The 126,888-nt window shown below is 35.7% G+C and overlaps 1 protein-coding gene across 1 annotated transcript; it reads right to left on the bottom strand.

The window, feature by feature from the left end:
* Positions 1-30,932: 30,932 nt before the first annotated feature.
* CSNK1G3 (casein kinase 1 gamma 3) lies at positions 30,933-102,943 on the bottom strand. Its single transcript, XM_084305782.1, has 16 exons — positions 102,916-102,943; positions 102,381-102,567; positions 94,198-94,267; positions 89,017-89,447; positions 84,521-84,561; positions 78,338-78,407; positions 61,600-61,748; positions 60,556-60,790; positions 50,414-50,499; positions 50,196-50,280; positions 47,024-47,172; positions 45,817-45,912; positions 45,047-45,142; positions 37,701-37,807; positions 37,303-37,326; positions 30,933-31,373 (listed from the first exon to the last, which is right to left on the bottom strand). The coding sequence occupies exons 4-16, from the start codon at positions 89,189-89,191 to the stop codon at positions 31,319-31,321; spliced, it is 1,368 nt and encodes a 455-aa protein (XP_084161908.1). The 5' UTR covers positions 89,192-89,447; positions 94,198-94,267; positions 102,381-102,567; positions 102,916-102,943; the 3' UTR covers positions 30,933-31,318.
* Between the last annotated feature and the right edge of the window lie 23,945 nt (positions 102,944-126,888).

Genomic DNA, 126,888 nt, shown 5'->3' on the forward strand with positions numbered 1-126,888 from the left:
TCCCTTTGCACAATACAACGTGGTTGCCTTTTATTCAAGATACAGAGACTTCATTAAACAATAAAAAAAAAAAAAAAAAAAAAAAAAGCAGTATTAGTCTGCTTTATACAAACTAAGATGATCTATTTACAAAGCACATAAGAAAACTCTCTGAACAAATATTCTATGGCCAATGAAGTTTTTATAGAGAGGATTCACTTCTTTGAGGATTTAGCTAGTGCTTTTGAAAGGAACGACTTGTGTTAAGATATGGTTGTTTGCAGATGGTTTGCATAGGAGAAGAAAAATAAAATGATAAGGTGCAAGATAACTGTTGCTTCCAGGTAGAGTATATAGACTGATAGAAGACACATTAAAATGAGAAGGAAAAACACACTGTTTCTAATGAGATTAATCACTATGCACCCATCTAGACGTGTGAACATTTTTGTAATGTCCAAGTTTACTACCTACTTGTATAAATAATCTTTAGTTCCTTACTGGAAATAAATGTTTTTTCTGCACTATACCTGAATAGAGAAAAGTTTATCATTGAAGAGGACTAAGAAAGTACCAAAGGAAAGAATAGACTCAAGAAAATGCAAATATGGTTGCTGTGTTTTTGCATTAATGATACTGCACTGGGTATACTTTATACATTTTGGTCAATATATGGTGAAAAGAACAACGATCAAAATTATTAAAGAATTTTTGTATACAAGTTCACATTTAAAACTAAGGGGAATAGACAAGCGACAAGCCATGGAAACTTGAAATAAGACAAACTTATAAAATAGGTCTGATTAGTAGCCAATAATCTTCTTGGACTTAAATGTAAGAGGCCAACAAAGCCCTGTAACACCAACACTAGCTGCCTATGGAACAGAGTGACACAGCAAAGAGTTGGTGAAGATCAGTTTAAAGGGGATTTGACAAGTTTGATGAGAAGGAATTGGTTAACATACCACTGAGCATTCTATTTGGGAGCAAGAGCTGAGACATGACTCATTCCCAAATGGCTTTATAGACAGGGCCTTAAATGAACTTTTCTGTATTATTACTACTACTTTATTATGCACAAACTACAACAGCATATTTCAGAGGGTGTGACAAAGAGAGCACTTACAAAGTGTGAGGACATGGAAGAGGCTAAAGGTCCATTTGTGGTAATTTATACAGTAGAGCTCACATGGACAACTAAATTCATTGCACTGAAGGGACAACCAGTACTTTGACAGTGCAAGCAACACACTGACTGACTGAAATGATCGTGATTTCTGAATGGCTTCAAAATGATATGATTAAAGTTATTTTTTACTGTTCTCTCTTTTTTTTTTTTTAAATCCATATTGGTTTTGTTGTTTTTTGATAGACTTAATCCTAGCTTTTATTATTCAGCTTACCTTTGGAAGCTGAGTGGAAAAGCTCTCTTTCACCCTCTCAAACATTAAGACATTCATTTAAGAATCTTTTTGTTTAAGCATTCATCAAGAATGAAGGTGCTTTGATTGGCTGTTGTTATAACACAAACTTCAAATATGCATCGGGAAAGCAAACAACTGTGACAAATGAATCAATAATACAATTCTGGCCTAAAGGTCCTTTTCAATGGCAGCCATTTCTTGGTTTGATTTGGGATTCTTTTCTCTTTTTGCCCCTTGCCCCTAGACTCCTAAAAGATCAGAAACTATGATTTTTATGAAATGAAAAATAAATGTTTGTACTGAAAATGTCATAGTGAGAAGGCTACAGGTGAAATGAGGTATCCAGATTCACCACACTTGGGATTTTAGAGCATATGATGTTACTGTTTTACATCAGCAATTACGTATTGCTCGCAGACAACTTAGAACCAAAAGGTCTACTACACAACAACAACAGAGAACACATATCTGCATGATGGACACACTATTATTCAAACAACATAACTGTATCATCTGTAGAGACCATTTCAATGCAAATCTAAACACTTACACCCAACAGACATTCTAACTACTAGGCCATTTTCATGTCAAAAAGGACAAGTGCCTAAAATGAAACTACGAGATTTTAAATACTAGCAGCATTTACAAATAATAACCATTAATTTGGACTAGATCTTAATGCCAATCACCCATCCATCAAATAGCTTAGCACTTAAACAAAACTGTAAGCAGTGAACTTTAAGTTCGTATGGCAAAGAAAAAAAAAAACATTTTCAAATGACTTTCCACTCTTGACATTCATGCACAAGAGTTAGATAGTCTATAAATCAAGTCAACAATTTTAACCATCTGATTTAACTGACCTCTCCCACTTAAAGATATCCAGCTGAAAAAACAGATGTCCTGCAAAACTAACATTCTGTAATGCCTCTTAAAACCACCTGAGAAATATGCTGTGAGGATGTGCCGACTTGTCAGTGATAAAAGAGAAGGCATAAGAGCAATATGTACCAGCTGGAGGGAAGGAAGATCCTGTAAACAGCAGCAAGCTGACAAATAACTATTTTAGCTGGCATAACTACTACTTGTAGGCAAATGTAAGGGGCCAGCTACTAGCAGTATCTCCTGGAGGAATGTGGGAGGGGTGAAGGTGGCAGTAAAATGGGATGGAAGTTATATTTCTATAGAATTTAGTGCTGACCAAGAAAAATGTGTCAAAAATAAAATATTGTTTATGTTGTGGGGAACATACATAAAAGTAATTTGCAAATTCTACAGTTACAGTTCTTTTGAATAGCGTGTTTTTGTTGAGGATAGTTATAAAAGTTTGTATATATATATTAAATAACGCTATGGTTTAAAAGCTCACTTTGTTCTTACAGTATAAGAACAAGCAGAAAAAAGACCTCAGTAATAGCCTGAGATATGTTTATTCTTATCATACTTTTAATGGACCAGGATTTTACTGTTATGTTACAAACCACAAAGATAGAATTAGAACTGTAATGTTCTATTTATGGTCCTCATTCTCTGTGTTTTTTCATCCTGATTTTTCTAGATCTCAAGCTTTAATGTGGACACACAGATGTGCGTGTGTGCATGCACATGCACTTATTTGTGAGTTTAGTATTACTTTTGCTATTTTTGCTTTTACGGGAAATAACTCATTGAAAGACACAAAAAACGAGCACAGGTTCCGGACATGTCAATACAACACAAGCAATGCTTGTCAAGTATAGAAAGGAAAGTACAATCAAAATATGAATACAAACGATACTTCCTCTCTCTCTCCTTTGCAACTTCCTGATCTTGGACATTCTGCTCAAGACTCGAGCATTTATAGCAGTTCCAAAATGCTGACTTTGTTAATGCACGGACCTCAGTAGGACAAGGAGTGCTGAGGACTTTTGATTGAAATTGAGAACACCTTAAAAAAACAGATTTGTTTGACATACCCAGTAGGGAACTCTTGTTTGTTGAGCTTGTTATTCATTCATGTATTCATGAAAAAAGAAAAAAAACACACACACACACACAATAAAAGCATAATCCATCCATAGTGCCTGAATGATCACATTGAAATGAACCCAGAGCTTTGCAGTGCTAAGCAAGGTCTTTACTTTGCAACAGAACAGTTTTATATTGCAATATCATTACCTGAGCCTAGAGTTTATATTATACTTATAAATCAGAAAGGGAAATTTAACCTGCATTGTAATCTGAAGTTATGCTGAGAATCAGATATTATAAATACACATGCATAATAACAATTGCTTGTGTGACTTTTTGATCTTCTTCCTCCTAAATGATTTCGCAATTACTGTGTTGAAATGTAAGCCTGTGAATCTGTTTGCATTTTGACAACTAAAATACAGCTGAAAGGAAATAGGGAAATAGCAAATATGCTTTGATGGTTTAAAAAAAAATTTCCTAGAATAGATCACTATTACAGGGGAAAAAAATGAAAAAGATAACTGGCAAGATTTAAATACTACTTTCCTGTGTTCAAATTAGTGAGAAAATAAAGAACAACATTTACAGGGAAAAAACATTATCATAAGCTCCAGCACTGAGAAGCACTAACATTCGTAAATGTGAATGGGCTATATGTATTTTTTTCTGTACAGTATGATACCAAACAAAATAATGCCTGATTTTCCCTTACTTACTAAACTTTCCTAGTTTTTCTCTTTTTACACTAAACTTTTGGATGCTTTTATTTTGGTTGTACTGGTTTTATATTGTATATTCAGATCAATTCCTATCCCCAAAAGAACTAAAAAACTATATTCACACATGGGGGGATGGGGACATTTGGTATCGCATTACTAATTTCAATCATTTATAATTTATTTTCAACCACAGCAGACAAAATTACTTGATAACTCACTGTTACTGTGTGACCTTGCTATTGTCAAAATTTTGTGCCAGATTAAAAGTACTTCTGGAAATCTTCTTGATTAGTTGTTTCTATTTGCTGTAAAAAGAATCTCTCCTCCCCTCTCAATAGATGCTTTTAACTTGTGATAGAACGACAGAGTCTTCCCTGACTCTGAAAGGGATGCATCAGTTTTGATCAAGAAATCCAGACGTCAAAAAGCCTCAAGTTAATGAAGTGGATCTGAATGCATAAAAAAAAATAATTTGTTTTTGGAAGGGATTGACAGAGGAATTAGGCCCAAAATCAGCTTCTGAAGCTGAGACAAACCAAAATAATAGTCAACTATCTCTGTTCTCAAAATGAAAGTTGCATGACTTCTGTTAGGGGACACCTATATTAATTACCTTCCCAAAACTCTCTTCATCTTGCATTAATCTGTGGTCCAGTTCCTTCAATTCGACAAAATACTTCAATCAGTAAAGGTAGTGTGGTTGCCTTGTTCACCTTTCAAAAACAATGTTGATAGGTCCCAAGCCACACATAAGGTTTTTGCTTCCTCTTCCATTCCTCTGATCTGGGCATAGAAGATTTGCATGATGTTATCACAGCAGTAGGAAAAGCATGAAGTTTCATCTCTCAGGTGACACACTCACAATAGAAAAACAGCTAAGTTTGCAACCAAAAAAGACTTCAGCCTTCTGAATGAACACCTTAAAACTTTAACACAAAGTCACTTAAGGCTGTCTTCTTTAATAACGAGTTTCTAGCACTGTGCACAATTGCACTCTATGATGTAAAAAAAAAAAAAAAAAAAAAAAAAGTGCTTTTGTTTTGTTTTGTAGTTTTTTGTTGTTGTTATTTTTAACCTGTGAAGTTTTAAATATTTTCTTTTATTTACAGTCAACACTTTGATACACCCTTACTCCTGGTAGGCAGCTTTCTGTGTTCATAAACAGAAAGACTAATACTGATATCTAGAAGACAATAGAGGCATTTTCTAGACAAAGATGAAAAAAGAGTCTTTTTCAAACAAACAAACAAAACAAAAAACAAACTTTCTTCATTTGGGAAACAGTGCAAATTTGTTAACAGCTTGTCATCACCTCATCAACTACTTCTGAAACAACATACAGTTCTTGAATTCTTTTCTTCTTCATGCTATTAATGGTATGAGCTATAGATCAACAGGAACCCTAAAACCATTACATACTATTACATGCAACCATATACCAGCTAACAAGACTTTCTGCTAACAAGTCAATTAACAGTAAAGCTTCCAATGCATTGGGGATATCTAAACATGTCATTTCATAGGAAATGTCAACATTACTTTAAATGGTGGCTCTGATTTGAGTCAAAATGAAAACTTTCAGAAAAAGTCAAACTAGTTAGCAACCTCATAAATTGCACAACTTAAATTAATAGAAGATGATTTCAGTCAAATAAAAACTTGGAAGGTGCTTGCTTTAGAATTAAATGATTAAAAGCAATAAATAAATAAATAAATAAATAAATAAATAAATAAAACACAAAAAACAACAATTCAGTTTCCAAAAACACATGCATAACCTCATCTGTTGGTGGAAGAAAAGCTTTTTGCATTATGTCATATGAGGGTTTTTTTTTTTTTTTTTTTTTTTTTTTTACTTTATTTACTGCTGAACTGAAGAAATTAATAGTCTCTCCTTCCTAACCCCTTCAGAGATGGGGTCCTTCAGAAGGGGTGCTTAAAAGTGTCTCCATCTACTCATTCTACTCTCCGTATCTTGAGTCTTACAGTAGTTTCAACTAGAAATATTCAATTTAAGTTCTCATCCTTCAGTCTCACCATCACATTTTTCCTCCTTATCAAGGACATACAAAATTTTCAGGCCACTATAGTGTATTTGCACATCAGCCTGACTGCATTATCCACATGATAATGCAGCTAGGCAAGGATGATAGTTCAGTTTGCAGAAGTACAGTTGTATTCACCCTGAGAAGCATGATGAATCAGTTCTACAGTAGTAACTAAAGTATCTTCACTGAGATGGACCAGGCATCCTGTGAGACCAGCTCAAGATCACAGTAAGTGAGTCTTCTGCTATAGTGAAGGCCTGATGAAATATCAGCTGAAGTCAGTGGGAGTCAATGTATTTCAATAGTCTTGCTCATATGTATCAGGAAAAAATGCTTATCCTCTTAGTCAAATCACAAAATCATTCCTTATTACCTACACCTGCAACAAACACCAGTCCATTACCCACACTGTATTCAACAATTCCTGTATTTCTAGACGTGTTAAAAAAAATTCTTCCTAAAAAGTCGTCTTCTGCCCTTATTGCAGAAAGGTTAACTTCAAAGTGTTTGGCAGCAGCAGCCTTTCCTGCTCATGACTAACTGTTTCACCAGGTAATTTCAACAGGCTCTGAAAATGCCAGTGATTTAGACAAGTGTAAGCCCCTGTTCCCATGTGAAATTCATTTTAAGATCATATCAATTTTACTGTAATATATACAAAACTGTTACCATGGAAACCAGTGACAAAGATTTGGACAATCAATTCCAATTATTATAGTTAAATAGTCATGCCTTAAAACCTACAAACAGTAAATGTTATATGGATAATCAAAAGAAAAAATATATTTGCTGTGGACAGGAGAAGATATGCTCAGCATTGTAATACCGGCACAAGTCATTCAGGATATAATTTGTTTTGATAATCACACAAGTTTTGTTTTTTTTTTTCTTATTTTTTTTTGTTGTTGTTTGTTTTGTTTGTTTTTTTCTTTTTGTTTTTTTTTTTCTTTTTGTTTGTTTTTTCTTTTTGTTTGTTTTTTTTGTTTGTTTGTTTGTTTGTTGAAGGGCGGGAGGGAAGTGTGGAGAGCCGGGCATATTGAGGGTTGGTTGGTTGATTTGTTTGTTTTTTAACCTACAGTCAAGCGGCACACAAAAAGGTCAGCTCCTGCTGTCTTTGAGATCAAAGAAAATCAAGAAAATTACTTCCCATCTGATCCTGAGCAATCAGATGTTCAGCTGCTCAATATTTCAACAAGCAAACACATCAGCACCAATTAGAAGTGTAGAACTGTAGCCAAATAATAGTACCACTGTATTTCTGTGTGCGTTGATTTTAGAATAAAACAGAAGAAAGATGAAGAATAGAAGTGGATGATTCAGAGAAATTTTAAAATTTGTATATTATTCTAGAAAGAACAAGAATAAACTGTAATTTTAATTTCTTTGTGACTGGAGAGAGAAGCTAGAAGAAAGAGAATAGAGTGATGTAGCAGACTAAGCAAAATGCCTTCTTGTAACAGATGACAATGAATGCTTTATCAGCATATACCCAAATACACTATCTAGTGATCAAACAGAATCAAATATCACAGCTATGACACAGTTGTTTCTTGGATTCTGACAGGAAAACAACCAAACAGAATACACCCCTCAGCAGAACAAATGCAGCCTTTTTTACTCACAGCCCAATATACTTCGTTGCCTAAATGTAAGTTACACCTATTGCTCATTTGGACAAAGGATCCAGAAATCAAAACAGCGAGTTGTTTATTTTTTGCCATCTGCTACCAACATGACAAAATTTGGACAGCATAATCCATTATAAGTTGTAAAACAAGAGCATAAATGTATTTCCTGGAAGCAAGAGTTTTATTTGAGAAAGTGTTTATTTTGCAATTGTTCACTAAGATTTCAACTCGCACACATAATTTCTTGGAGGAATGCTCTATCCGTTCAGTGCTTGAAGTCTTATTCACACACAAAAACTAATTTACAACAAGAAAAACAACCAAACAAACTACATACAACATCATTACCATTATACCTCTGCAAAACAAAAAAATACTTGCAGTAAAAAACACCACACTGATTTAAGCACTGCTGTCAACATTTGCTTCCTTTAGGCCCCAAGGACCAATAGACTCTTATAGGAAAGCAAATCTGGGTCTTACAGACAGGCAAAGCTCCTAGTACTGATTATTCACAGTCAGGTCCCCAGGAACTCATACCACATTTCATATTTTTCAATTTGAAAGAATGCACTACTTATCCTGAAAACTCCTTTTTCCCAGAAACATAATCCATCAATAAAAACGTAACATCAGCACACACACAAAAATAAATTAATAAATAAAATAATTAATAAAACCTGCAGAACTGATGTTTGCCGCTGATTTTGCATTGTGTTCAATAAATTAATATATAATTATCAACCTCAAAAATCAATATGCAACAGTATTGTTCATAACCGTAGAATAACATTATTATTCTATGTATTCTCATGTTTTATTATTATTCTATGTATTCTCAGTATTATAATACTGTTGTGAAACAACGTTAGAAGTCTCTCTAGTAATCATCACTGTCACAGCCTACTTTTCATAATTGCAACTGTATTTTTGCTCCTGGGTTAAGAAAGGAAGTGGGTTAAGATAGGAACTGAGTTTGACACTTAAGTAACCGTTATAATAATTAACCATTCATTTCTTCTAGCTGCTGTTTCATCTCCATGAATTGTAAAATTTAAAAAAAAAAAAAATAAAAATGCTATCTTAATTTTATACTGAGTTGAGAAAATAATAAATAAATAAAATGAGAGGAGTAGAAAAGAAATAGCAGTGGCTCAGGAGAGACCCCAAAACTCAAAGACCTAGTTCAGAGACCTAAAAATGCTGACACAATCCAAATCTACACTATTACGGTGCATTACATTTCTTCCCCTTCTTTTATGATTGATATTGATGTTTATGATACCAAAGAGCAACAAACCTTGAAAAGCTACTCAAAAAGTAAGGAGCACAGCATACATTTACAAGAACAATTGTTTATCAGGTCTAAAAAATTTAAACAAAACTTGAAAGAACATCATCAGCATTTCGGATTTATACAGAAGAAAAACCAACTTATTAAAGATTTACTATGTTTTTCTTCATATTATAGCATGTCAAATTTTACTCCTTAACTAATCTCCTCTGTTACCTAAGTATAAAATATTCAAGAACTTCCCTTTATCTAAACATTCAAAAATAGTTTAAATTTGTAACTGTGCACCAAACAAGTAAAGTATGTAAATAGTTTTGTTTCTGCTTTTGACAGGAGCTATATTTGCCTATGAACTGCTGTATACTGACCCTATTGTTTTTTCTGTCCAACCAGGACACAGACTATGTGCAAGCTTCTGCCTATAAATAGGAAAATTATCCTCAGAGGCTTTTTGTAGGTATACCTTTCGGCATATCAGGTAAAGAGCATATATAGGAGCATATCAAAGCATAATAGAGCATGGAGACTTCAGATTAGACCATGTCCCTTTTTCAACCAGCCTGAAATTCAAACAGAGGAAGAGATGTCTCTGTATTAAAGATGCAAATACTATAAAGATACTATAAAGATACAAATACTATATATACGAATGCAAATGTCTTCCTTTTTAACAACAAACTGCAGTTTTTTTATTTTTTTTCTTGATGACTCTACAACTTTGAAACTCCAAATCTTGCATGAAATGGATGGGAAGGTGGCATAAGAAGAGGGAAGAGGCATATACTACTCTTACATGTAGTACTTAATTTTTTGTGCTAAAACAGTATTTTTAAATGGCCATTGGTTAGCCTTAAGCTGAAAAACAACAAATAGCCCTGTAACCATCAGAACGCTTGAGATCTTGTTTCTTACATTTTTCTCCAATCTTCTTTACCAATAGATTTGATGTTCCTTCCAGCCCCTACCTCCTGTTTAAAGCAGCAGGTAGTAATGCGTGCTAATTGAGGCTGGTGCCAAAAGAATGGCTAATGGCTGACTTCTGCCTGCTGTTCCTGCCACTCTCTTTCTATTGATTTTCATGAATCTTGAAAGAATGTAGTTATGTTTAAGAAATCTAACTTCCTTTCAAAACTAATTTGAAACTGACCTATTTTGGGAGAGAATGAAGACAACTGACAAACAGATGACTCCCTTCAGAGCCTTGGTCTTCTTACAGAAGGAAATAATGGAGAAGTGTGGATAATAATTTTTACTCATCTGTTTTTCATTTACCAGTTTGTTATGGTGCTCAAATTAACTAAGTTGGCACCTACTAGATGACACAACTTTTGCTACCATTACTTGAAAGAGTGAAGTTAATTAATTTTTCCAGACCCTAAACTTTTAATTCAAAATTTATGAGAAGAAGCAGCACCATAATTGCATGCAGATACGCAAGAAACATGGCACAAACGCATTATCATAGAATCATAGAATCATAGAATATCCTGAGTTGGAAGGGACCTTTAAGGATCATCAAGTCCAACTCTTGACACCGCACAGGTCTACCCAAAAGTTCAGACCATGTGACCAAGTGCACAGTCCAATCTCTTCTTAAATTCAGACAGGCTCGGTGCAGTGACCACTTCCCTGGGGAGCCTGTTCCAGTGTGCAACCACCCTCTCCGTGAAGAACCCCCTCCTGATGTCAAGCCTAAATTTCCCCTGCCTCAGCTTAACCCTGTTCCCGCGGGTCCTGTCACTGGTGTTAATGGAGAAAAGGTCTCCTGCCTCTCAACACCTCCTTACGAGGAAGTTGTAGACTGTGATGAGGTCTCCCCTCAGCCTCCTCTTCTCCAGGCTGAACAGGCCCAGTGACCTCAGCCGTTCTTCGTACGTCTTCCCCTCCAGGCCTTTCACCATCTTCGTAGCCCTCCTCTGGACACTCTCCAACAGTTTCATGTCCTTTTTATACTGTGGTGCCCAGAACTGCACACAGTACTCGAGGTGAGGCCGCACCAGCGCAGAGTAGAGCGGGACAATCACCTCCCTTGACCTACTAGCGATGCCGTGCTTGATGCATTAGGTGCACTAAAAACACAAGTTTATCCAAAATTCTGTGCAAATTGAAAACAAACAAACAAACAATAAACAATCAAAACAACCAGTATTTTGCATAAGAATATTCAGTTCATGTTTTTAAGTTTCAGAAAATATGTGCTACCAGTAAGTGTTCAGGTCCTCTTACATATTTGATATAATCAAATAACACATTTTGGAGAAGATCTCAACAATATAATTATCTTAGTTACTAGGTGGAGGTCATTGATTTAAGTGGGAAAGGAAGCAGGATAACACGCTCACACACAAAGATAAATGCATCTCAGTTTAGTCTCTCTAAACTGGATAAAAAAGAAGACTGATAAAAATGAGTCCAATCAAAAAAAAAAAAAAAGCTAAAGTAAAACAAACTATTCTTTTACTATGAAAGTTCAGATGCTGTATTTGGGTCCAATCAAGTTGAATGGTCAGAGATAATCTCTTACATTGAAGGACATTAAAATACCCAGTACTCAATATATACTGTGTGTTCTTTAGCTTTTTGCACACTCATCTTCTGTCAGTCCTCAAAACTGCTCATAATTTATTTACATGAAAACACTAGAGATATAAGATGTTTCCTACCTTGAGCAGAAGAGCCTTGAAGAACAGATGAACCTATCATGACCTTAAAGATTACTAGCCTTTTTTTTTTTTTGTATTGCCAAGGCCTAACAGTGAAAAAAAAATTAAAAAAAAAAAAAAATAAGATAGCAACTGAACTCACATAATATAGACCACAGTTTTAAGCTGAATCAAAGCCATGTTCACATTTGGCTTTGATAATACTGAAATCACAAGACCACAGGTGAAAATGCAGCACTATTTTCAAATTTCAAGAAATTCCTTTTGATTTTTTTCATCTTGAGGTGGAATCACATAAGAGTATTTGTGTTTTTCTAATATTTTGGCAACTGAATCAGCAGTTAGGAAATAAACACCTTATATAACTACCAACAACAAATACAGGGATTCAGGGACTTAAATTAGGCCTTCAAGTTCAATATTTACCCATAAAGAATTTCAGTTTTCCCAAAATGAAGTGTTTCTGCTATTTCAGCAGCAAGGAATATCATTTCAGTTCACAAATGCAACTATTTCATAATAAGGTCACTTAATGAAAAAAATGCCTGGTCTGAGTCAAGTTTTCATTGGAATTATTTGTACCTCAGAATAACAAATATGTTAGCAAAATATTTCAGACAGACCTTCCAAATCTCACCAGTCAAAATTGTTCCAACTTAACCACATTCTAAATGCAATAAAATTCAGCAACTATAATCTAAATCATACACTTACTAGTCTTTTTCCCACAAGCCTTGAAGCCTAAAAGTTACCATGGAAACAAATTCTACATTTTCACAAATTGGAAGAGTCAGTTGAAAACAAAACAAAAATAAATTAAAAATTAAAAAAAAAAAAAAAAAAAAAAAAAGATTAACTCATTATTAACTATACTTCATTAAAATTATGAATGTAGCACTAGCTAACTAGCTTGTAGTGAGGAACATTTAAGAGTGACAGTAAAATTATTCAGGGATCGAAACAGCATGGATTTCATAAGAAATTCTAAAAATAAAGATAAAATAAAAATAACAAAGCAGTTTCTTATAACAAAGCATTTTTACATTATATTTAAAACAAGATGTTGTATCCATCAATGTGTGATGAGAATGAAACTAAATCACAAATTATCCTATACCCTGAGTATGCGCAGAACTACTGGTTGAAGCTTTAGATTTAAGCAGCATATTGTCTAGCAAGGAGATTTAATCTCTCTCACAGCTTTTGCTTCCTATCTCTAAAATGGGGACAGCAATGCTTTTAATAGCAGATAATAGTTTGGGAAAGATATGGCTTATATTTGTCTGCATGGCTACATCATGCAACATCATATACGATGTGCAACATCAAACAAATGCCAGATTGTGCTATACAGGGTTACATGTATACATGCTGTTACGGTTATCTATAACCCTGAACCAAAGAAGTTGCAAGGTTGTCTCTTACATCTCTAGAGGTAGACATGGATCTCCTGATAACTACTTTACACCAAAGTCTGATATGTATCAGATTATACATGGCCTCAGAGTATATGAAAATTCAAAAGAAAGGGCTAAAAGCCAAAAACATGCATATCCAGGGATCATCTACCCTCATTTGGCTTAAGTGCATGGAATTTCTACTCTTGGATTAATTAGGACTAGAATTCTTGTTACTCCAGAAATCCTTTTTTATCAATACAAGAGAAAAGCAATCAGAAGTGGTTCTGACATGGGATTATGCTTGCTCTGGAGTCTGGGTGACAATCCTGAAAATACCTGCAATTGGAAAGCAGCACTCTCCAGTTCAATTTCATATATCTAATTTATCATTTAAATCATCATTTTTTAACCTTGTTTAATCACTCTACTGATTTATATATATTGAGTCTTCTGAGAATGCCAACGAATGTAAGTCCTGGTGATGGCTCATGTCATGTGAATTCTGTCAAATATAAACCAGTTCCAAAGCATTAATGTCACTGAAGTATGTCAGGTAGTGACTGTTCTTAACCTAAATGAGATATGAAAACACAATATAGAACAACTCTGTTTGGGTTTCTCACATCTGTTTCAGTATGTACTTCTAAGAGATTTTTGAAAAGTAATAAGCAGGAGTTTTGAATTTGTAGAGAGGCACATAAACTAAAGAAGTTTTAAATCAGGTGTTGACCAATAGACAACAGATCTTTGGAATGCATTACCAGCCTATCCTGGCAGGATCCTTAAAAATACATGAAAATTTCCTCTTTTAAAATTATGACATAGTTCATGTCATGTTTTAGGACTTCAGTCCTTGGCTGTACCTCATACAAAAGATGAACAAGGTTCCAAAAAGGTCAAACATATTCTAGATGTATATCCCAAAACTTAAGTAATTTCTGCCTTTTATATACATATACATATATTCTTTAATTCTTATGGTTTAGAATGATTCTTATAAAACAAAAGTGCTTTTGCAGCCTCAACTACAAAAAACAATAAAGATTAAAAAAAAAAAAAAAAAAAAAGATGGCAAATATCTAAAGAATCTCTACATTTCTTTACTTAAAGTAAGTGTACTGGGGATTGTATTTCTTTTCTTTAAATTATGTATTTGAGGCAGATTATCTTTTTGTACTTCTCAAAAATAAATATGGCTACAATGGAAAGTCTTAAGCCCTCAGCCCTTTTCCATGTTGTTTCATTGCAAACAGTGAGATTATCTCTAGGAATTCCAACCACTCTTGTGAGTGGCAGGTTGTAGAAGCAAGCCTATTGTTAAAGGCAGGTTTATTCTTCTTTTGTCCAAAAAAACTTCCTCCCAAGGAACAGAAGTCTGTGTGCTATTTTTGGATTTGTAAAGACAAAAATTGGTCAAAAATTTCATCAAATTACCTACTGTCTGCACAGGATAAACATTCACTGCTTTCACTCACAGGAATATTTCAACACGTCCAGATGAGAGAAATTAGGTACTCATGTGACTCCTAGACATTTTCCCAGTTTTGGACCAGCTACTGTTCTCAGGTCATTGGAGAAAATGTCTGTGATTGATAGAGCTCATAAGTGTTTTTTTAGCATAATAAAATAGATAAAATGGAAAGAAAAAAAAAAAAAGTAGTAGACATTAAAGGAGAGTGAGAGAGAACAAGAGGAGAAAAAGAGCAAGGCAGAGGGAATAAGGAAGACTGCATGTTTTTCAAGACATACAGCACAGAAGAGACTGAGCAACCAAAAACATCTAAACCAAAATATTCTAAGGGTGTTACATCCCAGTCAAGACTTTAATGGAAGAAGTTACTTTATGTCTTTCTCTGTTTAAAAATAAAATAAAATAAAATAAAATAATACATTGAACACTATCGGAAAAAAAAAAAAAAAAAAAAAAAAAAAAAAAACAGTCTCTAAGTGTTTTTGTCTTTAAAGCTCTTTTGTACTGCTTTTCTCAGTCCATTCTCCTGATGTGGTTTGATCAAATGCAAATCTCTTGTGCTGGAGACTCAACATTTATTTTGGCTCCAAAATTTTTATATTTTCCCCATATTTTCTCTGAAACAGGAAAGAAACAGGAAAATAATCAACAGTCTTTACTTCTAAAACATGACTACTGTATGACCTGGAACATTACTGTTTTTTGAAACTTTTTTTTTTCTTCAAATAATGATAGAGTGCACATACTCTGGAAGTTAATAAAGTTTCCACTCACAAAAGTATAATCATTAGTTCACCACTGACCCTTCAACATTTTCTACAAATAATTATTCCACTGACCCTTCAACATTTTCTACAAATAATTCTTCCTTACTACATAGGAACTACAAAAAACCTTAGCCACAAAATACATGTAAGGTACATTTTTTTCTTTAACCAAAAGTTTCAAAATAATGTGGTTTCTTATTAATTATTTCTTAGTAACTGTCTGAAATAATTATTTCTTTCTCCTCACATAACAAGTATTCACCCTGCAGATCAATGCACACTGACCCTATTTGCATACTGAATATTCTTCTTTACTCAGATCACTAACACTTCTGCATATTCCTTAGAAATCTGTAACACAGTAACTCAGATGATAGTAGTGTTGCCTTGTTTTCCAAATTCAAGGCTTGTTTGATTATGTTCTGTAACATGGAAAATTCCAATGTCCAAACATCTTGTGTATGTAACACATTGCACATCAATCATACCATTCCCAGTTGTTAAGAATGGGAGAAATCTTTGATGCGTTTGTGTTTTACATGCTTTGTGACACTTCCTCTCTCAAAGTTTTGAGCACAGGATAATTTTTTTAGTCTTATGTACACATCTAAAAATATGTTCACTCAAATGGACTACCAGATATTTTCATCCTCTGAAAATCACCTCTTGAGTAAGACTGATCTTAAGCCAACTAACTCATAATCATATCCCTGTTTTAACTAGACACAATTAAGTTTTACTGACATGTAGGAAGCACCTTAAACTACGGTATCTTTCAGTCTTTCCAGAAACCAGGAAATAATTAAAGAGGACATTAGCATCAAACAACAGTTTCTCAGGTGAAGAGACACTGAGCTATTACATCTCTTAAAACCGCTGACAGCTTACCCTCATTTAAATAGGTATTAGCAATGCCTTCCAACACTAGACCCAATGCTGTTCCACTTCTTTTTTATGGCTAGGTAAAGGGCACAGATTCCACATTCGGCTAGCTGTGCAGATCTTTTTAGCAATTCTGAAATTGCCAGTCAGGACACAAGACAAAATGCAACTAGGGTAGGTTCTGCATTGATACGCTCCCACCTTCATATCTTTAAATTGCTGTGGAAACCATTCAAATTGTGTTTACAGAGAAAATCAAAATAGTGTTTCTTCTTCGAAACTATTCTCTACTATAAGAATACCTGTTTTAAAACTGTTCGCACAGAAAGGCCTTCCACAATTTATTATTTCCTTTGAGAAAATCATTGTCTAGATTTACAACACACAATTTTAATGGCCAAAAATATAAGACAATCTGATTAAAAATCAAATGCCAAAACAACAACAAAAAATCTGTATTGAAAAACAGATAAATAAACATAACAAATATAAACATAAAAAATATAAATATAACCCTACAGTTACAAAAGAACTGATTTTTTTGTTGCTATATTGTGAAATGTGTAACCAGGGCCAGATTATTACCTTTGCATTTTTATTAGTCTTATCTGCACTGTTGTGTTCGCAGGCTACTACAAACATTGCATAAAGCCTTCTTTATATGGTAAATAAGACCTATCCATGACAGAAACCTTACTCTATGAACCAAATAAAAAATTCATCTTCTAAAACTACAAACTTCAGGGAAAATGACAAGTAGATGTTCTGCCAGAACGTGTGATTTATATTTAACATACATAATATCCTGACAAATTTTCAAACAATGGAAGGGAACAATATTTAATGTTATTTAATTTTAAATTCTATGCTAATTGTCAGTGACCTCTGAACTCTGCAAGTAGTGCTACTGTCCACATGGCAAATGTAATTATGGAATTTGATTTCCTATATATTGTAAGCAATGCAACTACTTTAATTGACACTGATGTATATTTGTAATAACTTCTGTGTAAATTAAAAATCAATACCGATTTTAGTTCCCTGGATACTATTTTTTTTCATCAAATTGGTTATTTCTTTGGAATAGGAAGTATACCGAAGCAGACATTTTGCAGAATGTATGATTTATGTTTTAAATCATACAGTAGTTTGCATGCATGCCACTTTTGCTTAAAGCTTGTGTGTCTCACACTTGTGCACACACACAAAGACAAATCCCATCAGATCTAGGCTGCCTTCAGGAGATTTTGCTTCTAGCTGATTTTTGATTGATTGCCAAGCATGCTTCACAATGACTAAGTGGGATATCATTGTATTAGCTGATATCAATGCTGCAATGCACCATAGGTATCCAATACAGAATTACTAAAGGTAGGGTAATTCACTTCTTTGTTGGTTGTTGTTTTTTTGTTTTTTTTTTCTTTTTTCATTTTTTAATAGAACAATCCAGATTTAGGAAATATTTCAATGTTGTTGGCGCTTTCAAAGAAATGCATGACAAGAAAGAAACAAATTAGTAATGTTTATTATATCATTGCTTTATGCCCATACACAGTGATTAAATGTTAGAATGCAAAATATAAATACAGGTATCTAAAGTAAAGCTACAGCTCCATACAAAGGAGGGCATCAATCAAAACATTTTGCCATCTGTGAACCAGTGTTCTTTATGAATTCAAGTGAATTTCAGGCTAGGCTTTGAAATGGTCACAATAGTTGTTGTGGGAATGGAAGGTGATTTTTGTGGTTTCAGACCCCCAAACCGGTATGCTGTATTGTGTGTAATATTTTTCTATTGTCATAAAAATCATGTCATATTCTTCACTAAAATTAAAAAGGACAAATATATTTTGAAACAACCTTTTACGTTTAAATGGTATTAACCATATAAGCTACACAGTGAATAAAGATTGATTGAGGAACAATGAAGAGAATAAGAACACTCACAGCTCAAAGGTCTTGCTCTCACACACAGTACAGGGCCACATCTGATCTCCTAGTGTTTTATCCCACTGTGACCACATAGACTTCATTAAGCTTCATCCTTTATACAAACACAAATGAATACATAAATAGAAAGCAAAGAGCTGCACAGATTTTACACAAGGCTGGAAAAAACCCTTAATCAGGAATCACCCAGCAACAGTGCCAACTCTGTTTTCAAAAGCTCATGTTTGTTCACACTATACTCCTTAGCAAGAGAGCTAATTTACATCACAGGTGCAAAGCAGAAAAAACAATGTGCTATAAGGTCTTTGGGAAATTTTGCCTTTCAAAGAAATAGCGTTTCTCACCTGTAACAAGAACTCAAAGTGACCTAAAGACAAACTGTGTTTGTCTTTAAACTAGAAATATTACAGGCACTTTACAATCCTTTTTTTTTTTTTTTTTTTCCTATTTTTTTTCCTATTTTTTTAAACTCTATGTCAAGTGGAAAACTCTCTTCTTTCCTGAATCCTCTCCCAGCAGTACTAGTCGGTCATCATCAGTATATATCTAGGATGTGCACTCCATAGTGAAAACTGTTACTACTCGTTTACACCCCATGCTTTCTTTAGCGAACTGGGTTTATGAATAAGGGAAAATAACTAAAATCAAACCATAAATAAATAAAAATTTGAATCATAATTGATTTCTGCTACCTTGCAATAAGATTATTTTTTAATGAATGATTTTATTATATGCAATTTCTTATGAATTAATCTCTTCTACAAATAAACTAATGGGAAGAAAAAAATTTATACACTCATTTCCATAAATGCCACAGAGGCCTAACATAATCCATCTTACCAGTAGTTGCATTTTACTCAGCAAACAAATCGTCAACTTGTAATTTGCTTTTGATGTAGGCTAAAAGCACTTTAATATAATAAAGCTTATTGATGCCTGTAAGGCCCTTTTACCTACAAATATTTCAAATGCAGTGAAATAATGCAACACTAATCTCTAAGACTTTTATTCTATAATAGATGTTTTTTCTCACTAAATCAATTCAAAGGCTAATTGGGGTGGAAGGTGACTATCTCTAGTGGTTATAAATACATTTGCATTGCTATCAATCTTTTACACGACTGATGTTTAACGAGGCTGAACAAGAGCTCAGACCAGCCCTACAGCTACAAATTGCAAACATGTAGTCAATGCTTCCATCAAGTGGCAAAACCAGGAGTTGCAGTACTCATAATTTCCCAGCTCACACTTCTTGCAGGCACTCAAGAGGTTTGACAGCTCTTCGAGCATGTGGATGCTCTTGTCCAAGTTCCCTCAGCTCTGTTGGCCACCTGAAACTCAATCCATTACCATCTACCAGGGTCAGAACAATAACAAAAAGCAGCAAACACAGCATGACTATTCAATGCAGACAAGCCTAGCCTCAAAAGAGACCACAAAAGGTCAATGATTCCTTCAGTATACTTTAGTTTATGTGCTTTCTAAACCGTTCACAACATATATAAGGACATTTCATCCTCCTGTAAACTGAAAGGTCTCATCACATCCTGAAATAAACTTGTCCACACCAACATCCCAGAAAAAAGTCAGACACTTTGCTGTTGTATTGGAAATGCAATCTAAGGTGTTAAGTGTACTCCACAAGAGTTCCAGGTGTCAGAGAGAGAAAAAAACCCTTTGTATCCTAAGAGCTCACACTCACAATGCTTTGACCACCTCCAAAAAAAAAAAAAAAAAAAAGTATTGCTGTGAGCTGTGTAGAACAGGATATCCAAAATAGAGAAGCCCAGTTTACCTTCCAAAAAATGTAGTATTTGTCAGAAAGAGATGGTCTCTCCTTAGACAATAACCTCAATAAATATTTTGGGCTGAATTGTGCTTAAAAACACGTTAGTATTTTTTGCCTGAATACAACAATGAACCAAAATACAACTATATATAGGATAAAATATAAACTAGCTGGTTTTTCTAGTGGGAAAGTTATTCTGAAAAAGAGGTGCTTATTTTTCCCATTTGATTTGTCTATGAAACAGATTATCTAAGCAAGCTTAGTGGCTCTTTCCTCCATGGATCATTTCTGCATGAACAGCTTGCAATGAAGTGTATCTTCCTCTGGAGGAAAGAGTGATCTAAAGCAATTCTTTTGTGTACACCTGGAACTTTTAACCATCCCCAGTCAGTCAGTTACAGACATTATACCTGGAAGTGTCATACTTACTGAATAGCAAATATATAATAAGCAAGGAACCATAACAACCTTTATGATGCTACAGCATTACTAGGTGCTCTCCAGAGTTTTACAACCAGAAATTTAAAGTAGCCAATTGCTGATATGACTGAATAATGGGTTTACCAAAGACAGCTATTATGATTCCAGAATTTTGCTTTTAAGTGCCTAATGTCACAGTAAACAGTTCATAAACCATAAGCAATGGTGTTAAGGTAGCAGGAAGAAACATGCATTTTGTCCTTTATTACTGAGTGTTTTCATGTATAGAGCAACAAAACAGTATATTCCCAGTGTAAACATTAACACCATAGATAAGCTTTTGCATCAGTGAATATGTAGGCTAAAATGAGAACTGAAATAGAAGTGAAAGCCAAGGGGAAAATGACATCATGAAGACAGGAAGACAGACAAAATCCACAGAACAAGTTAAATCAGTTACAGGCAGAAACACATTATGTTAGTTAATAGCAGTTTAACTACAGTGTAAATTTACATTGTTGTTTCAAAGGAACTAGAGGCTACACTTGTCAGAATACTGGGGGGGGGGGGAGATGGGGGGGGAGGGGGTGGGAGACAGGACTTTAATCATGAGCCAAGAATTGACACTTTAAAAGGGGAGGTGGGGGGTGGGGAGAGAGAAGGAGGAGAGGGAGAGAGAGAGATTCCAAGATCACAGCTGGGACCATCTGGTATCACACTAACATTTTTAGTTTCTGTCTTAAGTACCTTTAAAGAGAGATGTATATAATGAGGAGAAAGACAACTAAATAACTGAATACCAGTTATTAGTTGGTCAGAAATTGAGACTTTCACTGTTTTTTTGAAAATAAAATAAAAATAAAAGTTCTAAATATGATTAGTTGAGGACAAATCTAACCTGTCTGCACAGTGTAAGCAAATGTGGGAAAAAAAAAAAAAAAAAGAGAGATACCAAGTACAGATAAACATGCAAGATGGCAAAACACACATTCCAGATATATATACTCTCAGGTGTGGGAGATGGAGGGATTTGGCCAACCTCTTTTCAGTGGTTTGTGGGGACAGGACAAGGGGTAAAGGCCACAAGATGGATCACAGGAAGTTCTGTACCAACATGCAAAAGAACTTCTTCACAGTGAGGGTGACAAAGCACTGGGACAGGCTGCCCAGGGAGGTTGTGGAGTCTCCTTCTCTGCAGATATTCAAGGCCCGTCTGGATGCCTACCTGAGCAGCCTGCTCTAGGGAACTGCTTCGGCAGGGGGGTTGGACCCAATGATCTTTCAAGGTCCCTTCCAACCCCTACAATTCTGTGATTCTGTGATATATTTAAAAAGTCTATTTCAGATTATTTTCTTTGACATCATGAAATATTGCAGTGCATTAACAACACACACACACAGAGGAGGAAAAAAAAGGAAGGAAGAGAGGGAGGGAGGGAGGGAGGGAGGGAGGGAGGGAGGGAGGGAGGGAGGGAGGGAGGGAGGGAGGGAAAGAGGGAAGGAGGGAGGGAGGGAGGGAGGGAGGGAGGGAGGGAGGGAGGGAGGGAAGAAGATTGCAGAACTGTAAACTACAGGCACTTATAATGTGCCAGTGCAACCAACGCTACAGAGTGCCAATTCAAGTAATGTTGCAGCTGTTACTGAATTTCTTCACTACTACCATGCCACAACAATATAGAGGACACTTATGAAATCAGGCTCTAATATTGTGATCAGGCATTGCTATAGCTGTTCAGTTCCAGTCAGATACAAGTTTCTAAAATCCTCAGAGGTTTAGCACACTGCTGCATCTTAAAGCCCTTTGCAGTTAGTATAAAGAACTAAACCTGTGATAAGTGGAGCTGGTTATTTAATGGGGAACAAAATTTTCCCAGTCAAGTGGCAGCATGTTATCATCATAGATTCTAAGAAGCAGCCTCTGAAGTTCTGCAACTGTTGCACGAAACTACCAGTTTTTAAATAGAAGGGCTAATGCATATTTTCAGGAAAAAAAAAAAAAAAAAAAAAAAAAAAAGGCCAGGTCTCGGATAAGCACAGCTGAACTCATCTAGGAAGGTTACCAGCAAGACTTTCCAAGTGTCTAGTGTCTAAAGAGGTACATGACAGTTTGCTCTCTGCAGAACATGACAGTGTCAAAGATGCTGAGGATACCCATAGATGTTTGAGTTCAGCAAGCAACCAGGCAAATTAATGGTAGGAAAAAAAAAAAAACACAACACCATTAAACAAGAAAATACTGCTTATGATGGAGGAAGTTCCTGAACCGTGGAATGCTGAAAGAGGCAACTACTAGGATATGGATTACTACAGGCTTTTCACATATTCTTCCTGCAGTATCTGATAGCGATCATTGCTTGCAACAGAATTCTCACCAAGTATACATTCAGTCACTACAGCTGTATTGCAGCAGAGACTTTCCAAAATTGTATCTGTTTTCACTCTTAATTTGAACCAAGCATATTTGGATAAACTACATGTGGAAATGCTTACAGAAATTCATTAGACATGTCTTTGTCATCATCCTATGCTGGGACTGCTTGTGGTTTCTGATAGACCATATGACTTTAAATGTACTTCATTAAAAGCTTCAAGTCTGTTGGGTCAGACTACCTTCTATCATCACATGAAATACCGACTAGAAGTGATCTCCTGAATTTCCATGCAGACTGATTTTTGCACCTTCTTTCATGGGTTATGATGGTTCACTGCTGCATTGCTCTAACTTAGTGTACTTGCTGAAGGCAAGTTGCAAACAAGCACAAGGTTAAGAATCATCATTAACTAACTTTTCACTTATCCTAACATTGGACACTTGAATTTAAATCACTCAAACTCTTCACCAACCATAAAGCCGAATTAATAGTTTAAAGTGGAAAAAAATATAACAGCTAGCTATTTATCCATGCTTTCATGTTATTTTGTTTGGATCTAGAAGCAACATTCAAATTTAAAAAGACAGTTTTTCTTGCATAGAAAAATTACCCACATGGAAGCAGGTGCAGCTTTATTTCTGCTGAATCAGGCCCTAATTTATGTCATGTATTTTACCCGGCAGAAATGCCCTAGTTTTGTTGTACTACGTTACCTCTATTAAAACAAAATTGGAATCTTTTCAGTCCAACAGCTTGCCTGAAACTCTTATAGGCAGGTTTGACCTTTACATTATGAATTTCATTTCATTATAAGCTCTTACATTTATATTACTGCTTAACATGAACTCTCACTGAAACGTGACCTGACAATTTCTATCTATATTTATTCATGCTAAGCTTTGTGCTTAACAACTATCAGGCTAAAATAGAGTATAGTTACTTGAGAAATAAAATTTCCTGCTATTTCAGACAATGAAGGTCATACTGGCTTCACATAAAAAGAAAGGAAATGTTTCATGTTTTACAATTGAGGCATGCAGTTTAAATTGATTGTTTTAATCACCTATAATACAGTGTTGGCCAAAATTGCTTTTTTTTCCTTGTGTCCCTCTTTGCACTGTTGTCAAGTCAGACATACAGTTTATCATCATTAGCACTGCCTCACCGATAGGATAAAAATAACAAATACAGATTCAAAAATTACTGAGCTATACAGCTGAAAAAATAATAATAAATATATAAATAAAATAAAATAAAATAAAATAAAATAAAATAAAATAAAATAAAATAAAATAAAATAAAATAAAATAAAATAAAATAAAATAAAATAAAATAAAATAAAATAAAATAAAATAAAATAAAATAAAATAAAATAAAATAAAATAAAATAAAATAAAATAAAATAAAATAAAATAAAATTTGTCACAGTCCATATTGTGTCCGAGTTTTATTCCTGTATACTATCCCCTTGGACAAATACTTTTACCTTTCTGCAGCATGATCCTTTTTAAAGAAAGGATCCCGAAGAGATCCATAAGCTGTCAGCTTGATGTTTTTATAAAGCAGATCAGTAACAATAACTGCACGAGTGTAGGTCCATGATTAAAGATATGATCAATTTCTCATTCAGTTTTGTCTGAATATCAGTGTCTCATTTTCCAGCTGGTCATCAGCATGCGGTAATTATAGCTACTGTACTAATTTAAGTATTACACATATGTACACTAGATTTCCACAAGTATTTGGAAGGCTCAAAACAACACTTATTGCTATCATGAAAAGATGTCTACTAAAATCGATCTCTTTTTTCTAGTTAGGAACATTAGTTGTTTTGTTGTTGTTGTTTGTTTGTTTTTTCTGTAAGCAGATTAATGTACTTAGAAATATGCATACATATATATTTTTGCTATGTATGATTCCATGAGAAATGCTCACAAAAAATACTTTTTTGTACAATTTACAACAATTTCAACAATTTGTACAGTATACAAATATTTACAGCCTAAAAAAAAAAAACACACAACAAGGTTACAATCTTTTTTGTCAACTGGCTACATGAAACACCTATTGAATATTGAATATGGTGTCATTTTCAGTTTCACATACTGAACACAAGATCAGTTTGGTTCTGTTTGTTTTGTTTTCAAAACAACGCCTTTTACCTACAAAATGGAAAGTTTCCTGAAATACTTATTTCATTCCTAGCTACAATTCCCAATAATATGAATTTTATTTGGAAATAACTTTAATAAGTTCAGTTGCAAAGCACACATTATGAGAACTTTCAAATGCTCATTCTGTGTGGTAGCTAGCATTGCAGCACAGCTGAAAAGAAGTATTTTAGCACCCAGAACAAGAAATACAACCCCACAGGAAAAAAAAAAAATATATATATATATATATATATATATATATATATATATATATATATATATATATATATATATATAAATATAAATATATATACAATTAAGCAGCAATGTCAGTTTTTAATCTGCACAGGTAGTACACAATGTTTTAGTCCAGGCCTCCTCTCTCTTTCTCAATAGCTCCATGCTGGTGATCCTAGCCACTCAAGCTTCTGGCTCACAAAAATCCTTGCCTCGTTCCCCCACAAGGGATTAAATTTGTCATGAGACTTGAAATTTAGCAGTTATGCAGTTAGATCGGGAAAGAGAGGTAAAGAAGTGTGTGCTAAGCAAGGGTGGAGGTTATACAAATGCTTACTGTCAAGGTGTTGCAGTTGTACAAAAACAGATCAGCTGAGGCAGGGACTGTGTCTGTGAAAATATGGAACTTGATAGAAATAACCTCAACACTAACAGCAACACAATCAAAGCATACCAGATGTATCCAATGAAATGCAGCAATGTTGATTTAATACGCCGTAGTATTCAGAAAAAAAGGATGATGCTATATGGGCATGGGAATGAGGTATTTCAATAGGAGATACACAAATGGCAACTAGCTGCAGAATACTGTTGCCTATTAATGCACTCATACGTGATCTGCAATTACAATAGATCAAGATGCAGGGCAAATAGCTCTCAAACTACTGAATGCATAGCACTAATAATCAGGTTTTGAGCCATGAGCTCTATTACTAAGTCCCTAAAAAGTTGCATTTAAAAACATGCTAGCATATTAACCATGGAATTCAGTGGTGATACTGAATGCCATACAACCAGTACAAGAATATTCTCTGTTTTATACGTTATTTGTAGACTTGACTATTAAGACACAGTAGTAAGAATGATTACAGTGTGCTACTAGAAAGGACCAGATAATCAGTCACTAGAACAGATTACCCAAAGCCCCATCCAACCTGGCCTTGATCAGTTTCAGGGATGGGGCATTCACAACCCCCCTGGGCAACCTGTTCCACTGTCTCATCACCTCCCAAGTCAAGGATTTCTTCCTTGTATCTAATCTAAACCTAACCTATTTAGTTTAAAATTGTTACACTTTGTCCTATCACTACATGCCCTTCCTTGTAAAAAGCTACTCTATCTTTTTTACAAGCCCCCTTTAAGTATTGAAAGGCTGCAACAAGGTCTCCTCAGAGCCTTTTACCCCCTAGGCTGAAAAACCACAACTCCCTCAGGCTGGAGGAGAGGTCCTCAAGCCCTCTGATCATCCTTATGGCTCTCCTCTTGACTATTCTGTCTTTCTTGTATTGGGGGCCTAAGAGCTGAAAGCAGTGCTCCAGCTGGGGTCTCAGAAAAGTGGAGCAGTGGAAGAGAATCCCCTCCCTCAGCCTGCTTTCTGGCCTGCAAGCATTAATGGCTCATGTGGAGCTTCTCATCAACCAGTGCCCCCAGGTCCTCCTCAGGGCTGCTCCCCATTCTTTCACCCCCGGGCCTATATGTTTGGGGTTGCCTGAACCCAGGTGCAGCACCTTGCTCTAGGCCTTGCTGAACTTCACTAGGTTCAAGTGGGCCCATTTTTCAAGCATGTCCAGATCCCTCTGGATGGCATTTCTTCTCCCATATGTCAACTGCACCACACAGATTTGAGTCATCTGCAAATTTGCTGAAAGTGCACTTGATTCTATTTATGTCATTAATGAAGGTATTATTATCCTTCAAAAAAGCTCCTAAAATCTCCTAAAATACTACAGAAAAAAATGCATGAGAGTGTACTTTTTAAGCTCTCAGGCATTAAAAAATCCAAGTCTCAAAAAAGTTCAGAGCAAAACTTCAGTTGAAACTAAAAGAAAATGGGAAGGGAAGGGAAAGGGAAAGGGGGAAAGGGAAAGGGGGAAAGGGAAAGGGGGAAAGGGAAAGGGGGAAAGGGAAAGGGGGAAAGGGAAAGGGGGAAAGGGAAAGGGGGAAAGGGAAAGGGGGAAAGGGAAAGGGGGAAAGGGAAAGGGGGAAAGGGAAAGGGGGAAAGGGAAAGGGGGAAAGGGAAAGGGGGAAAGGGAAAGGGGGAAAGGGAAAGGGGGAAAGGGAAAGGGGGAAAGGGAAAGGGGGAAAGGGAAAGGGGGAAAGGGAAAGGGGGAAAGGGAAAGGGGGAAAGGGAAAGGGGGAAAGGGAAAGGGGGAAAGGGAAAGGGGGAAAGGGAAAGGGGGAAAGGGAAAGGGGGAAAGGGAAAGGGGGAAAGGGAAGGGAAGGGAAGGGAAGGGAAGGGAAGGGAAGGGAAGGGAAGGGAAGGGAAGGGAAGGGAAGGGAAGGGAAGGGAAGGGAAGGGAAGGGAAGGGAAGGGAAGGGAAGGGAAGGGAAGGGAAGGGAAGGGAAGGGAAGGGAAGGGAAGGGAAGGGAAGGGAAGGGAAGGGAAGGGAAGGGAAGGGAAGGGAAGGGAAGGGAAGGGAAGGGAAGGGAAGGGAAGGGAAGGGAAGGGAAGGGAAGGGAAGGGAAGGGAAGGGAAGGGAAGGGAAGGGAAGGGAAGGGAAGGGAAGGGAAGGGAAGGGAAGGGAAGGGAAGGGAAGGGAAGGGAAGGGAAGGGAAGGGAAGGGAAGGGAAGGGAAGGGAAGGGAAGGGAAGGGAAGGGAAGGGAAGGGAAGGGAAGGGAAGGGAAGGGAAGGGAAGGGAAGGGAAGGGAAGGGAACACTGCCTACAAAGCATAGAGCTAGAAATATGAATTAGAGGTCTAGCGAACTATTTTGCCTATTAACATTTTTCAAGTTTATATGCCCCGTTTTTATTCTTAGAGCTATCAAATGTTCTACAGCTAGGAGTCATCACCTCTATTGAACAAAAGTTTGTGATGGAAGAATTAACTGTATTTATCTTCCTTTTCTAGATACCTGTCTTTCAAAACTAAGAGGTATCTATTCCACATCATAGTGTATGTCTGATGGCTTTTATTCCTTGTGGCACAGACCCAACCCAAAGAGATCCTGAGTAGATTTCTTCATTAGAAACATTTACTGAAATCTCTTCTCTCCATTGTAATCATTAGGGGTATTAAAACTTAAATATAACACAGAATCACAGAATCATTTAGTTGGAAGAGACCTCCAAGATCACCTAGTCCAACCTCTGACCTAACACTAACAGTCCCCACTAAACCATATCCCTAAGCTCTACATCTAAACGTCTTTTAAAAACCTCCAGGGATGGTGACTCCACCACCTCCCTGGGCAGCCTGTTCCAATGCCTCACAACCCTTTCAGTGAAGAAGTTCTTCCTAACATCCAACCTAAAACTCCCCTGGCGCAACTTAAGCCCATTCCCCCTCGTCCTGTCACCAGGCATGTGGGAGAACAGGCCAACCCCCACCTCACTACAGCCTCCTTTAAGGTACCTGTAGAGAGCGATAAGGTCGCCCCTGAGCCTCCTCTTCCCCAGGCTGAACAAGCCCAGCTCCCTCAGCTGCTCCTCGTAGGACTTTCTTCTCCAGGCCCCTCAGCAGCTTCATCGCCCTTCTCTGGACCCGCTCAAGCACCTCAATGTCCTTCTTGTAGCGAGGGGCCCAAAACTGAACACAGTACTCGAGGTGCGGCCTTACCAGAGCCAAGTACAGGGGGACGATCACCTCCCTAGCCCTGCTGGCCACACTGCTTCTTATAAACCTGTTAACTAAGCAGACATACCTATAACTGCAATGTTGAAGTAGTATTTTGAGTAACTTACTTTCAAATTTCTTGATATTGAAAAACATTAAAATAGTTGAGCAATTTTTCAAATAACATTTTCCATCATTTCATCCAAGACTGTAGGAAAGCAGAAAAAGCCTACCTTTAGTTCTCTTCTCTTACACTTAAACAGGAGTGTATTTTATTATTTAGATATCCAGGCAATGTTGACTTCATTAGCTTGGACAGGAAACAAAGTATAGAAATGCTAATCATATTTTCATATATACATAACCATATATTCATAACACAAATATATCTGCATTACTTACAAATGAACAGTTTGCTTTGCTAGAAGAAAACCTTCAGCATTACAATTAAGCACTTGAAAATACTGCTGAAAAGCTAGTGCCTGGATAGTGGTCATTTCAGCAAATACACAGCTTTCATACTTCTGAATATTTCAAGTCCATAATATATGTATTTTCTTGGTATGTGAGCTGTGTTCAGAATCTAAAAACACTATACAGATCAAAAGCTTCAGACAACAAAACCAATTAGGTATGTGAGAAATACACGTATCACAAATATTTACAAATATTATGAAGTAACAAATTTGGTCAAATACTAAAAAGAGGGATGCATTTTCGTATGAGAATGGTCAAGAAACCTTTCCAACTCAATTAAAAAAAAAAAAAAAAAAAGGCAATTCTATGAGTTTAAAACAATCAACAGTGAAAAAAGGTAAAGAGGAAACTTATGACCAAAGTCATACAGTATGTTTTTGTAGGCCAGGTTCAGTTTTGTTGTTGTTGATTTTTTTTATAAAACAGAACCTTAAAATCATGAACAGCAATAATGGCAAATATCAAAGTATACCGTGTATTCACTGAGCAAATAACCCAAACAATATGCTACACTATTGGCCATCAAGGAAGAATAAATTACAAAATACAATTAAAATCCCCATAAATGTAATAATGAATTTAAAGGTGTGCATTTATTTTTAATATATATTTTAAATGTTACCACAAAACAGTTTAAAATAAATATGTATGCCAAAAGGCATCTGTGGACACATACACACACACACACACACACAGAAATCACTAGTTAGCTTTAGAAGAACTTTAAAATCATGGAGATAATTAATCTGATTTTTGGTCAACAAATCTGTCTAGTCACTTCAATCTTTTATACCCTTTCTTAAAGTAACTAGCAGCTAAACATGACAAAAGCACACCTCTGTCATTATGGCTTTAAATAAAGCATGTATTTTCTTTAAAAGACAATATAAAATGGGCTGTCTTGTCTACAAAAGTGCTGGTTTGTTCATATTGCAGGCACTTCATTGGACTGTGGGAAAAGTACCTGACCCATCCTTGTCATCCTATTGTACTAGCAATGCTACACACTGAAGTATTAAAAAATTCCAGGAAAAAAAAAAAAAAAAAAAAAAAAAAAATTTGGCTGTTGGGGCTAGTATGCAGAGAAGAGAAAAGCCTAACACAATTCTATTGTCTTTCTCTTCTAAATCAAACAGAAAAGTAATTTACAAGCATATCTCTAACATTACATGGCACATCCATATTTTCAAGTTGAAGATGTTGTCAATCAGCAGTTACCTTAGCGAACACATGGGCTTTAATATCAACTTTGCTTTAACCATATTCACATTTATTTCTCCTTTTATAATTCCTATGTAGATCCTCTCTTGTGAAGGTAACTTCTATCTTACTAACATTACTTGAAGCAATGTTACATAATACAAATTTCTGTATTCTTTGTACAAATGCTCTTGTCATTTCTGCTATACTGCAATAGCAAGCATATAAGCATAACAAAAGCAGGTTTCCAAACCCAGAAGCTACAGGAAATACTTTCCGTTCATTAGCATCATCAGCATTTAGACAACTGTCATTAGCTAATTGTCAACCTCCTCAGCATCTCTGGACAGTGACTGTACCACATTAACAGAGAGAGGAATTAATGCTGACATAATTTGGCTACAGTACCAGGGTTAGGCAGTGGGAGTCAATGCAGGATTTTTTTTTTTTTCTAAATGGCTGTGCATTTATATTTTTCTTCTGCATTTTTTTTTCAAAACTGCTTTTGATATGCTGTTACAGACTCAAATACCAGATTTGTGACATGTGTCTTCAGCTACTACTTCTTCACCACTAGTACATTCTAGGATGGGAGAAATACTTCTGAAGTTTAGTTTTGCTGTAGAAAGTGGTCATTTCTACCATTTCATTGGTCCATTTGTTGATAGTCAACAAAGTCACAAAACCTTAAAGCTTTCAGAAGAGATGAATTCAAGAAACAAAACACAGATGTAGGAGAACCTACAAAACACAGAAGTCTTTCATTGTTTTGAAGGGAGTCCTTGGAAAACGTGTAGTCATTACAGAGGTGTTTTTGTTTATTGTGGTTTTTGTTTGTTTGTTTGTTTTTTCTTTTTGTGTCTTCTTGTTTTTTTTCAGGATCGCAAGACAGCAACTGAACAAATAAGCAATTTCCCATGTTCTGCGTGGCTCTAGTCATTTCTGGTGCTGAATGGTTTTCCTTCTTCTTCGCTTGAAAAAACAGCAGCACCTGCAGGTGTAACATGAGTTACATATAATTTAAAAAGAAGCCCCAAAACTGTTGGCATTTTGTTTCACTTGAAGTATGTAGCTCAGTTATAATGACCTCCACAAGGAATAAATTAAGTTCTAAGTATGTGGTTGATTTATTTGTGAAAAACAAAGAGAGTTACTGTTGACAAAACAAGGTCTGTCAAAGGAAAAAAGCTATAATAAAAATAGGTAGTGAATCCAGAGTATTGTGTGAAGGTATCAAAGACATGGGCATTACAGACTGACTTAAAAATGCATTTGTAAAAATAAGTAATGTTCTGTTACCTGAACACTTTTTCACATTAACTGTTAATATGACAAGCACAAGCTTAAGCTTATCTTCAGTTTGCATTACCTGAACTGGGCACTTAAGACTCTACCATGCCTAATACAGGAACCCACCTTGAGCTTCTTTTGTCAACCTGAACTTAGAAAAGCCTCCCCAGAGCTACTCCCCAAAATATTTTAGAAAACTATTTTCATCAGTGACAAAATTAATACTCCAGTTAATTACTGTGATGATAGCACTGCAGTGAGAATCACAGCTTTAAGTGTATTAAAGTATACTGACATTCTTTGCTCTGCTTCATTGCACACATGAAGGAAACTAAAATTGAAACTGATAAATACTGCCAATTCCACTTAGCAGAAAGTGACTAAGTCTGAAAGTAACTACGAAAACACTACAAGAGGAAAAAGGATTGAAGGAAGTTTGTGAGGAAGACTGAAGGAGTCCAGGAAACATTTTTGAAAAACTAGATGAAAGCAACGAATACACAAATAAAACCTTTCATCTACATTTCATGGTAGTCTAGCTTATTTTAAGCAACTCCTAGCTCATGACTATCATTCTGAAATTAAAGCCTTGACTTAGGAAAGTATTCATAATAGTTTAATTATAATCAAAACTGAACATGCAGGCATTTTAAATGGCAGATTTTGCCACTGTTAGTTGTGCTGTTTGGTTACTCAATTATCAATTGCAGTGCTATATACTATACTAAATATTGATATTTTTCTCAAGCTATTGAATACAACAAAGTGAAAACTACAGATTTACCGTATCAGCAGCTTATCTGCAAGTCCTTAAGTTCACCAAGCATTAGATGTCATTAAACTTCAAAAGGAATCTTGACAGCTTAATTTGGAATGTGGGAAAAGGGAAAAGCATTTGAAAATCAAGGAGAATAGGGTTCTAAAAATGAAGTTCTAAAATGGGTGAGAACATCCAAAGTAAGTGGAGACATAAGTTACCTTCTCAAAATATCCAATGGCACCCTGTTGCTCAGTCACTGAAAAGGTAGCAGTGGGCAGAGGCAGACCAGGGCTGCTCTGAAAGTTATGTAACTTTCAGTAGAAAAAAACATTTGTTATTGAGGGAGAGGAAAACCCACATTAAAATTCAATAGGGGAAACTGCAGAGATAATATTTTTATAGCTACCAGAAATAACACTGTATTATTTACCTTAAAGAACATACGAGAGAGACATAATTGCTCTTGAAGGCTACCAACTGTAGCTGAAATTCCCAGTAACTGCTAGCCTTTTTCCTTACCAGCTGTTTACAACCACTAGCATCCATTATTACATAAGCTATTACTGAATTTATAAGCAGATGTGTGGAGTCCAAACTAGCTTTATCCTTCTTTCACCTCCATCTTTTCCCAAGTATTTTATATATATGTATATACACAACAAACACCATATCAAAACAAAGCATTTTACACTGGTTCCTCCCTTTTTTAGTGCGGATTACTCTATGATCCTGTAAGTCAGGAAATGCTGACCTGGACTGTGATAGTAAATCACGTTTGCACCTGTTCCACATTAGGAAGCCTCAAGGAAAGCTTACCAAAAAAATTTGTAGATTCATAGTTACTACAAAGAGCACATATTGTATAAGTAACTATAGGAAGATGAAATTGTGCTGGACAGTTAACTCAAATTCTAGAAAAACAAACCTTGAAATTTAATTCATCACCTTTTAAGTACATTTAGTTTAAATGGAAAATGTCCCAAGTAACAGCAGCTTACACTTCCTAAGTGTTTAACACTGCTTAGACCCTCTGTGTAATTCAAGGACTTTTTTTTTCCCTTTTTTCCCAAGCAAGTTGTTTTAACCTATCCTTTGCTGAAAATCTTGTACTGCCTTTTATTCCTGCTCCATAGCTTGTTTTGTTTGCTTCTTTTCTGTCAATCAGAGAACAGAATCATGTAATGGGGAATTCAAGAGTGATACCTTTAGCCAACATAAAGCATTGCTTTCGTAAACTCTGTCTGCTGGATTTTGCATAATATTGTTATAAAGAGTATTCTATTAGCAGCTATCAGTTTAAAATGACTGAAGTTATTAAACTGTATTCCAGTACACGGAATTTAACTAATCATGCTAAATGCAGTTATTCGGTAGGGGAAAATTAATGTCTTGCTGATGTGTGTAGAAAGTATTAAAGAAATATAAATTCCACAGAGCACTATAATCACAGTATTTTTTGAACATTTACTGAAATAAGTATTCTTTCTACTTACTGTATGCTTAACAGTCTAGTAATGCTAAATCTGTCAAACCTTCTAAGAACAAATAAATATCATTTTTGAATATATGCACATTTACATGGAACTACGGGAATTCAGAATAAGCTGTCAATTTACTTCATGAAAAAAATGTAGCCTTGATGTTAAAGATCCATAGTGTATCATTTCTTGAAGAGCATCGTGCAAAAATAGAAATACTGACTTGTTCTTAAAAATATTGTCACTAGAGGGCATCATTATCATGTATAGATTTTACACTGCTTGAAGACAAATTTAAATGTACAAAGGATGAAGGGGCATTATTTAGTACTAAAACACAAACTTCACCAAATATTCAATATGCATTAAAAATGCATGAAAATTCATGCATGAGACTTCAAAAAATCTCCTTGTAGGAAAACTTCTCTTTTCTTTGTGAAAGCATTTAATGACTCCTAACTTTTTTCTCTGTGGATAAAATACAGCGTGACTTATATACTAGTAGGCAGTATAAGTTCTATGTATGAAAGTACTGAAACGACTTGCTTTTCTGTACAGTCTAATGGGACCTTTGTGATAGTAGCTAAGATAGCAGTCTCAGTATTATGCATACTACCATTTGTTTTTCAAACCTTACACCTTTTTTTTGTTAACTATCCTCCGCTCTGTCACTTCAACTGCTCCCTAGCAGAACATGCTAAAGCAACTTCAGCTTTCAATTGTGTTTCTGTAGCTGTGTTTTTGCATTTATCACCTGGCACGTGACAGCACTTTACTGTAAAATTGTTAGTATGTGCTTCAAGTGACTAAAAGTATGTGAGATGCAAAAAGCAGAGATTATCTCAGTTTTTTCTGTTTGTCCTTCTCTGTCCCCCTGTGGCAAAGCCTTTTGGTTACGTATGCTTTAGAGAAGCAACTGTTGTGACAAAGATGTCTAGCACAGTGTTATGGAAATAAATGCTAATTGCTCAATGATAAATGAAAGACCAGCTGAAGAAGCTCAGATCGGCAAGTGTCAGGGCAGTATAGTGATCAGGTTGATTTTCTTCCTGCTTTACAACTCTAATAAGTAACACTTGAGAGAGGGCTGAACGCTACTTTTTAAAAAAAAAAACAAGTGAGTTAATTTAAGATAGGCACACTTCTAAGGGGGTTGCTGTTGCACAGCAACATTTGAGAAGCACAATGATGACAAGCTATAGACTTCAAATATTACACTCCTTGTGTGTACATACATAAATAATACACCAAATAATGGAGTGTTCTATGAATAAAATAATAAAGTGCTCAGTGAAAAAATCTTAGCCTTTCTAATTTGCGGCATCCCACTGAAATGGAAACAGATCTAAAATTCAGCTAGGCAGTATTTGTATTCATAGTTAAAACAGCACATCAAAGCAAGTTCCCTTTCTTCAGTATTTTAAAACACTATATAGTCATACTAAGCTTCTAAAAGTACGAAAAGATCTAGAACAAAAAATGAAGCATTCCTGGAAAACATTCAAGTTTGTGTCCTCAGAGGATGAGGAAATTATACATACAGAAGATAAAAACAAGGGACTAACTTTGTTCACATCTTCAGATGGGAAAAAAAAATACAAAAAAGGCAGAGTGATACGCTTTTGCTGAAACAATGTCTCCTTAAAAAAAAAGTTTCTATATACATGAAGAACCTATACTTGCATTTCCTTACACGATTCAGCAGTGTTACATCTCTAAATAGATGCTTAAATACCTCAACTGCTTTTTGTATTAAGTTTGTAATAAACATGTTAAAATGTAAAGTTACTGAAACCTTCTGAATTATTCTTACTGAGAAAAGAATGTATACATTGGTGTATGGTGGCAATTTTGGACATGTGTGCCTTAATTACTGACAAAGTATAAGAAAAGTTCTAACAGAATAGCGAACAAAGAAATTGCAGTTTAAACTGATATTACTGGAAAACTAATATTCTGTTTCCTACTGAACAAGAAGATTAATCTGTAAAGTAGGATATTAAGAACTGACATTTCATATATAAAAAAAACAGTAAGTCTAGGTCAAAAACAGTCAAGGACAGCTTGTTTGTCCCTCCATTATTCATATTACAGCAAATGAACAATTAATTTCTACATTTTTAATTGAGCTGGCAGCACCTAGTTTCTGAGAATTTTCTTTTTTTCCTGTACATAATTAAACATACGTTTAATTGTGATGAACATTACCCAAAGCTTTGGAAATTTAATCCTTTCCTGTGTGTACATACACTGGGTACAATAAAGGTTATCACTGCACTTACTCAAAGGGAAGGAATTGGGAATTTCTCTATGTGCAGCCTACCAACATTCTTGTTATTCAAGACTTTGGGCCTTTTTTTGTTTGTTTTCAAATAAGAAAAATAAATTCTTGTGAGAAAAAATAAAAATAGTCCAGCACTCTGTAAAGACTGCAAATAAAGAACTGGTCTTCTCAGTGCTCAATAGAAAGATAGAGCAAAAAGTGTGACAATAAGCCAAAAACTGCTATTCACTATTTTTAACTACTTATGCACATAAATCATATATATTAAAACTAAACCATACAGAACAATCACTTCAATAAAAATTTGTACTTTATGAATTTTATGGTTGCTTAAAAATTTGCAAAGTGGGCTCTAGAAAACAAATTCTACTAATGAATGCTCACTAGATTTTTCTGCTACATGCTTCTGCAGCTCTGTAATCAGCTGGATCCATACCCTTCTGAAATTCTATTCCAAGAACAATTATACAATCAAGTACCTTGAAAGTTATCCTGCCTTTATCTATCAGAAACTTTTTTTTCTGCACTGCCTTACAGGTTTGACTTTACTACTAAAATATGTATATATATATATTAGCCATCTTGTGTTAACAGACATTAGTGTTTTCCCCTTTAATTCCATTGTAATTCTAAGGTACCCTGAAATAATGCTTTGGTAGTTAGCTAGCAAGTTGTCAAAGACTATTATTTTGGTAAATACTGTTTATACAGAGGTAATGGGCAAAGCTCAAACATCATATAGCATTTATTGCTTGTTCATGTGAGTTATTTTCTAGATGCTAAAACACTAGCTGAATGTTATAACACCTGAAAACAACTTCTATCCCTCCAAAACAGCGTAGCAAAAATATTGTACTACCCACTAAAAATAATTGAACAAGGCACACCACAGACTACAAAACTTGAACAAGCAAGATCTGAAGCAGGCAAAATAGCTTATCAAGGTGGCTATCTGTTTGTAAAAACAGTTAGTTGTTGAATGATACTCAAAATGTTTTATGAGTTCCAATTGGACTTATTATTTTAAAGTCCTCTGAAATGAGTTTTAAGCAAAATAAGAAGAATAGTCCTTGGAGCTATTTCTGCCTGCCTGTGCTGTAGAACTCACCACATGTTCAACACTTTCTCGCAGCTATACAGAAAGAGAGTAAGGGAAAAAAGAGAATCAGATACAATACACAGAAAGAATTATAAATCTTTCATAGATATGTTTTTGTAGTCAGACACTATGTTAAAATAAATATTTCAAAATTAGATAAAATATAAAAAATGCATGCACTTATCTAGTACAGGGAAATGTGTTATTAAAATCTGAGCCTAAAAAGCAAAAGCTACGGAAGGTCTATTACTCAAATGTTTAAAGCCAAAATTAAGTAATGCACCGTAATACTTTGCCACTCACCGGTGTCTTTTCAGCTTAGACAATGTTCTGTGAGTAACTAAGCAAGAAAAATTTTGAAGTAGTTGAGAAGACCAGATCTAAAGAATACGGAAAGAAGAACATACTTTGTTTCATCCGTTACTTCTACTTCTGCAGGAGTTGCGATGGGTACATTTGAACGGCCCGCAGTTGGGTCATCCGTGTTCAATTCTCCATTTGTTGAACTTACTACCTGAAATCACCAGAAATATCTGAAATTATGCTAGTGCCAGAAACACATTTATGAATTTCTGAAGTTACATCTTCAAAACTCAATTTTGTTAATTCCATAAGTCTTTTAATTACAATAATGTATCCATTCCTACTGTTATTCCTGCATCCCCGACTTTCTGCCTTTTTCATATCTAAAAGACATGAAACATAGTGTAACATACATCTACATGACATTCAAATAGAGTGGACTAAGCAAAGCAATGCTGCTCATCAGGCTTGCTGGTCTTCCTCATGTCTCTTAAGAGCCTTAATGGAAGGCACCAGGCCGTTTTCTGATAGCAATTTAGTCAGTCTTCCCCTATGTCTCCTTCTTTAGTGCATTCTGGTTCCTCTGTGTCCTTCAACTGTACCTCAAAGAGCACTCATCAGAAAAGGAAAAAACAGTCTAGACATTCTCTGGACCAAATAGCAGGGTATTTGCTATAACTAAGATTTTTTCTCTTTTCCTACAAAAAGCAAATGAAAACATTCAAATCGTTCAAAAACAAAAACAAAAACAAAAAACAAACAAAAAAAAAGATTTGCTGCTCTAGTTTGAGATTTGTGGTTGTTCTGTATCAGCCTTTGTCAACAACTCTACCAGTCTCTTCGGAACCTCTTCTGTCAATGCTTAAAAGAACATTTGCAAGATTTGAGCAGCTCATAAAAAAAAAAATTCTCCCTGTTTCTGACAGGGTTGATTCTGTTTTTGTTGTTTGTCTTGTTTAACTTTTTAAACCACAGCTGAAGTCATTATGATCAAAGGTGACTGCAACTTTAAAAAAGTAATAATAATCTGCTTGGGTCAATGAAATGCCATATGGTAATGATGAACAAAGTTATTTTCAGGGTTTCCCAATAAGCTTATGTGCTTAAAAAAGAGGATGCAGAGGCACTTTTGAAGCTATAACAACCTGTTTGGTGATTCTTTTCTTTGAAGTCTTCATACTAACTCCAAAACTGAACACTATTTCCTGACAGTTATTTCCTTTAATGGGAGAAGTCTTTCTTCTTTTTGAAGATAGCATTTGTCTTCCTTTTTTGTTGTTGGGCTTTGCTGTTGTTTTGTTTTTAATCAATTTAAGAATACAGTTTTCTCTAAGAAACTTTATAGAAACCTTTGCACCAGGACTACCAAGAGACTGTCCTACCTCCCTCCGGGTGATTTCTCTGGAGGCTCAAAGACAACAAGAGCTCATTTCTTTCTATATACGTAATACATATACATCCAGCAAACATGCATCCAAATATAATAAAATATAATGGCATACTGTAAATCTTGGTTTAGATGGGAGGAAAACAATCTTCGTATTTCTGGAAAGAGATGCAGCCTCTGAAGACATAAGTGAACCAAAGGATATTCATAGCCTAAAAAATCGCAAATCATGTTTCTCAAGACTCACAAACACCCTGAGTTTCGTTCTAGTCTACTACTGTAGATGATAGATCTAGGAAAGGTCTAAGATGAAAATCTTAGAATTAACACAACTGCAGCAGTAAAATGTGCAAACTTAATCAAACTTAATTACTTAAGCATTAATAAACTCATTTAATTGGTAGGGCTCGAGAAAAATGTAGGAATGTTCTCATTCCAGCATCAGTAAGGCTAAAAGAGTGTGATTTTACAGTCCTAAGTTCTGTAGCTTGCTAAAATAAGCTACAATGCTATAAATTCCTTGTGATGTTAGTAAATAAGTCAGTATTTAAATTAACAGTAAAATATCTTAGTATCTGACCAAAAAATGCATTTGTCAAAAGATTAATAATACAGGGTAAATGAAGCAATTTCACTACCAATCCTGGCACATGGGCTCTTAAGTTAGACCAATCATAGACTTTTCTCTCATAGGCTACCTACTAAGAGTCAAAAAAATCAGCTCAACACAGGAAGAAAAATATAGGAATCCAACAAAATTAAGCAAGACTAAGTCTGGAAGACATCTGGAAGACAACTCATGCAGTAAAGGTATGGTACACCAAATTTTTTTTTGGTGTACCGTCAATAAGGCACGAAGAAGAATCTTTCTGGTTTCACAAAAAAAGGCTGAAACTTTAGGAAATGAGGGGAAAGAGTACACAAAACTAATAGTGTTTAAAGAGAAAGTTTTATTTTCATTTCTTTACTTATGAGTAGAATTGGACCAGATTTCCTCCATAGTCTGATGATCCATTAAGGCACAATTCATCTCATAATAAATTTGTATACTACTGTAGATATTAAAGTTATCTTTTTTATGTAAACATTTTGTTAACAAGAACTAGATGTTTTGTGTTTGGTTTTTTTTTTCCCATGAACAGTAACAGACAGAGGTTTCTGAAAACTATTATTTAAAACTAAGGTTCAAATTTTGTTTCAATGTTAAGGATGAAGTTAAACTACTCATTTGTATGCAAATTGGAAATTAACTACTGAACTAGAAATCTAAACCAACTAAGCATTGTGATAACAGATCTTATCTTGATTTAAATTTAGTTCATACAAATTAAATTGGTCTTTGAAAGTTCAATTGAAGAGCACTTATATAAAAAAGTGTATGAATCACAGTTTCTTACCGTCCTCTACACCACAAGACAAAAAAGAAAATTAGACCCACTATCTAATGATAAGCCATAATAATTGTGGAAGATTAGTTTCTTGCATGTACATGTATGCTTCTTTAGAAACTTAATAAGGGCCAGTTAAATTAAGACAAAATTAAGCCTAAATATCAATTCCCCAAATAGTAAAAGTAAATCAGGCTAGCCCTATGCTTTGTTTTGAATAGGCATACACATAAACTAAACTTTTACTTGCTTATGTTCAAAAATCAGTCAAATTCTCTCATAAAACAAATCAGCCTACTGTCAAGAAGACACAGAAAATAATCCTTCATTTTATTACAACTCTCAGTAACTGAATTCTTCACTCTTCAAAAAACAAAGTTGTCTTTCATGCCTAAGCATGAAATTATTATTAACGATACTATAGAATGATATATTTTACTTTCAGAATCTATCCAGATAAAAGAATGAAAATAATTGGCACTGCCTTTATCATTCAAAAAAGCTTAGGCAAACTGATTTGTTTCATCTAACATATTGCTATATTAACCAGGATAATGAGGTACATGAAATATTCTATAAGCAACTAAAAGCTTCACAATGCCTAAGGCTAAGGCTGAGGTACTTAATGCGTTCTTTGCCTCAGTCTTTATTAGTAAGGCCGATCATTCTCAGGGTACACAGGCCCCTGAGTTGGAAGATAGTGACAGAGTAAGATGAAGCTCCTATAATTCAATGGGAAATTGTAAATGACCTCCTCCATGTTTTGAATGTTCACAAGTCTATGGGACAGATGAGATTTATCCAAGGGTACTGAAAGAGGTGGGGGGAAGTGCTCAACAAGCCTCTTTCAATAGTTTACCAGCAGTCAGTATGGTGTTCTCCAGGGCTCAGTCTTGGGTCCAGTTTTGTTTAACATTTATATTAATGACATGGATGAGAGCATTGAGTGCTCCCTCAGTAAATTCACAGATGATACTTAGGCAGGACTGTTGATCTGCTTGACAGCAGAAAGGTTTTGCAGAGGAATGTGGATAGACCACATCAATGGGATGTGTCCAGTTGCATGAACATTCAACAAGGGTAAGTGGCAGGTACTGCATTTGTGTTGTAATAACCCCATTCAGTGGTATAGGCTTGGGGAAAAGTGGTTGCAATGTTGCACAGCAGAAAAGGACATGGGTCAGCTGTTCAACAGCCATCTGAACATGAACCACCAGTGAGCCTAGCTGGCCATGAAGACCAAGGGCAACCTGGCCTGGATCAGAAATTGTGTGGCCATTACGACTAAGGAAGTGGTTGTAACCTTCTATGCAGCATTGGTGAGACTGCAGCTAGACTACTGTGTTCAGTTTGGGATCCATCGCTGCAAGAAAAATATTGAGTTGCAGGAATGTGTTCACAAAAGAGCAACAAAGCCGGTGAAGGGACAAGAAAACAAGGATAGACCAAGGCAACTGGGGTTGTATAGTCTGGATAATTAGTCTGAGGGGAGACCTCATCCTTCTCTACAACTACCTGAAAGGAGGTTACAATGAGGAGAGTGTTGGCCTCTTTTCTCAGGTGCCAAGTGATAGGGCACGAGGAAATGATCTCAAATTGCACCAGGGGAGATTTAGATTGGAATATAGGAAGAATTTCTTAATGGAGAAGGTGGCTAAGGATTGGAATAGGCTGCCCACAGAAGTGGTGGAGTCACAACTCTTGGAGGTATTTAAAAGACATATGAATATGGCACTAGGGAACATGGTTTAGCGATGGGAGTCAGTATGTCAGGCTGATGGTTGGTCTTGATCTTGATGGTCTCTTTCAGCCTAGATGATTCTGTTCTGATGACTACAGTCTTTGAGTGTATAAGAAGTTTGGAGTTCATGTAGAGAAGGAAATAATCCAGTATTATACAACTACTGTTTTTGGTAAGTGAGGAAAATCCACAAAATAAAGATAATACGTTGCTGAGTGAATTGCTGGGAGGTATAAGAAGTTGCTTTCATTACTAAGGCTACAGAAACTACAAAGATAGACTGTGATGCTACTGCATTTACATCTAATTCCAAACACAGATAAGCAGAAGAAAGGGCCATTTCTGGACATCTTCCTTTTACAATTCAGTTTGCTAGTAATATTTCAACTTTTCACATGAACTGATCCTACAAAGCTAAATTAGATGCATTAGGCACATTAACAGTGACACAGGCCTAGATAGTCTAAGATTACTTAAATTTATACCCCCACAAAAAAACAAAAACAAACAAACAAACAAAAAAAATACTGTTAATTATCAAACCATTTAGAACCTGAATGCTTCCAACTGAACATCATTACTGAGAATATTAGCACATGTACTAAGATACATATGCACACTCCAACAGACGGTACACTTCGATTTATTATGTAATACTGAGGAATCATTAACACGCTTAAATAACCTACTACAAAAGGATCCCATAGATGACAATAACTGAAACTTGTAGTGGCAGTGTACCAACATTTTTGATGTCTTTCTTTAAAAGGAAGTTCTCTGCCACGAGATTTTAATATCTTGAAGAAAATCTGGTAATTCTGCATACAACTGATCTCAAAGATATGTAATGACTCACTGATGACACAGAAAAGAAAAAATAACAAAACCCACAATTCAGTTTCACCTCCAAGAGTCACAACCTTACTTTGAACAATTGTGCCTGGCACTTTTAAAATTTGGCTTATTGAGGGCAATTAGGAATCTAGATAAACTAGCTAGCTAATGGTCCAACTCACTAGCATGACTTGGTTAGTATTAGATATTAGATATACTTGGTTAGTATATCTTACAATAAAGATATTTGACAACATATATACCCAGTATCTGTGTTATATTTGACAACACTCAAGGGCTCAAACTTCAAAACTAAATTGACTATACTACATGGTTTTATATCTGCTTTTAATAAGGAAGCATGACCATTTGTACATTAAAAATCAATTCAGCTGGCTTGAAAACACCCTTCTGAACAACATGATCTTCATAGATGGAACAAATGGTTGCAGTTTTGCACATTGCTGTTTTTAATCGGTAACTGTTTATTCTCAAGTGATCTACATTATCTGAACTCAGAATACCCATATTGTTTGGCAAAAAAAAAAAAAAAAAAAAAAAAAGTATTTTTACAGAAACGCAGACAACCGGCATTTCAGGGAAGTAACATACAATTTAAAAAAAAAAAAAAAAACTATTAACTGAAGGTTAGTAAGTTTAAAGTTTTCTAGCATAAAAGATTAAAAACTTAAGAAATGTAATAATTTTGGAAGACACAACTCCAGATTTAATTTTGATTCCACATGCTATACTGTTCTCAAAGGATGTATGACTATCTTTAAAATTGATGTTATTGAAAGAACCATAATCTTCAAGTTAATAATACTAGTAACATTTCAAAATATTTGTGACTAGGAACTTAAGAACAATTTTTATACTTTTCTTGATACACAGTGGTAATTATAACCTATTAGTCTTTCTTACACAACGTGTAACAGTAGTTCATAAGGCAGCAAAATTTGAAGGATGTTATGTTCAAATTAAATTTCCAAGCAGTTGAAGAAGACACTTCATTATTACAGCATTAAGACTGCAGCATTGTTTTCATTACCCTGGACTGGCACTCTTTCTTCAAACATTGACATTGATTTTCCAAAACATAAAACTTCAAAAGAATCATATGTAACTTTTATTCTTAGAATCAAAAATGCATTAGGTGAAGAAAATATATTTTTTTCCCAATAACACATTACATAATAATTTATTTTCATTTCAGACCAAAAGCTCAAAAGTATATGCAGATTGGCAGTTGGCATTCTGAATCCTTCTGTATTCAATTTAGAATTTTTTATATAGCATCTAACCATTCCACCCCAGAGTATGTTCATAGAGCAAGACACCAAAAAATAAAGTTTAGAGCACATGAGGAAAATAAAGCTCTTTGAAGATGATGGAAACAAAGGAATAATAAATATTACTTTTATATCCATTTTTATTTATATATATATATATATATATACACATTTTATCCATTATTATTCATATATATGCATATTTATTTCTATATTTTATCTGTATATATATATGTATATATATACGTATACATTTTTATGTATAATTAATAAAGAAAATATGTTGGTTTCTACTCATTTTTCTATGGATAACTGTGTAAACATTCTTCTAGTCACCTAGTGTTTGAAGAAAAGTAGCTGTTAAAGTTTAAGTAAAATCTGTAATTAGTGCTTTCATTTGCAGTTTGCTTAAGGAACATAAAGTGTGACTTGAACAATTATGAACTAAGTTAATAGTGTATTAGCTGCTAGTTAAACCAAGTAACATATCAAATGTTAAAACTTCAGTTGGTTACACTGATGTAGGAACATATTCCTTCAGAAGGACAGATAATTCTGTTGTGTTAGACTATTTTTTTCCGTTTTAGTAAGAAGCATGCAGCAGATATTCCACATACAAAAAGACCTACCGTTCTCTGTACCTGTTTAAATTTCAGTTTGGCAATTGTTAAGTAGTGAAAAATAGGTATATTCTGCACATAATTGGAAAGCAAGCTTAAGAGGTAAGCAGGAATCATTGCCATGCATTAAAGGAGACTAATGTTATCTAATGTGAAAGCAATCAGTCAAGCAAAGAAGCAGAAAATACCTGTACCGAGCCACCGTGTCTGTCAGCAGCTAGATGAGCCTTCAAATGATGTGTATTGGCCTGCTGTGAGTTCCAAGCTGCTCTATGATCTGTTGCCTATGTTTTTTTGAATGTATCAGGAAAATAGGCAAAATGAAAATAAAAATTCCAAAAATTAACAATTCACTTATAAAATATTATAAATTATTTTTTTAAGCACAGAAGCACTACATAATCAATTCCTATATAAATTGTATATCAACATTACCTACAGAGTAAAATAAAAATGTCATAAAGAAGTTACAAAGTATCTAAACTAAAAATTCCTTATAAAAAAATGAATAAAGCCCACTAACACAACCCTGTAACTAAGCTTAGATAAATAGTCAAAGATTTAGCTTCTTAATGTGTTTACAACCTTGGTCATTATCCTGTTTTTAAAAAAAAAAAAAAAAAAAAAGTAAATATGTTAGAAATGCATGTTAAAACCTCAACAGATGATATAGGATAATGAAAAATGTGATTAAAAACAGAAATAAAAAAAAAAATTAAGCAGAGAGAAAATTCAATATTGATGCATGGTAAATTATATTATAGCATCAAAACAAGTAACTTATTACAATGTTGAAATGTCTACAGATATGAAATATATTAACAAGGACCTACTTGAAGAAAAAAAATAAACCTGGAGTCAATTTCACTTTGAAGTTATAATAAAAGTAACAAGAACATAGCAAAGATTTTTAGATAAAAGTCAGCATAATGCTGGCAGTCTTACATAAGCATTTTACCTGATTTTTGGATTGTTGCATCTTATCTCTGTGCTGATAAGCTTCTCTGTTTGATGACAATGCAGTGTCTAAATGCATTGAACCCAATGGGGTAGGCTATAAATATAAATAATATGTAGCAACTGGTAAAAAAAATAAATTTCTAAGTCTTACCAAAAGTTATTAAATTGTAATCCAAATAAATCCTTAAATCTGTCAGTCTCCCATAATCTAAAACTGTAAAATTAAAGCAAAACTGTCACAAGGTATTTGCCAATAGCAGAAAGAAAAAAGCAAGCCAAGTCTTACACAATTTCATGCATGAGCAATTCTGAGTATTATCAGATGATATTTTTTTCTGAGAGGATTTAAGCTACTATTTTCTGCAGTTAGCATTTGTTTACGGGGTATTTTGCTGACAATCTGAAAAGAAGCTTAATGTAATTTTTAACGTTAAACACTGAAAAAATATTTAGCAATAAAATCCCACAATTCTTTCAAGGTGTCACACTTGTCACACGTCAGGGTAAAATGTATAAACTGAAATTGTGCAACTTGCATACACAACCCTTCTCCTATTTATTAGAAGAAGCAAGAAAAGCTCTAACATCTTGAAAAATTCACTTTTTACCATTTCTTTAAAGAATATAAACACAGTATTTTCTGCAACTTCCACAGAAAATGCAAAAGTTATGTGTCTTCCCTTTGATGGAAGCTGATATCCCACATCTCATTTCAATAGAGTAACTCACAAAGAAAAGAAAAAAAAAAAAAAAGAGTTTCTTCAAAATGAAAAGCTAAATATCTGGAATATGTGTCAGAGAAGTGACTGCTTTATGTTCTAAAAATATTTGGAGTAAGAAAGCTCATAAATGAAGAAAATACAAACAATGACAATAATCACTTGCAGAGTTTTAAGCTTTCTTCAACTCAGAAAGCAGTCTAAATTCCTATTCCTATCTCATTTTAGACTGAAGAGAGGTTTTATTGGATATTAGAAGTATGCTTGGAAAGAGACTCGATACGAAGCGTGTCAAACTAAAACACTTTCAAAAATGCATTGAATATTACATTTCAAAATGCAATAGAAAATGTGTTTGTCATACGTGTTCACAACTCTAATTAGCTGCCCTAAGATGTACTCATATTCTAATACTCAAGACTAACAGTGGCTCAAAACTGATCAAACAATTAAACAGTATCTTATTAATAGCTTAATCATACTCACCAACTGTTTGCCAGTCCAGTCATATTCATAATCAAACACATAGCCTTTTCGATCAAGTAAGTCAGTGAAGAGCTTTCTTAAATAGTCATAGTCTGGCTTTTCAAAAAAATCCAGCCTTCTTACATAACGTAGATATGTAGCCATTTCCTCTATGTAAAAAGAAACACACCTAACTGTAACACTTTTTAGTGGCACTCAAAAATAGTATTTATTAATGCATTTTAAAATAACTTCTGTCTTAACACAAAACATGAATAGTGGTCCACCATACATGTGTGCATTATCAGAAAGAAGCGTTGCCTCATAGTAGTTATATTCTTGAAGTTATACTGCCACATTCCAAATACATCCTACAAAGTGATCCCCCCTACAATTTTACCTTTGCATGTAAGACAAGTAATGTAAGACACTGCATCTTTCATTTAACCTTTTGAATCCTCATGTGTAATAATGTAACAAAAAAGTGGGGAAGGAAATGCCTCCACTTTTCAACTTTTTTCAATGTTTTGCTTATAGACAAGCCTAAGGAAAGGTAAAGAAGGGGTATATATAGGACAGGGTGGACTGTGTCTCCAGGAACATGTTTTACTGAATGCAAACTTCCTTTCTGAGAGGATCTACAACTACTTCCTGAAGTGGGAAGCTTCAACTGTCCTGACACATAGTATAGGCTGTGATACTGATCAGATGAAACACCTGATCTGAGTCCTGAGGCATAAATTCAGGAGGACAGGCAGAAATCTTGAAATCTGAATTGCTTTGAATACTTTGAAGTCCACGAAAGAGTGGGAAATCACACACCATTAACTCATTCTGAGAAAAGCAATGACTCCTCACACTCTAGCCAAAAAGACTATTCGGATGACTCCAAGGCAGAAGAGAAAGCTCACACAACTGTATGATCAGAGAGTCTGAGGATGAATAGGGTTCAATGTAGTTTTGACCAGCACCCACTGATCCTTATGTATATGAGAAACAGAACAACAGTATCACCACATGCCTTTCCTCACCTTCCATTAAGTGTGAAGGACCAGACATTTTGTAGTACAAAGAGGGTACCTGCCCTCTAACAGAGGATTGCGGAGAAGTGCACAGGAGACTGAGCTACACCAAGTTAAACTCTTCCATAGGTAGAAGGGTAGAAAGAGTGTTTGAGACCAGCTTGGAAAAAATAATTTGGAATGCAGCTTAGTGATGTTGCTGTTCGATATGAAGCTACTCTTATTCATTATTATTTGCAAGAATTGCAACATATACCCTCTACATTAGATTTAACATTATTTGTTTATGCTTAGTGAACTAATTTATGTTCCGACATTTTCTCCAGTTCTGTAACTGAAATCCGTTTTTTTTATAGGATACACAGAGAAATTAAAAAGAAAATCATCAGAAAAAAATGGTTATGGATTAATTTTTACAAGAGGGTTGGAAAGAAATTCAAGATGCAACCTAGTACACCATGCTTAGCTCAGAGTAAATCAGTTCCAGCCACATCTGTGTAATTGGTTTTCACACAACTCCTGTGAAAGAAACTCCACAATCTCCTCAACAATCCCCTCCTGTTCTTCATTGCATACGAAACAGATGAGTTCACCGCTAAACGGTTTTATAGTGGATTACATCCATTACTGTGTCTTTTTTGCTGTGAACGTAGTAAGCTAATTCCTTTCATGACTGTACCAAGGCAAAAGGTACAAAAGGTACAGGGGAACTTAATTCCCTCACAGTCTTATTTTGGCCAAAACAGTTTCTATAACTTCAGTCTTTGGAAAGAGGTATAGCAAAAAAAATATCCCTGCTTTTGCACCCTTAAAATAGAGTAAATTTCTTGAAGTACAGTTCCCAGAAACAAACATACTGTTTCAGCTGCAGTTTTACAGAATCAAATACTGGAGAAATAGCAATTCATGTATCTTTTAGTTTGCAACTGGTTTATATAATGCAGTTTAGTACAGGGTTTTTTTGTTTGTTTGTTTTTGTGTGTTTTGTGTTTGTTTGTTTGTTTTTTTAATATAAGACCATGACACTATTCACTCATTTACCTTGTGACTCATCTTTAAGTCATTACCTAAAGCACCCTGCCATTTTCCATATCCAGTAATTTTTAATCTGGACTTGATCCTTTGTTTATAACTTTGTTTATAACTTCCTATTGTAACTTACTGAACTATACCTTGTATTTTAGACCGTATTTATAATTTGTCAAAATCTTTTATTTCCAACTCCACTATCAAGCCCATGAATTTCATATTTATCGTTTGGAAGCTAAATAAGAATTCTCAATTATACACGGCATTAACAAAAATACCGAGCAGAACCTTCATAGATCTCTGTGGAATTCTTTTTCATTTTTCCAATTGGATAGCAATGACAAGTTCTTGAGTACTTCAAACAGTTTTATACTCTTTGTCCCAAAGTAGATTCCTCTCAATTATGTTTTAATATTATTTATAAAGTTATTTAAAAATAGTGTCAAAAGCAAAAGTACAAAGGTTTCATGGCATTTAACATCAGCCTCTTGTCTACAAGACCCACTGTCTTGTCATAAAAGACAATCAAATCTGTTTGTCATGACCTAGTCTCAGCAAATCCATTTTGCCTATTGATATGCTGATTATCTTTGAAGGTGTTTATTTCTATTTTAGCAACCACACCATACCTATCCTGTTTATTAATCCAACTTTTAAAAAAGTATTTGCTTCTGTGTGGTCTTCCAAATACCTTATTAGAAGGTATCTTCTCTTCACACACTTAAGAACAACTGTAAGTGTCACAGGAAAACCTGCAAGTTATTATTTTTTTTTAAATATTATTTCAAGCTGCTTCTAATAATCATGTACCAGCTGAAAAGCAGATTCGTTTTTAAATGGTTATGAAGCAAATACCAAAATTTTGTGTTTGAAGGCAAAAGTGTAGACTAGCTGAAGGCTTTAATAATAATTATAATTTTTTTAATGTTTCTCTTAGAATTATTTATCTTTGAACAACACCAGCACTGGTTTACTGCTTGTTTCAAAAGATACATAAATATATATACACACACTATGGTGATAGATATTTAGAAGTATTGTTTAATTTATTTTTAAAAACATATTAAAAAACAAGGTATACTAGGTTCATTTTCTAAATCAACACATCAGTACACAACATTTTCAGTAGCAGCAGACATTACCTGGGAAGTTTTCACACAATACTTCTATAGATGTTGTTTGTTTTGTTTCTCCTATTTTCTGGTAACGTTCTTTTAATGTTTCAGCCTATGATAAAAGAGCAAAAGAAACTTATGACGATATACAGCTTTCAGACAAGCTTTCAGAAATTAAAAGATCATACTGAGAAAAGCTGATGATCTAAAACCAGGAAGGAAGTGAAGATGTAAAAAACTACTACCTTTAAACCTTGCCATGGAAGGCTTCCTCTGAGAAAATACATAAACATATGACCTAAAGCTTCCAAATCATCTCTTCTACTTTGCTCTGAAACAAAATTCAAATATTATTAGAAGTCAATCTTCTTAATTTACCATTATATTTTAAAGTCTAAGTTCAAAATTGTGTAAAAGTAATTGAGAAGTGTAAAGTACTTGAAATCAAAACAAACATATAAGACTTCTTAAGTACTATAGCCTACATTAAGAACAGAGGTAAATCAGAACATGCAGATGCAGATGGCAACTAAATAAAACTCAGCAGTACATTAAACAAATTATCATGTTATAATAACTTGATCTTATTTTAAAACAGATTTTGATCCTTTACATATATAATTGCACTTTTGTCCCACATTTTTTCATAATTTTTTTCCAGTTACGAACTTGAAACAAGTTAAAAAAAGCTTTAACTTAACTTATTTTCCATCTATAAAATCATGGAAGATGGTTGATTTCTCAGTCTGACTTTACTGGATATATAAGTAAGCCAAAGGTCTTCTGAAGAAGGCTCAGAAGTCTTACTATTTGATCAGAAAGCGGCATAAAGAGACATGTACGCACAGGCTACTCTCATAAGTACTGGAAAGAAGTGTCTGGCACGAACCATAACATTGGATCTGCAGTAGTACAATGGCATTCCTTCAAAAAATTTATAGAACATTTGAAAAACAGAAGAGTAACAAACAAAATACAGTTTATACAAAATTCGAAGTTTTCAAAATACATTCTGTATTAGTTTAAAGTAAAATCAAATCTACTTAGGAAAATTCAATGTAATAGAATTAGTAAAAATCTTTAAAGAACTAGTAGAAAAGGAATTTTACATTTTCACCTGACTTCATTCTGTTCTGTTGTTGAAAGAGCTGTTACACAGTGTATTATGTTTTGTAGTAACAAGCACTATTTCCCCTCTAACTTTGACTTCCTCCCTTACAGAAGGCAGAAAACCAAAATATTAGCATTGCTTCTACTCAGCACTGTCACAAAACCACTTTGCCTTGACAGCAAGAGAAACTGAACAGAAAAGTACATACCATGTTACCATTTGAAGACAAGAATGTGAAAAAAGCAGACCCGGCTTTGACCAGATCAATACAAAGTATCGCTGCAAATACACTGCATCTGAACAATAGTTCTTAATATAAAAAAAACTTTTACTTATTACTGTTTTCTATGCCCAACTTCTCACTTGAACGCTGAATAAAACATACTAGCAAGTAAATAAAAAAACACCAAAAAATTATTATAATCCCAAGCTTGGACCACACCTAGTCCCTCGCTTCATCACACATCTGCCAGCCACATGGAGGTGCTTCTACAGTCACTTCTCCATCCTTCCAAATCCCATGCCAACATTCATCCTGTTTGCATCCGCTCTGCCACTCTTCTTGTCTGCTATCTCTTTCCTCGGTGAATATCCTCTAGACAACGTTGTTTTCTCTAAATTCCTCTGCTGAGCCTGCAGTATCCCATTCGCTGAGCATATGCAATGCTGATACCACTGCTGAAGTTACTGGAGTTTTATGTTTGACAGGTTTCAGAATGTGCAGTAAATGTTGACTTTTACATTGAAGTTTTTACTTTAACGGGTACTTGTTGAGCACTGCTCACAACAAATGTTTGTTGCAAAGCAGTGCATGAATTATGTAAATCAGTTCTGTGGCTGCAAGAAAATGCTGGCAAAGCATACAAAAATGTTGCAAGTGTGCAACCTAAGGCCCACCTATGAACAACACCAAAGTATGGCTCACAAAAATAAATCTGGAAAGTTCTACTTGGTCTTCACTGATAGATAATAAAGTTATTCCTTTTTGCAATAACTTCTACAGGTTACACTGATGAAAAATTAAGCTCTTTGTGAAAAACATCAACAACAATAAACACGTATACATTAGGAGCAATTGTTACTTCACTGAGGGCTATCTCTAAAAAAGGAGCAACTTTCAATTCTTGTCCTGAAATGATTTCTCATCAAGATGTTTTTTGAATCAGCTTTGGGCAATTTGAGATACTTCTGTAGAACAGTTCCACAGTAACTATTTCAAGGATGTGCCATTTGTGTTCATAATGCCCTCTAGATTCTGCTATGGGAAAGGTTTTGGTGGTGACTTTTTTTTTTTTTTTGTCATTGTTTGTTTTATACTTTATACTGAAGAGGGATTATTATTTAGAACTAATTTGAGTTCTTTGGTCATAACTTTAACTCAAAATAGTAGTCAAATATCCTTTTTCAGGAATTAAAATTTTCAAGATAATCCTGCCAAACTAGAAAGCCAAGGTTTTTATTGCTATGGTTAGAGAAAGGGCTTTTGCAAGCCAGAAAAACTGAGCAGTGGACAAGCTGGAAAACAAAAGGATTTCAAGCATCAGCTGGAGGAAGAGTTGCTGATATTTGCTGATCCCAGTGTATAACAAATTAATGAGATTGAGAGGATTTGTTGTAATACGATCATAAGATAACAAAACCACAAGATGTTAGGGCACAGTCTCTCTCCCTCAAGGAGGAGAGGTCACCTGAAGCCAGCTAAATTAGTCAGAAACTAATACCCATTATTTAGTTTACAAGCTACACATAAGTCTTGACTCAAATAGGTTGATTTTAATAAAAACTAGAACCTCATTCCTCAGGCTATCTCCAGAAATTACCTCTTCTTAGCCTACATGGTAAAGTAACCATAACAGGACAAATAAGACATTTCAGTCTTAGTATGTGCCTATTATAAACACCACACTCCTTCCTCCAAAGAAAGTTTTACTGCTTCCCATAGGAATGCTGAAACAGCAGAAACTTTCTGATCTGTTTGGATCAAAAAACATGTTTTTAGCTGCCAGGAATGACTGCAGGAGTCTATGCAATGCTCAGGTTCCTTAATATAATCACTAAGCAGATGGCAAGTGACACACCTACATGTCCCGTAGGTAGAGTCAAATCCTGTAGATTCGAAACTTATCACCCAAAGTTTCTAATCTTGTTCAAAATGATATAATTCCACACAATAGCATACTTTGAGGGAAAGAATGGCATCCCCTCATGAACAAAATCGTTATGTTTAAAAATGAAATTCTGCCAATTTTATAATAAATGCATTGTATGCCATATTGTTGCATTAAGAATAATGTGGGCTTTAAGCAAACTGTTTTCAGTTATACCTTTACTTGAGCAAAGGAAATTATCTAGCATTTGGTAAGTCTGAATCTTGGACAATTAGAATCTCAAATCATTTTGTATTAGAAGCACTGTTTCATATAACTGTAGGTTTCCAGGTTTTCTTTACAAAGAAGAAGTTATTCATCTCATATTACTTATTACCCTTATCCAAAAATAAACTGAGATCAAAGAACCACAAATTTTAGTATTTTTTGTATTTCAGAGATACTTATTTTGAGCAATATCATTTAATAACTATTATAATTCACTTGAAACATAGTGATTTACTGTGACAACACAGCTCTGATACCTGCTCAGAACACAGTTTTGAAGCTATTCTACTAAATTGCCTATAAAAGCAAATTAAGGTCTCAAAAACCAAAGAACTGCATTTCCATTATGAAAAATTAGGAGTAATAATCCCGGCATAAAAGCAAGCAACCAACAAAACCTTCAATCCTACTTGCTGTTCAAAAGCCACATTGTTCATTCCCTTTCTTCTCTGTCATAGCTGAACACTTCACTAACCCTAGTTCTGTTTGCCAGACACACTGCTTTGTATTAACCCCATAAAGGTTACGGAAATTTCACTTGCTGCATCTATGCAAGATCAGTTCTTGAGTCTCACTAGCTCTTAGGCCTGCCTCTCTACAGCCCTGCCCCTGTGTTTCAGCAATGGTGCAATGATGAGGACTAGTCAATCTTCCACACAGGGCTACTAGATCTGGAAAAAGATTTCATTCTGCCCAACTGAATCAGCAACAAGTGAGAGTTGCTAGGCTCTGAAAGGCTATGGCCCATTAACTGCAGAAAATATTTTTTTCTTCAAGTTTATGAAAAAGCTCTAGAATGCAGGCTAGTACAGACATTTATTGTGAACAAAACTACATTAAGAAATGCACTATCATTGATCCAATCTACAAATATTTATGCTGATTTAGATTACAGAAAAGACTGGTCCTAAGAAAATGTATTTTAAATCTAGAACATACGACAGCTCTGACAACAGGGTGGGCCTACCAGTGAAGGGCAGGGGGGCTTGAAGGAAGGGTGTTCTTTGTTTTGTTGCTGTTGCTGCTGTCTTTGTTGCGTTCTTTTTTCCCCTAAGATAATTACTGTTAAATTACCGTTAATTTCTTCATTTGGCCTTTCAATTAGCATTACAGAGCAAAGCTGTTTCATTCCCAGGAGTCTCAGGCATTCGTGGTAAAATAACTAACCTCTGCCTTTTCAATAATCAAGCACTACCAGGAAAAGACCGATATAACCAAGGATATTCGTCATTCCCCAGACACCATTAGATGTACCAATTTTATAGCAATTACCACTTCATTTGACCACACTTCTTTTAACCAATAAATTAAAACGGCAATCCAGTACACTATTTTTCTGAATTTAGGCAAATCCCCCAATTACCATTGTAGATTTCCAGCAGATACAAAACTCATAGGACTCTTACAGATAGAGATTTTTAGCTCCCATACAGAATCCATATTCTCTGGCATCCCATTCTCCCTTCCTGAAAATGAAGGGAACTGAAGAAGCATGGAATAATTTTATCCCCAGGAGAAGTTAATTTACAGAAGCAAGTGCACCAACCAAATGCTGAAAAGGGCTGCAGAATATCTGTATTTCCCTCAAACAATTATCTAAATAAATCCACATTATTTTTCACATAGACAAAGTATCTTCTATTCCAGACAGAAACTTCCAGTGTAGTACAAAGCCACTACAAAAATTTGCCCAAATGCATGTTTGGGGAAAAAACATAATTGAAATAATTGGCTACACAGTGCTCGGTAACTATAAATCACCTTCTATACACACTTCAAAATATTGGGTCTTGGCAATTTTGTGCTAGTTTCAACTAAACATATGCAAACACTTAAAACTCCTTGTTGCTACGCACTTGTTTTGACACTTGTAAACAATCCGGATCCTAAACTATATTTTTGGTGATGAGAATACACGCTTTCTTGTTTATAAGTAATAATGCAGAGTAAGTTGTAGTTCAATTAAATGTATAACTGAGATTAACCTGTAAGAGAATAAGAAAATGACAGTCTCCCTCTTTACTCAAACGGCTTTTATTTTTCACAAGGATCACCTGAAACCTTGGATAGTTAAGCAGCAGTAATGTATTCATTAGCTTTGCTACAAGACCATTGATATTGTGAGGGGGATTGAGCTCTTAAGAGGTCATACTTCTCTGACACCCAAGAAATGCCTACAAAATCCTCCAGGGTCAAGGAGAATCACTGCTCTGAGTTTGAACTGAAGAAGTTTTTACACGGGGTTGTGGTCTTTTGCATGGTTTAATCACTTACAGTCCCCAGTAACACCATTGTAAAGATTTCAGATATGCATGCTAAATTTTTTGCACTTACATTTAAGAATTGCATAAATATTTGTGTAACTCCTGTGAGAAGGAGCCATACCACAGTAAAGTAAGACTAGCTCCTAAAAAGACTATTAGCTTTGCCACAGCTACCATGGCCAGAGGAGTCAGTATATACCTAACTACTCTTCCCCACAGCTTTGCTGAGAGGTATAGACTACTAACGATATGCAAGTAAGATTTGGAAGAATTTTCAAACAGACATGTCATTTAAACAAGAATAAGTTTACCCAACTAGAGTTTAAGATTCTACCTAAAGAATGCAAAAGACTTTCCACTTGAAGGAGAAAGTGTCCTTTATTATGTTAATGTGTTAACATCAGACATGTAATTCCCTAAAGAATCAGGTATATTCTCCCCATAATTAGCAACTTTAAGTTATGTGGTTTTCTTTCTTAAATGATTTGAGGGTAAGAGGGTTGTCTTATTTAAGAAGGATTAAATAGGTTGTTTGGTTCTAAAATTGGTTGTATCTTCTTAAACTGACACCAATTTGATATACCATGCACGGGAAACAAAGTAAATGCTTCCTTGAGAAATTTACAGTTTAAAAATTATGTTTAAGAAATTCAATCACCATTAATAAATTTTAAAATGTGTTCTCAGTAAAAAATATTCATGATACTACAAGAAAATGTTAATATTTACACTGTTATTCCTTAAATGAAAAAATATTGCAACTAATCTTTGCTTTAAGCTCTTTGGCTCTAATATGGTTTAAAAACATTGACATTTTTGAAGTCTTTACTTGGAAAAGAATAGTAAATCTAGCACATGATAAGCTTGCAATAGTTCAGTTACTTCTTACACATCCAGTTACTATGTGAACGCATGCAGACTTGAGGGCGGTTTCATGTACCATGCTTTTTTCAATGCCTGAGTGGGTAGGCTTTCATTATATGTATATGATAGGAATATGCTATTCTACCTGTTTTAATTAAGAGACTGCTTCTGATCAGGCAGTTCAAAACCCACTGACATTGACACTGACAAGACCTGGAGTAGCAACGAATTTATCATTATTGTGAAAACAGAAAATATCATAGCACTGTAGTAAATACTTCTGTATCATTAGAATAGGCTTCTTTCCATTTTCAAACACTAACGTATTTGCTGAAATAAAGCTGGCATATTGTACTCCATTTCAAAAGTGGGAAAACAGCCAAAAAGTGTTCTAGTAGGCCAGTTTTCAGTAATTATTTTGATAGCTTTGTGGAATTTGTGGAAATAATTTAAGTAGAAAAAAGGAAAAAAAAAACTGGCATGCCATAACAAAATAAAATATGAGTATAAACTAATGACCATTATCTCTAATAAATATCAAATAAAACATGACCAGGTTGCCCTGAGAGGCTGTAGAGTCTTCACCACTGGAGATACCAAAAAGCTGTTTGGACGTGGTCCTCAGCTCTATATGGCCCAGCCTGAGCAAGCAATTGGACCGAATGACCTCCAGAGCTCCCTTCCAACACCAACCATTCCATGATTGGAATCTCTACTGGAAGTCTTCTACTGGAGTCCCTACTGGATTCTTCCTTTACTTGCCAAGGGTTGGCAGACACTTCCATAACAACTAAAGGAACCACAGTGGCCATGACGCAATGGAAAATGTGAACAAGATCTCCAAAGCCATAAACTTCAGAAACGGTAATCTGTATTTTTAAATCTGTGGATTGATTTTTCAGACACTTAATATGCAAAAGTGCACATTACTAACTTTTGTTCACGTCAGTCTTGTGAAGAAGTTGATGCAGTTTATATTGACAGAAAAGGAAATCTGGGAGACTGATGACAAAAAAAAAACTTTTGCTTGCCAGCAAAAGTTCTCACCTGTGTCATTTCATCTGTTCAACTACAAAGTGACTGTTGAAACCGTCACGTTAACTTAACATATGAAAACTTCAGTCTTAGAACAGAAAGACAGACTAGTTATTTCACTGTTTCTTTAAACATAAAACCAATTGCTAAACTCAGCCAAGCAAGATACTCAGAGCCAAAAGTCTCAATTGCTTCTCACAAGACTTGACTATGTGCTATAAATTAAATATATTTGACAAACAATATTCTTTAAGCTCAAGCATTCCTGATGTATAAATACAAAGAATTACACCAGTGTCTCACATGCCCAGCAGAAATTATCTCAAATGTGTTTTACTTTAATTAATCCCATTCTGACCACAGAAGCAACGCCACAGAAAATGAAAACATGGTCAAAAGTGCACAATCTCCCACCTTTAAAAAGGGAAGCAGTTATTATTTAGCTTATTCTTAAAAATTCCCCCTAGAAAACGCATTTAAAGAAGTAAGCCACCCTGTGAAGATGTTCCCAGAACATGGGACTGCCAGTGAGATTTCAAAATCTACAAAAAGTCCACCTCCAAAATCAGGATTAAAATACAAGACAGCTAAACATTAAACAGTGCTTCTTCTGTTTCTCTAAAACGTGCATTGTGTAGCTGTGTAATAAGTTATTTCATTATAGAGGAAAAGTACCCAAACATAACTCTCACCAGATATGAGTGGGGTGGCCATTCAGACATTGTCTAATGCTACTAGAAGCCTTCCACTACTTAAAAGGGCTTATAAGAAAGATGGGGAAGGACTCTTTATCAGCGAGTGCAGTGACAGGTGAAAATCGTTTTAAACTAAAAGTGCATAAATCTAGGTTAGGTATTAGGAAGACACTCTTCACCAGGAGGGTGGTGAGGCACTGGCACAGGCTGCCTAGAGAGGCTGTGGATGCCCCGTACCTCGAAGTGCTCAAGGCCAGGCTGGGTAGGGCTTTGAGTAACCTGGTCTGGTGGGAGATGTCCCTCCTGCACATGGTAGGGGGTTGGAACTGGATGGGCTTTAAGGTCCCTTCCGATCCAAACCTTTCCATGTGTAATAATAACAAACCCTTCCAATAATCTGGGGACCTTACATGCACTGTCAGTCTTACACAAGAACATACAGCAAAGCCATACATATACCTGCTTCTTTCTCCCTATGCAATGGAGAAAATCAAAGGATGTTTTAGGAATTGGGAGGGAAAACCCAAGATCTGCAGTTTGCTTGCACATCATAAATATTTCAGCTTTGTTTGTGAAGAATGCATTGATATAAGTCAGGTTAAACATCCGAAATGTTTTGAATTATAAAGTAATATTTAGCATTTTAAAATCAATACCTTTTTGAATTGTCACCATAGAAAAATATATTTTCATCATCACCTACTTAAGTCCTCCTCTCTCCTGTTCTGGAACATTTGTACTTTTTGTTTAATTGAAAAAGCTCCACTTTCTTTAACTTGCCCAGAGATAGAGCAAAATTACCAAGTTTACCGTCCTAAAGTAATGTCAAGTGACATTTTGTAAATATTGGTCTATATTTGCCATGGGATTTACTGAAAAAGGAACACATATATTCTTTCTCTAAATTTTCACGGAAGCCAGATAAATAGCTGAGAAATTTAGAAAGATCTTTCTAATTTATGTTTTGACTGAGGCAGGAACCAAGAAAAAAGCATTAACAGGTGGAACAGTTCCATACTGATTAAATTAACAAATTGCCGATAGACAAGATAACTCATTTTTTCCTATTTTGAAGAAAGATATAAAAGCTGAATATATGTGCCTATAACTGTTATTCTTTTAAGGGAATCTAATGTGACAGTATTATAAAAAATGCATTAAATCAAACTACTACAAAACATCTACCATCATTTCCTCAGCTATGGCTGCTCACCACTAACTGAACTTGTTTGATTTTACTGATTAAACCCCCTATCACTCTAAGAAAAACATGAACAGTATCACATTTGTCATATTAGCATGAACTATAAAAACTGTGTAACAGTCTGTCTGACCGATTCAAACAGCAACCTATTTACCATGAAATTATATGCTACTGGTTTACATAAATTCAAAGATGTCAGACCTATTGTCATTAGAAATCCTCTACACAACTGGGATAAACAAAGACTGCCTTGTATGCTCATGCACCTTTTTCCAGGTAAATTTATTCCTTCAATTAAAATTATTTATCTCCATATATATCTTGTCATTTCCTTAGTCCATCACATTTGCAACAGAAGCTTAATATTTAGCTACTCTGACAAAGCCTCATTAATAACCATTAAAATTAAAAAATCTGCATGAAAATGGGAACTCCTATTATTCCACTAGGCAGTACATTTCAAAGGGATCAAAAAAACTTGCAAGGCAGCATAGAAAACCCTTATCACTGCCATCTATTAACTTGTGTATCTTTCTCAACAATATCTACCTTTATTTTCTCCAAAGCATACTTCTAATGTGAGGATGTTACAATATAAATATACACCTCTTCTTCTGGATAACTAACAAAAATAACATAAATGTTTGCTGAGACAGAATCGTGATCAATAGAGACCCAGAGAACCTTATTTCCATAAATAGCATTTTAGCAAGTCCAAACTAATTTTGAACAGTACTTTAAACTTCAAACTATTGAGAAAAATTACAACTTGAAAAGAAGATGATTTCACACAAATGACAGCTGCTAATTCTCGTTTCTGCACTTAAAAGCACACGTACCTTTTCCTAAATGTGTATTTATACTCATGTATCTAGCTGTTCCTGTAAGGCTCTTGTGTTCTTGATATGGTATGTGCTGCTTCGTTTCTGGATCTATATACTCCTTTGCCAAACCAAAATCTATAATATGAATAATTTGCTGGGTTTTGTTTCCAGGTTGTCCTATTAAGAAGTTTTCAGGCTTAACATCTCTGTATATCAAGTTCTTTGAATGGACATATTCCATACGAGAAATCTTTAATAAAACGAAAAAATGACAGTTTAGTTTAAGCTTCAGGTTGCCACATGAACTTGTGGTAGAAGCTAAATATCTTACATTTGCATTAACCAGAAATTATGTCACTAAAACAGTGAAAAAACAAGTTCCACATAGATCAGCTATATATTAAAGGAATAAAAGCTTTATACCAGTAGAAGAGAAGTGCTGGAATTCCACCAACATATATATAACCCCAATATCAATATCTATTTATAGAGTTGGAGGCTCAATACCTTTAAGTTTTCAGAAAGATTTACTTAAAGCACATTATATCAAGGCAAACATGCAAAGCCTTGTTTCTTCCTTTCATTACACACACTTGTCTTACTGGAAACCAAATCACAAAATACTTCAAAAAATCTGACAAGTTTTTCACTGAATAACTTTGTTATATTTTAGTATTTCCAGAGTTTTATTTTTTCTCTTTGTTCCTGAGAAAGCACAGGTTAAATATTTATGCTACTTAGGAATCCTAGCTTCCAACTCCTTTCATAATTACAATTATTTATATTTCAAGAAGGTGTTTTTAATTGTGAATGTCAAACTAAAATCCATGATTTCAGGTTGTCATTAGGCAAGAGACTCAGAAGACAATGATTCATGCAGTGATTTTTGAAAAATTAGAACAAAGCAAGTGAAAATGACATAAAGTCAATCTCCTACTAAAATTGTACCACAGCCACAAATATCAATTTAAAACATGCTAAGCAAGTGAAATGAGTATTTAATCCATTGAAGACTAAATTACTTTAATGAACATTCAAATTCACATCTGTTCTACTTACCAACTGTATGGCTATCATAAGAACAGTTTTAAGAGAAAACTTCCTATCACACAAGTCAAATAAGTCTTCAAGACTAGGTCCAAGTAGTTCTAGCACCATAGCATTATATTTGCCACATGGGCCAAAATAGTAGACCTGAGGTAGTCCATCTGTAAAAGAGAGATACAGTGTAACTATAAGGGGTTAAATAATGTTAATGAATATAACACTAGAATTCCTACCTGACTTCAAGATGATCTTAAGTAAAAAAATACATATTTCACAAAAACAAACAACAAAACCTTGTAAAAGATACAAGTAAAAGGTAAAATAGGAGTAGTGAAAATAGTATCAGTAGTAATAAACGTCTTAAGAATGTTACATATTTGACATGAAAAAAATTTACAATCTTTTATAGAAAATGAGGAAAATCTGTTGAATTTTGTAAAAGTAAATTAAAATGGGGTTTAAAAAATGTATTGAGAGCTTTTAAATAAACTTATTTACCAAAAATATTTTTTTACATTAATTTTTTTACATTAAGGTTATAGTCGGGAGTAAACTGCTTTATGTTAGTCATTTAAAAATCCAAAAGAGATTAATGAATCAATAAGCTTCATGAGACATTAAGTCAAGTTGCAGGTGCATTATCAAAATAGAAATGCCATAGATAACAAACTGTTGTAGTCAACACTTGTTAATATAGATAGTTTTCCAAATATGAGCTAGCAGTATGAACTTGCAAACCAGAAGACAAACTGCATCCTGGGCTGCATCAACACAAGAGCAGCCAGCAAGCCGAGGGAGGGGATTGTTCCCCTCTGCACTGAGGGGTCCCACCTGGAGTGCTGCATCCAGGTCTGGGTCCCCAGCACAAGAAGGATGTGGACCTGTTAGAATGAGTCCAAAAGAGAGCTACAAGAGAGTTGGAACACCTATGAAAAAAAAAAAATCTAAGAGAACTGGAGGTGATATGGCTCCAGAGAGATCTCATTGCAGCCTTTCAATACCTAAAGGGGGCTTATAACAAGATGGAAAGTGACTTTTTGCACAGGAAGATAGTGATAGGACAAGGGGAATGGCTTTAAACTAAAAGATAGTAGGTTTAGATTAGATGTAATGAAGAAATTCTTGGTGGTGAGGCACTGGACCACGTTGCCCTGAGAAGCTGTGGATGCCCTGTACCTCAAAGTGTTCAAGGCCAGGCTGGATGGGGCTTTGAGCAACCTGGTCTGGTGGGAGGTGTCCCTGCCCATGGCAAGGGATTGGAATTGGATAGTTTTTAAGGTCCCTTCCAACCCAAGACATTCTATTTTTCTATGATGAAATATATGCATTTTTTACTTAAATTTGCACTGTCTCCTATTCCTTGATTACTTTTTGTTTCTGTACAGATGGTACATAATAGCAAAATTTTTTCTTAAATCTGAGTTGGTTCATTACAAGTCTAAACACCACCAAGCTGAAGTCTTAAAAACATTAAAAAATCTAGACTGTGGGGTACACTGAGATCTATTATTTAAACTGTATGAAGGACAGGGTTGTTTTTTTTTTTTTTAATGTACTCATAAGAAACAATGATAAAGGGAGTTTTCATAAGTCTCAAGGGGAACCTATGATAAAACAATTCACAGTGATTCCACTTCTACAGAATTCAAATACTTTCCTTAATTTCTTAAATTCTTTTGAAAATTGAATTCATGGTGTCCAGAAATGAACCACTAACTCCTACACTGTTACATCATTAAAGTAATTTAGAAGAAAAATATCTTTGAATAAAAACAAAATTTCACATTTTAAAAGTTTATTGTAAGAAAGTTTGCATCTGTAGTTGTATATTTTTTACTTTGAATTTTGTTAAAATAAAGAGCAAGTTCAGAACAAAATATCTTACAACATTTCCAGAAAAAAACATATGTAAACATAAATCTCTCACTGCATGTTCCACTAATAATTTCTTAAATACTGTGTGAATAAGTACAAAATAAACCTATCAAGAGGGGCAAAAGGCTAATTTGGTGTTAAAGCTGCATTTGTTTTCAAATCTTGCACACAAATAAGTAACTATATTTAAGCTACTATTGAATTTAAAAGTAAGAACAGTGACACAAATTTTTTCAAGAATACATTTTGCTAATTTGCTTGTTATAAAAAGCACATTAAAGGACAGTATATTTTTCCTTTCGCATGAGCTTTTCTATAGTCTCTAATGTTACAATCCTGTACTACATACAACAGCCATATCCATTTTCAGAATGCCCCAAACATTGGGTATTGCCTTTCTTCTCTGAAGATAAAATGGAATTTTATACACGAAAACACTCCTAACATTGGGTGTACTCTGAAGTACGTTTGCTATGACAAAGTGACGCACTTGGTGGATGAGGGAAAGGCTGCGGATGTGGTCTACCTTGACTTCAGCAAGGCTTTTGACACCGTTTCCCACAGCATTCTCCTCAAGAAACTGTCTGCTCTTGGCTTGGACTGGCGCACGCTTCGTTGGGTTAGAAACTGGCTGGATAGCCGGGCCCAAAGAGTCGTGGTGAATGGAGTCAAGTCCAGTTGGAGGCCGGTCACTAGTGGCGTTCCCTAGGGCTCAGTACTAGGGCCAGTCCTCCTTAGTATCTTTATCGAGGATCTGGATGAGGGGATCAAGTGCACCCTCAGTAAGTTCGCAGATGACACCAAGTTAGGTGCGTGTGTCGATCTGCTCACGGGTAGGAAGGCTCTGCAGGAGGATCTGGATAGGCTGCACCGATGGGCTGAGGTCAACTGTATGAAGTTCAACAAGGCCAAGTGCCGGGTCCTGCACCTGGGGCGCAATAACCCCAAGCAGAGCTACAGGCTGGGAGATGAGTGGTTGGAAAGTTGCTTGGCAGAGAAGGACCTGGGAATATTGGTTGATAGTCAGCTGATATGAGCCAGCAGTGTGCTCAGGTGGCCAAGGAGGCCAATGGCATCCTGGCTTGTATCAGGAACAGTGTGACCAGCAGGGCTAGGGAGGTGATCGTCCCCCTGTACTCAGCTCTGGTGAGGCCGCACCTCGAGTACTGTGTCCAGTTTTGGGCCCCTCGCTACAAGAAGGACATGGAGATGCTTGAGCGGGTCCAGAGAAGGGCGATGAAGCTGGTGAGGGGCCTGGAGAACAAGTCCTACGAGGAGCGGCTGAGGGAGCTGGGCTTGTTCAGCCTGGAGAAGAGGAGGCTCAGGGGCGACCTTATCGCTCTCTATAGGTACCACAAGGGAGGCTGTAGCGAGGTGGGGGTTGGCCTGTTCTCCCACATGCCTGGTGACAGGACGAGGGGGAATGGGCTTAAGTTGAGCCAGGGGAGTTTTAGGTTAGATGTTAGGAAGAACTTCTTCACTGAAAGGGTTGTTAGACATTGGAACAGGCTGCCCAGGGAAGTGGTGGAGTCACCATCCCTGGAAGTCTTTAAAAGACGTTTAGATGTAGAGCTTAAGGATATGGTTTAGTGGAGGACTTGTAAGTGTTAGGTCAGAGGTTGGACTAGGTGATCTTGGAGGTCTCTTCCAACTAAATGATTCTGTGATCTCACATTTTCCATACCTTAGTACAGCGCTAATTTACACACAAGCTACAGCTGTGTAACTGTGTCCAAAACCAACACACTTATATTTAAGCAAAACTAAAAGCAAACAAAATAAGTATTTTCTAAGAGCATTTTCCTTGATATCTTTTCCTACATTTGATAACAATGAAAATATAACCCCTAACAACTAACCTTCCATTTATTATTTTTTTAGTCATAACTATACCCTATAACAAGCATTATCATACCTATTCCAGAAAGAGTTTGCAATAGCAGCTCATTCCTACTAAGGAAGTAACATAAACCACATTACACACTATGTGTGTACATGGTACAACAAAGCTTGATTTTTAAAAGATCATCCCTAATCATAAAATAATGGCTCAAAAAAGCTGTCTGTACAGAAAAGGATATCATAATTCTAGATATCCCTAGTTTCAAGTTTTCTGCCTCCACTTTGTGGTACTGTGGAATTGTACATGGAGATGTGGATGAGTATGCAGTAGTGAATTATGTTATCCAATAGATGTACAGAAGTAAGCCCAAAGAACAAACAACTGAGCACAGACAGGAAGAAAAAGAACAGTAATGAAGAAGAAAAGAGAATATTTGTGATGGTCTGAGACACATTCCAAGAATCTCTGCTCATGTCTAAAGATTTGAACTACAAAACTCTCCTCTATTAGCACTGCATTTGCTCTTTGTCTGTTTATAGCATTTTAAAACACTAAAAGAACTTAAATATTTTGTTTACTGTTTACTTTTTTTGTTTACTTTGTTTACAAAAATATTTCTGCTTACTGCATCGCTGTTTTCATTAATAAGCTTTAACTGTTAGCTGCAATACCATAAAACCTCACTTACTCTGTATTTTCATATGATTTAAAGTACTATGATTTTCCAAGCAATTTTGCCACACAAAGTATTTTGTATCTTTTTAATACAACAGCTATCCAGAAATTTCTACGTAAATAAATAAGTTATAGAACATGCTATACTTAATGTATTATATGCTATACAGCACCATGTAAGTTATGGAGTATGCCATATTGCCAACATAATTCATATTTTATAAAACCCTGCTGTCCTGGATTTCGAGAGAGCAGACTTCGGCCTCTTCAGGGATCTCCTTGGTAGAATACCGTTGGACAACGCCTTGGATGGATGAGGGTCCCAAGAGAAGTTAATATTCAAGGATCACCTCCCCAAGCTCAGGAGCAATATATCCCAGCAAAGAGGAAGTCAGGCAAAAACATCAGGAGGCCTGCATCGAGGAACAAGCTGCTCCTGGCCAAACTCAAACAGAAGAAGGCCTACAGAGGGTTGAAGCAAGGACAGGTAGCCTAAGAGGTATACAGAACAAATCATCTGAAAAGCTAGGGGTAGATTATGAAAGCTAAAGTCCCATTAGAATTAAATTTGGCTATGGACATCATGGGCAACAAGGTACATCAGTGCTAAAAGGAAGGTACATCAGTGATAAAAGGAAAAGTAGGGAAGTTGTGAATCCTATCTAGAAGGAAACCGGTTTACTTGGAATATGGAGAAGGCTGAGATACTCAGTGACATTTTTGCATCAGTCTTCATTGGCAAGTGCTATAGTCACATAGCACAGGTCCCAAAAGGCAAAGGCAGGTACTGGCAGAAAAAAAGAATTGCGTGCTCTAGGAGATGATCAGGTTCGAGACCAGCTAAGTAACCTAAAGGACCACAAGTCTATGGTGTTTGATGAGATATAGCTACAGGTCCTGAAGGAACTGGCCAGTGAAGGTGCTAAGCTACCTTCCATCACATTTGAGAAGTCATGGCGGTCTGGTGAAGTTTACATGGACTAGAAGAGGAGAAACATAACCCCATTTTTAAAAAGGGAAAAAAGGAAGACCTGGGGATGTACAGGGTCATCAGTCTCACCTCTGTGCCTGGCAAGATCACGGAGCAGATCCTCATGGAAACTGTGCTAAGTCACATGGAAAATAAAGAGGTGACTGGTGACAGCCAACATGGATACACTAAGGGCAGATCATGCTGGACAAACCTGGCGGCCATTTATGATGTAGTTACAGAATTGGTGGATGGGGAAGAGCAACTGACATCGTGAGAAGCATTTAACACTGTCCTCCATTATATCCTTGTCTCTAAACTGGAGATGTGGATGCGAGAGATGAACAGCTTGATGGGTAAGTAATTGGCTAGATAGCCACACTAAGTAGCTGCAGTCAACAGCTCAATGTCCAGGTGGAGATCAGGGACAAGTGGTGGTCCTTAGGAGTCAGCACTGGGATTGGTGGTGTTTAACATCTTTGTCAGCAATGTGGACAGTAGGATTCAGTGCACCCTCAGCAAGTTTGCTGATGGCCACACCACACAGCTTGGTGTCAACACGTTGGAGGGAAGGGATGCCATCAGGAGGGACCTTGACAGGCTTGAGAGGTGGGCCTGTGAAAACCTCATGAGACTCAAAGGCAAAGGGCAGTGTCCTGCATCTGAGTCAGGGCAATCCAAAGCACAAATACATTCTGGGTGGAGATTGAGACCAGCTCTGAGAAGGACTGGGGGATGGTGGTTGATGAGAAGCTCAATGTGACCTGTCAATGTGCACTTGCAGCCCAGAAACCAACCGTATCCTGACCTGCATCAAAAGCAGCATGGCCAGCAAGGCAAGGGAGGCAATCCTCCATCTCTACTCTGCTCTGGAGCACTGTGTTCAGCTCTGGGGCCCCCAACACAAGAAGGACATTGTCCCATTAGAGTGAGTCCAGAGGAGGGTCACATGGATGATCAAAGAAACACGGAGACATGGAGATGACAAACATATCATCCTTGTTCCTTCACCCATTTACAGCATATTGCAGTTTACGTATGCCCTGTTAAGTGGATTTATAGACCATATTGTCTAGCTTTAACTGGGCTACCGCTCACAAAACGGAGGAGCAGTATAAAAAGACTCCGCCAAAGAAACCACAGACTGAAAATATGGCTTATAATGCTAACATGAGCAAACAAGAACAAGGCAGAGCAGGCACTTCTACTGTGGTATAAGCTCTTCATCTGCTGCATTATAAAGTAAACAGAGATAATCTTTTCAAAGAAAAATAGGCCAGAAAATTGAAAATATCAAGAAAACTATTTGAAATATGGATTAACATCCACTCTTATTAACAAAGAACCTCACCCTGAGTGTTTATTATGCTTTGATATATTACCTAGCGATAGTATGAAGGAATTGCAGTTAGCAAAACATTTTTTTAAAATTAGAAACTAAGCATCCAGAACATGAAAACAAGCCTCTACAATTATTTTCAGTAGCATTTCAAGTCACGTGTTATTGAATCCACAACCTTTACGTCATTTCACTAAATCCTATGACAAATCTTTGGCAGTATCTTTTGAAATATCTTACTTAGTAGCAAGACACAAAAAGCCACAAACCATTGAGGAAACACTCGATCTTCCTGCAGTGGTAAAAATGGTTGAAAATAATGCATGAAGAAAAAGATGGTGTCAAACTGAAGTGCACTCCTTTGTCAGCAAGTACCATCAGAAGACAAGCACATACTGCTGGAGATTTGAGTAAATAACTGTTAGGACAAATTAGTCAGTGTGGTAGGTTTGGCATACAGGTGGATGAGACCACACATTTCAAATACATCTCAGCCTATGGTGTATGTTAGGTTATACTTTGATAATAGCATACACAGAACTTTTTCTGAATCACTACCAGAAAGACGTACTGGAGTTGATATACTCTCAACAATAAAGAACATGTTTTATGGAAAAAATGTCAGTGTAACTGTTGCTCAAACAGGTGCTTGACCATGAAAAATCTACTGCTTAGTGATTATCTTGTGACAAAGGTCTTCAAGAAGCTGAACTTAAAGAGGAGTTGCAGATTTTTCTTTTACAAAAAGACAAGACTTCCAAATATGTTGACCCACCTCTGTGAAGAAAAGTGGCTGCCAGTAGTAGGCTACTTCACAGACTGTTCAAAAAACAGGATACATCATAAGGGTGAAAGTGACAAATTTAAACAAGGAGTGAGAATGTAGCTGATTTTCAAAAGAAACTTGTGCTATGGAGATAGCATTTTAGAAACTGATGTTTGGAAATGTTTTCATTGTTAAGTGATTTCATTGAGCAAAACAATGCAATCTGACCTAGAAAAAAATCTCTTGCAAACTATTTTACACTTACACCTGGAAACAGGAATTTCTAACCAGTTCAAAAATCCCCCAAGGAGTTTCAGTGCATTTTGAACATATTTTCTAAAAATATGGAAATTTAATGTCTTCTGATTGGTTTTCAAGAACAAGAGATTAACATCTGGAAAGATGGAAAATAGTGGAATTAAATATAAAAAGCAGAATAAGTAGTGAATAGGATTAAAAACAAACACCACGATTTAGTAAGCACAGCCAGAGATGCACTTCTTCCATTTGGAAGTACATATCTTTGTGAGGAACATTTTCCACCTATGACAGTAATTAAAACAAACTCAAACCAAACTTTGAGCCAGACATTCAAATCACTCTATCACAAAGTACAAAAATAAGAGTTTTTTTTTTTTAAAAAAAAAAAAAAAAATGAAGTTCATTCAAGCACATAACTCTCACTACAAAGCCATAATTTTTTTAAAAGAGCAAGATCAGGTACAATATATATATATTAAATACTATTTAAGCTGTATCTCATCCCTTTAATTTCTCATTTCGTACATGTTTTAATGTACATAACATTAATACAGTGGTACACTTATTTTATAAATACACATTTATAAAGTGGGGATTCAAAAATTTTTACTGATGGGATGTATGACCAGTAACTCAGTATCACCACAAAATACAATCTGTAATTTGTAAAGCTATTGGGCAGGTGACTTTTCAGTGTTTTATTTTAATATTAATATAATTTTACAGTTTCTTCCAAGTTCAGTTGAGAAACACACTTACTGAAGTGACCTGTTATATCTTATTACTTAGATTGTCAGTTAAACCAGAGTCCTAAATGACAGTAAAATACACAAAATTGCAATTACAGAACACACTATTCTGTATTCAGTTTCCTACATTTCACTGTCTTTTATTTGTAGTTTTATTTTTCATATATAGCAACTCAAGAGACACTGAAATAATCCAAGCTGAAGATATTGAAGAAATGCATTAAGAGCTGTCTTCCATGGCACATTCGTATTGATAGTGTCAATGATTCAACTCAGTTCAACAACCTGCCACCAACAGAAGGATTCTTCACTTCACTTTGCAGCATCTGACCTGAATCTTCCAGAAAAGAAGCAATGACAAAATTGCAGGATAGTGCCACGTGTTTTTCAAGTTGAACCAAAGCAGCATACAAAAAAGCATGCATACAGAAAACCAAAGCAGCATACACAGAAGGCCATACAATCTCAGGTAACTCAGCACATTACAGCTATGGAAACCACAATCATCCCTGCACATGACTGCAAAACACCAAACTAAATGAGGATGTAATATATAAGCACCATTAGTTCAGTACTTTTGAAGTAATGTAAGAAGCCAGGCTTCTAACAGTCAGTAATTACCATTTCTCAAAATCATTAACACATGCACTTTTAAATTAAATTTAAATCTGTACAACTGCCTTTCTTAACAGATCTCCTGAACTAATTCTAGGGAAAATACTTCAAATATAAATTGCAAAAATTCTGTACATTTCCTTAAATTAAATGTTAGAAAGGACTTGCCTAAAACACAAAAATTGCCAGCAAAATTCCCCTATAAGTTTTGCTGGAATTGTTCTTAAGACAGCTGATCTAAATTTGTAATTCTCAATGTCTCATTCATTCAAATAAAAATATCACATTATTCATGTATTCACATTAATAACTGAGCAGCTCAACCTTCCTATTCAAGTATACTGGCTACAATGGAACTCAGAATTAAGTCGGTTATTTCCCAAACACCTCCTGACAGAACCATAATATTCATCAGCACATAGATAACAGTGCTCAAAAGCAGATAGATACCTCTTCATTCAAGAGGTTCATTATTTGATTAATTCTAAGTGCTTTTTTTTTTTTTTAATTAAGAAAATCATGGTTTGTGCTAAATTCACCTGATCTGTATTTTTTTTTTAATTGATACAGATATCAAATATATATATATATATATATATATATGCAAAACAAATATGTACAATTGCTTACTGTTTATTCTTCTGCATAACATCCCTGGTGAAAATAGAACAAGTGAGTGTAGGACAGCAGTACTAAAAGAATTAAAAAAAAAAAAATCATTGCTCAGTTTAGGAGCAAATTCCCACTACTTATCTAAGAATATAGCTCTAAGCAACGTTCATGTAACGTTACAAAAAAATCACTGAGTGCATATAGAATGTCTGCTAGCAAGATACATAGGCAGATTATGAACTGCGATAACTCAAAGAAACATACACAAGAAGTCATAAATAGGTATACGTATATAATTAAGACTACCCTGAACTGAGTTAATTGCCAACTCTGCAGTTAACAGCTAGACATTTTGTCTTTAACTTTTGTTTCGAACGATCAGTAATAGCAGTGTGCTTGTTTCAGAAATTAATTTATCTCCTAAAATCTGAAGCTCCAGTAAATTATTATTCTTTTAATAAGGTATTGGAAACATTCACTTCATTAATATATTTGGACATCTACAGTATTGGAGTAGTCTTGTACTAGTCTCTTTTCAAATTTGCTTTAAACCATGTTAACTTCCATTATCATTATATTACAATAATGGCAAGTACCAATCTCCAATACAAGTACTATTTTTAAAAAATATAGAATAGGATATTTTAGGTGATACCTGAACAAAAATCATATGAAATCATCATATTAATCTAGCTACAATTCACTTCTAGCACTGAAATCAAACAGAACTATTACTAAGGTAACTCCTCATTATATAGTAGAACATCAGTCGTAATAAAGTGATGACAATTTTGCATAGGGAACTTAAACAGCACTGTCTGCCTGGACTCTGTTCCAAAGCAGGAGGAGGGCTTCATATAGATAACACTTTTCTTATCACATTTGGTACTATGCTGTGTACTACAATATTGGTAGCTGTCATGTGTTCGATCAATGTGTTTGCAACACATGGATCGATGTGTTGCAAAGGAGAGGGAAGTAGGACATGAGGCCCAGTGCCCTGAGAATTAGGAGTCATCATGGTGTTGGGAAGAGTCAGAGCAGATCAGAGATGCTGATACCATCCAGGTATGGTGTCAGCACCTGAAACTATGCTGTGATGACCTTTTTTTCCGTAGTAAGTGTCACGCTGTGGAAGAAACAAACTACCTCCTTTACTTATGAAGGTAGGCTGGCCCTGGCAATAAGGCAGAACCAATCAATGGATTGACCTCTGTAGCAATACAAAACTCTCTCCCATACTGAATTGGTATTTTTTAGTAGTGTACTATGAAAGAGTAGAAAAAAAAAAAACACCTATCACTTAAGATTGGCAGATACTGGAAATTAAAAGGATGCTTTATCATGCATTCTATACCCTGAAAGGTATAGAATGGGTTGTACAAAAAAAATGAAAAGTTGGCATTGAACACTCAAACCTTTCGTTTTGTCCCATATGATGAAGTCGGTCTGAACTGAAATTAGAGGAACAATTTTATTTTCGTTACCATAAATATTTTGGTCTTTACCTACAGGAAAGAGTACTGAACACCAACTTTACTCTTGTCTTCAGCTTGACAAACAGCTTTTCAACAAGGAAGAAAAAAACTATGACCAGCAATGTCTACTCTACCAAAGCAACATTAAATGGTGTAGAAAGTACCTTGTAATAAATGTTTAGTTTAACGTATTCTGCACCAAAAAATGCAAAAAAAAGATTTCAGAACACCTTTGCTACTTTCCCAAATCAAAACCCAGTTATCAACACAGAGAATCCTGACATGCTCCAAACACTAAAATAAAAATTCAATTGAGCCCAATTGCCTGAATAGTGAGTAAATTCTACCCCTCAGTTGACAAGCTTGCAAAAATGCTTCCTACTTCCCTGGCTGTAGCTTTTCTTACGTAGTCCTGTTCTTAAACTAACATTGTTTTACCCGCCAATACATACACACATGATCTATTGGCTTCTGTATTGTTGAAAGTTACATTACACCCACACTTGTCCTCCAACCTTGGTCCTCCAACCAAGAGTAACTTTTTTTTATTATAACCATCCAAATAGTATGTTTTTTTTTGTTGTTTTGTTTTGTTTTTAATGTTTAAGGTAGGCTCTCATTACCTCAGAACAGAAAACTATATGTATTTTTAGATACTAATGCTGAGCATATTACCACATGACTACTAGTAACCATCTGTAGAAAAGATTGTCACGTACAGAATGCACTACTTAGCATTCTTTTCACAATGGCCAAAACCACTTAATATGCTATACTGTTTTTCATAGAACAAATGCATCTCTTATACCTTCATTAGTCAAGTGTCACATTTTGGTTGCACTGTAGGAAACTCTATTTGACTGCCAATCTGAAGAGTCAGCTAAACTTCATCTGAAAGAACAGATGTACAAAAGTTAAGAAAAATAAAATATCATTACCAATATTGAACTCAGCACGAAATGGTAACACAGCAATTTCAGAAGTAGAATAATCCAGAACTAAGCAGATCTTTGTCTCTTTCACAAATTATCTCAAACGAAAAAAAAAAAAATCTAACAACGGATCCTCCTTGTTGCTCTAGACAGGTATTATAGTAACACTGTTCTCACTACGTCAGCAGCACTGCAGACAGAAGTTTGCTATGGCAGCAGCAGCTGTCTGCCTTTCTGTTCCACTTATCAGATGGCTATGAGATCTCCATCTCCTGTAGAGGCTTCCAGCCACTACAATTAATGGCCTACGGATTTGTTAAGAGAAGAAAAAAAATTAGTTGGAATATTTTTTATACTCTTAAACACACAGAGAACAACTTCTTTTTTAACATGTACGCAGACTCTTTATTTTAAGACGAAACTGAACCATGCTGTAAATTCCTACCTGTCTTCCTTGGAAAACTTCCTTTCTTGGAAGTTTTCACTCATGCAGGACCATTAAGTCCCACATTAAAAAAAAAAATCTCAGTTTTGCTCCTCAAAAGTTGAACTGAGCCAGTAGCTACTGATTTCTCTGACTCAGTCTTTCCAAATAGAACACTGAGTTTGGGTGTGGTTAAATTACAGACCCTATGTCTGTAAGGGTTATTTACAGACATAAAACATGAGAAAGAGCTGACTTCTGAAGTTCACCTTCTTATCATGAAGGGAAAGATTTAGCATGAAAGATAAATACCACAAAATAAATAAATGAAAGCATACAAAACTGCTTTTTATTCATGCTAAAAGTCCTAATACACATATAACTTCAGATAAGAACTCAGCTGTAGTTTTATTTGTAGTACTGTGCTATCACTGATGTATCTGTTTTTCTTATCTTTTCTTGCTGGGTTTTAAGAAAAATAATTTTAACTAAAATTATAGTAGAATTCAAGGTATCTCAAATTTCATCTGTTGGTGCTTATTCACTTAACTAGAAACTTCCACATACCAACAGCTAAATGATCTCGAACTTTATGAGTACAGTATGTACTTTAAGCAAGATTCTCCTGCCCACAACTACTAAACAACAAAGTTATGGTAGAAAAAAAGCAAAGTAATATTCAGAAAAATCTCTACCGGTCTACATAATACCTAAAATGAAAAGTAAATAATGACGTGACCAAAATTAGTTACATCTTTAAAATTATTTAAGAACTATTTTAGGAAGTTTAGATCCATTCCTCTGAATAATCCAAAATATTTCAAGAGTAGCCTCAAAGTAGATAAAATGTTTCCTGTTTAAGAAAGAGACCTCAGAATTCTGTTTTCCTGACAAACTCCTACATTCTACTGAACGTTCACAGATATGGTCAGTAAGAAGCCCATTTGAGGCTGATTTAGCCTCCTTTATAAGCAGATTCTTTCCAAGGAGAAACAGTTTTGAAATGTTTCTGGTTTTACATGCATATTTCTTGCCTATGTTTTCCATGACTCTTTTGTTCTGTCAGGGTTGGGAATTACAAGAGATATCCCTCCCAAAATGCTTGTTGCACCCAAGCACATCTTCCACCCATTCATGGCATTCAAGAAACAGAAGAAAGCAAAAGAGTAAGTCTTATCACAGGATTATTATTTTTTATTTTTTTAAAATCTTTAAGTCACAAATCCACATTATAAGAATAAGTAGACCTGCAGCAGGCAAATACTGGCTAGAGATAAAGGAATACCAAGAAAATATGGAATTTTAAAATGTTAATCTTTCCACCAACGGAATTCGTAAGATCAGAGGAAACACCTAGCTACTCTGTTAAAAAATAGGCTGCCCAGTAACACTATTTGACTTCAAGAAGGTATTTCAGGAAAATAACCTTATTTACTTCCAGAACTGTTAATTCACATCAGTGCCTTCTTCCCATGCCATCACCCCAAATAAACTGTGATTTATTTCAGTCTTCAGCCTCAGGTTATTTCACGGTCACCATAACTGTTTGTAGCATCACCTGTGGAATTCATAGTTCTTATTTGTGAAAAATTAAGTTATCTGTCTTCAGAAAGCAATGGCTCTGCCATTTCTCAGAATTGGGAAAGAAAGGAAAGTGTTATACCCTCTTCCACTGTTACCTCTGAAAAATGAGTTCACACTCACTATACTGATTTTTTGTAGTCACTTTCTATTAATTTACATGAATGCACGTGCACATGTGGAGAACAAGTGGAGGATACTTACTACAATTAAATACAAAAATCGGTCTACTCTCAAGTATAAACTACCACCTAAATTATGTAAATTTTTGCATTAAAAAAAATGAGGAAAAAACAACTTCATGATGAAAGCCTGCAAATATGGACTTTTAGAAGCCAGAAGGCTCCAGACAACTGGAACAACTCCAGTGAGTAATGTCTCAGCAGAGAAACCAATTTGCTCATAATTACTACAGTTAGGACTTCTAGCAATGACAGCTATTTTTATACCTCCTAATGCCAGTTGTACAATGAAGATACATTTTCTTCAATTTACTCTGTGACAAAAACACAACCACTGCTTAGAAAGCAACACTGCCTATATAGTCGGAACTAACATAAGATTTATTACTTGGTCCATCAAATATCTGCCGTCATGTTTTTCAGCTGTTCATGTGTGAAAATTTCTTACACCCACACCTGACTGAAACATGCATTCAAAAAAAAAATGAACTACAACTGATTGCCTCAGATTACGTGAGGATAGAAAATAAATAATTCTGCAGTTTTTCTTCTAGAAGTGTCTTAGGTAGAATGGCTTCCTACACATGAGTAGCCAATTCTGGCAAAGATAGGAGAAGTGTTGCAGAAAGAAAAGGAAACTACAAGTTTTTGAACTTGTCTCTAGGAATATGGGAGCATGAATATTACTTTCTTCATGGTGAATCCCACACAGCCCACTAAAATGAATCTCGAGTGGGATGCCTGAGAAAGTCAGAAAGGTCTCAAAAGAAGCTTAAAAGGGTTCTAGGCTTGATGTGGGAAGCTTTCACTTTGTAATAAAAACACTTGGAAAAATAGAGAAGTCCACACCAAAGACCTCCTCATCTTCAGTCAATATACAAAGAAACAGAGAGTTTGTTTTCCTTTATAGCACTGTAATGAGGCAACTGAAAAGGTGATCTAATTGTTGCTACCCACAGAGTGTTGAAGACTGAATAGTATCAGAAGTAAAACAGACTGTAACTGTGACTGTCTCGTTAGCTAAGGGATTAAGATATCTGCTTTTAATTTCTCTCTTTCAGAATGCTAGCCTAGCGTACGTTAACAATTTACAACTACTTTAAAAAAAAAAGACATTGTACCCTGACAGTTTTCTCAAATCAACAAGCATGTAAGACTCAAGATTTTGATGAGACAGTCTGCAACTTAATTTTCCATCTACTAGTAGGAATAGACGATATCATATCTTATGAGGAGTTCTTTCTGAAGAAATGTTGCTGGTGCCACGGCATCAAACAAGTTCTACATGAAGAAAAAGGTTCAGAAAGTTGTTTAAAGATCCTCTGCTGGGAAACACAGAGTACAAAATTTTGAAAGCTACTTAACCAGAGAAACATTATCCAATCTGTGTATCAATAAATATGAGATGCTGAATTTTAAAAAAGAAAAGTTATTTAATTAAAATTCATCATAACACATACACCCAAGGCAATAATATACAAGTAGCATGTCTATTTTGTATTCCCTGACTTTTGGACAGCACTTTTCAGCTTGAACAGAACGTTATTGCAGACTAAACAGACCTTTAAGATCACTATTAAAAACAGCCTTTGACAGGAAAAAAAATAGTTTGCATGTAAAAATAAAGTATGTAAAGTACAAGCAAAATAATCCATTTTGCAAAAGAAACATTAAAAATGGAGAAAAAAAAGTAACTACATGACCTATGAAAAACTATTCTTTGAATTCAAGAACATTTTCAAGCAACATATATTCTTCCTAGCTATATAACTAATTTAGGGAAGATTTGTATTCTGAGTACAAGAAGCTTTATTTCTTGCTAAGTGTTTATAGTTTTGTGAAAGGTGCAAAATTGCATGAAAAATACCAGGGATAGCTGACCTATAGCAGGAAAAGTTGAAAACTGGACAATTGAGGGAACAATCATAAGGGTATTTCTGGGCATAAAAGCACCAAGACGAATGAAATGAGCAAGTCTTCTCTGCATTTAAACTTTTATTTTTTAAACATGTTTTAGAGTCTTAAAATAAGAAGCAGCATACAGATAGTATCAATGGAACTGAAGTAAAACTAAGACTAAAGCTATCTAGGCACCTTATCAACTTTAAATAAAAATATTATTAGATCAGCAATTTGTTTATTTATAGTGTTTATTCAAAGAGAAAACACAAAATTTATAAAGACTGCTTAATTGAATGATTTGGTATGATCTGTGTGATATTTAATGTTTATTAAGTAGTCTGAGGATTTCAGACACTTTAATGAAGAACAGAAATTTTAAAATACCAGGACAAAACATATATTAATCCACTGATTATGGGTCTTTTTCCTGTTTTGAGTACCTCGGGACACTTCACTAAATAAGATTCACACCCCTAAATGAGAAAATTGCTGCAAAAATTGCATACTGTATTACATTACTGTAAAACATATGACACTGCTTTTTACCTCCAGCTCCTAGCTGCTTGTAGAATCTGTATTCCAAATGTAGCTGTGGTGCTCTCGACTTCATTGGCTCCTGATTTAAAAACAAAAACAACATATAAAAGCCTTTGAGCCTCCTACTGAACCCTAAAAAACTAATACACTAACCTATTACCTGCCAAATTAACCCTGTTGCTCCCAAGATACATGAAAAGTTTGAACATTCCCTCCAAACCAACAGGTAATCAGAAAGCTAGGAAACAAAGCCCAGACAGGTGACACCAGAATGTAGAGGGCTTTTACATCTTGTATTGCTCCATTATCCCGTGGTCCAACTTGTGAACTGATTCCCAGACCCTTCATGGAGTTAAAAAAAAAAAAAAAAAAAAAAGTTTGTCTCCCCAGAGTATGTGTCAAAGTCCTCAGACAAAAGGTGGCATTGGCATGGAGCTTCACAAACTAGACAGTCCACACTCCTGCTATAGATGCATTTTTATCAACAAAAATAGTTTTATGCTAGGATCAGGAAAAAAAAATCCATTCACCAAATAGCCACATCCTAACATAGATTAAGTTACATCATTCTAAAACTTTAAGTACAAAAAAAAAAGCACCAAAATAACTGCTTTTTAAACCTTTTTTCCTCTAGCATATCTTACATAAGTTAATGAAATCTTAGTTCTGTCATACGTGTTAATGTTGCAAAATCTCAGAGAATAAAGTGACATGATACCAAACACAGGAACACACAAGCAGTCTCAATGTAAGCCCTAAGTCCTTGAGTATTTCCCTTTCCAAAGTAAATACTACTTTATTATAAGATTGTTGAAGTAATTTCCTAGAGCACCTTCTAGAAGATATGCCTGGTTTCTTGTGATACGTGAAAACTTCTAGTGAGTCAGTGACAATTTGGACATTAACTGCTAATTATTCCTGCACCAACTGCTGCATGTACTTGGAAGATTGTTAATACAAACACTTACCAACAACAACAGATAGTGCTGAATGACAATTTTCAGGAAAAGCTTAGGCAAGGTACTCATCTCTTTCCTCACATCATCTTCTCCAGAAGCTAACAGCTCATTAACCTATGTTCTTTCCAAGTCGTGCATCCAGGCTATAGAAGCCACAAGCCAATCTGCAATTGTAAGAAGCCGAGTTCCCTTCCTCAACCCATCTCCCTCCAACACTCAGATGTTTCATATTGCTGCTTGTGCTACAGCCAAAATCCCTGTCAGAATCCATTTGTTATTTGATTCTGGCAGGACACCAACTGTTGAGGACCACAGGTAAAAAGAGGCCAACACAGCAGCTTATACATAAACTAAGCACAATTTAATATATGTTTTTTATCCTCCATAGCATTCATTCCAGTTGCTTACTGGAAATTTTTACAAAGAACTGAGCAAGAACTTTCTAAAAACAAAAAGGTGTTAATCTTTTACACACAGCTGTTAAGCTACACTAGCTGGGCCACCAAAAGCTCTCACTTCCAGTTTGAGAATACTTGAAATTTATTGCCATATATTAAGGACAGATTTCACTTAAAGCGTATTATTGTAAATATGGGTCTCAGCAAATAAGTGCAATTATTAACCTTAGTATACAGCTTCCAGATATTTAAATTAATCCACTCTAAAGCATAAAACATTTTAACTTTTTACAAAACTATACAAAAAACTTGCTACTGGTTTGCCTGCAGCGTTATTATACAAATCTAACAGTTACACAATGTACAACTGTATACACACATTAATTAAAGCTTGCAACTCTGACTGCTAAGTGTAAAACATTTTAGTCCACAAAACTCTGCATCAGTTTAATACAACAAGAAAAGGCACTGTCAATTTCTTACTATTCAATACTGTAGGACACTCCCACAACTCTCATAACGAGGAAGAAAAATAGCTTGCATATATTAAATTTGCTATTCACATAAAGAAAAAAAAAAGAGAGAGGACTTTCCTAGGAAAAAGATTTCCTATTTTTGACATAAAACTCTACGTTGACAGGTCTTCAAATAAATGGCACTTGTTCAGGTCATCAGCAGAAAAGTTCTTATAAGTCTCCAGGAGGTACAGGTTCGCAAACAGTCTAACAAGTCTACTTGCCAACTGGCCACCAGATAAAGACTAAGTCAAAATCCTGTCTAGGAGATAGACAGTGTTAATACTTTTACTGCTTCCGGTAATGCAGAAAAATGTGACAATATGTAGTTGCAATCTATTTACTGATTGAGGGTTTTCTGCAACTGCATGCATGTGTAAGTAGGCTTAGATGATTTATTAACTATTCACTAGCTCCAAACATACAGAAGAAATAATTTTTTTCATTCAACAAAACTAGTGAGAGGGCAAGAACAATAACGTATTCATACACAATTAATTTTGTTCCTACACATCATACTTTGAAGTATGGAGAGAACTACTGAAATATGAGAAGAATAGGATACATAAACAGAAATCCAGAAAAAAATATATGTTACATGTAAACTTTCACTGTAAGATGAAAGTGAAGGACATACTGCAAACAACTTTTTAATTTGTGACTGTTAAAAAGAGAACTATATTCAAGAACAAAAAAGAAATAACACATCATGGTTCTGTTTTCATTAGTGTTACGGTAGATTTCAGGAACTAAAAATAAGCTTGGGAACCCAAAACTGAAGCACTGTTCAAATGTCACATTAATCCCAGAAGACTCTGAAGCCAGCTCTTCCTCTTACCAAAGAAATTGTATGTTTTTGGTTTACATAATTAATCTTGAATGTAAAAGCAGCCTTGTGAATGTGATTTACAGAACAATGCAGAACTGGCACAGTTCCTTATGAATCCTTTGGCAAATACCTAAGCCATTATTATTTCAAAGCTGTTTCATTAACATAGATAGCTTCTTTTCGCCACAGAAGAGCATTCCCTCTTAATGAGGAGCTTGGGGTTCAACCTGAGTTCTTGAGATTTTCCTGCCATCAAAGCATTAGCATGCAGTTGACATAGTACCAGTTACCAAAGAAGCAGAAAAAATAGCTCTTTAATTCATAATCTTTTCTTCCTTATTTCTTATTTTCTTTTGTGGGATGCTTGTACATTCAGACAAAAGGATAAAGACATTTGAAATGAAAAATCCATTTCAAGTTCATAATGCATTTTTATTGCAATTATTTTTGCTCTAAAGACAAGGAATAAACTACTATAGTTTTCAAGATGCTCCCTTTCCATCTAAAGGTCCATGACAAAACACTTTATCCATAGCGTTACAAGTTAGCCTAAAGCACAATATTCACCTACTACCTAGTTTTCATATTTTTAATAATCCATTGAGAACTCAGTGTACATTCCGTCTCTACTTCGTATTTCTTTAAGAAGCAAACAAAAGCTATTTCCAGGAAATTTTTCTTTAAGAGATAGGGTTCTTGTTAAAGGAAAAGATCAGTCTATTAAATAGAGTTGCATGTGATCTGGATTTACTAGTCTACACATTTCAAGTAGAGAGGTTTTGAAATGGTAGCATTCTAGACTGCAGTAATTTAAAAAAAAAAAAAAAAAAAAAAAAAAGGAAAAATTCTAGCCTTGGAACTGGTATCTTCCTTCCTACAAACCTCTTACAATTTTTATGGACTAAAATCCTAAAATCTAGTAAGTTAGACGATTAATGAGTCGATGAATTAAGCATTACAGATGAAAAACACCAGTGACTACCTTGTAATTTGTTGCCTTTCACAAAGGAAAATCAAGCTATTTGCTCGAGCAGAAATTCCTTCAGTTGATATTTGGTTAGTGCTTCAGCAACCTCCCATGGAGGTACGTTTGGGCAATGGAGAAGTTAATCAAAAGAGAAGACAGAGCTGAGTAACAAGTAGGAGATGCAAATGCAGTAGAGGGTCATGTATTAAGAGAAGGAAATCTAGCCATAAATGCTAGGAATTGCTACTATTTACAGTACACCAAATAGCAATGTAATTGCAGAACTACCTCATCAAAAGGTATTAGTCTGCATACTACTCGAACAGCAGAAACATGCAGTTAGCCAGCACAAAACCCATTCTTAACATTCTTGTTCCAATTCAAAAAAAAAGGGGGCAGTTCTGGTCTTTCAGTCTTGAGTACCTGTCCAACAAAATAAAGGTCAAATGAAAGAAAATGGATTATAAGCATTAAGATCCTGAAAGTAGCTGTCTTAGGACAATAAATACCCACTTTATATAAACTTCATAAATTAAAATGAGTATCTGTGTGAGGCCTAAGGGTCATAAGAAGAAATTTACATAGTTTAAACTTTTTTCTTTCACAAGTATTCCCTAAACTACCAGAAGTATCATGAACAAGAACATATTTGTACACTGCACAGGAGCAAAAATATTAAACACACTGAAAAATTTGAGGTCAAAACAATAGTCATAAAATCCATTTAGTTTAAACATCAGTAACAGATACCCAGCAAGCCTTCAGGAGTAACTCACACTATCATTTTTGAACAAGGTATATGGTTACATTTACATACAAAACATCTGGCATAGGAGAAGACAGATTCTTCTACCAGTTGCTCACAATAAACCAGTAAGTAAATAGCGTGATGCTACCATAAGGAATTAAAATACAATTTTGGTATAGCGTAGGAAGTATTACAACCATATCCTTCCACCAGCTGCTGTTCAAACTAGAATACATACATTATTCAAATTATCTCATTCAGTAAACTACAATGGGTACAGATAATTACTAAAAGGAAGAGGAAGTTATGAGCACCTTAATTAAGCTAACAAAACAAAGAGCACAGACCTGATGACTGCTCGCAAAACACAAAAAGTGAATAAATGCTAAGCTGTTAGACTAATGTTTATAAAGGGAAAGGAACGTATACCACAAGCAGGTGTACAACCTCCCTAACCGTTACAGAGTCCTGGCACGCTCTCCAGCAGGAGAAGCAAAACAGCAGAAAAGCAAAAATTCAGCAAAAAAAACTACGTAAGTAATAAAAACGGTTTTATCACTGAGCAGATTAAAAAGTTTTCTCACTCAATATCATGCAATTAATGCTTCAAAATATCACTCTCTTGCAAACTGTTTCTGAATGTGCTCTACAGTAAGTAGTTTTTAACTAGAGGAGTTCTCAGAACACCTTCCAAGTTTCACCAGACATTAAAAAATCACTTCAAGATTGTTTTAAAACAAAGTGAATTTAGATCAGATATAATGCAAACACGATGAACACCCTTTGAATTGCATCCAGCATTACTCTTCTGAAGTATAACCTGGCTGTTTTTAAATCTGTAACTACTCCTGAAAGAATTATTTTCTAATAATTATTATTCTAATCATATTTTTCTAAACAGTGGATAGTTGTACACACATTTTTCATGGATTATATAAACATGTAGTACTTTTTAGGCTTCCAGTTTTAAGCCATCTATTTCTCTGTTTCCATAACTTGTCTTCCTCTTTACAGAACCCAAATTTCACCACTCTACGCTGTGAAAAGCATTCTGTTCTACTGTAGCAACAAGAAATATACAGCAGTCCCCAAAATAATTAAAGGACAAAAAGTAAACAAATTAATTCTGTCTTGAAATACATTGGTTATGAAAACAGACATTTACCTAAAAGTTAAAATGAGTTCAGAAGCAAAACATGAAGTAAGTTGAATAGTTCTAATGAAAGATGCAGAAAAAAACAGAACAATATCATGTTAACAAATACGTAAGTTTTACATATTTGTAAGTGAAAGGGAACTTTTGACACACCATTACAAATAAAAAGCCTACCAAATCAGAAGTGCAAGTATCAATGACAACAGATGAAAAACAGTTTGTTGCTAGAATAAGAGTGTTAAACTAAGGACATTCTGTAGAATTTCTGGAGCTTTTTGTAGTCATCTGATATCAGATTTGCAGTAAATTTGGCTTTTACCTACTTGTGGCAAGAGAAAATACTCTATTAGGAGAACCACTGAGCAGACTGCTGAAGCAGGAGTCAATCACTGACTTCAAAGACGTTGATTTAGCTCTCAGAATAGTGACAATTAACACTGGCTTTATTCAATATGGCCAAAGCATATAATTACAACTACGACTAACTACTTTCATCTAACTACTATGAAAACATACAAAAGTATTAATGATTTCAATTAAGGAAAAAAGTCATTGTATATTGTAAGGAAAATCCTGATTAGTTTTTCATCCCAAATCTTAACAAAAAAGTATTAACTTACCAACTTAATTGCCACATGTTCATTTGTGTATAAATTGTTTCCTTGAAAACAAAACAAAACAAAAAACAACAAAAACAAGAACGTGAGACTTCAGCAGTGACAGTTCATAAAAACACAGAGCTGTGGGAGATCTATTCTGCCAAAAACTATCCTCATAAAACACAGCAAACTTATGACTACTTTCCTTAGCAATTAAAGTAAATTACTTGTCAAGAACTCATCAGAAAATCACAGATGACACGCTCAGCAAACAAACAACTTGGGCTTTAACAGCGTTAAAATAACAGAGGACCTTTACAAGCAAAGTATGAATAGCAATTTAAACTCACAACAAGTCTTAGGAACTTGTTTATAGTTTAGAAAGTATAAGATTTTTGGTCTGAATTACAGAAACACACAATTTCTGTGATAATTTTCACTATAGTTCACAGTAAAAAACACAGGGTTACTCTGCCATAAATGTCTTACTCAAAAGTAAAAAAAAAAAAAGAAAAAAAAAAAAAGAAAAAAGAAATAATAATTTAGTAAGGTTTCAGAGGTTTTTTGTTATTGTTTTTAAAATTACAATAGGAGGACTATATGAAACAAAATAAATAAATAAATAAAAGAGCATAAACACTTAAACATTTTCAACATGTCTTACAAATGCTTTGGGTATCCCGAGAACAGAGAAGATAAATGGAACAAGTCTACATGATGAACATATCATTACTATACACATCTGAGTAAAATAAATCATCTTATTTCAAGATTTAAGCCTACCAATTAAAGATAAATTATATACACTTCAAGAATTGTAACTAAAAGCACAGGCTAAAAAAAGGAAAGGCAAATTAAACAATCTTCAGTTACAAAAAAAAAATTAACAGAATCTGGTACTGTTTCCTTAATCAAGGAAAATCACATTTAAACCTCGCTTAAGATTCTTTGGAACTACTCGTCAAAGAGAATAAATATTCTGGTAATCATTTTAAAAATGCAGGTTTTTTTACTGTTATGCCATACTTCAAGAAGAACTTGGTTTTTGAATAGTGTCAGAAGTCATTGAGACAAAATTTCAGCTATTTCACCACATTTGCAACATTCTTACAGTAATGTACCAATTTTCAACCTTTTCTAGTATCTAAATCAAATTTGATATTTTATGTTTTCAGATTCATTGCTGAAAACTATTTTTTTTTTCTAAAATTGTTATATAGTTTTGCAACATTACATTCTAACAACATAGAATTGATAAGGGCTTCCATCCCCCTTCCCTTCTCCCCTCCAGCACCCCACTTCTGCATATTACTAAACTCAGACTTAAGACGAAGATGGCAAGAACATTATTGCCAAGTTAAATACTTGGAAATGCATTTGGAAAATGCATCTGCTGTTTTAAAAGCAATTCTGCAACTGGATTTCTAATCACCATTACTTCAAAATTTTATGCAATGACTGTAACACTAAAGCTACAAAAGGTGTAAAACTGAAAAGTATTAGGTAAGGGAGAAAAAAAAAAAAGTAATCACTTCTGACACTTCTAATTTCCCTACAGGATTCAAATGATTCCAGTGTGTACTATTTTAAAGACAACCCTATGTTTTTCTCTGTAACATTACTAGTGTCCAAACTTGACGTATTTAGCTTGGTTTTATTAAAAAAAAAAAAAAAAATGAACAGGAAAAGAAAGAAATGGACCAAACCAAAAAGGTAAAGATAATTACGTTTATAATAAGAGATTGATCTCAGCTCTAGTCCTTATTTTTAAAAATACACTACTCTTGCAAAGCAGTAAAAAAAAAAAAAAAAAAATAACTATAAAATCGTGTGTCTGTTACAGGATCAAATTTACAAAAAGCAAGCTACCTGAAGGATGTACCCTAACCTGATTACCAAGCAAATGATCTATCATGATTCAATGATCTGTCCAGGGACTACAGCAGACATCCCAGGTACCTAAAATACGTATTTTATGATTGTGCTTGTTTGTTTTAAAATAATACTTTGAATCTGTCTCTGTGTTTTTGCATTGTATTACTATATTGAAGACAGTTTAAAAAAGCCTTGCAGGGAACATGCTCATTCAGTCTAACTAGATATTCCTGTCATTTACTAGATTAGTTAACAAATCCAGTACCCCAGGGGAGTGAGTGCAGACAGGTTTATCATTCTGAAGAAACATTAGAAGGGATATTGTAACTTTGAATACAGCGAATCAATGCAATCATCTCAAAAAATGTAGGACATCACATTTGACACTTCTGATATCTCTGAAAGCACAGAAGAAGGTAACATGTAATAGATCACAACCAGCAGGAACATAAGACTGGTGGGACAATAAAAGAAAACTTATCTTAACTACAGCTAAGGAAAGTTTTAAGATTAACAGCTCAATATTCAAAACAATTTAGTCCTTTGCAACTCAATGGTTGCACATAGTGTTTTAAGTGGCACTTTCATTGAGACAAAATTTCAGCTATTTCACCAAGTTTGCAACATTCTTACAGTAACATTACTGATTTGACATGCAGCCAATTTACCACGTTAACCACAACAAACCACAGAACAGTGGCAATTCCTTTCTTCTCAGGAAGAAGTAGTACCGCAATGGCTACTAAGCTGCAACTGAATTTCTTACTTTCTGAAGCACATCTTCATCACTCTAACAACTTTATTCCTCCTGTATGGCTGAAGACTGGACCTTAAGCCACATGCCAAACATATTCAAGTTTGATGAAGTCCACAAAACAAATTAACTGCTTGCGTACATCTTTGTACACAACAACGGAGGGATGCCTGCTTTAAGTTATTTTTCCGTATGCATTACTACAGTAGAAAGTAAGAAGTTAAAAATCTATCTGTAATACCAATCTTAGCTGTCGCTTTAAGCAGTTAATTATTAATTAAAACATCTTACCCCTAATAAATTAGGGCTTGAAGAATCAATGTATGGAACAAATAAGATGTTTAAAAAAAAGCCTGGCGCACTTTGCAGATGGAAGGACAGAATACTCTTCCCCCCATTTCTTTTACCAGTATGCACAATTTATTTCACTATCACACTAATTTTTAGCCACTTCAATATTACTTCTTTTAAAAAGAAATGGATGATTTCACTCTGTATCTGCTGTAACCAAAATAGATAATATGATAATAATCTGAAATAGATAACCAATTTTGCATGCTGCGACCACACCAAGATAATGGACAAGAAAATATTCAACTTGATTATTTTATAGTTACCTTCAGCAGTAAATGTGACATATTAATTGTATTGGTTTCTTTTATTTCATTGAGAGGTTTAAGTGAAAAGTAATCATTCAAAGAGAGTTTAGAAAAGTTTAAGACAAATTCAAAACAGAGCTCCTGCCTGACTTCTGATTTTCAGAGGCACATATATAGCAATTTCATGTAATTGCTGCTGGAATAACTACAGTGCCTCTTACTGAGACTGTTTTAAATTCAGTGTCCTCATTAAGAGGTACAGTAATACTCTTTCATTCCTCTACAGCATTACTGTGCTCATCTTATTTGCATTCTGACACAGAGTATAGTGCCCCCGACAGCACTATACAAAAACCAGTTTCTATTATCTTTCTGCAGCACAATAAGTAGTTTTACCAAAAACAGAATACCAACAGAAACGCAACAACAACATAGCCCACCCTACTCTCATATGCCCCACACCTGAACAAGTCCCTTTTAACCTTCAAAAACAGCATTAAGACAAGTCTTCCATAAATATTGGAGCAAATTCTTGCCATTAACTGTTCAGTTACGTTAGTTAATACATACAAAATTTCCATATCTTAAAAACCCTGGACAGCCATGCTGTCATCATGGAAATGTAAGTGCCCAAAAATAAATTGGTATCTTCTCTTTCAAAACCACCCATCGTGTCCATTGTGTACTTTTTTATTGATGGTAAGATATCCAGCACCACCTCCCCCCGCTTCCTTCTCCAAAACTCCAGACCCAGTCTGACTGACCCTAATTAACAGCAGCTTACTGTTTAGCCTCACTACACTGTTACTGGTGAAAAGGAAACCAAGGGATCCAACAGCTTGCTGTTGTTAAACCTTCTGGAGTGCGTGCTACGCCGTCTTCCAAGAGACATTCTTAACACATTATTAAGACTCATATACATTTAGCTTCAAATACATCTGAATAAGCTGCTTCTGGAAGTCAGGATAGAGAGCAAAATATGGTAACTATGAAAGCATTACCACCACCTTAGAAGAGACAACTGACTGAACATGGGACAGCATTGCACACAGTTATGAAATGTTATTAGCCCTGGAAAGTCTCCCGCTGCATTGAGTCTTAATATGTAATAGAGCTTATATGGACTAGGGTTCAACCCAGAAGAGAGCTACGAGGCAAAATGAACATATCTGAAGCTTGCAAGTAGTTTGAAGAGCTGTATGGTGTGGATATCATGAAGGTATCTTCATGCCTAGCCTACACACATGGCTTTGAATAATGAAAGTTGAAATACAGAACAGTCATCTTACCTAATCGTAATTCTCCAAAGTTACCGCCTCCAATTTTCTTGCCAACTCTGAAGTTAGGTCCAACCATTAACACTCCTGAACTTGAACCAGTTCCACGTGGAATATGGCCAGACCTCCCAGAAGTCCGTGGGATTCTTTCATCTGGCTTGTCCTTGTCTTTTTTTTTATTATCCATGTCAAGTTTACGGTACTCCACTTTGATTTCTTCCTCTTTTCAAAATCAGTATAAGCAAACTCCAGTTAGATGGTGTGAGAATGCGAACATCACTAGCAGAGTGCCCAGCTGGTTACTGTCAGGAAGCAGTCAACAACAGCGCATTCATCCCATTTGCAAAGTTGTTCTTGTTTCTTTTCCCCTTGATAGTATCTGCAGCAAAACGTATCTCCAAAATGTACGCAACCAGCAATACTTACTAGCATTTACAAGAACTCTGTTAAAGAAAAACAAAGTTATTCAAAACAGTAAAATCCTTGTACAAAGTTACATCTTCCTTTAATCTGCCATACACTTAAAATGCAACAACATTTGCTTCACAGATCTTCTGTGAAGCATAGTTAAAAGTCTGTTTCCAGCACACAACTGCTACAGATATTGGTGCAACTGAGATGAGCTAAAAAAATCTCAAGGCTCTATACAACAGATTTTTTCCCTAAAGAAATACCCTATAAAACTACTTCCTGACTCTGTGAACAGACCTAAAATTGCTATTTAAACATTCGTTGCATCTCATGCCAGCTCTGCAAGAGACAACAGTTCAGTTCTGATTTTTTCCCCAAGTAGTATCTATTTACCAAAGGAAATGCTTAAGCTACATAGTTACTGAAAGACACTCAAAGTGAAAATGATTCCTTTACCTTTTCTGAGTTTCATAGTTTGAGATTCATGATTTATACACTTACGACAAGGACACTACAATTCATTCAGTAACTTGTGGAACCTGAAAATGTATTTACTCAAAATATTTATTCTCTCCTGCCCCATTTAATTAGGTCATACATTTGCTTTCATACTCCCCCCATCCACCATTTAGCATCATTTCCCAGACACCAATTCCAACTTTTTTTTTTTTTTTTCAGAAAATGCATGTTAGCTTACTACTGCAATAAAGAATTAAAGAAAGCTTTCAGCTTTATCTGGCCCGTAAGAATAGTGACTGTTTTTTTCTATTTGACAACAGTGGTTTAAAAAAACAAAATTGAGAAGATTAGCTACTACAGAGCCAAAACTTCTGGGAGATTTAAATACCTGTTCAGAATTATTTTGCTACAGTTTCCTCAATATTGAGAATACATGGCAGAAGAACAAAACATCCTCTGAAAAAAATAATGTACCTAGTGCCATTTATACAGCCTTTGTTAAAGATGGTCACCAGGAGCTTATTTTCACTGGTTTGAAGGGAAGATGCTGTAATTTCTTAAACTCAACTATCATGAAATAGAATTATTATTACACACATTTCAGCTTATTACTGTGTCATAAAAATCAAAGAGCCAGCAGAGAAAAAGTCATAAAAAGAATATGAATAACCACCCGAATAACTGCATCTGCTGTATCAGGGATATTCACATAATAGTTTTTAGCAGATGATGTTTAAAAAAATCACTAATCAAGAGCTGACTAAACAATCTGCTGAACAATGAAGCGCAAGCAAATTTATTTGGTGAAGAAACGTGATTACTATCAAAGGGGAATGAAAGACTTGTTCCCAGAAACACAAATAGGGGTTCCAATCCAATTAGAAAAGCCTAATGCAATGGAAAAGTATGATAGTAAGTAATAAATGTAGAGGTATAATACAAGTAGATGCATTTAAGAGAAATAATAATACAGGCACATTTGGCTGCAATGTACTCTTGCAGGCTCGAGTATTGTTAGATATCCTAAAGCAACGTTCCAAGCCAGTGACCTTGAAGAACTAAAGAGGAAACATTACCCATTGTTTCCTCACCCACTGTGCTACAAAGCTAGTTAAGAAATAAGGAAACCAGAAATGGAGTATCTTAAGGCAGGACTTTAAGTGAACTATTTATTACTTGGAAAGAAGGTCAGTACATTTGACACAGCAGAATATATAGATCTTTTAATCAGCAAATGAAAAGAAAAAAAAAAAAAAGACTTGTGTTCCATATTTTACTGGTTCTCCACTGAGAACTAGCACGGCAAACCTAGAATTTTTGAGTAAATACATACAGCCTTCATGGCAAGTAGAAGCCTTAAGCTCAGCATACAATTGCCAACTCAAAATAGTAAAATAAAATAAGTAAATAAAAATTGCACAGTACTAACATAGTGCTTTGATAATCTAAATAGTAGGGGAAGGCCAAATTTCCTGGCATTATTTTTCACATACCAAAATCTTCACCCTACCAAGTGCTTGAAAGAATCATCTCAGAACAGTGAAAAGCTAGACAGTCAGTAATCGTTCACATCAGTGATACCAACAGGTTTCACAATAGAGACTGGTCATGCAGGTAAACCTGAAAAGATCTAAGTCTGATTTCTGAGTTAACAGGATTCTTAGGATTCTTTTTCCCCAGTAAAATAACACACTTCTGCTATGCATCTAGTTATCAAAATGCCAATAGCTTAGCTGTGGACATCAAACTAGTGTTTGCCCCTCCTCCCCACCATCCCCATCACTCAGAGGAGGGGTTGGGATATATGATCTTTAAAGATCTCTTCCAGTTGTGGTGGTTGTACCCAGCTGGGCAGCTGAACTCCACCATAACCACTGCTTCACTCCCCCTCCTCAGAAAAGGGGAGAAGAAAGTATGCTGGAAAATAACTTTAAAAAAGCTCACAGGTTGAGATGGGAAAGGAAGTGGGAAAAAATAAGCAAAGGCCACACGGAAGCACTGAGAGAAAATAAGTTACTCTCTACTTCCCATCAACAAGCAGGGTTCAGCCACGTCCTGGAAAGCAGGGCCTTGATATGCATAGCGGTTGTTTGAGGGGACAGACATCTTCATAATGAGAGCCCCCTCTCTTTTGCCTTTCCCACAACTTATTGCGGAGTGTGACACTATTACGGCATGGAACGTCCCTTTGGTCAGTTTAGGCAAGCTGCCATGGCCACGTCCCCTCCCAGCCTCCTGCCCTACAGCCTTGGTGGGGGTTGGACAGAGTCCTGATGCTGTGCCAGCACTGCTCAGCAACAGACCAAACACTGCTGTGATACCTGGGCTGTCTGAGCTACACGTGCAGAGCACAGCACGGCCTGGGCCACTGCAGGGAAAGCTGACTCCATCCCTGCCCAAGCTATTCTGTGATTCTCTAACCGCTTACCAATTACCATCACAGACAAAAGATACGACTTGCGCAAAATTAATTTATAGACAACTAAAAGTGAACTAAGGTGGTGAGAAATAAAAATAACTACCTCCTGCCCCTACTCTTCCCAGGCCCAATTTCACACATTTGTTCTCAACTCCTCTAACACCTCACCCCACACCCTGAGCAGTGCAAGGGGCTGGGGAAAGGGTGCTGTGGTCAGTGCACAGCAGCTCCTCTCTGCTACTCTCCTCCTCACATTTTTCCTCTGCTCCACTATGGGCCCCACCAACAGGCAGCAGCTCTTCTGCTCCCACATGGCTCCATACTATGGGATCCATTACCCTGGAGCAAATTGCTCCAGCACGGGTCCCCCACGGGTGGATGGCTGCTCCCCCCAGAGCACCGACCAGCAGTTCCCCTGCGGGCTGCGCAGGGAGAGGTCCCTGGTGGAGCAGGCTGTCCCCCTGCAGCCCATGGGTCCCACATGGAGCAGATCTCCACGCTGCAGCCCCCCCATGGGTGGAGGAGCCCCCGGTGGAGCAGGTGGATGTGGCCTGGAGGAGGCTGCGGCCCATGGAGAGCCCCCGCAGGAGCAGGCCCCGGGCCGGAGCTGCAGCCCGTGGAGAGGAGCCCACGCAGAACTGCTCTGTGCCTGGAGTGCCTCCTGCCCTCCTTCTGCACTTGCTGTCCACCCTCTCGGTGACTGCTGGGCGGTTTCTCTCACATTTCTCCCACTCCAATCTTCCTCAGCTGCTGCATAGCAGTTTTTGCACGTTTTAAAACATGATTTCCCAGAGGGGCACACACACGCGGCTGCTGGGCTCAGCTGTGTCCTCTGGTAGGGTCACTGGCACTGGATGGAGCAACTGTGTCCAGTACAGACAGGGCAGCCCCAGGCCTCTTCTCATGGAAGCTACCCTGCAGCTATCCACTGTCGACACGTTGTCACAGATAACAAATACACGTACAAAAACAATGTTCATGTCTTTCAGATATGTGACATTCCAAAAAAATGAAGGTGAGTAACTGCTTTTCTAAAGCAGCAAGAGCTTTCAGTAGAAATAGTCTACCACAGAGTTTTCAATTTAAGGAACATCTACTTCCAAATTTTTTTTGTATCCACACACAGATTTTGCCAGACATCATTTTAAAAAACAAGGAACCAAAAATCAAAAAGGTAAGTTATGATGGTTTCATGGGATAAATACTTGTGCTTATATTCAAGATTATCAAAATAATTTGTTTCATAAATTGTACTAGCATTTTGTGAGCAAACCATACAGCAAGAATAAAACTAATAAAATTCCATATAATAAGAGTATATACTAAATAAGCTGCTTACTGAATTATTTCCTAAAAAAATTAAAAAATTCTCACAATGTTTAAGTAATGCTTTATTGAGAACTTCACAGAAATTTAAGGAAACAATGCATGAAACCACACTAACTACTAAACTAAACCACACTAACACATATTTCAGCTTCCAAAAATGAATCTATTACATGGTAATTTATGTAATTCCATCTTCTGCTACTGAACCAACAGATATTCCAGTTACACTATGGGTATGCTTCTTTATATAAACTGAAATTACCACCTTTTATCAGATTTCTGCTAAATGAACATAATAAGCTCATTACATTTTTAGCACACTACGTCAGAAGGAAGACACTTAGGCATTCCTATCAGTTTCTTCAGGATACAATACTTGCTAATAAAATAATCTGCAGTTAATTTGACATAAGGAGATCACCTCAACTTTCATCACATAAGTTCCTGTACAACATTTTATGAAATATCTACCTTTATACCTATGAAATATCTACCTTTATCTAACATTTTATGAAATATCTACAAATACAAAAGACATTAATGGGTTTGTTTGTATTTATTTATATTGTACTTACCTATGAAAGAATAATGCTGCTTATGCTAATCTCTCTTCTTCATCACAATGCTCCTTTTAGAGGAAAAGCACTAAAAGGAAATATATGCAGCATTTGCAATTACTTTGGCATTCAAATAGTCCTGATGTAGAATACATATAAAGCACGTTATGGGGTTAATCACATCAGTCTTAGCAAACTGTTAGAGAAAACCCAGAAGACTTTTTCAAAGACTCTACGTAATATATGAGGCTTGTATGCCATTAATAACAACAAAAAAATCACAACTGTATTACACAGCAAGAAAAAATAGCTATTAGCTACAAATTAAGTCTTCAATTCCTATAGATGGAAGATAGAAGGTGAAATGTGACTGTAAGGAAGCAATTAACAGTTGTAGAAATGTGAAGTTAAATAAATAAACCCTCTATTAGCTCATTATTTTATGGAATTTAACAGATATTCCCAAGCATTGTAAAGAGATCACCTAAAAAGCAAAGAAAGGAGTGGTAAAGACAAGCAAGAGCAGTGAAAACAATAGCTAGATACATGTTTCAGCTGACAGAAAACAGTCATACACCTTATACCTGCTGAAGTATAAAAGCAATCTAGGATTCAGTTCTAGAGACAGAAATTAAAATTGACAGTAAAAGACAGGCAGGCTTCTGGTCAATATATACTGTCAATATACTGCTTAGATTGAGAACACATGGTCAAATCAACCCAATAAATATAATTTTAGCTGTAATACTCGAGTAAAGTCATCCTGAAACAAAATCCCCATTTTAAGGGAGAAGCATATAAGAGCAACTGTATTTTCTGGGTACACAGAGAATTACAAGCTTATGCCATACTGCTTTACATCAGCTGAAGTATGAGGTCAAACGCAAAACTTAATAGCAAAACTAGATTAGCCACCATGCTGGTATGGCCATACCAACTCTGAAACTCCAATAGTTATTCCCACTAAAAGAGGGTTTGGCTCTGTGCTCTGCACCATGACTGGAACCTGTTGTTATGGTTTATCTACATGTTACTTCTTTCAAACTTTTTGCTCTTGATGTTACAACTTCAATAATGTTATTTCTAAATACAATAGGTGATTAAATTCTTGTTCACCAAAGTCAAGGCAAGGATTACAAAGACCATTCCCTAAAGACTCTACTGTCTAAAGTTAGATGACCATTTTGTGATAGTTCTCAGCCTTCTCGTCAAATATTTCCTTGAGAGAACATTTTTACTCTACAGAATTGTTTTGTGCATTTCTGATTTGCTTGCTCACAAAATCAACACAGCGTTTCCAACTCAGAAAACGCAGCTTGTTTAAACGCTTGTTTTGCACACATTCTACCAAACTGAAGTCTACATACACAAAAAGCTGAATGATTTCATGGAACTACATGGACGTGTGCATTAAAATGAGCCTCAACTCACCACTATATTCGTTTGTTTTTTTAAAAATTCATGTTTTGCAGTAGGGTAATCAGAAGAACCCAGAATACTGAAAATTCCGTAAGAATTAGACTCAGAAAAACTGGAAACGAGCAAGTATCTCACTTCCAAATGAATTCACTGTGGGAAAGTTCTGTTTTTTTTTTTCTTCTGACAGATCGCGACCTTTGAACTACTTACAAGTATGCACTTAAACATCAAAAGAAAACAGTTCGAAGAAAGGGTACTGAAACAAAACACTGTAATACTATACACATGGTGAATAAATGGATGAGTTAAAAAAAAAAAAAAAAAAAGAAAAGGTCTGTCTTTTGTTGCATTATACACTCAGTATAGTCAGCAGCTTTGCTGCTGTTGTTCCAAGTTCACACACCACCCAAAAGGAACACATCATATATTAAGCAAACATGCTGGTACAGAAAGTCTGTGAAGCAAAACGATCTTTCCCTGAACCTACACTGGAGAAATTTTAAGTCCTCCTAATCTTTTTATCCTTGAATCAGTATTCATAACCTCAAAGCATTTCAACAACATTTATGAGAAAAAGGGAAATAAGGCTACATAATAAATAAGGCTACAAAAAAAAAAAAAATCAAATTTCCTTATCACTTGTACTTAAAGTTCACATTTTTCAAGTTCACTGGAAACGACCATAAGCCCTTCAGGTTGCACCGCTACCAAAGATATCACAGTAACACTCAAACAATTTCTTTCACATGTACAGGTCAAAAAGAAAAATCTCAGATTCACTCAAGGGAGCCAGCTGGCCTAACAACTTGAAGGTGCCATTATATTTTATCACCACAGGGGTGTTTCTATTATCTTGCACAGCCACACTCAACAGAACATGACATAAGAAAACACTGCTCCAAGTCATTTCTAGGGTCAAAGTCTAATCACAACCGTGTCACGTTGCTAAAATTAAAATTCTAATATGGGGATTGACACACAGGAAGAGCCTACACCCAGAAAAGAGTCAGACATCCCTAGATTACAGGTGCTGCAGCAGCACCACTCTAATCACATGCAAGCTTATCTGAGGTGTATGCCAGAACGTTCTTTCTCAGATACACAGATCACCTTTAAAAGGAAAAAAGCATCCAGAAAGTTTCTATGCTCCAGATCTACTCTTTAAGAAAAATATTAAGTGAACACCAAAGCTGCTAAAAATATTTCCCAGTCAGGAAATAACAAAGTTAAATGAAGCATACAACTGTCACTCTTCCTTTAAGTATCATCAGATTAAATTAAACTACGTAAAATAATGCATAATTGCAAGATCCTGTATCTGTGCTGGTACACTAACATTTTCCTCCAGTTTTAGAAAAAGCATACAGTAGCAGAAGAGCTAGGGAGAAAAAAGAAAAGACTCCATGAAACAAAAAGACTTTAAAAAGCACTTCATGTTTAAGTGCAAAGCATTTACACAAATCACCCAAGCCGCTACCATTTTCATGTCTTCAGTTTTGCTAGTCCCTCAGACTTCTTGGTTCACAGTACTTCCACTATAGTCTCATGGTTGTTGTGGTTTTTTTTGGCGTTTGCATTAGTCCAGCAGCAAAGCTTCTCCGCACACCTTCCAGAAATGCACAGAGAAAGTTTCTAATGCCTCTGATTTCCCGCAGTGTTTCTCTAACATTACATACAGCTTTTATGAAATAATCCACCCACTCAGTAGCCCTTATTTCAAACAAAGAACAGTCCTGTTCAATTTTCAGTCTTCACCTAAATGTTACAAGTACACATGGACAGACAGAATAGCAGAATTTTACTCAACAAAACTCCTTCATAAGTACTTAACAGTACAAAAAAAAAAAAGTAATTTTTTACATTACTACATACTACATGTCAGAAATCTAGATCATACTGAGAGCTCCCTTGTAAGGCAATCAAAACACCATTCAAATATCTAGTAAACTATTCACAGTATTGTTTTTACACATTATGAAAAGATTAAACTCTTCTTTCTAGCCTAGACCAGGGATGACTGCATCATTTTCCTTCATTTTTATAAACATGTCTCCATACAATAGAGGACATCTGTGAAATTTCAAATTTACAGCCGAAAGATTCACAGCTGAAGAGCCCTTGAAACTTAATCTTCTTCTATCTTAGAAACTTTTCTAAGAGCTTCTAAGCTCCAAAAATTCTTGTGATGGTATCTAAAAGGAAGAATAGCTCTAAATTGATACACAATTTGCTAGGATTCATTGTTTATTTAAACTGAAAATAATCTAGTGGTATTTTTATTTAAATACACACATTTTTATTTAAAAATAACAGTGGTATTTTTATTTTATTCCCTTGAGAGAAATTCATATCTTCACATGATCTTCATGTGACCCATAAAACTAGAGTTGATATTCCTACAGCTTTTATTACAAATAAATTCAATTATAACTGTAGTTTTCATTCAAACACACACTCATAATATTGGTATTACACCACTTTGACAGTTGTTTATCAAGGCCCCCAAATCCCAAACTGCCACATTCAGACCCTAAAAATAAATGTTAAAAAGTTCATTGCATAACTCACATGAACGTATCCAATCTGATTTTGACTTAAGAATATTATTTCTTAATTTTCCAGATCACAGAAGACGAAATCTCTAGACAACTCAAAGATAAAGTACTGAAACATTCAGTATGTAATTTCCATATATACTACTTACTTGGTAGTTTTCAAGTTGGAGTTTTGAAAAAACAAAAACCCATTTCCAAACAATTTCTCCTGGCAATTTTTCTCCAGCTAACAATAAACTGCATCAAAATTGCTAATTACTGTATCATTACACATTTCTTGGATAGCACTGTCTAAAAGCAACCTCAACATAATGGAAACTTACTCATCAGTAACTTAATTCATTCATAACAATGTCGTCTACTTTACAAGGGGAACAAAAGACTAACTCTTGCAAATCTAAGGCAGCAATGTGTGTCATTTCTTAAAACTTTTTAAAAATAAAGTTTGTTTTTTTTTTTTTAATTAAAAAACTTTTTTCTTTTTTTTTAACCTTAAGACGTCTTATCTCTTTAGAAAGCAGACTAAAGGTTTTTGGAAGAACATTTCAAGTACTATCAATAGACCATTCTTAGAGCTGAAAGTCAGAAAATTTAAAACAAACATCAAAGGGGCACTTCTGGAAGTCAGAGATACTTATCTCTGTTTGGTAAAAGCTGAAAATAAATTTAATCATTTGGTCTTCCAGTCGACTGTAGATACTATTCACCTCAACCCAGTTACTGTTACCTGTAAACTCAAGTTGCACCACTTGTTATCTCTCCGGATTTAGAAATGCTCAACCGCTTTAAAGAAAATTTTGAACAGAAGTAAAAAGTGCAAGTTTCATAACCTGCTCCTGAGAACCTGCTCCTAGAATACTACAATCAGTATCATTAGTTCGAGGCAACCTTGAAGAGAAAAAATGGCCCAATATTTTTTACTGGACTTCCTTTTTTTTTTTTTTTTTTTTAAACGTCCCACCAGTGTAACATGCTATTTTTCCGAGTCAGTGTAAAACAAGTAAGAAAATACAGATTCAGGCTGGAGTATCACACCTCCAATGATTCTTATGAGGCCCCTGGACTGCAATCTCTACAACATCACTGCATCTTCCTGTCAATACTGCGCAGTTATTATTCTAAGATATCTCCATTTACATGGACATCATCTACATGGAAACTGACATCAACAGTTTCATCATCATTTGAAAATAATTACCAACTCCATTTTAAGATATTGGAACTCCTCTAAAGCAAACCTTTATAAAACTACTTTGTATCATTACATTAAAAAGCTGTTGAACATAAAAGCCTTCCGTATTTTTCCATATAGAAACGCTAGCTGCTCCATGTAAGTCCAAATATAAAGACCTAAAATGGAAATTGTTTAGTGTCTGAAGTCAAAATAGTACTTCAGAGATTTTCTGTGCAAAACAACACATTTTTTCAACAGTACTGTCTTCTAGGCCGCAGAGGTGGGTCATACCCTGGACTAAATCACAAGTTCTAGCATCACAAAGATAATCTGCCAAGAAGCCCCTACCTCCAAAGAACTACAGCAGTTTTCTACAAAAATATACTCTACACAGCCTTCCAAACACAGCAGATGAACACTTACTGGCTAATTAACACCTCAAGCTCAAAGAACCAAACCAAAAACAGGTCAGTTTTAAGTACGGACAGTCTTTCACAGTACAGATAATCCAGGTCTGAAACTGTTTTGGAAAATACAGATAGGCAGTACAATGGCTCAGCATGAAGGCTCTCCTCTCCTGCTGCATCTGGCCACAGGTACCTGCTGCTTTAACTGCTTAATTCACAACAGACTCTGAACTTAAAGCCTGCTGTAAAGCCATTAAGTTCACTAGCCAAGCAGAAAGTACACAAACTCACTATCGAACGGCAGCTGAATTAACTCAGGATACAAGAGAAAGAGGCAGAGCAAGGGAAGAGGTACAAAACAGAGCAGGCAGGAATGAGCAAGGAGAAGAAACACCTGGCAGCAAAGAGGAGGACTCTCCCAGCAGCCAGACATCAAATCAGACCAAGCACTCCACATAATTTCAACATTTCACAATCAACTTAAGGCATCTTTCAAAGAGAAAATGTTCATAGACCTCCATAGGCTAATTGCCACCCAGACCGTACTGTTACCTGTGACCGGTTCACCTACTTACTGTTGCTGTACATAGTTTACTGGCTTCCCAGAAACACTCAATAAATAAATATAGAAATTTCAGTGTGACAAACCACATGCTTCACCATGAAATCCAGGCCCAGCTTGTCAGAGGACACTGCTGGATTTTTGTACCACTGGAAAGGACGCTACCTTCCATTCTTATATTCCACATTCGCACTGGCTTAATACTTGAAGGTAACATTGACAAAGGGCATGAACTGCCACCCCAGAAATTACACCCCTGTAGTCTGAAAAAAAAATAAAAATCCACGCCTGGAAAATTACATTACATTATCAACAGATTTTAAAATAACTTTTTACTTAAAAAGCCTTGGTACGTTAGAAGCTGAAGAGGGTGGTGAGGTTAAAGGGAAGATCATAAAGCATTCCTCTGTGTTTTCTGAATACAGATGAGCACTCTGCTACTTACTAGAAGTTTCAGAAATCCATTTAAAACTAGTGCTTTCAGAAAGGTAAGTAATCAAAATCATAACCACTCGTACAGTACAGACTGGTATTCTACCTATTCTCCTAACTTTTCACTTATTTAAAATAACAAAACAAACAAACTATCGTGCTTTTACTTATGCTAATACTTAACTTAAATAAACACACTTTTTTTTTTTTCCTTCACTGACTTATTTCAATTGCAGCACACAAGTTCCCAGAATCCCAGTGATATTATCTAGGATGCTAGTCAGAACTAAGCATAGAAAAACACACTCACAAACAGCAGATTGATTTCACTGCACTGGTTCTGCAGCAGCACTGAGAGAGTCAAAGCATCTGCACTGCCAACAGTCTTCAAATTAAGGTTTGCAAGAAAGTAAGACAATCGGATAAAACTTACTTTTCCGCAATTTACTGAAAGGTAAAGACCGATCCCATCGAAGTCTCAAAACATTTCAGAAGAATGTTAAAGGCCCAGAGACAAAGCAAACAGCACGTTGCAGTTCTTAATGCTTCTGCCTATCCTTCCAGGCTGGATTCTCCTTGAGAATATCCCACCCTGTTTCACTGCTAAATAACTCTCACGTATCATGATCCGTTTAAGCTAATCTAACGAGTCAGCCACGGAAAACCACTGAGCCACTCCCCCTCTAAGCTCTGCATCAGCTCCTGGCAACTGCGGGTTGGGTAGGACTGAGCAAAAACTCCTGCAGTTAGGTTCTGGTTGAGCCAGTGAGCTTCAACTGGTTAACGACACCCCTTAAAACTCCTTCCTCCTGCGGTTTGTCTGTGTCCTCAACTGATTTACTACCCACAGCCACTTCAAAACAACCAGTTAAAAATAAAGACCAAAGAAAAATAAATAAATAAATAAAGCATATAGGTATTTCTTGTTTAAACAGATTGAAAAGGTTGCATTAGCCAGCTTGATTTATTAATATAAATCAGACAGTTAATACAGCTTATCAATACCTCATTCTTCGTAGAGACGTTTTGTGTCATTGCACGATACTTGAGAAAAGTAACAACTACCACTTCCCTATTCCTCACATTTGATCTATTGTTATCTCAAAGCCCGAACAAAATGAAATTTATCCTAAACACTGGGGGCCTTTATAACATTTTCTTTGTTAAAGCTCATCTTTAAGACGAAAATAAGGATGCTACAAACACTCGTAGCACTTTCACACTTCGAACCTTTAAACCACCCAGTGTAGTCATTTTAGAAGCATAAACAGCATTATTTGCGTAGGACATAACTTCGCAGGTACACGGTAGTTTTGATACACTCTATCAACTCTGTTAAACCTGTTTATTTACAGAAGCCTCATGACTGCTGAAAAGTGAAGAAGTTAGCACTGTCAGTAAGCTCAGCCCTGTTAAGTGGATGGGAAAGAGCTCTTTTGCAGGTTCAGTAGTTTTTCTTGCGGGGAAGAGCAACTTCAGAAAGGTTTATTAGGACCGTGCCTGCAAGTCTTCGGCACGCACAGGTTGCATCTCCTAACTAATCTCTAAAACCTTCATCCTGGCCACGCAGGACAGAGAGGGGGTGACTGCATCGGAGCTGCACGCGCGTCGCTGTATCAGAACTGGCACTCTAGACGCAGAAATTCACTTACATTTTATTAGCAAACCAGTCTGTTTCGGAAGCACGAGTAGCAAGACAAGAGGCTCGCTTCTTTAGCTGAAAGCCAGCTCCTGCTAACGACCCCTCCGCCGTTCACCAGCTTATTTCTCTTATTTCAGAGCCGCAACATCCGATACCGCTTATTCCCTCTGCGGCTGCTGTTTCACTTGTTGAAACTCCTGCGTGGAGAAGAAACCGAGAGGAGGAGGAGGAGGAGGAGGATGCTGCGGGCAGCAGGACGCCTCTTAAAATTCACTTAATAATAATAATGAAGAAAAAAAAAAAAAAAAAGGCTCCTGCTTTCTCTTGCAAAGCAGCAAGCCCCAGCTGTGGGGACTCCCCCCCCCGCAGCCCTGCCCGGGACCCCCGCTCCGTCCTTCAGCCCCTCCGCTGCGCCCACGGGCAGCCTCCGCCGCACGCCGAGCAGCGCTCGCAGGGAACGTTTCAGAGGAAAATGAGGAAAAAAAAAAATTATTATTATTATTATTATTAAAAATAAAGCAGGCAGCTCGCGGCGGGAGACTCACCGGCGAGGCGGAGACACCCACTCTCCCCCCCCCGGGGTAGGCGGTGGCAGAAAATGGCCCCCGGCCCCGGCCCCGCCGCGGCCCCGGCACCGGGCGGGCGGGATGGAGGGCGGGGCTCGTTGTGGCACCTCCCGCCCGTGTGGAGGGAGATTGGCAGCCCTCCCGACCAATCGAAAGGAAAAGAGAGGCGGGGCCCGCTGAAGGGCGGGGGAAGTAGCCAATGAGAGAGGGCGTGGGCGGCGCCGCTCTGCCGCTGCCTGGGCAGCGCCGGACCGTGAGGGGCGGCCCGCGGCGCGTCCCCATCCCCGTCCCCATCCCCGTCCCCGTCCCCGTCCCCATCCCCGTCCCCGTTCCCATCGCGGCGCAGCCACAAGTTGCGCCGAGGCTCCGCCAAGTGTAAAATTTCCAATAAAAAAAATGGTTTCTGCGTTTCTACTGTGAGACTGAGACGCGTGTGTGAAAGTTGGTTGAAAGCCCGTGTGCCGGCAGGAGGGAGGCGGGCTGCAGCCCCGCCGCCAGAGCCGGGCATGGCTTGCCCAGACCGCCTGGCAGGGTCTGCTTGGAGCACGCTGCGCCCTTCCAGATCCTTCTGGAAGGCCCTGCGGAGCAAAGAGGTGAAGACGAAACAGCTGGGAGAGGCCTCAAGAGCGCTCAGTCCTCTTCTCCCCAGCTGTCGTAACCTGGCCTCAATGGACGTCTAACTCCCGTCACCGAAAAACCTCTCTAGGCAACCACGGTTACCCCCACTAACAAGCATTTTGCTGTGATCTTGCAAATTAAACAAATTAAATTGTATTTATATTAACCTTTTTGTTGTGTGCCGGTGTACAAGGTGGACCTCGGTAGCATCATCATTCATTTGCAGAAGTGCAAGTCCTGTGAGCATCTCCTCCCGTCCCACGCACGGTGCCGATTCTCCTTCAGGACGCCTGACCTCCTCACAGCAATCCACCTGGTTTTCTTCATCACCGTGTGTCTGGGTGCAGTGCCCACAGACAGATCTGTACTTTGCTGTATAACAAGCTTTCCATCCATAAAAGTTGGTTTCGTTAAAGAGGAATGGGCATATACTCACTAACATTACTATTGCAGGATCCCGTCAGACACTTAAACTTTCCACTCCTGTAACCGGCTAACCAGAGACAAAAATAAGCGTGGTGTTACTGTGACTCCAGATCTGTTTTGCATAATCTATCCTCAAATTTGACATCAGCGTTAATCAGAAAATGACATATTCTCACAAATCCTAATATTGCATTCCCTGGCCTTTACTAAAGAGGTTGTTGCAACCTACTGATGTATACAGACTTATCAATGTAATGACTTTTGTGTGTAAAAGCTGTAGGGGCTTTTTGCAGTAAAGTTATTATCTCTGACTTCAAAAATTAAATTCATTTTCCTTTCATTCAACTCAACATATTATTTAGTAACCTTCATTACTACCATTTAGCAGAAGAACAAAGGCAAAAGGGAAAGATGTTTTCCATATATTAGAAATTTGAAGAAAGAATGCATCTGTTGGGGTGGTTGGAATTACGGTCAGTGCTGAACAAAGCAGATAATTGCTATGTATAAAATGTGTTTGCACGCTTAGTAAGAAAATGCAGGCATTGCACACCAGCAAGTACACAAAATCAGACAGGAATGCTGTGGCTTCAGCTTTATGATGTGAGGTACACACGAACAAATGTTGTTCCAAGTGAACAAAAAATTAGCTCAAGTGTTAATACCAGGCTGAACGTTATCATTGTCAGGGAATCTTTCAAACATTCCTGTGCACACAGCAGAATAACAGAGCTTGTCTAATACCATGCCCCTTAACTTTCCAAAACCTTTTATTTTAAGCACTTTATGACAAATTTGTTGAGATATTTCATTTCCTGTGAATTTTCAACTTTCATTTTAATATCTACCTATAGTTTTGCACTGAAAATTCAAAGTCTATTTCTAGTAGCCTACACAATTTAATTTATGCAATGTTTTCTGATGAACTTAATTTCAACATGGCGTAGAGGAACACTTAATTATCAGATACTGTTAAATTTAGAACTTGCACTAAAAGAGCCCCCAGACATAACTTCTGGTTTGTCATTGTCACAGTTCAGATTTCCCTTAACAACAGCTTCTCCAGATCTTTAAGAACTTACTTCTTTTCACACACATGGAATGGATAATCATAATACTCCTCCTTCCATCCAGTATTTTAAGTGCATATTGAATTCTAAATATTGTTGGGTTTTATTGTTGTTGTTTTTTTGTTTTGTTTTGTTTTTCCCACTCTCTTATGACTTGAACCAGCCAAGCTCATTTAGAATGATTGCTCTCACTGTGGTATCTTGATCACAGTCCTTTCTGCCATTCAGAATCCTGTAACTTAATCCAGGCACCTAAGAAGATCTCACCACCTAAAAATAGAGTTCAACAGGCAGTAATACAAATTGCTGCAGTAAATTAATTCTTTCTTATGGATCTTCTAAATTCTTTTTGGCTCTAACTTTTAGCTTAAGTTTTTTTTTTTTTTTTTTTTTTTCTTCTAGTTCCAACTGTGCAAAATGAAAATCCCTGTAATGTAAGTAAGCTACAGAGTCATGAGCCAGCTCTTAGCTCTTTGTGGAGAGGCAGTGAAGGAAATCCGTTTCTGGCTGATGTCAATGTGTTTTCTCTGTACAAACAGGGAAAACAAACAAAACTGGGTATTTTTCATTTGTTCTAAAGTTCATGCCGTTTGGCAGCACTTGGTGTTTGTGAAGCAGAAAGCCTTACCTGGCTGGACTTTGCAGATTGGGGTTGAGGTACACGTGTAGGTTCCAAAATTTTAAGACCATTAGGAGCAGTGCATAGTCCTCAGTGCAGAGAATTTACCAAGGCACCTAGACATAGCACCACGTGAGAGACAGGTGGGGCTTTCTTTCTGCACTGCATGACTGGAGCTCAACAAAAACATAGGAGTTCATGCTCTTGTTGGCATAGTAATGTCATTGCTGGTGATGGTGGCAAACAGCATGCCCAGTTTGAGAATCTCTGTAATACATCATCCTTGTTCATCATACAACGTTAAGCAGCTGACAGGATGTCTGTACTTTAAGTAAAAAAGCAAAAGCAGACTTTGGCTGCTTCATCTGAGCTACATACATTGTTCTACTTTTTCTCCACAATCCTGAAGTTCTTGGTTGAACAGATTTCTTGGCAGTTTGCTGTTTTCAATTTTCCTTTAGAAGAACTGCAGATGAGGAAGAGATACAGAAAAGTGGCGTGTTCTGGCTGAGTCCTTCCAAACTAATGGACCACAATGAGCTTTTAAAAGCTTGTGGAAATCATAGTTGCAGAAAGTTCAGAAAGAGGGCATGTCAATCTTCACTGGTGCCATTTCAGCACAACTGCAAAATTAATTTAATTATTAATGTATTTTAAAGAGTTTATATATATATATATATATATTCAGTAATGGATACTTTTGCATATTTTCTTTACCTCATTTACTGTTTTCAGTATGTTTCATAAATGTCTCAACTCTGGCTGCAAGTTGAATTAAAAAAAAAAAAAACTACTTAATATTCTATTATATAAACATACTCAAATTGTTTGAGTATTTGAGGTACTGCCTCTTTGTGTTTATTTTTCTGTCATGTAAAGTAATAGTCTGTGAGTACAAATAAATGTGTTTCAAGCTATTCTGCAATATTTCAACTTCTTTTCATAAAAGCAATTACTCAAGTTCTAGGATTTTTAAAATGCTGGATTTGCTAATATATCCCAAACTGTGTTATAAATTGTACTTCTTTCATATGCCAGCTGCTGAATGATTAATGAATTGGCATCACCGGTATTTATAGTAATTCCTAATCCTTTCTCTGGAAGAAAAACAGTGAATAGTCCATTGCTTGAATCCAGCATTTTAGGCTTTATCTCCAATACACTGTCCTCAAATCCTGTTCTCTAATTTATGAGTTGTTTGAATTCTACCTTAGAAAATCAATAGTAAATTAGTCACAAAGCACTAATTCTTAGCACACATTCTGCACTAATGAAGCAACTCTTCTGTCATGCAGAATGTAAATTTTCCAGCCATTGTTTTAACTACTGCTCCTCAATAACTGACTCACCCACTCAGCCCGCTAATCATTTCCAGAATAGGTTACATGAACAACAAAGCAGACAAGAAAAGTTTATTAGAAGCAGCTGGCAAAAGTGCAAAATAAACTTTAAAAAAAAAAATAATAATTGTTGGTAGACACTTCTGCATCCCTCTCATCATCTACTAGATCTTTTACTCTTTCCTATATGTCATTTAATGGCCTTTAATGTTTTCCAAAGGAAATTCTACCACTGTCTGTATTTTGTCTGCTTCTCGTGAAACTTTCTTTGTCTGAAATATGTGACAATTTATTTCACAGTAGCACCACGTTACTTTGCATGCTATTATACTGAATATGGTCCAAGGTCACCAAATATAGTGGGAGGTAATTTAAATGCAGAGTATGTGGAGAAGCAGAACTGTACTCAGGACAGGGGAAACATTAATTAGCTTGCTGAATGATTGCCACTCTTTCCCAAAGCCAATTACTTTTCTTTCGATATTTTGTACAATTGTCAAGAATATTCAGCTGGTTCTGAGAATGTATTCTGTAGTCTCTGTAAACCAGCTTTCTTTCACACATCAAGAACTCCCTCTATTTCAACACAGCAGCCTCCTGTGTGCCACCTTTCTGTAGGAAGCTCTTGGACTCTGTATCTACCGCTATATACCCTAATACACCCTAATTTCAACTGTCCAATATGATGAGTTTCTTTTCCTCCTTTACCCTTACATATCAAAATCTATGTCATTTGTGCACCTTGTTTACCTTCTAGAAGACATTTTCCAGCATTGTTCTATCTACAGAGTGTGAGTACACTTCCATTTTGCCATTTCTGTCAAACCAGCTGTTTGATTAATGAAAAAGAATGAAGGCACTTGAGTTGTGCCACTCTGCTCAACAAGCTAAACAGATTCTACAGGATTTCCATTTTAATTGGAACTCCTTGGCTTTCTAGTTGTCCACCTAATCAATAGCATTCTGCCCACTGACATTTAAAATGTTTCCTGAAATTGGGGAACTGATCATATACAAAGCCAACAGGCAGATTTATGACTCTGCTACCTAGACCAAGGTGTGGGGTTTTGTTGTCATTATTTGTGTTGTTTGTTTGTTTGTTTGTTTGTTTTGGTTTGGTTTTGTATAAGATAAAGTAGAGAATTCACTTAAGATTTGTGTGCCCATATATGACACTGACAGAAATGGATGGGACTGTATAGTTTTCGTTAGGTTGTTAAAGAGAAGTGAAACATATCCATCATGACATAAGTCTTAGCCTCATGTTAGCATTAACTGGTTTTACTGTATTACAGTTCGTATTCAGATTTGGGTTGGTTTCTTTGGTTTTCTAGATACAAATATTGCAGTTTATTGATTGCTCTATTTATGTTTTCTCTGAAAGCTGAGATTAGTGAACAGACATGAAATAAAGGCAGAACATCACCCTAAAAAGTAACTTTGCTGCTAACTCACATGTCAAATGAGATCCCATTGCTTTTATTTATATCTGTGTTTATGCTGTGGGTTTTGTAGAGCTTCTTCCACCAGCTCTGAATTAGAAAGCTTGTAATTTTATTTTACTTGAGCCTAAACAACCTCAACATATTTTTTTTCGATGTAATATTAATTAATATTATATATTATTATAAATAATAATATTATTTTTTGAGATATAATGTTAAATTTCTGGAAATTGAATTCATATGGATTTAGAAGAAAAAAAAAAAAAAAAGCTCCATCCAGAAATAGAAATCACTTATTCTGTTGGGTAGAGCATGAGGGATGAGATATTAATTGCTTGGCTTCCTTAACATCATTACCTTCTCATTAATTCAATACAAGTCTTTTTTTGAGAGCTCTTTGCGTGCTCCCTGTTGACATTATTATATACATTTTTCCAGAAATTCACTAATAATGTACAGAGAACAAGGCTATTTCCACATAATTTGTCTTTTTTATTCACAAAAATTAGTGGCATAGTTAGTTGCTAAGCACAGGGGATGATGATTACTATGAAAAAAGCAAGGACATTTCTATGAACTACTTTTCCATGAAAATCCTTGAGTCTACAAATACTAGCAACTGCTTTATAAAATATTGGATTATGTGGAAGGAGTAGATAAATAGATACAAAGTGAGTTGTTTTTATATATTTGGGGAGGGGGTTATTTTATTATTATTAATATTTTTTACAAATAAGTTGCTATATCTAAATTATTAGACATTCTGTAAAGAAACCTGGGGGAGGGGTGGGAAGAGGTTTTGCAGGAATTTAGGTGTTGTTTTAATCAACAAAAATGAGGACACAATTTTCTGTCAATCCAAAATTGCATAAGAAAAATTTCTAGTTCTGTGGATCGTATTGTGTGCTCAGTTGTATTTTGTCTGTAAAGGCTGGAAAGCTGAAATATGCCCTGATTTTTGTTTCTGTATGAGCAAGTGAGGAATTGAAACATCACTGGCTTAAAGCAGCTAATGTATCTGTGAACTGGCTAGCTCATATATTTAATTTATTTATACTTAATTTTCCCTCTATGGCTTTCTGAAGAAAAAGATATATCACTGCATCATTGCAGAGATTCCATTTTCATCTAAAAAATGTTTGTTCTTTACAGAACTTCCATGGATGAATCCCCCCCTACTAGGAGAATTACTTTGGTAAGATCTGTTTTAACTGCTTTGTCTTCATAGCAATCCTATCTGAAGAAACACTAGCAGAATGGTAACATCAAACTGACACAAAAACTTCATTGAGGGATACCAACTTCCACTGGAACCAGTGAAGCTGGAAGCCTAGTGTCTTTGGAAACAGGCCCTTGGCCTTAACATGAGAACAAACACAGCCAGCATTCCTCAGCTGCCTTCTGACTTGTTCAAAGGAACTTAGGCCCAGGGAATATTAAGGGAATACAGCAACCGTACGTGACACTGCCCCCAAGTACTTAGTCTCTGACTACTCATGTCAGGAAATCCCATTACTTTTTTCTGTTTAATAACCCCCAGAAGATTTCTTTCACAATCCTAGTCCAAGGCTCCACTTGAACTAATGTCAAATTTTTGCATCAACAACATCCTGTAGTAAGAATATTCACAGAAAACTTAGCTGTTGTCTGAATAATTTTATTTGGTTTAAATTTGGTTCCTCCTAGCCTTGGCTTTTTTCTTAGAAGACCTACTGAATTTATTGATCCTTATATGCTTCTAATGATGATGAAAATGATTTTGCAGACTTCTGCTATATTTTTTTTTTTCCCAGTCTGAAAATTCCTGTTTTATTTAGTCATTCCATGTAAAGAAAGTGTTCCACATTTTTGTCATCCTTGTCACGCATCTGTGATTTTTCCACCAGTTCCGGTATTGCTTTTCTGAGATAAGAGGATCAGAACAATATATGTCTTGTTGTTTTATTTCATAGTGCTTTTCAAATGATTTCTAACATCTGATGTTATTTTTTGGCCCCTATGAAGCATTAAGCTGAAGTTTTGCACAGACATGTCATAAACTAGGGTCTGTGTAGTTATGATCAGTCTGTCATTTTCTATATGATGCTAGGACCGTTCTCCCCTATGTCCATCATGTGATCTTTGTATATTTTGAAGTTCTTCCGGCATTTCAACTGCTATGTCATTTGATCTCATGACATGAGATCATAACATGTATTCCAGGAAATTTTATTATTATATTATCTAAAAATTAAGATGCATTTAAAACATACATCAGTCTTGGATTTGTAGTAGTCCTTTGTCTTCATAAAGTGAAGTGGCAGTTTCAGACAAAACAAGTGAATCACAAGACATTGAAATATGGAAATTCCCGTATCTTAATGTTGGTACAGTACTTTAGGAAGCCAAAATACCAGTGAAGAAGGATCTCTGTGCATCTGACTCTGAAAAATACAAGCATTTTTCTCTTTTCAAAACATTGCATTGAAATTAATTTATTTTTTTTTCCATTCAAATTCACCATATTTTTGTTTTCCTATGTGGTCTCCCAAGGTCTTCTTCATGCAGAAGAACACCTTGCAGTGTAGCTTTAGGTGGAAACCACAGTACATAAAGGCATTTAATACCAGATCCACTACCAACCATAAGCTGCAAACAAGGGAATGAACATTGACTTCATGGATAATAGGACATAGAAGCTGTCCATCATGATGTTTCTCTCTAAGGTTTTGGAGCTGTTGAACTTGAGCAATAATGAAAGCCAACCTTAAAGAAAATCATGCTAGGAAATATTTCAGCTGGGAGGTGAAAGGAAATTCTTTGAAGTGTCTGGACAAATATACTTCCATCGTGAGAAGAGCGTAGCTTTTCTGCTCCTAGTGTAGTTCTGGAAGTATGCTCTGGGAGTATGAAATGAATGCATTCTACTTCTTTCTCTGGGGATCAGAAGCACCAGAAGAAAAACAAAAAGTACGTGAATTGCCAGACTGAAACTCACAAAGTCTGAACATGGAAGTGCATGAATAAGCACATACACTAGGAAGTAGCTGAAACAAGATGTCAAAGTAAAAGGAGTGGAAAGACTTTAAAGGACCAAGCCTTGAAAAGGTGTCTGAGATAGTATGCCTCTGATTTAATATTTTCTAATCCTTCCAGTAAACGGCTATGCAGTTCTTTCTTAGGATGTAACATATTCCAGGTTTTATGATCTGATCCACTTTATGGCTGTTTATTCTTAACATAAATTCTGCTGAAATAATTCCACAATTTGCCTTCCAGTTGTACATTTAATAACATTTGTAATTATCTGTCAATTATGCTACATCTTTCAGCATTATCAATTTAAATATTTATATTTCTACTGTAATTTCTCTACTGTTATTTCTAGTAATTTCATGGACTAGAGCCTTGTAGAGATATAACTTGGAATCTATATAAAATTTGGTTCAAGTTTCTATCAACATAGGCTGTAGCATTGCTTGTGGTCTATGCTCTTATTTCATTATGCTTTCTTTTCTGCTTGAAATGTGAAAGGTGCACACTCCCTCCCTCCTGTACTCCTTCCCTCTTCCTCTTTTTACTTTTTCTGGTAGCTTTATTTCTGATATTCAAATTATATAAATTACCATATATTCTACAAAAAAAAATCTATTTTCATAGAATGAATTCTCAAGTTTTTAACTGGTTATGTGCCTCTTATTTTTTCCTCTGCCAAAGCTAAATGGAAGCATAAGGAGTTTTAGAAATTATGAATTAAGTCTTCCCTTATTCCTCTCATTTGGTTAATATGCTACCCATTCTCAGAGAGCCCATTGTAAATATATATATATGTTATATATATATATATACATAGTAACTTCTAATAGGTTACTTTCTCAGTCTTTTAGATCATTGTGAAGGAAAAAAAAAAAAAAAAAAAGTCAGCTAAGATAAGAAATTCCAGCAGGAGGAGATATTTTTTTGTATGCACACACAGTATTCTCAAAATTTAATGGTGGTGTTTACCCAATATATTTTCAACATCCAGACAAAAGAAAAAAGAACTGAACATTCTTTTATTTTCAGTCTGAACAGTATTACTATTCAAAGGAATCATTTTCTCTCCCAGTTTTGTAGGCTTTTCAAAAATACCAGCATTTTATGCAACTTTGTCTAACAGTGTTTTCTGACTTCTGATAAATTTGATCTTTATATTTGTGATACACAGTCCTCATTTCTTGAAAGTATTAATTAAAATCATCAATTTGAAGTTGTCAGTACTTATATTGTAGGCATCTGACATTAGTTAAATTAAAAAATAATGCCCTTAGAGATCCTTATCTCCAACTCCCTGTCTCAAGACCATACATACCTACATTAATTTAACCAGATGCTTGTTTAATCTGTTCCAAAGAGATTTCCAATGGCCATGTAACTGGAAGAAAATATGCCAAAAGTAACTTGATTCTATGTCAACCTATAAATTCTCTGCTTCTGTAAAATTAGGGAGCATAAAGAATAAGCTTCATTTTATATTGTTACAATGCTTCCCAGCTCTGTGGGATAAGGATAGACCCAAACCGAGTTTAGAAAAAGCAGTAGTTGCACTGAACTTTCATACAAAAAGAAGGTAGAACCAAAGAAGTTAACAATGAAGTAGCTTGATCTGGAAGAAATGGATTAATGGCCTAATATGATTATATTAGGTCACTGTAGAAGCTATTGAAAATCCAGTCCTATCAAGCATTGGAGCCTATAGAAACAGTGAATTTATTAAAGTAGTTTTATGTTTAGATATAAGCATATGCAAGATATCATTGTAGAGGCCTAATTATGAATACGCACGAAATCAAAAATGATCAAGAACAGTTGGAAACAGAAGCACGCAGGTAGGTACAAACTCCAGTCCAGGAGCAAAAGGGAAAAACAAGACACAGAGCTGCACGAGCAACTTCTTTTGACCTTTGCAAAGTATTACATTAAATAAATAAATGGTGTTTGTAGGGTTAACCTTCAGGGAAATTACATATATATATATATATATATATATATAATAAATATATATATACCTCTCTAATAATTCTATCCACCTTTTGCTTGAATATTAACTATTTTTAATTTATATAAAATTAAATTTTCTCTAGGAATATATATTATTATTTTGTCGTAGAAAAAAAAAAGAAAAAAAAAAGAGAGAGAGATTGTCATCAGGTATCCTCTCTCAATATATCAGTTTTTGAGACCTGAAGGACATATGTTTCTCTACCATGTAGAATGACTGCAAGCCAATTTTAAAATTGTGTGCATTCTAGCTATTGAGAAGTCACAAAACAAATTTAAGACCTGAACCTGAAAACTCACAAGTATATGAATAGCTATTGTTCCATATGAATTAGCCTGTTGACTTCAGTAGGTCTGTTCATATTTTTTTAGTCTTTTCAAGATGAAGACTATAATTTTTTTCATATTAAAAAATCATTTCATAGGACAGCAGAAGCTTGTTAAGACTAGGAAACCACATCAAATTGTGAAAGAACACATCAAATGAACCAGATCTAAAGGTATCCATTAAACTGTGAAGTATTTTTCAGGTTTTGTATCATCTTGTAAGTCAACTTTATCCAGTATATCTTTTGTTGTCAAAGTATGGTTCTCACCAATATACACATGAGATTTTTATTCTAAGGTATTCATACGATCTTGTGTAATGCCCTGCATGGAATCCACCACCCATCAGTGCCAGTGGGAATTGTTCCCCTGACTTCAGTCCCAGAAATTCCTGCTTGGAGTCCTGGTTACATGCAAGGTAAAGGCAAATTATTCCATTCAATCATAATGAGAGGATATTAATATTTTAAAGCAGATAAAGCCAAAGTGCATGGTGGTGATAATAAATTATGCTCTCTGCTTTTCCTGATAATAGATAATGCCAGTGAGACAGCTGTCATCCCATTCTTTGTATGGATAAACTATGGAGAAACAACCAATCGTGCAAAATTCCTGACTTTAGAAAAATACATATTCTAGTAACAGTTCAGTATTGGCAATGGATTGCTGTAAATCTAAGATTGCAGATTCAAGAGGAAAAAATATTTCTATGATTTAGCACCATGATTTCAGCAATACAAGTAAGACTTTCAATCACTACAAATAGGGCTTTAGACATTATTTTAACTGGTAGTTCAATTGTTAACATTTTACAGGTAAAATTATATTCAAGAAAAGAATGATCACTAGAATATCTGAGAAATATTGTCTGAATTTGCAATTCATAGAAGCTTCTAGAATTTGAAATAAATATATTCAAATAATTCTTAGATAAATACTTTTCAGACACTGAGGCCTTATTAATTTTCTACTGAGAGTTTTTGGGGGGCTTGGAAATCCTAGCATACAGCAAAAAGTATTAACTTGCAAATTCAGACACTACATTTATTCTTCCCATTGGAAGGGTGATTTCTTAAAACTTTGCATATTAAAAATTGGGAGCAGTGTCCTTTGCAATCTAGTCATTCTGCTTGCACGCCAGGGTAATTCCAGTTGATTCAATTTAATTTCTTCATGGTTATTTATAGGATGCAAAATACAAAATATAGGCATTGCTAAATTTTATTTGTCTGGAACTGTAAGTGAACATATTGAGTTTTATACACCACTTTTAAAACGTAATAGGCAGTAGCAAAACTTAAATCTCCTTTGTCAGTAATGTACTGAAAAGGTAAGTTAAAAGGAAAAAAAAAAAAAAAAAAGTAATCCAAAGCACATTAGATCCTGTTTACTCTTTGGACACTGCCCAATTTTAGTGAATATAAGACTTAAAAATGTTTCTGTGATACTGGTCAAGAGCAAAAGCAAATATCCAGACTAGATCCCTTTAGAAAAATATGAAGGCACTAACAAGACAAAGGTCTTAGGTTTTCAAGTGTAAATTATTTTAGTGGGGAAAATATGCAATGTGCAGAATATTCAGTAATATAATAACATAAAATTAAACGCTGTTATTTGCATTAAGTATTCTCCAGCACTTAATAGCATGCTTACAATCAAGTGAGGATTCTTTTTGAAGAGTGCTATGCCTGACAGACAGCTGATATTTGATCTACCTTAGTAGTGAAGAAGAGAGCAAGGTTGTTTTTTTTTCTTTTGTGGGACAAAAAGTCATTGAACCAATGTCTCTATTTGTAGAACACAGGTGGAGAATACAAATTTTGGACAAATTTTATTATGACTGCAAAAATATTATATGTCTTTAGACTAGGCATTTCATCTCACCAGTTTACCCAGATTTGATTTTTCTCATTAAAAAATCTACTTAGCAGAAGCTATCTGCAGTACAGAACAGCACTATTTTATGCATTAGAGGATATGTTTCAAAAAAGTCTCCAAGTGCCTTACATGTAGTATGATTTTATTTATCAGGATTTTGAATTAATAGTATTTCCATAGATGGGAAGGACATAATGAAGTAAAATTAAACTAATTCATTTAAACTTTATTTTCACTAAAATACATCTATTTTTTTATACCATTGAGTGCTACTAGTAGCCTAGAGAACAATAATTCTAGTTTACTGAAATGATAGAGCACCTGAAGAGTAGCCAGTGAACTCAGCAACTGATGTTGATGCTATTGCAATTCCAGTAAATATGTCTTCAGAGAAGAAAAGTAGCATTCTGCTGAGTAGAGGAAAGCACTCATCTCCATAATACTTTTTAAAATTCTGTTGAAACTAAATGCAAGACATAATGTATATTATGACGGTCACTTGTGTTTCTTTTCTGCTACTTCAGAGTTGTAACTCATACTGTTTGCTTAAAAAACTATTCTGAAATATGTTTCCATTCCCCCTCTCACCATCATCCTAGAATGTAAAATCAGTATATAAAGATCCATGAAGACTTAGTGGGACTAAATCATCTGAACATCCACATATTCCATCTCCTGTGTGTACACAACTGTCAGCAGATGTAATTGCCAAGTCTAGAAGTTGATAATATCATTTGTGTAAAAATCTTTTACTAAAAATCTGATAGTGTTTTACACTAGTTATATGGCAAATAACATTTCTGGCAATAAGAGATGTGATGCTGTTAGTTTTTAATTGCTTGAAGATGACTGAAAATAAAGAGCTATAAAGAACATATTATTTCATTTAAGTTTCCTGTTTCAAACACTGACTGAACGATTACATACTAATAACTAGTACCAGAAATAATATTAAAAAGAGTTTAAGAAAAGTAAAGATAAGTTCTTTCTTTTTTCCTTCTGAGGTGTATTGTAGTTCATTGCTGAAATCCAAGGACAGATAAAGAGCTTTTCACGAAGAAATCTACTGAGCATAACTCCAGGAAAAATCAACGCAAAAGGCTATACATGGCACATTTCCTTCCCTAGGCAAAATTATCACTGCTAGCTCATGGGAGACAAAATATTTGCCCTCCTGAAAAATCAAAAGGGACCTTTCTTTAACAAGTCTAGGAAATATACATACATACATATATATATATATACATATATATATATATATATATAGGTCCACATTATGCCTTGTCTGTAGTTCTTTTTGATAACCATTTCAGCTTTCGTTAGCACCTCAGGCACTATCAGGCTGGTGAACTTTCCAGTGACATAACAGGAACATAGGCCAGCATCCAGTGTGCAAGCTAATTTGCACCCAGATCTAGAACACTGTACTAGTATTTGATAAAGAGCTGATAGTGCTATGCAGCAAATAGTTTGTCCTTTTTTGCATTTTTATGCACAAAATTTGAGAAGTGATCTATCTTGTTAATGAGAAGACAGTCCTTTCATTATTGTATATTTTGTGGCATTTCCACTCTCCTCTTAAGATGCCCAAATATAGGAAGAAGTCATAGAGAAGTCAAAGAAAGTTGAGCCTCAGCACTCCTCAGTGTATCCTCCATGCACTCAGGCAGAGAACGAAAATGTATCATCAAAGAGCATAACTGATGACTAAGATGAAAGCCAACTTTCGATGGTTAATAACTGATCCGTTTTTTTGTTTGTTTGTTTGTTTGTTTGTTTGTTTGTTTTCTCTACAATGGAAATGTTAACCTCTACAATAACACTTGTGGATGAGTCCACCAGGAACACAGGAACAATTTCATACAGAAATCCTAAGTGTGAGATCCATCTACTGACATATTGTATCTGATACAATTGGCCACCCAAAGATGCCAAATATCATTTGAAATGCTGTAAAATAACCTAACTAGTGTTAAAATAACCAGCCACCATTCCAGGAGGATGCAAGTCCACCACAGGCCCTGTGAGCTTAAGTGCCTCTACTACACGGATAGCTAAGGCAAACTAGATCCTAGGCACATATATGTGGGCAATTGAGTCAGGCTTCTCGTTTCTGTGTCCTTATGGACTGACTTCATTGAACACAAATGCATTGAGCTCTGAAGACGCGGTCAGGAACAAAATCAGTTTTTCTTCTGTGCATATCTCACGGGAATTCAGTCCATGTCCCTTAATGGAGTAAACACCTTTGATTCTTTCTGACTGGTGAGTAAGGGTGTCCAAACCTTCAAGGGTTGGTGGTATAATTAATAAGCACATGAGGGTGTTATCTCTGGAGCACTCCATGTAGAAATAACAAGAAGCTCCATGGACAAGGTAAACCAGGTAAAAAACCTTTATACCTTTTTTCTCCTCCAGATTTGAGTTGTAATACAGAGAACCAAGGTAGCATGCAGCTGTTGGTCCACAGAGAACTCTTCACATCTTTTAGAACATGTCAAAGACATGCAAATATGAGGTGATATATTAATGCTTATTTAGTATGCTATTTCCACTGAATCTGTTCTAAGTTGCACTGTAATGCAACTCCTAATGTGGGTAAGCAATACAATAGTTTTTGGTAATATGTTGTTATGTCATATGGATAACATAATATCAAATTTAGCCTATTAATTGTCACTAAAAGTATCTGGAGACTTTTCATAAAATCAGCAAAGCTAATAGAGAATGTCTAGCAAAATACTAGTTTGCTAGGAATCCAAATTAGTTTTGCAAATATCTATGAAAATATTTTATTTTTAAATAAATATCTAAAAATTATAGTTGTAGTAATTGTATTATTTACATATAATTCTTGTGGCTAACTGAAGTTCTCTCTGCAGTGTTAACCAGGAAGGTACTCATTTCATTGCTCAAATTACTGTGTAATGTTTATGTATGTTGCTGTATTGCTTCTCAATTTCATAATATATTTAGTAGTCTGACAGCTCTTTGTGAAGGATCCTGAATACAAATTGTGTTTTACATTGTAATGCATGTCTGGAGGTGATAATATATGCAGGTCTGTTGAAAAAGCCTATCATACACACATGTACACCTTTAAGCATAGGTCTGCTTTCATTTCCATTCTTAAACAGATCTGAAGACAGCTTATGCTTTCATGTATTGTGGCATCTGCAACAAAAGAATAAAAACTGAAGTCACATTTCCATTGATTTAGAAAATATATTTCTTGAGAACTGTCTGACAGTGTTTTAACTGTTTTTTTTTTTCCTTGAGATCTGAAATGTTTTTCAAAAATGTTTGATTTTGTTTAATCTGAACTCTTTTAAAAATGCAGAATGCCTGTTAAATATGTGTAGAATGGGTGGTCTAGTTTCAGGGAGTGTGCAGTTCACCTGGAACTATTCCTACAAATTTATCTGAAGTTGGACCAGGATTTTAGAAATCTTTTAAAATTACTATGAAGAGATTCTTCCAGTAACATAACAGATGTCATGTAAGAAAGCTTGATATAGAATGTTAAAATGAGAAATCCAGGAGGGCATTAGGAAGGAACACAATATCAAATCAGCAAAAGATATTATTTGTAGAGTCTATTAGCCAATTTATGTACAGTAACCTATACAATGTGGCTAATTACTTAATTTTTGTTTCCTTCTTAAAGGTGAGGTGATTCAGGCACATGTTTCAGAGTTCTGTATTGTGGATAGTTGAGTAACTCCAACTGAAATCACTGATAGTTCTGAGTTTTCAAAACTACTAAAAAAACACGAGCAATGTATTTTAAATTGGATATCCAGAAAGCAAGATGCACCAACTATGCCTGTTCTGAAAACAATGTGTCCATATTTGATGTAAGCCATGCTCCAAGAGGTTCATCCTTAAAGCTGGAGCTAAAAAAAATGGAAGTTCCAGCTGAAACTACAAGAACCTGGTTCCGTTCACAGAAATAAGAACTGGGTTCCTGTGGTGTCATCCTACCAACACTGAATTACCAAAGTGTAACTATGGCACAATTCACATTTCTTGTGCAGTGATTTTCTGTGCTTTCATTATGTTAAAAAAACAAACAAACAAACAAACAAAAAACTATTTATTGATTACCTGTGATGAAAAGTGATTTAAAAAAAATAAATAAATAAATCCATATTATTCAGGAACATGGTGCTGTGGTGCATTAACTTTTCTAGCTTGAAGAGTTGTCTGCTCTTCACCCATCCACAGTGGCACACTAGTGGAAGTGCCCTGAACAACAGTACTGAGGAGAGAGAAAAGGTACTGAAAAATAGTTTAAAAGTTCTCTGTCTTTTAACACCATCAGAGTTTTTTGTTTGTTTGTTTGTTCTTAAATGGGATAGAATGCAACTAAACAAAAATATCTCAGCTTTTTGCCAGAGGAGGCTATGTAGTCTATTATGTGCTTGGCTAAGGATTACAGAATCACATAATCACAGAATGGTTTGGCTTGGAAGGTTTCTTAAAGATCATCAAGTTCCAAACCTCCTGTCATGGGCAGAGACACCTCCCACCAGGCCAAAGGACAATCCAAAGCTCAAAGCCCCACCCGGCCTAGCCTTGAACACCTCCAGGGACGGGGCATCCACAGCTTCTCTAGGCAACCTGCTCCAGTGCCTCACCACTCACATAAAAAAGAATTTCTTCCTTGCATCTAATCTAAATCTCCCTTCTTTTAGTATAAAGCCATTACCTCATGTCCTATCGCTACACACCCCAGCTTTCCTGTAGGCCCCCTTTAGTTACTGGAAGGCTGCTATAAGGCATCCCCAGAGCTTCTCTGGGCTGAGCAACCCCAAATCCCTCAGCCTTTCTTCAGAGGAGAGGTGTTCCAGCCCTCTGATCATCTCCATGGCCCTCCTCTGGACCCGGTCTAACAGACCCACATCTTTCTTGTGCTGGGGGCCCCAGAGCTGAGCACAGGACTCCAGCTGAGTTCTCATGAGAGCAGAGCAGAGGGGGAGAATCACCTCCCCAGCCCTGCTGGTCATGCTCTTTTTGGTGCAGCCCATGACAGAGCTGGCTTTCTGGGCTGTGAGCGCACATTTCCAGCTCATGTCAAGCTTCTCATAAAACACCCCCAGGTCCTTCTCCTCAGGGCTTCTCTCAATCCATTCTCTGCCCAGCCTGTATTTGTGCTTGGATAATAACATGTTAGAATACATGATATGGTATTGCCATATCATATATCATGTAATAAATCATGTTCCAGGGAACACCCACAGTTGCCCACATGGTGAAGTATCAACATGCGATCAACCCAACTGCAAACTCTTGTATTTACATAGCAAATATGGGAACTGTACATGAAGAAAAGGACAAGTAAGATATCCTTAGAAAAGGAGAGGTGACTGAAAGAAGCCACTGGAATCATCCAACTGTCTGACTAATTATGTGTTTTTTGCTTGTTTGTTTGTTTTTACTACACTTTTAGTCTCTCTCTGAAAGCAATAAAGCATATATACGCTGTAAATGATTCCCATCACTAAATCTTATTCCATTGCCTCACACATTATGCATTTAATTCTCTAGCAGATCAATGTTGTCCAAGAAAAAAATGTTTAATGTTGAATTTAAAAGTATATGCAGTACATGTCCATAATTTCTAATGTATTTTCTGATAAATCATTTAGACCAGATGGGCACTGTACTTCAGATAGCACGCTGCTGTAAAGGACCAGTTTACTAACTGTTTTTTAACTGAGGGTAACCAGTTTACCCTCTTCGCAGGAAACTGTTGCTAAAAAGAACTTCATGGCTCAAGTGGTTATGTGTCTAATTCAAAATGAGAGCTAACTAAACTTTGGGCAATGATTGTTTCTGAGCAGAGTGTTCATATGGATATTAGATATTACTAAATCATCTCTAAATATCCTGCTTTTATAAAATAAATATATATGAACAGTACATACCCTATTTTGCATGAATGTCAATTATCAATCTCTTAAATATAAACAGAATCACAGAAACATTAAGGTTGGAAAAGCCCTCCAAGATCAACTGGTCCAACCATGCCCCTACTACCAATTTCGCCCACTAAACCATATCCCTAAGCACCACGTCCAACCTTTCCTTGAACACCCCCAGGGATGGTGATTCCACCACCTCCCTGGGCAACCTGTTCTAATGCCCGACTGCTCCTTCTGAGAAGAAATGTCTCCTCATTTCTAGCCTGAATCTTCCCTGGTGCAACTTGAAGCCATTCCCTCTTTTCTTGACGGCTCAAATCAAGTTTGATTCCCTCAAACTTGATGGTTTGGTTTCTCATGTACATTTTCAATATTTAGTCTTCCCAAATAACACCTACAATGCAAGTAACTGCAGAAATTTGATACTATTTACCAAGGAAATGAAAAATATATATACATTAGGAAATAGAAAAAGGGAAATATATTTGTCAACATGATACCAGTGAGCTTTGGGGATTTTAATAACAAACTGTGTAAGTTCCTGACAGAAAATAAATAAATAAAATAAAATAAAATGTGTTCAATATAAAAAATAGTACAATTAAGCTGGTTGGGTCACTGTAGTGCCAAATAGCCTTTTAGAATTTCATACAGAGAAATCTAGGAACTCAGACATATGCTTGTGTTAAGGCAAAAAGAACATTTAAATGATAACTTCATTGTTTTAAAATCCTCTTTAAAATAATCCAGCTTTAATACCTGTTATTGCTTTAACATTTATTGTAAAATCATCTTAAACTTCTGACCCCAAATTCACCTCAACCTTGTCAGAATCAATGCGACTGCAGCAATGATTTGTAGTTTGCTCAGTCATTAGTAGCCTATACATTAATTAACTTCATCCTGCTCATCAAAGACTGAGAGATTATTGTTATATACTGTTAAAGGTAGTAATAATTAATAATCTCAATTATTTTAACAATTCAGCTTTTGGCACAGAATGTTAAATCCACATTTCCACATTTCCACACAGAAATTTCACATTCAACTTTCAGAGTCCAATAGATTTCTTTAATACCTAAAGTGGTATTAAAAGTGGTATTAAAAATATCCATATTGACAACGTCTTGATAGCTGTCCACTTTTTCTAAAAAAAAAAAAAAAAAAAAAAAAAAAAAAAAAAAAAGTATATCCATTCTTGAGTGATTCAGAGGCTGTATACCATAAACGTGATACAAACTACAATTTTTTCTTTCTTGTTAGAAAATGTACATGTAGTAGAAGACTGCTTTACAGGTCTAATTTGGAGATCATTCAACACAGTTAAAATAAATAAATAAATAAATAAATAAATAAGGGAATGCTAACCTGACTACTAACTCTATAGATCATACAATAAAAAGCATAATGGGAATAGACCTCTAATAGCGAATATCCAACTATCTTGTAAGTAGTTTTCACTCAAAGAGTATCTTACCTACACTTCGTGAGAGAGGAGCAAAGAGTCAATTTCACTTATCAGATTGCTACAAATTTATGTCATTTTGGTGATTGAGACATTTAAAAAGCAGTTACTTTGTAACCTGCACAAGAATTAGAAAAAGAGCAAACAATATATATGGCAGAGAACATGCCATGTAGTATCTAAGGAACTTCACAGTGCAATATAATTAGCTCAAAAAGCAAATTTTCAGAGAAAATGCCATCCCCCAGATAGGACACCTTACTGGAATGTGGAAAAGATGTTTAAATTCATGGCTTAATTTCATGGCTTTATCATTCTTATGCATCCCTGGGCAAGTCATTCAATATTTTTATTACACAGTCATCCATCCCCTTTATGGGATTAATAATCCTGTCTCTAACTCTTTATTTATCTGGTCCATCTAAACCCAGACACTAACTCAGACTGGCACACGGTTACTGATGTAAGTGGATAGTTTGCATGTGCAAACACCTTCAAACGCAAGTATGGATTACTGGTAGTTTTTCTCAGGACTTAGACTGTCTCTATCTGAGTATCACTCACTGCCTCTGAGATATGTACAGATATGATATAGTCACCACAATGAAGTCATCACTGCCTTAGGTGATGTGATGTGCTATCATCTTTAGCACAATTCCAGTATTCTGGTCTTTGGAGCTACAGCATTGATATCTGACCTCTATTTCTTAAATATACAGTTAGATACATTATCTCCATACTATCCTCTTCATACTATATAGCAAAGGGTAGTTTCTAAATTCATCTTCCATGAGGATTCTTTATACGTGTGCAAATATATTCAAAAGCAGATAATGGAACACAACATGTATCACTTGATTTTAACGGTAACCAACATGTATTTGACATTCATTTCAAACTTTTCTTTGTGCCCAACTGCCCTAGAGAATTATAGAGAATAAACACGTTGTGCATCTGCACAGATAAAATCTTAGAAATCACCTGTTTAAGGGAAGAAATATAATCCTCAAATTGGAAAGGTGACTAAGTGCCAGCAGTCTTTAGTTAATATTGTTCCCTTAGGGCAGAACAGCACTAATGCTTCTTGTCATATGTAGCTTATTAGACTGCATAAATAAGTTTTGCCACTGATTTGGTAACTATTATACCTATATACCTATAACTATTATACTCTGAATCTTTCTCTTGCATCCTTATAATTAAATCTACCTTGCTACCTGTACACAAAAATAAAATGAAATAAAAATTCTTTTCCTTTTCTTCATTACACTAATGTCACTAATTAAGAATACTTATTGTGTAACCTTTGTGTAACCTTAGCACACACAGGCTGGTCCTTGCAGCATCCAAATCATCTGTGAGTCCATGACCTTTCTCTTTTTTTTTTTTTTTTTTGGATGTTCTTCTGCCTCCTTCTTAACCTAAGCATGTTCAGCTTCCAAAATGATCTCTTTGAAAAACAAAGGTGACAAAGGTGATGTCTCAATTTATATTATGACCAGAAAGGATTAGGGGGATAAAAGTTCTCATTTATTCATTGGCCTAACATGACGTCTTGATCTCCAAATTAGAGAGATGTGAATTTGAAGGGTGTACCATTCAGTAGATAAGGAATTGGCTGCACCACTTTGGTGGTCAGTGGCTCCGTGTCCAGGTGGAGGCTGGTGACAAGTGATGTCCCTCAGGGATCTGTCCTGGGGTCGGTGCTGGTCAACATCTTTATCAGTGACATAAACAGCAGGATCAAATGCACCCTCAGCAAGTTTGCAGAAGACACCAAGCTGAGTTGTGCAGTTGATACAACAGAAGGAAGGGATGCCATCCAAAGGACTTGGACAAGCTAGAACTGTGGGCCCATGTTGAGCCTAATGTAATTCAACAAGGCCATGTGCAAGGTGCTGCACCTGGGTCAAGGCATTCCCAGACATAAGCACAGAATGGGAGAAGAACTCATTGAGAGCAGCTCTGCAGAGAATCTCTTAGGGGTTCTGGTGGACAAAAAGCTCAACACGAGCCAGCAGTGAGCACCTGCAGCCAAAAAGAACAACTGCATCCTGGGCTGCATCAAAAGAGGAGTGGGCGGCAGGACAACGGTGGGGATTGTCTCCGTCTCCTTGTGAGGCCCCACTTTTCAAAGAAACCTTCTCACTGACTCCCATGGATTCTAAATTAGGCCCTTAGTTTTACTTAGATTTATTAGTGCTCTCAGAATTCAAGGGGTTTCCTAGGAATAAATGAGTGATGAGGAGAAAATGGTGATATAAGAGATTCCCTTCATCATTAATCACGATGAAATGTCATTCTGTGAAATTATTTCAGTTTAAATTTCAATCACAGTGTAACCTTTAAGATGTCTCACCTCAAGACAAGTATGTTAAAACTCTGAAAAATGTGGATGTCTAAGAACACCAGAGCATGGGAAAATAGAGCCTGTACAGTGTGCTCACTATAACTCAGTCACCAGATATTTTTTTCCCAAAAAATATTTTGTGGAAGTTTTCCTCCTTCTAAGTGATTAGGCTTACTTACTTACCAGGAAAGCAGTGAGTAGCCAAGAAACAGGAGATCAAGTGACAAGACAATCAGGTATACTTCCCACATGCATACACAATCAACCACAAGAAGAGTAATTCAAGTCACCCTTTTAAAACACACATTACTCTTACAATTTTTCTATTCCTACTATGAATGGATAAGAGCATGTGTTCATACACTCTGTGCATGAACACATGAATTATTTTGGTGAAATGATATGCAAACGTTGAAAGAAACGCAAAACAGGTCAAATAGGAACTAAATTAAAGATTTTGAGTCAGTTACTAACTACCCTGAGGTTATTCATTCAGTTATTTATTCAGAAACAAATATGATGCATTTTTAAGCTGAAAACAATATCAATTTAAAAGTACATTTATTTATTATTTTTTTTTTTGGACAGAGAAATGTTATTTGTAGAACCCCCTCCACCCTCCAACATAAATAGTGAATAAAACAATACAAACTTCCAAGCAGAAGGATCTTCAGGACTCAGCTACCGTGAAACAAGATGCCTGAGTGGGAAGGATAATTCACTCTTTTTTGAATTGTATATGTACTGTCTGTTCTCAGCTAACCACATGATAATGGTATTCTAGCCTGTTTGCAGCATCCAGACGGAATCTTTGAAGCTATTACAACATGCCTCAGTGGTGACTGGCTGCACAAATGATCTGTAATGGGAAATACAATCTTCTTAATTTGAGCAAGCTAACAGAAGGCAGGCTCAATGAGAAAGGACTGGTTGCCTATAGCGTGGCGAACCTGGGAATGATACAGAACACTTAATAGTCTCATCACCTTCTAACCTTAGGTGAAAGCTCATCTCACATTTTTAATATAAATATATACTAACAATAATGCCAAAGCAAACATTTTCTGTATACATTCTTCTTAATGGGAGAGTCAAACTTCTAAGACATGTGTATTGTAGTGTTCAAATCCTTGGCTTACTAGAATGCTGGAAGCAATGTAGAACAGAGACTTAACGCACAGATAGACAGAATGGTCAAAGATGTGATTTTAGTAGAGAACACCAAATTCCCGTAGCTGTGAATATAGATAGAAGGGCAACAAGTACAAATCTTCTGATGTTAACAGAAAGAAATATTAAAATGTTTGAGAGAATGAAACAGGTAACCTAAGTAACCTTGCAAAAAGAGGTAAACTTTAATATATGGAAGTAAAATTATGATATCGATGGGAACTAAGGCTGTAATTGAAAAAGCAACCATGCCAAGGAAAATTTGTTAATAACTATGAAGAACTATTACAGCTAAATA

This window comes from Netta rufina, assembly GCF_964035555.1.
Source record: "Netta rufina genome assembly, chromosome: Z".
In the NCBI taxonomy this organism is placed as follows: domain Eukaryota; kingdom Metazoa; phylum Chordata; class Aves; order Anseriformes; family Anatidae; genus Netta; species Netta rufina.

Excerpts from the sequence above, each read along its gene's own strand:
- CSNK1G3 (XM_084305782.1), bottom strand. The coding sequence starts at position 89,191 with ATGGATAATAAAAAAAAAGACAAGGACAAGCCAGATGAAAGAATCCCA. Across the intron at positions 50,500-60,555 it reads AAATACACATTTAGGAAAAG|AGCAAAGTAGAAGAGATGAT; the intron begins GTACGTGTGCTT and ends ATTTTGTTTCAG. Across the intron at positions 45,913-47,023 it reads ACTGGACTGGCAAACAGTTG|CCTACCCCATTGGGTTCAAT; the intron begins GTGAGTATGATT and ends TTATATTTATAG.